Genomic DNA, 127,985 nt, shown 5'->3' on the forward strand with positions numbered 1-127,985 from the left:
CTGCATTGACTGTTACCGCACCAAACATGGGGCTCTGAAAATAATGTACGTTTTACCGGAGGAGTCACCTGGGTGGACACATTCAGACCTCTGAATCAATGGAAAGCCGTCCCCACGTGGCCTGACCCAGACACCCCACTCGGACTGGAGGCTTGGAGCGGGCCACCACAACCTGACCATCCTCGTAGTCCAGCCGTGGTGGGAGGGGCCACCCAACACCACGCCTTAAAGTGCTGTTCTGCACAGCTCTGAATGCAGGAGCATCTCTGAAAGCCTCTGAGAGGCGACATCCCGCATCCACAGACTGCAGGGGGCTCTTACCCGGGTTCTCTCAGACCTCCCTTGGTCTGGCCAATGTTCATTTCTTTATTCTGAGCTGGTTATTTAAGTATCCTGTTTGGTAGACCCCTTTCTGTTTCCAACATATTTAGTTTAAGGCATCAGTTTTGTTTGTTGTTGTTTGTTTTGGTTTTTCGAGACAGGGTTTCTCTATGTAGCCCTGGTTGTCCTAGAACTCACTCTGTAGCCCAGGCTGGCCTCAAACTCAGAGATCTGCCTGCCTCTGCCTCCCTAGAGGCATGCGCCACCGCTGCCTGGCATGCGCCACCGCTGCCTGGCTTGCGCCACCGCTGCCTGGCTTCCCGTGAGTCTCAGCACTGCTCTTGGCAATTCTTACCTGTCTCTGCTCTCTGGAAGGCCAGCAGCACGGGCAGAGAGGAGTCCGCTGGCTTCCTCCCTCACAGTGTTCTGAAGGAGAGGTTGACTTCTCTAACTTTTAAGGTCAAAATATGTACATTTAAGCTCCACATGTTGCCTCTTTATAAGATGTTTGAAAAGGTAGCTAGGGAAATGGCCGTATGGGACAGGTCTGTGTTCCCTAATGCAAGAGAAGACATTGGCCAGCATCACCAGATCTAGGTAAGGGAACCAAAGTCCAGATGGACACCGGGGCAGTAGACGATGCCTGATCCAAAACTTACACTTCTTTCATTTCTTTCTGTCCCTTTTTCTTTCATATACAAATATAATCAGGGGGATTTGGTTTGCCCTCACTGTAAATTTACACACACACACACACACACACACACACACACACACACACACACACACACATATCTTAGGTTTAAATAACATTGAGAAAAACATTTTCATCAGCAAAAGCATCTCCCTCTGGGCTGTTCAGCTCTTAAAAGAGGAAGTGATAGTATCTTAAGTCTGCACGACAAAGGCCATCTTTTGATCTTTTATGCTACTATCTCAGTTTGGGTTTCCATTGCTGACATACAACACAAGGACCAAAGGCAGCTTGGGGAGGAGACGCTTTTTCAGCTCACCCTCGGGTCACACTCCATCACTGGAGGAAGCTGGGCCAGGGACTCTCGAGGCAGGAGCTGTTGTACAAGCCGTGGAGGTACTACTTACCTCATGGTGTGTTCAGCCTGCCTTATTATAGAACCCAGGACCCCTGCTCAGGGATGGAACCATCCACAATGGGCGGGGCCGTCCTGCATCAATCATTTATCAAGAAAATGCTCTGCAGACTTGCCACCAGGCTATCTAATCGAGGTACTTTAGCAATTGATACTACCTTATAAACTTGAGTGCTCTGAACATCTTAAAAATCTATTAAAATGATGTCTTTGAGTCTATTTATAAAACTTTAAATTCTAATTATTTATATAAAACATTCATTAGAGTCATAAGATAAAGATTTTTTTAATCTATAAAATTTAGCTTATATAGGTGTGTATGTATGTTTATATCTATATATTGAGAGATAAAGATTGCATTGCAAAGTCGGTTCTAAGTAACTGCATTAATTTAATTTAAAGCTTCATTTCATTTATATAATAGTCATAGGCTCAGAAAATCATATTAAAATATTATTTTTAAAAGAAATCTGTTTTTATTATTTGTTTTTATTTCATATGCATTGGTGTTTTTGCCTGCATGTATATCCATATGAGAGTTTCAGATCCTCTGAAACTGGAGTCGCAGACAGTTGTGAGCTGCCATGTGGGTGCTGGGAACTGAACCCGGGTCCTCTGGAAGAGCAGCCAGTGCTCTTCACCACAGAGCCATCTGCCCAGCCCCACAAATACTCTTTTTTTTTTTTTTTTTGAAGACAGGGTTTCTCTGTGTAGTCTTGGCTGTCTAGGATCCACTCTGAGGATCAGGCTGGCCTCGAACTCAGAAATCCGCCTGCCTCTGCCTCCAGAGTGCTGGGATTAAAGGCGTGTGCCCAGCCCAAATACTCCTAATATAAACTGTCTCCCATCACAAACAAGACAGCCATAGAGTACACATGACTGCCAATGTGGGGGAGTACCTCCATCTAGTTTTTTTTTAATGTGTAAATTTGTGGAGCTGAAGAGATGGCTTAGCAATTAAAAGTACTGGCTGCTCTTTCAGAGGTCCTGGGTTCAATTCCCAGCAGCCACATGGTGGCTCACAACTGTCTACATCTGTAGTCTCGTGGGGTCTAATGGCCTCCTCTAGTGTGCAAATAAAACACATATACATAAAATAAATAAATAAATAAATCTCTTTTAAAAGATGTAAATTTGGGGGCTGGAGAGATGGCTCAGAGGTTAAGAACACTGACTGCTCTTCCAGAGGACCTGAGTTCAATTCCCAGCACCCACATGGTGGCTCACAACCGTCTATAATAGGACCTGATGCCCTCTTCTGGCAAGCAGATATATATGCAGAACACTCATATATAAAAATAAATAAATAATTTAAAAAAGAAAAAGATGTAAATGTTGGGTGTTAAAATCTGTGTGCCCAGGACTGGGGAGATGACTCAGCAGTTAAGAACACTTACTGGTCTTGCAGAGGACTGGGGTTTGAATCACAGCACGCGCATGTCCTCACAACTGTCTCTAACTTCAGTCCCAAGAGCTCTGACGCCCTCTTCTGGCCTCCACCAGCACTGCACTCATGTGCACAGACTCACAGACAAAAATACAATCTTTAAGGGGGGACGGGGCAGGTGGCCTAGGTCTGTTACCCCCAAGCTGGGGAGGGAGAGGCACACAGCCTAGCAAACAGTGAGCTCCAGGTTCAGTGACAGGGTTCTGTGGCAATTTCCTCAGAACTGAAACCCCTCCAGGAGACAGGAGGCTTAAGAGCCCCAGGAGGTAAACCAAAGGTCCTAGGTCTGGGTGAACAAAACCTTGCAAGAGTCTGGAGGGTCCCTCCCCAGAAAATGAGGCGTACTGCTGGAGAAGGGCACGGGGGTGATAACTTGGAGCGGGGATAGGGATTGCCAACTGACGCCACTCAGAGACTCCGTTGTAGCTGTCGTCTGTGTTGGGTGGGCTTTTGGTCACCCCGCTCCTGTGAGTAACCCTTCACCCACACTCCTGTATGCAACACCAATAAAACTCATTGGCTCACCAGCTTGGACTTGAACTTTAGTCTGTCATGGGCACCCGTTCTGGGAGGAATAGATGTGTGTATGTTGCATCTCCCCAGGAAAAGCCTAACACACACACACACACACACACACACACACACACACACACACACCACTAAGGAAAAGGAGATGCCCCATGTGTGTGACACAGCTGTGGCCATGTGACTTCCCCTTCTGAGTGATTCTCAAACCTCTAACCCATCCCAGAGCACAGACATCTTTGGCCTTGCCATCTAAAGACCTCCCCACAGGCGGGCCCCCAAACCTTCTCCCGTGAGAAAAGACTGACGCCAATTTTAGAAACTCGGCAAGTTTTAAATATGTTAGCAAAATATTAACATTAAATATACATTATAAATAAGCCTTATAAATATAAAACTGATTAAAAACTGATAAAAAAAATCAATAAATTAGTCATGTCCCTCCAAGTAATTGCTCTTCAGCTTCTGAGTCCCCTTCCAGGAGGACCGGTTCAGCGTGTGAAAATTCCACAATACACCACCAGAGGGAGCAACAAGCAGCGAGGACCCAAGATGGGGCTTCCAGGCACTGGGAGATCTCCCATAAACCCACCCCACGACCGTTTGCACCGTATGTTCCCATTTACAGAGACTTTGATGTCCACCCTATGGCACAGAGTCCAGCAGCTGACAGGCGGAGGGGCCTTACATAAGGACGGACACACACACACACACACACACACACACACACACACACACACACACACTCGACACAGCTTTCCACAGAGAACGCTGACGTTCAGATACATAAAGTGTCCTGCCCACAGTCACGCAGAGACTCGGGGAACAAACTAGAGTTCTGAGCTCTCTTCCCTTGAACTCCTAGATCAGTGCTCCTTTTAGGACACCCTGCCCCTGTCGCAACTGTCCAACGTGAGGTCTCCCAGACGTCCAGGTATCTGGTCTGAATGGGATGAGGCACAGGAGAGAGCCCCGGACCTGACCTTGCCTTTGGAACCCAGCCACAGGGAAAGGAGGAAGTCTGGAGGCAACGGCTTCAAGTCATGAGAGGAAAGGACCAACAGCCTCGGGGGTTCAGCCCAGCCGTGAGTCAGCTTGTGTCATCAGACCCCTGAATCAATGGAAAGCCGTCCCCACGTGGCCTGACCCAGACGCCCCACTCGGACTGGAGGCTTGGAGCGGGCCACCACGACCTGACCATCCTCGTCGTCCAGCCGTGGTGGGAGGGGCCTCCCAGCGCCACGCCTTAAAGTGCTGTTCTGCACAGCTCTGAATGCAGGAGCATCTCTGAAAGCCTCTGAGAGGCGACATCCCGCATCCACAGACTATGCCGTGTCCATCCATGTGTCCTCAGGCTACCGGGGCACCTGGACCCTGGACGTGGGGCTCTGGCTGCTCCTGGAGGGTCTGATTCTGCGGGCTCCCTTGCGCCAGGCCCGGAGCGGGCTGTGTCTCGGGCTGTGTCTCGGGCTGTGTCTCCGGCTGCGGCTGGAGCCATCTCCCCACTCCCTGAAGACCCTCCCCACTGAGCTCATGAAGCAGTGGTAGCCCCACAGGAAGCGGCAGCTGTCTAGCTTGGCCTGGAAAACGCTTGGTGTTGTAGAGGTGGACGGTGAGGTCCCAGAACCGGCCTGTGTGGGCTCGGGTTTCTCCAGGGTATGGTGGAGCAGCTGCGCCATGCAGTAGACATTGTTTCTGATGCCTTGGATGTTCTGCCTGGCCCTCTCCAGCTCTGGAAAAGCTTGAATCTTCGGAAATTGCTGTCTTAAAGCACCCAGTTGGCGCCAGACTCTGCCCAGTGTGGCGTGGACAGTGTTCAGGAAGCGAGGCTTGCTCAGGGCCCGTAGGGTGTCCTCACTCGGGAAGGTCACAGGGTACTCTGTGCAGGCAGCTCTCAGGTCCGATGTGTTCAGGCTTTGGAGGAGAATCTGAGGAAGGAAATGAGTGAGGAATGCATGCCAGAAGCCCCCCCCCTCCAAATGCACACAGATGAAGCTGCCTTTGCTGCCTTTGAAACACTAGCTCTTGTGTGTTTCACACTAGATCTTCCCAGCAAAGAGACAACAAAGGCCAAGGAAGAAGAGATAACCCAGAACGGCAGAGATGGGACACAGAAATGGGATGGGAGTGCTTCCAGGGCCCCGGGGGTCACTGTGCATGCAGTGGATGGGGTGAGGGTCTGCAGAAGCACTGGACTAGTTCACTCTCTACCACATCTGGGAATCTAAAACAAAGTGCCAAGCCATCCAGACAGCAGGTGGCCACCAGGGGATGGAGTTGGGATCCAGGCAGCTCCACCTGCCCCTTACTGGTCCTCCCTCCATCCACTTTCTCACTAGTCCCCAAGATTCTCTGAGGCTCACGTGCCCTAAGGGCTGGCCGAGGCTTACATAGGGCTCCATGAGTGATCCAGTGTTCCCCGTGACGTTCGCCTGATTCTGCAGCTGGCTGAGGAGCTGTGGGGAAGAGCTGGAGCAGCCGCGTGTGGCCTGTGCCATGCTCAGGAACAGGAGACTGAGGGCCAGACCTGGGGCGGAGAAGGAAGGGTATGTTTACCTGACTTGTGGCATGTACAGTTCTTACGCCTGGGGGTGCAGCCCAGAGCAAGAGCTGGGCATGCAGCAGGCACTAGGTCTGCACAGGACACCCCCCAGGCTGCCACCTCCCCAGTGAGTCACCACGCAGACCAAACAGGGTGAGGGGGGGTGCAATTACCAAGCACGGAAGCTGGGTGTTTGCACACAACATCCCTGTCCTGACCTTAGGGCACGGGCTGAGGTGATGAGTCCACTATAAGACGTCTGGCCTCACACAAGGGCTGGTCTAGACCTAAGACTGACAGGTCAAGTCCCTGACTCCCATACAATCTTAACATTCCATGTAGACCGAATGGAGTGGACCTGGGTGCAGCCTTGGGCATCAGGTCACCTGAGTTCTGTTCACAGAGCTAGGGAAGGCACTCTCCACCCACAGGGCCTGCCAGTGCTGATACCCCGTCTACTGAAAGGTGAACTATGTGCCAGAGAAAGTCCTGCCCAGGTCACACATGCCCAGAACTCTCCTTGACCTTCCTGCCCCTCAGTCAAGAAACCCCCCCACACACGCACACTCCAGGGATACTGGGACTCCCCAAGAAGGTTGTGGGGGTGAGGGTAGACTAGCATAGTTCCAGCTCGCTGGCCCCCACCCTCAGGCACCGGCAGCCACGTGGTCGGAAGGGGCCTGTGGTGCAATGGCCCGGAAGGCTGTGACACCATCCTTCCCTTCCTACAAACCGACCAGCCCCTTGGGGAGGGCCAGGAGCCCAGGCATGCCAACCACAAGTGCCCTCCCCAACTTCCCCAGGTGTCTGTAGCTACACTACCAGCGAGGGCCCACGGCGAGCACGTAACAGGTGCACGTGGAGCAGCGTCTGTAGGGGTGTGCCCGCCAGCCTGTGTGAAGCCCTGGGGTACCTGCCCCGTTCACTGGGGCTTCTGGTCTGCAGGTAAGCCTTCCTGCATCAGTGTGAGGGAAGACCCTCACCCACGTTGGGGGCTTTGTTTGCTTGTCCCCATGGGGGTGTGGCTGTGTGTGCAGATCTGAGGCCCTGAAGCTCGGCTGAGTTTCCATCCACCCTAGACCCTGGCAATTGAGTCAGGACAAGAAGGAGGCCCCATCCCAGGACCTGCCGCACTTCCTCACAGATCTGCAACTTCCTTTTCTGCTCCTCTCCCACCTGCCTCCGGCTTCTCCACCTTCTTCCCGCTCTATCCCCTTCCCTCATGCCCTGGGCACCAACACAGTCTATCTCACCTCCCTCTGGAAGCCCTCCAGGAATACCACATCTCCATCTGTGGGTATTCTGGGGTCTCAGTGGACCCCTGACCTCCTAGTTCTCCTTCTCATCAGCATCATTCACCTGATGCCAGAGCTCCAGCTCCCAAGGGGCAGAAGGTGCCCACCGCAGCCAGTTGGCACAGCTGTGCCCTGGGATGGCAGAAAGGAAGGAAGTACTTACTGAGCAGTGTTCTCTGTGGGAGCTGTGTCTGCATGCTGGGCGCTGGTGATTCGGCCCGTGCCGCTCTGGGGTGACACAGCTCGGCTGGGCGTCCTGCGGGCTGGCAGCCACTTTATGCCCGACAGGGCGATTGGCCAACACCTCGTGAGGTGGGTGGGGAGGGGGAGGGGGAAGGGCAGGCCTTCTGGGAACATGACCCCAAAAACCAAAGTCTCCACAGGCGGCCAATGGGCGCCAGGCGCCATGACAAGCCCGCTCCTCCTCCCGTTTTCTTCGAATTCGTTCTTCGAGGTCAGCCCCACGCCCAAGGATGATGTAAACCGCAGCCTCAGCCTTTTTGGGGTGAGCGGGCAGCACGGGGGTCCATGCCATCTTCAGTGAGTCAGCCCGGGGGTCAGAGCAGGAGCTGCATGCCAGGCCTCTGGAAGCCCAGGCCACCCTTGGCCCAGGAACCGCCAACCTCACAGGACACTGAGGTTTAGGGCTCAAGGGAGCTAGACATCTTCCTCGTTGGGTGCCCTTCCCACCCTCTCGCTTGGGCTGTCGGGACATCTGTGAGCGGAAACCACCAGGCTCTGGGCACAGAGCCAGACTCGGGCCCCAAGAACCTAATCCTAGGCCAGCATCCTCTAGCCCGGCTCCTCATCCTTGCTCTCCCCATTATCTGGTCCCTACAGCCTTCCCAATCCCAGAGCCCCTCTCTGGAGAGAGGCTCCTCTAGGAGGACCCGGACACTTGGAACGGGAGAGACTAGAGACTAGGTCTCAAACCTTCCGACATGCTGTGTGGCCTGAGGCAGGTCACTTCGCCACTCTGAGCCTCACCTGCGCAGCAAAGAGGAGAAAAGCATTTCTGGGTTTCACCCCACAAGGCCACCGCCAACATGGACATAAAAGGCAAAAAAGCCTTTGAAGGAAAAGAAAAGACAAAACTCGAATTCCAAGTACCGGTTTTCGGGGGATGGGATGCAGGGGGGCGGGGGAGATGGGGAAGCTGTGAGCTCAGAGGGGGAAGCTGGAGTGGGGGGGGGGCTGCGGTGGCAGTTGGAGACCAGGTTTCACTTTCTCTGAAAGATAGTGATCCATCATGGGTGGGTCTTCTGTTTCTTAGCACCCGCAGCGGAACATGACGACATTCGGCCCTGGAGACAGCGTCTCCTGGTCGGCTGGCGGGCGGCTTTGCTGTGGTAAACTGAGCCAGGCTGACCCAGGTCCACGGTCCATGCTTGGAAGCCTCAGCATGCCTACCCAGCTAGGACGAGCATCCTCAGGCTGTAACCTCGGGGACCAGAGGTAGCCTGAGGAGGTTGGGTGTGGGTCCTGGGGCTGTGGGCGACCTGAGCTGCTCCAGGTGCAGGGACCCTGCAGAAGGAGCCCAGCCCCGGCCATACCACCTGCCGCTGGTCCTCATGTGTCCACTGAACAAAGATCTTCACCCCCACTCCCCATCTTGAGGCACCCACCCACTCCCTGTGCCCAGCAGAGTGCTCGCCTTGGCGGCAAACCGCCAGTCTGGCCCGGTCCAGATCCTCTTCTTGAGGTCTTCATTTCCTTCTGCTGAATTTCTCACCTCTGCCCACCCCAGGGTGCTGTTCCCTAGGGCCCTGGACAGGGCTCCTTCTGCATTTCATATCCCTGATGTCATCCTGGGACATCCTATCCCCCTACACCCAAGCCCCGGCAGGGAGCTACCTCATCTCACTGTGGTGAGGAGACAGAGGGCAGCTCTGTGCAGCCCCGGGGTCTGGCAGGAGAGCACCTCTGGACCACTGTGTTGGCAAGAGGCTCTCCATCACCCCAGCTCTTCCTCCTCCCATCATGAATCCTACTCTGTCTCCTCTGTTTAAAGCAAGAAGTGAAGCCCCCCCCTCCCCCCCACTAGGGTCACCCTGCAGAGCTGAGAGGTCATCCAAAGCTGGTCATAGTGGTGGTACACATTTGTAATTCCAGCTTCTGGAGAGGCTGAGGCAGCAGTGTGAGCCAGAAGCCAGCCTGGGAGAGACAGGGAGACCCGACCTCAAAATGGAATCGAACTGGGCATACGGTCCCAGCGCTCGGGAGCCGGTGGCTGACAGGGAGACTCTGTCTCAAAGAAAGAAATAAACTGAATTAAATAAAGGGGGCTGCCAGCGTCTGCCAAGGCGAGGTGCTAGTCTGGACACTTGATGTGTCTACCAAAGAAAAGAAAAGGGAGGGAGGAAGGAAGGAAGGAAGGAAGGAAGGAAGGAAGTACACTTTCCCTGGTGTCTAAAGGCCCATGCTCTTAGCTCTGGGGCCAATCTGAGTGTTGTGTGCACAAACTCCTGGGACCACTGTCACCAAGGGCAAGACCTGTGTGTGCATATTTATTTCCTGGAATTGTCATGATGGTGTACAGCTGACCCTTGGTATACACAAGTGACTGATTTCAGGGCCTCCTTCCCAAAGGTACCAAGATCTACCGAAGTCTCAGAGCCTTTTAAAAATGGTGTGGTGTATTCATGGAACTTCCATCTGGCCTCCTTGGACCGGAACCTCCCTAGATGACATGATCCCCAGCACAAGGCACATGCTATGGCAAACAACCGTGTCGTTGGGGAATCACAAAAAAGAACGTCTGCGCATGTTCCTTGAAGAGGAGCCCGTCTCAGTCCGGCTTCCTTTTCTGCACACACCTCTTTGCGTCCTCTGATGTGGAGCCTATGGATGGACAAGTGGGGGCACTGTCCCACAGGCCATGCAGCCTCAGCTGTGTGCTTCCCACCACTGTAGAGCTGGACGTTTGATTCAAGCTGTCACCGGGGCTGGCTCTTTCTCAGGCACCTCTCCTTAGCTGTTTATTTATTTAGGCCGCTTCTCAACGGTGTAGCCCAGGCTGGCCTCCGACTCTCCCTGGAGTCCAGATTGGCTTCAGGTTCTCAATCCCCTCGCCTTGGCCTCTCTGGTGTTGAGATTATTGGAATATGCCACCCCACACGGCTGCTCCTTGGCTTGTAAGTGGCCACATTTTCACCGGGTCCTTACACAGTCATTTGCTGCTTCTGCAATTCTGTACCCTGATCTTTGTGTGTGGCACATGCATGCCTGTGTACATACGAGGGTGGGTGCACATACAAATCGTGTCTGTGCTTGTGGAGGCCAGAGGTCATAGTTAAAGCGTCGTTAAGTGTCTTCCTGTGTTACTCTCCACATTTGCATACAGGGTGTGTGTGTGTGTGTGTGGTGGTTGTGGAGGTGTGTGGATGTATATGCTGTATATGGTGGTGGTGATGTGTGGATACGTGGGAGTGTGTACGTGCACACAGAAGCCACAGGAGGACACCATGCATCCTGTTCTAGCATTCTGTCTTATTCCCTTGAGATGAGATCTTTCGTCTGAATCTGGAGCTAGGCTAGCAGTTGAAAGCCCCAGGCATTTCCGTTTCTGCTCCTCCACAGTGCTGGGGCTGCAGGCCTGCGTGACCACATCTGGCTTTTCACGTGGATTCTGGGGACTTGAACTCAGATCCTCATGCTTGCAAAGCAAGCCCTTTCCTGATGGAGCCATCTCCCCAGCCCCCGATTTCTTCCCTAATCCAGTCCCACTGAATCAGAGCCCACTCAATGACCCTTTTTGGTTTACCTCTTTAAGGGCCCCATTTCCCAATACAGTCACATCTGAGACGCCGTGAGGTAGGATCGTACATGATGACGCCAGGAACAGGCTCCAGACCCTAACCGAGGAGTCAGGATTGGAGGGTGAGACACCAGTGGAGGTCCTTGGGGCTACGCAGGGGCAGTGGGCGTGGCCCAGAGGCCCAGAGGCGGAGCCTCACCACCACCCAGGCCAAGCGTGAGGGAAGATGCGTCAGCGATTCTGGTGAGGTCAGCTCCTAGTGACGTCGCCGCCGTCGCCAGCAGGAAAGGCTTGCAACAGCCCGTATAAATAGGATCCTCAACCACAGGGCCCGGGCTGTCCCCTCTTCCTGGGCCACGTCAGCCGGGTCCTCGTGATGCGGAGAGGAAGAGAGGGTGGGTTTGCTTCCTCAGAACTGCTATCTCCCAGCCTTTCCGGCCCACCCTCCGGCTGCGAGGGCTCTGCCTCTTTAAATGCATGGACAGGACCTGCCACAGCCTGAGGTGGGGTGCAGGAGGCTGCTCCATTGGACAGAGAGACTGGACCCCCACTTGCTGGTGGACACAGATTCAAGTTCTAGCCTCTACTACCCGTGAGCCTGTTCTCAACTGAGTCACGTCCTCTCTCAGGGCCTCAGTTTCTCTTCCCTGTAAACCTCAGCGGCACAATTCAACAACGAGAAGCAAAAACAATTCGATTAAAAATGGGCAAAAGGTGTGGTGGCACATGCCTGTGATCCTAGCACCGAGAGGTAGAAGCAGGAGGATCAGGAGTTCAAGGTCAGCCTCAACTACACCTTGAGATCAAGGCAGTCTGTGCTTCACGAGATCCTGGGGGATGGGTGAGGTAGTGAAACTGGGAAGAGTGTGCTGGTGATGGAGCAGTCAATGCAGCCTGGATTTCATTCCCAGAACCCACATGGAGATGTCAGGCATGGCGGCCTACGCCTGTGAACCTGGCAGCCGGGCAGAGGAAATGGCATCCAGAGGTTCACTAGCCAGCCTAACTGGTGAGCTCTGGGCTAACAAGAGACCCTGTCTCAAAGGAGGTCACTGGTATTCCTAAGGATGACACCCAAGCTTGTCCCCAGCTTCCAAGTGTGTGTGTGTGCGCACACACACACACACACACACACACACACACACACACACACTTGACAAAGGATTTGATCAGACATTTCCCACTGAAGAAAAAGGTACAGGAATGTCCTAGAAGTGTGTGAAAGGTTGCTCCCCATCAGGAGGTCCTAGGGAGGTACAGAGCCAGCACCGTACCACCCCGTTCTGGGATAAGTCGGAGACAGACGGTAGCAAGTGTTGGTGATGATACAGGGACACTGGAACCCTTGTAGAGTACGGGCAGGAAGGCAAGACAGTGCCTGGAAGCAGACGACAACCACGAGAATAAGCCCAGCAAGTCCACTCCTAACCTCATGCCCCAAAACATGATCCAAAACACCTTTTAGTTGTTTTTCTGAGACAGGGCCTCACTCTGTACCATAGGCTAGCCCCCACTCTGTACCATAGGCTAGTCCTCACTCTGTACCATAGGCTAGTCCTCACTCTGTACCATAGGCTAGTCCCCACTCTGTACCATAGGCTAGTCCCCACTCTGTACCATAGGCTAGTCCCCACTCTGTACCATAGGCTAGTCCCCACTCCTTACCATAGGCTAGTCCCCACTCCTTACCATAGGCTGGTCTGTAATTCACTAATCAAGGTTGGCCTCAAACTCATGGCAATCTTTCTGCCTTAGCCTTCCAGGCACTAGGATTACAGGAGTGCACCACCACATCAGGCCAAAAAACCTTGTCCTAGTAAGAAGCAAAACCAGAAAATACAAGCCTCCGCAGAAACCTTCAGGAATCACAGGAGAGATTATCTGCATTCCCCCAAAGCACAGGCCCAGTGGTCAGAAGAAATGGATAAACAGTACAACACAGTGGACTATTAAGTCCCAAACACGGGGAATGTACTGACAAGTGTCACAACATGGATGAGCCTTGGAAACCTTCCGTCCGTCGAAGGAAGCCAATAGGAAAGGCCATTGACACTGTGTGATGATGCTGATGCTGATGCTGATGCTGATGCTGATGCTGATGCTGATGCGCACGCACCGGGGCGGGGCGGGCAGCCGCAGAATGGCGGCCGGAGTGTGGGAACCCAGGGGTAAGGAGTGTCTGCTAGCAGAATCTGGGGAGGAATGACCGACTAGTCAAGAACTGGATAGTGGTGATGACCACGTAACCCTGAATGAAGGGAAAACACAGATCTGCGTAAGTCTGATAATATCGAGGGCTGTATCTAGATTTTTATAAGTGTAGTGAGTGGTGCAGGGGACCTCTTAAGATACTTAGTGCCACTCAAGGGCTGAGCCTGACCCTCAGGGGGAGTTCCTGGGGCAGACAAAGGCACACATTGGTTTATGTCATTGGGTGGTTTGGGGGGCAGTTGGGAAAGGTGGGGTTACGTAAGACCTAGTGAACAGGGACATGCCGGGTCAGGGAGGTCATGGGCCCCGGGGATCCCTTGTTCTCCAGTTACCAGAGTCTTCCTGGGACCTGGTGAGAGAGACTAGCTCCCTCCCCCCCACCCCCGCAGGGTACTCTTGAGCAGGGAGAAACGAGGAATATGTAGATAGGAATATATATAAGAGACAGGCAGAAAACACAGGCTAGCCTCGGGAGGGTCTGGGTCAAAACCCACCAGCCCTGTCTATCTCTACTAAAGGGCTTTTAAAGGAATGCCAAGGGGTGGAGCAAAAGACCCCGGCCCCCAGCACAGCCAAGTGCAGACTATCTGGTGACCTTGCACGTGATCAAGTCCTCCCCTAATGCACCCTGCTGTGTAAAGCAAGCTTGGACCTCACCAGGAAGCTTTTGTGGGCTCCCAACAGGCGTGCTCTATGCCTCCCAAATCGAGTAACTGACCCCAGGTCTGAAGCCCTATTCAGAGGAGAGCAAGAAAAAGTGAGAGTTCCTTCAGCTCTCTCTCTCTCTCTCTCTCTCTCTCTCTCTCTCTCTCTCTCTCTCTCTGACACACCAGCCATTACCACAGCTTCTGTGACTGACCAGACCGCCTCAGGGAAACCCAGACGGAGGGAAGCCTGGGGACAGTGACGTCAGGCAAACTGACAGGCTGACAACAGAGCAGAGGCTGCCCAGCAGTCCATTGGTATGAGCCCAGGTTATACCTGTGAGATAAGTGAAGGCACAATGACCACAGAAGGTCCGAAGCCCCGGTAGAGCTGTGTCCCTTCAAGGGAAACACCACGTCAAACAGTAAAATGGTAGGACTTCAGCTGTACGCCCACGTTTCTTATGACGACAACGTAGAGCACAGCGCCCACTTTTTGAGACAGGGTCTCGCGTAGCCCAGGCTGGCCTTGAGCTACTGTGTAGCTGACACAGAACTTCTGACCCCGTCACCTCCACTAAGTGCCTGCCATTGCAAAGGCCTATAAGGTGTGGAGACTGAATCCGGGGCTTCGTGTAGGAAGCAAGCACTCTACTGACTGTTCCACCTCTCTGGCCTTTGGGGCACCTATTTTGAAATATCAGATTCTTGCCTAAAATGTTTGGTTTCCCTGCCCCCCCAAAATCAGGTATGTCTCTAGATTTTTCATGTGCCAGACTTGGCATTACACATTCTTGCAGGGCACACCACTGGATTCTCATAACCCCTTTAGGAGCCAGCCCCATTTTGCAGATGGAGAAACTGAGGCATAAAAGGCAGAATCCTGGAAGGGGAGAAAATGCAGGCTGGGGTCCAGGTAGCCTTCCTAGGCCAAGAGACCGGGCAGCATGTTCAATGGCTTGTCCAGAACTGATGCTGCCAAGTGACAAAAATGACAGTCTCTCCACAGGGGCCGTGGTAAGTGGCACAGGACCACGGGTAGGCGGAGGAAGGGAAACAGGGAAGGAAAGTGTGCCCTGTGCTCAGGGCGCAGACAGTGCCCGGGGTACAGTAGCGGTGAAGAAACATCAGGGGACATCTGCGTGGCCGTCCAGATGTGGCCATCTACAGAAGCTGCAACACGGGGGATTCCTGGCTGCCAGCCTGCGGGAGCCAGACGTGCCAGACATGCTCTGCTGGCACGTCTGCACTGACCATCTGCGGCCAGGCTTCTGGGAGGACAGCACCCTGGGGTGCTGCCCAGAGCAGCTGATCTCGGGCAGTCTGGCTGCTTGGGTCCCTTTCCAAAGGAATCACACCGGAGCACGTGATCTTCCTTCTGGGCAGCTCTGAAAACATGCTGACTTTTTCCTGGACTCTTTTGTAGCATGTTCAAAAACTTGCTGTTTTTGACTACTCAAGATTGCAACACTTTCCAGGAAAAGTAACTGAAAAAAAAAAAAAAGTGCCACACGTCCCCTCCTTTGTAAAATTCACTTGGGCACCCATTCCACAAAAGTGGCACCTGCTGGCCTGGCAAAGAAGGGAGCTGCCGGTGGAGGGCTGACTCCAGTGTGTGTGTGTGTGTGTGTGTGTGTGTGTGTGTGTGTGTGTGTGCATGTGCGTGCGTGCGTGTGTGTGTGCGTGTGTGTGTGTGTGTGTGTGTGTGCTGGCCTTACAAAGAAGGGAGCTGCCAGTGCTGGGCTGACTCCACTGTGTATGACAGGGAGGTGGCCGGGGCAGGGGGGGGGAGAGAGAGAGAGAGAGAGAGAGAGAGAGAGAGAGAGAGAGAGAGAGAAAATGTGTGTGTGCCGTGCACAGGTGTGGAGGCTAGAGGTCAATGCCCAGTGTCTTTCTCAGTCACTCTCCACTTTATTATTCATTCATGCATTTATTTATTTATAGGCAGGGTCTCACACTGACACTGGGTCTCACCAGCCTGACTAGAACTGCTATCTAGCAAGCTCTAGGGATCTGCCTATCTCTGCCTCCCAGTGCTGGGGTTACAGACCTGCACCACAGCCCCAGATTTTGCGTGGATATTGGGCATCTGAACTCAGATGCTCACGCACGTAAGGCAGGCACATTGCTGACTCTTTATTCTCAGGAGCTGAGCAGCAGAGACAAACAAACAGGAAAGAGAATTTATGGACGGGTGTGGTGGTGTACACCTTTATTTCCAGCACTCAGGAGGCAGAGGCAGGTGGGTCTCTGAATTTGAGGCCAGTCTGGTTTACAGAACAAGTTCCAGGACACCCAGGGATACACAGAGAAACTCTTTCTCAAATAATAACTAACTAACTAAATAATAATAAAAAAGTAGAAGATGCACACGAGGAAAATGTAGGAAGAAGCACCTGGATGACTTGGGGGGAGGCTGTGAAGTCACCTTCTTCCACGTGTGTTCTTGGGGAGACCCCAGAAAACTCCACAGGGTTACATTGATATAAAAAAGAAGTTTATCCTGCACCCCAGGAGAGAAGCCATCACAGTGTCCAAGTGAGGTGGCCATTCAGTGGAGGGGAGGGAGTTACGGGGCTGCTGGTCCTGTGTTCTAGAATGAACTCAGAATTAGATACCGCCTTCCTCAAACTCTGAGTCTAAAGCCTGAGGTGGACAACCCCCAACGTTTCAAAAGGTAATGGGCAAACAAAATGCAGCACGCTGTACAACCGAGTGTGAGCAGCCATGCAGAGGACACGCTGACACATGCAGAGGACACGCTGACACATGACGAGGACACGCTGACACATGACGAGGACACGCTGACACATGACGAGGACACGCTGACACACTGACACATGACAAGGACACGCTGACACATGCAGAGGACACGCGGACACATGACGAGGACACGCTGACACATGCAGAGGACACGCTGACACATGCAGAGGACACGCTGACACATGTAGAGGACACGCTGACACATGCAGAGGACACGCTGACACATGCAGAGGACACGCTGACACATACAGAGGACACGCTGACACATGACAAGGACACGCTGACACATGCAGAGGACACGCTGACACACGACGAGAACACGCTGACACATGACGAGGACACGCTGACACATGCCACGGTGTGGACGGCACTCAAGGACATTAAGCTCTATGGAAGCTTTGGCACACTGCTCACACACTGTGTGGTTGTGTGGCTCCACGCATATGAACTGAGAGGAAAACGCGGAGAGAATGTGGACTGGGGATGGGCAGGGCAGGGAGCAACGGCCTCCTTTCAGGGTGGTGAAAAGGTTTTGAACTAAATGTGCCAAATACCACGGAATCACTCCATTTGAAATAGCTATCGGGATGCCTGTAATCCCAGCCTGGGATCATGAGGATCATGAGTTCTGGGCCAGCCTGACATAAAAACAAGACCCTGTTCCAAGAGAGGAATAAAAGGAAAATTATGCAAGTTTTATGCCAATTTAAAAATTGGGCGTGGCAGTGGTGGCACATGCCTTTAATCCCAGCACTCGGGAGGCAGAGCTAGGCGGATCTCTGTGAGTTCGAGGCCAGCCTGGGCTACCAAGTGAGTCCCAGGAAAGGCGCAAAGCTACACAGAGAAACCCTGTCTCGAAAAACCAAAAAAAAAAAAAAAAAAAAAAAATTGGGGAAGGAGCTGGAGAGATGCTCAGCAGTTAAGAGCACTTGTTGCTCACTCGAGGACCCGAATTCGGTTCCCAGCACCACGCGTGCACTCACACCGTCTCTAACTCCAGTGCTCGGGGGTCTGACACCCTCTTCCGGCATCTGCAGGCACCGCACACGCGCGGTGCACAGACGCAAACAACTGCTGTGTTAGTTGGGGCACTGGAGACGGCCGTGGGTAAAGCGCTTGCTGCGCTAACACGAAGGCCTGAGTTCGGATCCCCAGCACCATGTAAAGCCGGGCTTGGTGGCGGGCATCTGAAACCCCGGCACTGGGGGTCAGGGACAGCTGTGTCCCACAGGCTCACTGGCCAGCCAGGCTAGCAGGAACATGGAGCCCCAGGTTCCATGAGACTCTACCTCAGAAATGAGGTGGCAGGCCACAGGGGAAGACACGTGACTTTGACCTCTGGCCTCCACAGACATGCACCCCTGCATCCACATACACACATGTACACGCGTGCATACACCATACAAACGCTAAGAAAAAAAATTAAAGAAGGGCTTAAAGACACAGTAAGGGCCTGGGTGTTACTCGGTACGTGAGAAACCCTGGTGATGCCTTCAGTATGGAAAGGAGGGAGGAAAGATGCAGGACAGAGGGAGGGAGACGGACATACAGCCACCTCGGAAAAGCCAAGGGTCTCCAAGGTTACGTGAGTGAGTGGGAGGCCAGGGTCTTCTTTAGAAGGAACAGAGCTGTGGGACTGTTTTCCTCAAGGGACGTGCTGGGGACAACCCACGTGTGCAGCGACAGGAAAGAGAAATAGGCTTCTACAGCCAGCAGAGACCAGGAACAAGAACACCCATGAGGTGCTGTGTGCTGATGGGGGGACCCGGGAGGGGCAGGGGCTGGAGAGCCGGTGCTATCTTGGGGTCTAGGCAGAAAGCCATACCCGCTTGCTTTGGGGGCAGCAGGCCAGGGAACGGAGTGGGGTGAAGTGGAGGCCACTGGAAGAGCTGAAGCCGGGAGGTGAGCAGGGGGCAACCTTGTCCTTGGGGACCCAGGGGCCCTGGAGAGACGCATGGGACAGAGGGCACGTGATCATGTAAACACCAAAGATGTCCCCTATTCAGAGACACATGTGGCCACACATGCAGAGTCAAGCCCACAGGAAACATTCATACAGCACAGACATCCACATGCCCACCAAAGAGGATTGAGTAATGACCACACCAGGACGCTGTCCCTTCTACATACGTATAGGTGGGTATTTACACACACACACACACACACACACACACACACACACACACACACCACACACACACGGGCAGCACCAGCATCCACATGATGCCACAGTCAATCCCCTGGGCACCACTGTGACAGACACTCATGGCTCAGAACCCCAGCACCATGACCCTCTTGGGAAAGTGACACAGACAGGGGCCATTGCTCAATATCTCCACCCTATCCAGCCCAGGGTCAGGGAGGAGCCAGGGCCAGGCCTCGCGTGCCTGCCCACACAACCGCCGTCAGCTGTCACCAGGAGCAGACGGCCGGCCACCAACGCAGACAGCTTGGATTACAAGGGACCTTACAAAACCCTTCCCATCCCTCAGGGCTCAGCTAAAGTCTCTCTCTGTCTCTCTGCCTGTGTGTGTGTGTGTGCGTGTGTGTATGTGTGTGTGTCAGACACGCATGCACACTTTCCAGGCCTGGCGGGCACATGGACCCTTTTAGAACTCTGGTTTTGTTAGCCCTAACTGGGTGGCCTTGAGCAAGTCTCTTCGGCTTCTGCGCTTCATTTCCACCTTATGTAGAGTGAGGAGAAAAAGACCGGATCACGTGTGAATCACCAGGCATATCCCCTTACTAGCCCTGCCCCCGGAGAGGGCACTGAGGTCAGTGAGAGCAGCAGCCTCCTCTGGGCATGTAGGGCCAGCTGCACACACACACACACACACACACACACACACACACACACACACGCACGCGCGCACACACACACACACACACGCACGCACACACGCTCACCTCCTGCTCCTGCTGGGCCTTTCCCGCAGGGCAGGATCTCGCTCCTACAGAGGAGCAGGAATCCACCTGTGAGGGCTGGAGAGATGACTCAATGGGTAAGAGCACTTGTTGCTCTCACAGAGGACCAGGGTTCAGTTTCCAGCGGCCACGTGGTGGCTCACAGCCATCCATAACTCAGTTCCAGGGGTTCCAATGCCCTCTTTTGACCTCTGAGGGCACCAGGCATGCCCGTGCAGGCAAAACACTTACACATAAAATAAATAAATCTTCAAAAGACAAAACAACAAACCCAACTGTGATACAACCTGGAACACACAGGACCAGGCAGCCCTGGGGACAGAGGTCTGGAAACCCTGAATTTCTATTCCTATCTTCAAGGACGGCCTGAGATGGATTCCTGGGTATTGACAAGACCTGAGGGCAGAAATGGGCTGAGGTTTCCTCCTGGTCCATCTCCATGTGTCTGGGCCCACACCTCAGCCAGAGCGGGGCCCTGAGCTGCATGATGGAAGCATGCCTAAGTATACCTTCTCTGGCCTCTCGGGCAGACCTGCCAACGCCAGCCCAGGCTGACACACTGACCTCCATTGTCCCGAGACCACCATGGAGGCCTACACAGAACAAAAGGGTTGGGTCCCAGCCCCACCTCAACCTGGAGACTGCTAGGCCCAACTTAGAACATCAACCTCTAGAAAGGCGCCAGGCTGGGGTGCAAGCCCCTCCCTGGGGTACCTTCTAAGGCCTGTGTCTGTGCCCTCAAATGTCTGAGGCCCCTTGGAACTCAGTGGACCTGCTGGAGGCTGGAACCCCAGCCCTGGGGCCCCAAGGATCCTAATGCCTCGAGAGCCAAGGCCCTCACACTGAGGAAGTCAGGTGTGGACACAGACAGAAGTCGGCACACAGCCACATACTGTACCTGCCACCAAGATCTAGGCTCATTGAATCTGCAGCCCGAGGCCCCAGCCTCGGTGAGCCTGTCCAGCCTGCTGGGCCGAGGTTCGTGGCCCTGGCTGGATCAGACAGTGGGCAGTCCTGAGAGGCAGCTGGGCCGGTGTGGACCTGGTTAAGGCCTGAGGCTTTTGAGAGCCAGGATGACAAAGGTACCCAACAGTGACAGTGACTCACGGGCAGGCCCCCCAGGTGGCACAGGGCCAGCTGGGCACGGGAGAGGCAGGCAGCCCTGAGTGTCCTGACCCCCTCTGGTGCAGGCTGCCCCAGCTCCAGGCTTACACTAGTCTCCCGGAACAGCAGACAGGACTTCTCCATCCCGTTCCCAACCACAGACAGCTCCACGGAAATGCTCCCTCCCAGGTCCTAGAAGGAACTGGTTCCTGGGCGTGGAGAAACTGAGACTGAAGAAGAGGACTGACTGGCCAAGGCCTCTCAGCACTCACTCACCATGCCGGGCTGTGCTCTAGGCTCATCGGATCTGCAGCCTGAGGCCCCAGCCTTCGGGTCCCCAGAGCCAGGTGGCATACTGCCAGCAGCCTAGCCTGTGTGCTGGCTTTTCTAGGGAGTCACTCTGACCTGGGTACACAGAAGTCACACCCTTCTTCCCCTCCTGAGCCTGGGTGGGTCTGAGCTGAAGGCATCTGATAACCTCCCGGGGCATGTGTGGGGCCCTGAGCGCTGCAATGGAGTCCTGGTCCTGCTGAGCGGGAGGCCCCATGACGGGAAAACCGAGGCCCGGATGTGCGCAGACATACAGCACCAGAGGGCAAGGAGGGCTCCAAGTGGCCTCCAGGGTCCGGTCTGTCTGCTTAGCCCTGCACCTCAGCAGGAAAAGGACTGACCACCATCCCAAGTGTCATAGACTGTGTGGTTTCTCCCTAAGAGGGACGTAAGAACTGGGGCCAGGCCCATAGGAATGCAGGCAGTGGTCTGGGAGAAAGGTGCTTTGGAAGCTCCTGAATAGGTTCCCCAGTGTCCAGCCAGGGGACTATTAGATAAGAGGACGGGGGAATTTCAGTGTCCAGAACTCTCTAGGTCATCCTGTAAGTCACTAAGAACGAACAGATTCTAGACCAGAGATGAACAGCTTTGGTCGGGAAGCACGTGACTTATCACGGATGTGCCGGAGGCCTCAGCTACTCATCTGTCACGCATACATACTGCCTGAAAAGCCGCGGAGGTGGGAGGGACCCTGGCTGTCACTCAGAACCAGAGGGCCCAGCTCAGCAAGTCTTTTATTTATTTTAACAGTCATAAAAACAAGTGAGATGTAAAAACCCTTTCCTCGGGAGCCCGGGAAGGGAAGGCACTGTCGGAGCTCACCTGGCCAGGGAGGCAAGCCAAGGTGGAGGCCAGAGCCCAGCCCAGGGCAGCAGGATCCAGCCAGGCGAGAGGGGGATGCCCTCAGGCAGGGACTGTGCAAATACTGAGGTCATGAGGAAACGGCTGGGTTCGGGGTCCGAGCCCCAAGCACCAAGGTGTCGTCTGGGGGGAGATATCTGGAGCCAGCACCTGTCCACCGTGCCTAGGGGTGCACACATGGCCACGAGTGCCAGCTCCATGCACCTTACATATAGACAGCAGAACCAGGTCCCTTGGCAGGATCAGGGGCTCATTCTGCAGCTTCTGGAAAGAGCTCAGAAAAGTCTCTGAGAGCCCAGCTTGATAAGGGAATGCTGGGAGCCTGGTGTTCCCTAGGGACCTTTGGAAGTCAGGCCTTCTTGCCTTCGCTGGAGTACATCAATGACACTGCTGATCTCATCTTCAGGAACCTGGGGTAAGGGCACAGCATGAAATGCCAGGGATGACCAACTCCCTCAATCAGCTGGGATTTCTTCCTGTCCCCAACCTCCAGCCCAGCCCAGCCCAGGCACTCACCAGGGCATGGTCAAAGTTGAAGGTACTGATGTAATAAGCAGAGATGTCAGCCGCCGCCAGGGGACCCGCGATCTGGGCCACAATCCCACATTCATCTGAGGGGTGGAGACACAGCTGGCTCAGCACAGATGCTGTGGATACCCATAGGCTCGCCCTGACCCCCAATACGGGGGATGAGTGGTCCTCACCGAAACCCAGGGGCTGTCCCCCGATGCGTACCATCCTCCACAGCTCTCCAGAGGAACTGGTCAGCAAGAGGTCACTGGGGAACCTGGAGAGGCAGGTGGGTGATGGGAAGGGTACCCATGCATCCCTATCTGCCCTGATCCCCGGGGCATGTCCTCCTGCCCACCACAGAGCCTGGCACCCTACCTCCCCCTTTCCTGAGGCTGGCTGAGGGGCTAGGGCCTTCTTGGGGTCAGGGACGGGGTTACATACTTTTTCTGGGTCTCTGCGTCCATAACAATGGAGATGTAACCCTCAATGAGGGAGAAAGCGAAGAATGGGATGGAGCTTGACTCCGGGCCACCTGAGGCTGCCTCCTTGGGGACACTGGAAAGGGATGACAGGGTCAAGGGCTCTACCAGGCCCATGGCCCTCTCCATTTCCTGACTACCAGAACACAGAGGAGGAGCCAGAATGGATGGTTCTGGAAAGGCCCTTGTAAGAGAATCCTGATTTCCTGAGGGATGAGCCCTAACTGCCAAAGTCCCAGGGCCTTGGGCAGAGTGGTTCTGTCAACACCTCTGGCTGAGGGCTGACGGGCTGTCAGGAACCCTAAGACACTGAGCAGGATACAGAGTGACAGAAGGGATGGATGAGACAAAGGTCAGCGTGCCCAGAGCACTAGAGTGAGGCCAGAGATGGAGAGCATGCATGGCCCACCTGTGTGAGTAGAAGAGGACATCAATGAGGGTGGTGGCAATAGCTGGCAATGTCTCAGGGTCCAGCGTGAGGACACAAAATCGGTTCTGCGGGCTCTGAATGGGATGCACCGTGGGACTGGGCCCTGCTCAGGATACATGGGCCACAAGGTGAAAAAGCAATCCTGGGCTGGGGCGACCCCTGGTGGTTGGGCAGGGAAGGGCCTGGGTGTACCTATCCCACCTCACATTGAGAAAAGGTGTTTGCTGGTCCGAGGGAAATACCCAACCCATGCATCCCATCCCTTTAAGGGACAAGCCCTCCTGTGGGAAAAGGTCCCACCTAAATCTGGGCGTTGGAGGGCAGACCTTACCGTGCTGGGCTCGGGGAAAGCCGTTACTGGAATCGTCCTTGGCAACAGGCACAGGCTCCCCGCCTACTTCACGGTAGATCTGGAACTCCTGGGCCAGCGTGTGGATCACGACAGATAGGTCCTGCTCCCGTACCTGGGTCAAGGCAAACGACACACATTATGCAGCCCCAGGCACCTGTGCTTACGCCTCTGCAGCAGCACCCGCCCAAACCCACCAGGATGAAGTCTGTCTGGTATGTGGACAGCATCAACACAGACACGTGGTGCTCAGCCAGCGGGGCAATGACAGACCGGGCAATCCTGGTAACGCCCGCGGCCTGCATCACCGCGCCACTGTGAGATGATACGTTCATCACCAGCCACGTGGCCTCGGCAACTTGCAGGAACTCGGATGGGGGTAGCTCTGTGGGCAGAGAGGTACGTGCCTGGTTAGTCTGAACCTTAGTGAGTTCGTTCTAGCAAAGCAGGTCAGGAGTTGTCTCCCATTCTGCCTCGAGGCCAGTGGTTTTTCATTGTTTGTGTGCTTTGAGACAGAGTCTTACAATGTAGACTAGGCTGGGCTTGAACTCAAACTGATCCTCTTGCCAAAGCCTCCTAAGTGCTGGGCTTCCAAGCCCTGTTTAGTCTCAGTTTCCTATCTGCAAATGGGATATTCCTCGAGACTTTTCTGAGGCTGAATGGGCTTCATCACACCACCAGAGGGCGCCGAGGGATCTACTGATGGGTAGGCGCTCACTTGTAGACTAGAGATTTTCCCTACAGAATGGGGAAACCAAGTCCTTTGGGAAGGAGGCTAGGCCAAGCTCCAGGTGGCTGGCTTGAGACTCGAGGCCTTAGAGGACAGGACAGGCAGGCAGAAATGGGAGCCAGAAGTCCGCTCCTGGTGCCAGTGCTGAACAGGGACGAGGGCCAGTGTGGCTGCTGTTCGCCCAAGCACAGCCAGGAGGCCCCAGGACCCTGCTCTGGGCTTGCTGCCTGCTCCTGCATTCCTTCCCCAACCCTCAGACTCCTAGCCTTCCCAGGCCAGGAAAGGAGAAGCTGGTTTTCACTGGAGAGATAATTCCAAGAAGAAATAATGACCAGGGGTTAAAACAGCGACAGAAACCCCCTTAATCTGGCCTAAAAACTGTGAGAACCCCCGCCTTTGCTGGCCTGGGACTCATATCCAGCCCTTTGTGGGCTTTAAGTTTAGAAAGCTCTCATTAAATACTGTTAAACTGCCATGACTACATCTTACATAAGAGAAAACAGTACTTAAGCGAAGAGTGGAGGATTCGAACCCAGACCCATGCCTTTGAGATCTAAGCTCTTGGGAAGCTAGATCGATTGCCTGCACCTTGTAAGAATACGGTTTAGAGGCGAGCAAGGGGCCAGTTCCCACCTTTAAAGCCCTCCTCATCCACCATGAGTGTGTAATCTTCCGGGGTCTCCGTCAGGCTGAAGAACTTGCACCTAGTGGGAAGGGAAGGGGTGGGAAGACTTTCAGGCTGGACAGGACAAGTGAACTTTGTTCCAGCAGCGCTACAGGACCCCCCGCGGGGCGCCTTCCCGACCCGCCCTCAGGCTTCAATTTCTTCCCTGGAGAAATGTGCTCTGGGTCCCACCTCTCCGATCTCCCGCTGTTTTCCAACTCCAGATCTCCCCTCCATTCCACACCCTAGAGGTGTCGGGCTTTGGGTTCCCCTAGACAACTCTTAAACTTGACACGAGGCGTTTGGGAAAGGGCTAACGCAGGGCTAGGAAGGCATGCTCCATTACACTGCCGCCTATCCCAGGCAGCTTGCACCTTGACAAGCCCGGGGAGGAGACCTCCCCAGGCCGGATAGGCGGCGTCCCAGCAAGGGTAGGCCCCGGCCGGATGGCAGCCAGAGCGGCCAGCGTCCCCACCCGGTCCCCGCTCCCTCGCGGCGACCCTAATCCTCCGCCCCTGACCTAGAGGGACAGAGGAGCCCCCACCCGTCTGACCTGCGCCCCTGAACCCGGGTGCGCACCGGCTGCGATGGGGCAGGAAGAGCAGCTTGATGAGTGGGTGGGTGTAGAGCCAGAGGCCCGAGCGGGCGAGGCTCAGTACCCGCACCCGGTGCTCTAGGATGTGAAGTTCCATCGCAGTTCGCGTGGCCACGGCCCCGCCGCCAGCTAGACCCAGGCAGGAGGCGGGGCGGCGCCCGGTTTAAAGAAGCGGCGGCGAGGGGCTCCACACCGCCCCGCTACGCCGCGGGCCCGCCCAGCCAGCGACCCACTCTTCGGCGGCCACGCCCCTCAGCCGCTATGAGGTGGCCACGCCTCCTCCCGAGCCCTGCCTTCCCGGCCCTGCGGGCTGCCCTCGGCCTGCGGTCCATTCCTCTAGCCCCTGTCTGGGGATCACAGCCTGCTTCCACCCCTCCGGGGCGTCCAGGTCACGCCCCGGCTACGCCCTTTCCGCTGGCCGCCTGCGGTGTTGGGTTTGGGAACGTGCCGGAAGCTCGGGGTCCTGTCTATCCTCCAGGCCTGCACGTGGGCTTTATGGTTTGAGGCCCTCGAGACTCGGGAGGGCTTCAGGACTTGCCGGAGTTCGGCTAGGGCCGGAATGCTGTCCACAGATCTCTGGAGCGGATGGTGACTCGCGAGCGGTACAGCTGTCCTTCCTTTTATTGCTGGAGGCAGGGATTGCAGAGCTGACCAGGCTGATGGGGACTAAAGATTACTAAGCGAGGGCTGTCCTGGGTTGGTATTGATAATACTTCATCCCCTACCTTGCCATCGTTTTGACCAGCTGAAACCTGGCCTGCATGGCCCAGTTTTTTAATCACTCGACTTCCAGAGTAGAATGCACCCCTCTAAGGAGAGGCACAGAAAAAGCCCTATCACCCATCTGAGGAACATACTGTGGGCACGGAAGCTTGAGGTTATTCCAGGGAAACCACCTGGAAGTACCTGAACTGGGAACGCCCAGAGCTCAGACATTGAGAGGACAGGCCCTTGTATTTGAGGCTCCCTGGGTATTCAGGCCAGAGACTTGAGCCTTGTAAGTCTCCTTAAAGCTTGTCACCATTAGCTGAATTCAACTGGTCTGAGCACATCTAGATTTGCTTCAGATCCAAAAAGGCCCCAAGCACTGGCAGACACCCCAGGTATGATCAAGCATCTGAAGGTTTAAGAAGACCCCAAGGCTTAGCAGGAATGAACAAGCACAGGTTGGTTCCATGGCAGGACACAGCATGCTCCGAGGGGCCCTTATTTGGCCCAGGCACTCAAGCCTCAGCTTGGAGGCTTTGAACAGGGTAGGTTAAAGTTGGCCTCAGGAGTGATCAGGACCTAGCAGGCCCATGCAGGACCTCATGCCCTGGACCCTGTACACAGGCAGACGGAAGCTGGGCTCAGCCCTGTTCCTGGCTTTTCTAACTCCAGATGATTCTCATGGAACACTGTGCAGCCACCACATCCTGGCTTGTCCTCTGGAGAACTGGAGGGAGGCGGGGAGTGCTTCCCAAAGGCTGAGTCCATCTCACCATGGCAGGTGTGGAGAGTGGGAAACCACAGGGGTGAGAGGCAGGAGGCAGAGAGTGAGTGAGCTGTCCAGAGCCTCTGGTGACCATTCACTTTGCTAGGCTCGGTATCCCCCGCTGTGCCAGGACGACATGTTCTAGGCCCAGGCTGTGTCTGAAAGCTCTCAGTGAGCATCTGTTTCTCCCTCCCTGTTCCCTCTTATGGTCTGGCCCAGCTTGGTCTCAGGCCAGGAACAGCCACTATTGTTTGACTAGAAAAGCTGCTTCCTCAGCAGAAGGGGGGCCCTCTCTCAGGGACACCCTGTTCTTGCTATTACCAGTTATCAGGTGGTCACTGAGCAGCACCTGCCTGCCCCTCCATGGCAGTCTGCTCACTTGGGTGAGGGGCCTGGGGTGCAAATGTGGCTCTTGGAGGGAGAGGGCATAGAACTCCTTTTCTGTCAGGCACAGCCCAGCCTAACAAGCAGACCGTGTCAGCAAATGGAAAGAAAGTAGCATTGTATCGAGGAGACCAACTTCTCCCCTTACCTGTCTGCCTCTGGTGGAAGCCTGTGCCAGACATCTACAGTGCCCACCCTGGTGGCAGCCCGATACAGAGGGAAGTGCTTAGAAATTAACTGGGATCTGAAGTGGCATGGAGGCCTGGCCCTGGAGGAGGAAGAGCTCTAAGCTACCTGTTCAGGGATTCACTCCCAACCCCCCAATAAAAAGTCAGGTACCAGGCCAGGCACACCTCTTTAATCCCAGCACTCAGGCGGATCTCTGTTGAATTCAAGGTCCTCCTGGTCTACAGAGTGAGTTCCAAGACAGGGCTACACAGAGAGACCCTATCTCGAAAAGGCAAAAAAGGGAAGCAGGGACTTGGGGGATTATTTCCTGCTCTGCGCAGTGGTGGGCTTCAGCTCTGGAGCAACTCATCTAAGTCAGAAGATAGACATGGCATCAGAGGTGGGTTCAGAGAGAATAGAGCCTAGAACAGCAGCTGGCTCTGGATTGGTGCCTCCTGTATCGAAGGTATGTTTCAGGGGGTTCCTGCTGGGTTAGGGGCCCAGGATGAGGGTGATACCCTTCTGGATCCCTAGCTGCACACCAGCTCTCTATACAAGCCTGTTTATTTCCGTACAAAACCATGTTTCTATTTTACACAAAGAGTACCCCACCGCTTCCCCGCATGTCAGCACCCTAGCCCTGGGAAACACCCCAGAAGGATGGGCTGAGTGAGACCCAACTCCTTCGGCCATAGCTTCTGCCTGTGCTGGCTGGGCCAGCTTGACTCAAGAGAAAATAAATAGGAGGCTCAGGCAGAATCTGTACTGGGCCAGCCAGATTCTACCCCAGCCCAGTGGCCAAGCAGATGAGCCTTCAGGTACACAGGACCTGGAGTGTTGTCAGTCTTTGAACCGTGTAAGATGTGTGGAGACCCCACCTGGAGGCCTGAACTCCCGGGGTTACAAGTAGGTGTCCTCACTCTCCTGGGAGGTCAGGCTCTCCTGCGAACGGTGGTAGACTAAGTCCTGGGGAGCAGAGTCCTGCGGGACTGGGTCCTGGGAGACTGAGTTCTTTGGGGGCACATCCTGAGGAGGACAGGCATCTCCTGAAGCAGTCACCACTGTGCCTGGAGTGGGGCCTGGGGACTTTTCCATCTGCCCACTGGCCTTTGTCCTCCTCTGCTCCTTCTGAACCTGCTTGGATGGCTTAGCTTTGGAGCTGAGGAGGGTTGTATCTGGGGGTAGGCGGATGGACGGTGAAGGTTGCAGGGCAGGTCGGGGACCAGGCTCTGCATCCAGGATGGCCTTGGCACCATGCATCCTAGGCGGAGAGCGACACTCCAGCTCACCACGGGTCTCTTGCCAGCGCCGCAGCTGGATGAGGTGCTCCCGCTCAATCTGGCGCTCTGTCACAGGCAACTCTATCACCTTTGGACAATGAGGGGTATGTGAGCACAGTAAGAATGCCCTTTCCCTTCTGCCTCCAATCCTAGGCTCTCCTGCCCACCAGCAACCCCTAACTGTGTCTGCTAAAAGCTGAACCCAGGAAGGATATGGTTGTGGTTTGAGTGTCAAACATGAGTGAGACCCACTGTCTCAGAAGAAAAGGCTACCTACAGTTCACAGGCCCACTCACCTTCCTTCTTGGACAGAAGGGGCCAGACTGAAATGAGGAACCCCACTCTCAGCCAGTATTGCCCCCTACTGACCAGGGCAACCTGGCTGTCCAGGCTTCAATTCCAGTTCCACTGATTTTCAGCTGGTTACTAAGGGGAGTCACTGAAATTTTGCCTGTATGAGGCTCTGTTTCCTCAAACGTACAATGGGGACAATGCTGGAAGTGGGATACAAAATGGCCTTGTATGTCTGCCCCTGCAACATGCACTAGCATCAGCCTGGCCCTGCCCCCCCCCCAAGCTGGTCATGCCTGTGTCTCTTAATTTGTAGCCCCCGAAAAACAAATGTACAAAAGGAAAATGAGAGGGCTGTAGATCACAGCTCTTCTCTACTCCCAAAGTGGATTAGCTAAGGAAAGTACTGCAAAGCTAGGCCTCAGTGCTCCACTCGCCTAGCAAGAGGATGAGGTCCATCCACCCTGACCCGGGCTGACCAACCCTGGGAGCAGGGGCATATAAGGTCTCCTCCAAAGCCATTGCCAGCTCCCCTTCCCTCCGATAGCAAGTGGGAGGTGTGGGCCGCACCTCTTGGACCAAGAAGGCTTCCTGCATGATCTTGGGGCTGAGGCTCCGCAGCTGCTCGATGGTTTCATACTGGCCCTGGCAGGCTTTGAGCTTCTCAGGGGAGCCTAGTGCGTGCTTCAGCAGTACCAGCCCCACACGGAAGATGATCTTGACTCCTGTATGGGGCAGGTGGTGAGACCAAGGGAGGCTTGTGGGCTTCTTTTGCACCCCCCACAATCCAGCATAGCCTGGTACCTTCACAAAAGAACATGTCCCAGACTCGCAGCACGGAGCTCCAAGGCAGGGTACGTGCAAAGGCACACATGAACCACTCTGTCATGTACAGCAGGGGGTCGATCTTCTGCCGGCTAAGGTGCTTGTGAGCCACAGGAGACACCTTCTGTAGTAGTGAGAAGAGGATCTCGCCATCCAGCTGGATTGCCTCCTGAAGAAACATCGGGGCCACAGAGCCATGAGTACAGCCCAGAGGGGCTCCTAAGGCTGGGTCAACATTAATTCATCAGTTGTAGAGCTCATAGCACTGGCAGACAGGTGAACAAACCTACAGAATGGGGGAGGGAACAATGGGGCTGAGTATCCCAAACAAGGAAGGAACAGGAACTCCAGCCTGTCAAGGCCAGGAAAGGGCCATGCATGGGTTGAAGGCTGAGGGAAAAGCATTCTGGAAGAACAGAATGGAGCTTCAAGCAGAAGCTCCTCCCACCCCCACCTTCAAGAAGGGTTCTCTGTAACCATGGCTATCCTGGAACTCACTATACAGGCTAGGCTGGCCTTGAACTCAAAGAGATTTGCCTGTCTCTGCCTTCCAAGCACTGGGATTAAAGGCACCACCATTGCCTGGCTCAAGCATGAGCTCTTAAGCCTATGTCAAGGTCAAGGAGGGAGGGACCAGGAGCCCTGAGGAATTTTGATACTGCCAAGTGAGACCCACTGCCTCAGAGAACATCAGATGGTCAGAGGCACAGATGGAAATATTGTAACTGATGAATCTGGTGCGTGAGTGGCCTCTATCAGGTCTTGGGACTTTAGCCTAGAGTGGCTCTGAGAGAAGTGAGAAGACCTTGGAGTGGCCACAGAAGACATCCAGCCTAGAGTGTCCCAGGCCAGCGGGTACTCACCAATTTCTCACTATAGTAGCCAGGCAGGTACTTCTCGCAGACTTGTACCAGACACCAGAAGGCTTGCTGTGGGTGAGAGAGGTGTGAGCCCTTGTGGCTGGGGTCAGGTCCCCTGGCCGCCCACCCCAGTCCTGGGTACCTCAGCGGGCATGTGCATGAGCAGCACAGCAGCAATGGGAGCCTGGGCCTGGCAGTAGCCCTCCTCGGGGCGGTACAGCGTGTAGGCCTTCAGCACACGGAACAGGTCCTGCTGGCTATGGAGAGGACAAGCAGGAGAGGATGGCAGGTATGACTGCTGCCTACCACTTCACCTGGACCTCACTGGACCAGACCTGCCTTGGAACCTGCCCTTCCCTGGAAAGGATGGTGCTTGTGGTCACCAGTGGGCCAGTCTCCCCCTGTGAGACCCATGGACAGGGCCCAAAGAGAAAGCAGGGATTGGGCCAGGGCTGGAGAGCAGATAGATACAGACTGATGGGGGCTAGAGAGGGACCCCTTGCTAGGCAGCTCTGTCCCCTTGCCCAGTACATCTCCTCCTGCTTACTACTGTTTTGGTCCTCCAACCTCTCTCCCTACATCAAAAAGGCCTAACCAGGAAAGTCTAACAGTCTAGAGAGAAATGATGCAAGCAGCCCAAAGAGTCCCAAGTGGGTCAAGCACACCACAGAAAGTAAAGGCTAACAGCAGGGTTTGGGGCACATGCCCCCAAGGGCACTGTACCTTCCCTGACAGCCTAAGAGACAGCCTAGAGCCACCTCCCAGCCCACATGCTTAGCCTGCTTACCCATGGCCTCCTCGGGACACAAACATCTCATGGAAAGGGAACTGCCGGTGCAGGTCACGTTCAATCACATCTAGCCATTTGGGGTCCCCAGGAGACGTGTCCAGCTCCTGGAAGCAAGGACATAATGTCAAGAAGCAGTGGGGGACACTCCTGGTAGGAGATAATTGTTTGGGGTATCAGATGAGGCACCAGAGGACCCAATCTCTGAACCAGGCCTTCCTGAAGACAGATAAGAAAACCCAGAGGCAAGAATGGCAGAACCCTGGGAAGCCTGAGAGGGATCCTAGCTCTCAGAAGACTTGTTTGTTTTGTTTCGTTTTTGTTTTTTGAGACAGGGTTTCTCTGTGTAGCCCTGGGTGTCCTAGAACCCGCTCTATAGGCCAAGCTGGTATTGAACTCAGAGATCCACCTGTCTCTGCCTCCCGAGTGCTGGGATCAAAGGCATGCGCCACCACCGCCGGGCTCTTAGAAGATTTTTTTTTTTTTTTTTTTTTTGGTTTTTTCGAGACAGGGTTTCTCTGTGTAGCTTTGCGCCTTTCCTGGGACTCACTTGGTAGTCCAGGCTGGCCTTGAACTCACAGAGATCCGCCTGGCTCTGCCTCCCGAGTGCTGGGATTAAAGGTGTGTGCCACCACCGGCACTTAGAAGATTCTTATGAGCAAGTATCTATCCTGGCTGTGGCTGGAATCAGAGTCAGGACTCTGTTTATCTCTGTTTATCTAGGGATAATGTCGTGTCCTTCAGATAGAAGGCTTCTTCTTGACAATGGCTACAGGTGTTACGACTGCTCAGAGCCAAATGCAGAGCTGAGTGGGAAACACACATAGGACTCATTGGCCCCTTCCCTACCCCAAAACAGAATCTTGTCATAACACCCTGTTCACAGATGAGAGAACTGAAGGGTCAAAAGAAAGTTGCACAAGGCCTAGAGTATGAAAATGATAGAGCTGGGGCAGGAAAGCAGGTGTGAGTCAGAGCCACCAAACCCAGATTCTCTGCTGCCTGCATCCCATGTTACAAGTATCACCTGTTCAGGACTTCATTACAGGTCTACCACCCTATCCATTAGGCTAAAAGTGCTTGTTTGGTACTGAGGTTTCAACAGTTTTACTTCTTCTTCTTTTTTTTTTTTTTTTTTTTTTTTTTTTTTGGTTTTTCGAGACAGGGTTTCTCTGTGTAGCTTTGCGCCTTTCCTGGAACTCACTTGGTAGCCCAGGCTGGCCTCGAACTCATAGAGATCCACCTGCCTCTGCCTCCCGAGTGCTGGGATTAAAGGTGTGTGCCACCACCGTCCAGCAACAGTTTTACTTCTTCTTCAAACCCTGAGTGTGTTTACTTTTGAAAAGTCACCAAGCTCTAACAATAAAAAAGTTGCACCGTCATTTGATCTGATTGTTGACATCATGCACATGTTTTCTCAGGCTCACTGAGCTCTATGCTCAAGTCTGTCCATCTTATTCTATGTAAACCCATATATCAATTTTCAGAAGAGAAAGAATAAATACAAAGGAACTCCAGAAGGCTGGGCAGGGAGACCAAACAAGCACTACACCTGGGAAAGTCCTATGAAGCGAGGCCTTGGCAAACATACCAGATGAGTGCAGGCTGGGCTTTGGCCCTGGCTCACAGTGACTTCACACAGGCCCCTTTTCTCTCCTAGCCTGAGGTAGTGGTGTTTAGAATACTAAAGAACTAGTGTGTTCTCTGACACACTTCTCTCTGGCCAGACCTGTTCTCTGTGAAGAGTGGTCAGGGACAGAGCAGGGCAGCCTGGAGTCTTCACTGTTGGCCTGGAGAAGACTCGAGCTGTTTGTTGGCAGCACTTGGCCCCGAGAGACAGAGAGCCTGGAGGGGTGGCCCAGTCAGTGAAGCACATCTCCTGGAGGCTGGTGTTCATCTCAGGCTCTACCCTTAGCAGGCCTCAGTGGAATGGGCTTCTTTACAGTTCTGCCACCCTATTCCAGCCTTTCTGTCAGCAGTTACTCAGGTTTGCTTTGATGGTTGATTCAGTGCATTCCTTCACAGCCCTTGGCCATCAGGAAGTGACCCTCAGACCACATCCCCTCCTGATACCTTTAACATGTGCCGTAGTCTTGAGGGGCTTGCATGGTAGGACCACACGAGCCTTCACATTTCTTGACCCCATCCTCTACTCTGTTTCCTGTCTCTAGTGTGTCAGAAACTGGACTAGAAACCAGTGAGGAGAGACTCATGGAGTGTTAAAGGTTGCAGGGCAGAGGAAGGGGCTGGGATTTTTCAGTGGAAGGAGTGGGTGTCACCCCCTGGAGTCCCAAGTTCACTCAATTCTTCTGGTGGTTCCTGAGAACCCCAAAAGTCAGCTTCTCAGATGTAGGATCTGGTACCTCAGCAGCCCAAGGTACATAATCCCATGTGGACTGCTAAGGAAGGAAAAGGGTAGCTGCAGGGTCTTCAGGGAGAAAGGATGCTAAATACCACAGGCCAGTGCAGCTGCCAGCAGACAGATGTGCTGTAATCATTGGGCCTGCAGCCTCTGTGAACCTAAGTGGGGCTGGAGGTGCTTCAGGAAATGAAGTCAGAGAACAAAACAACAACAAAAAAGCAGGAAGATTCTGCCAAGGAAGAGGCAAGAAAGAGCAAGTGCTGGAGAAATGGAGCCATCAGATCCTGTACTGTGGGCAAAAGGCCCCCAAGCACAGGAATAGATAAGAGCACTGACACCACAGGTCAGGCCTGTGCTTCCCTGGGGCTCAGGCACTCAGAGCAGAAAGAACACCCCACCCTTGTCTACTTCCTCAAGGTCATCCATAGGTAAGTCCTTCCAGGTGTGCTTGAAAACACTGGGGCCCCCGGGACTGCTGTGATGACCCACCACCCATCTTTAGGGTTCCAAGAAGTCCTTTCTTGGCAAATCTGCCTCCTTATATAAGTAACCTACCAGCCATCTCAGACGTGGCCAGTTCCTCTCTGGACACTATTCTAGACACACAAATACAAAGTTCTGTGCTTCTGCTAGACAGTGGTGCATGCCTTTAATCCCAGCACTTAGAAGGCAAAGGCAAACAGATCTCTTGAGTTCACGGCCAGCCTGGTCTACAGAGTGAGGACAGTCAGGACTACACAGAGAAACCTTGTCCTGAAAAACAAACAAACAAAAAACAACTAAAACAAAACAAAACCCAAAGATCTGTGTTTCGCTGCACTGTGGACACGCTCCTTCTGGACAATGCACCCAGGAGGCTAGCTACTCACAGCCTTCGCTCTCATGTCTGGGCCCTATGGATTCTGGGTGGAGCACCTGTCCCAGAACCGCCAACTCTGACCAGAATGGAGCCCACTGGAATATAGGAGACAGAGCTACTAGAAGGAAGAATTAAGTTGCTCTTGTGGGACCTGGTCTGGGTGCTGTGTGGGAATATACATCCAATCACCCTGATTCACAGCTGCCTCTAGCCAAGTGCTGCCACCCCACCAGGCTCTCTGTCTCTCAGGGCCAAGTGCTGCCAACAAACAGCTCGAGTCTTCTCCAGGCCAACAGTGAAGACTCCAGGCTGTCCTGCTCTGTCCCTGACCACTCTTCACAGAGAACAGGTTTGGCTAGAGAGAAGTTATTTACTGAAGTATGAAGGATATCAACAAAGAGTTGGTGGCTGACAGCTCTGTCTCACTGCCTATCATAGTTCCAATGGCCTGGGGAAAGCCCTGATGCCTCGGCAAAGTCTGGAGGTAAGCTGGGTCGACCCCAGGGTAGCCAACTTCTACCATGGTATTCTCTGGGGGAACAGGCTTTGTAGTTCAGTTCAACGAATAGAAGAGTATTATGCCATGTCAGCCCTGGGGAGGTAGGTGGGAGCAGGACAGTCCGGCATGACTACAGAGGCACCATCTCTGACTACCAATTGACTGGCTTCTGACCCCCAAGTAGCCCTGAAGACTACCTAGTGGACCATGTCTAGTGAGGCTCAGAGACAGGAAACAGAGTAGAGGATGGGGTCAAGAAATGTGAAGGCTCTTGTGGTCCTACCATGCAAGCCCCTCAAGACTACGGCACATGTTAAAGGTATCAGGAGGGGATGTGGTCTGAGGGTCACTTCCTGATGGCCAAGGGCTGTGAAGGAATGCACTGAGCTCAACCGTCAAAGCAAACCTGAGTAACTGCTGACAGAAAGGCTGGAATAGGGTGGCAGAACTGTAATGAAGCCCATTCCACTGAGGCCTGCTAAGAGTAGAGCCTTAGATGAACACCAGCCTCCAGGAGATGTGGTTCACTGACTGGGCCAATCTGGGTCTTGAACAGTGAGGCTTGTGAGTCGAGGTCCTGCCAATTGTCATTTACTCAAGTCTAGGACAGCACATGGGGGATTCACAGCCAGGGGACATACCCAATCCAGAGACATAACAGGGAGGTGAAGGAAAGAAAACTCACATCGAATTTTCCAGGGTTCTGCTGAAGTTTCACCTTGCCTCCTGACAGGTACTGCCAAGCTCGTCCCCGAAGAGAAGGTGGGATGCCCTTCTGGCACCGAAGACGAATCTGAAAGTCAAAAGGACAGCTATGCCCCTGCATCCACCCTGGCAGCTCCTCCGCCAAGGATTGGTGGGCCTTCTGTGAGCATACACACACGAGCAGAAAGGGAAGAACTGAGGGCTTTCCCACCTGCAATGGAGAGCCCATAGTGGGGGTGGGGACTGCAATCAGACATGCTGCTCCCAGGTAATGGCAAAGTGTACATTCTCTAATGACAACACAGGCACTCCTGAGGTTAGCCACAGAATTCTGGACCCCAGGACTATAGCCAACTATTAGGAACCATGGGAGATTGGTTCTGGGATCCCCTGTAGACACCAAACTCACTTAAATCCCTCTTACAAAGAAGTCAGGCATGATGGGACATGCTGTCAGATCTTAAAGAAATCTGGACAAATGGCTAACTGTGGTGCCTATTAGCCTATCAAAGCAAATGCAAGGCTCCAGGTTCACTCAGAACCTGTGGCTCCTCTCCGCTCTTCACACCACGCCCCCACCTTAAACTTCTCCAGTCCAAGGACTTCTCTTCCCTTCCCACAGCTTCTCTTTCCTGTATAACCCTGCCATTTCTGTCCTCTGCTCTTGGTTCCTGGTCTTCTCTCTTGTCCCCATCTCCCCCGACCCCCCCCACACACCCCCATATTGTCTGGTTCAGTCTGCTGGCCAAGCTCAGTCCACCACTTTCTCGCCCTGCTCTGGACTCTTCCAGATGCCTCTGGCTGTTCTCTCCCGTGTCTACAGTAACTACTTCCTTAACCACACCTTGGAGCAGCATCATGTCCTCATTGTCATTCACACACCTTGAGTCTCAGAGGGAGGCTCAGGGAGGCTAGCCAGGAACTTGCTGTGTAGACCAGGCTGGCCTTGAACTCACAGATATCCACAGAGTAATGGCATGTGCTACCATGGCCAGCGAACTATAATGTCTTTTAAGAAGACACAAAACTGTTTAGGGGAACAAAGGATATTAAAGGGAAGGAGAGAGGAAAGGGACACAGGTAGGAATATGCTCTGTGTACAATATATACTTTTATGAAAATTTGAAAACAAATAAAGAACAGAACATTTTTCCTCAGAATAGGGAAAACTCTTATTATCACAGAATCAGAAACCCTACCGCCTCTACACTGTGCCACACAGGCTAGAGAGACCCAGCCCTGAGTACTTCCCACCCCACTAGTCCCTCAGAAACCGAGGGGTGAAAGGAAGTAGGTTCCTCCAGGGCATGATCCCCAAAAGAAGTTGTCAGGGCAGTTGCCTGACCTGTCAGGTGGGTGAGTGCAAAGGCAGAGGGCCTGAGTTTGTGGGGTGGTGGCAGAGAGGATGCGGCTGGGAGACAGTGACCCTCCTTCACCCCTGCACTAAGCAGCCTGGCCTGAGATCAAGGGGGCAAGTAGTTGTGGCATGAGAACAACTGCTGTGGGTTTGAATCCCACCCTGACCTTGGCTGTGCCACTTCTCACCTGCTTTAAGAGCTGAATGACGGGACACCTCGTGCAGGCTTGAGGCAGGGGAAGGGCTTGGCCTTTCCTCTACTGGATGTGCCTCCCCATGGGAGGCCTTGCCTTCTTGTGGGTTGGGTTGGGGGGAGGCTGGGGGCGGGAAGAGGGGGATCTTTGATTGGTGTGTAAAATGAATGAAAAAATTTTCTTAAGAAAAAAAAAAGATCTGAAGATGTTACATATGACTGTGTAAGGTTGAAGAACTTACATTAGAGGGGGAAACGTGCTTAGTGCGGGGCTTTCTCTCCACCATCATCCCAGAAAGACACTTGGCACAGAAAGTATCAGCTTTCAGCTGCCGCCTAACTTCTCCTCACCTGGAAAGCCCCTCAGATAGTCTCATTTGAAGCCTCAGAAGAGGAGCACAAAGGACCTGGCCTTCCTGATGACCAGCATAAGCAAGAGGAAGTTTCCAGAGTTCAGAGCAAGTTAAGGACCAGGAAGGAGACAGACACCAGGCTGTAGAATGCAGTCGGTAAGGAAGAGTAGCTTCTGACAGCTTGAAAACTGGGAGAGAAGGGAGCGGAAGAGAACTGCACCAGACACTGGGGACAATTTCCTGTTGCTGTGGGACAGGGGTCACCGTAAGGAAGCCACTTTAGGCAGGCTTTGGCAGTGGGACATAGGACAGTGCAGAGCCACAGGACCTTCAAGCTCCCACACTTGGGCAAGGTCAGCATGAGATAACCTTCTCTTAGCCCATCACACATGCCTGCTGCAGGACACCATGGCCAGGGCAGGGAATGGAGAGTCAGGAGCATCCTGACATCCAACCTTTCCCAGATCCCTACTCTTTAGCACAAAGGTGTTGGAGATGGTCATCACCCTGTCTTAGGGAGGACGGACAGAATGAGTTAGGATAACACATGAGGAAGCGCAGGCAGAATACTCAAAAGATTACCAGTTGCTATGGCAAACTTGAAGGGGGGTCACTGATGACAGCTAAGTGAAGCCACACCCTTGCCTGCTAAACTCTGGGAGGGCAGAGCCCTGACTCCCTGCAGACCCTCATTTCTGTCCCAAGCACAACTGGGAGGTGAAGGAAGGCATCCTCCTAGCAGGACTAAGGATGAGTCCAGGAGAAATGTTGGGTCTGAGCTCACTTCCCAAAACGGTTATTATATTTCCTGTGTCATGACTTCCTAAATGGAAGAATCCATGCTTCCAGAACCAGGCAGGGGTTACCTGGGCAGAACCCAGTGTGGCCACAGCTGAGGCCACAGTCTTGGTTTGGGCTTCTGTACAGTGGGATAAAGCATGTCTCTGAAGGTCTCTACTGGACAAAGGCAGCCCTTAGCCTCTACCCACAGTACGAGGGAAGCCAAAGGGAAAAGGAAGGGCTATGGAGTGCTCTAAAAAAGAGGTAGAGAGCTAGCTACAGTTCAGGTTTATACCTGCAGGAAAGAAAGGGAGGACCCCAAAGTTAGTCGGGGAACAAGCGAAGAGTAAGTGTCCTAAAAATACAGTTTGTCAGGTATGGTGTCCCATGCCTATATCCCAGCACTTAGGAGGCAGAAGAACTACAGTAAGTTAGAGACCAGCTGATTTACAGAGTAAAACACACACGGGCAGATACACACACACACACACATACACACAGGCACACACGTATGCACGCACACACATGCAAGCAGGTACTCACTCCGTTGGGGGAAAGAAAGGAAGGGTGAGAGAGGGAGAGAAGGAAGCGGGAGATTCTTTCCTTGTACATGCTAAGCACATATTCTATCACTGAATTCTACTCCCAACCCTACACAGCAAGAAAGAGTCCCAGGCTGGGTGAGCCCCCCACCCCCAGTGTGTAAAGCACTTCCTGTTACCACCTTATAAGGATCCTTGTAAAAGGCTGATCACTCCCACTAGACTCTGAGTCTGAAAAGAGGAAGACGACTTCTCCTAAATGACATAGCTCACGCATGAAGACAGGGTGTGAGACTGAGCCCACACTCACTCCAGACTTTCAGTCCTAGGCCAGCAGACCAGTGTGTCAGCTGATGACAGGGGCAGTGGGCTAACTCTGTAGAGTGGAAATTTGTGCATAGACTGTGGCCATGAGAGGCCAGGCAGTGATTCAACTCTGCAAAGGGCTGCCAAGGACATTCTCTCTCTCTCTCTCTCTCTCTCTCTCTCTCTCTCTCTCTCTCTCTCTCACACACACACACACACACACACACACACACACACACACACACACGCACACACGCACACACACACACACGCACACACGCACACTTCAGAAAGGTAGGTGAGTATGGTATTCCTATAGGTTGAGCAAGCCTCTACCTAAGGACAGTCTAACTAGACAGGGAATGGGTGTTCTCATTTTTATAAAACTACTTGTAAATTGTAGGGCTGCTTTTCTTTCTTTTCACCCTGGCCAGGAGACAAGAGGAAAATCATCAACTTGTCTAGGCAGTGAAGAAGGCCCTTACTATGGTGGTCAATAGGGCAGATGCTAAAGTTTGCTGCCTGGCTTCAAATCTTGACTTTTAGGTCACTGATAAAAGCAAGAGCGCCACTACTACTAACTCCATCGGGGTGTTAGTAGATTATTGCAGTCAAGACATGAACCCTAAAAATGCTCCCACAAGTTAGCTGCACTAATATTAGGAAGCTTTTCAAGAAGCCCTTCTTTGGGCAGGGCTAACGCAAAACTACCCATGAGGGCTGTTGGCTACAGAGTGGCTTTGAGGTTTAACTCCAGGACAAAGTTCTATGCATCTCTTCTCTGAAGTCATATGCTAAGTCCTTTGTCCCTGTCCCAAAGCTAGCTTCTGCTCCCCACCTGACCAATGGAGGACACCTAAGACAGCCTGGCAGTTGGAGAGGCCCCTATTTTGCTGCAGTGATGAAGTTCACCCCGCTTCCTCCTCCTCCTCCTTGGACTGCTAACTCCCAGCCCTAGGCCCAAGGGCAGGCCTCTTACCTTTTTGTGCTTCTTGGCCATCCATTTGTCCCAGTTGTTGAGCATGTCCAGCCACTTGGACTCCCTCTGCCTCAGCACCTCCAGGGGAACTTCCTCCAGCCTGTGGATCAGAGGGCAGGGTATCAGATGTGTCAAGACAAACAGAAACCCTGGCTTTGGCCAGCCCTGTAGCCCACCTCTACACTTCCTTCAGGTCTGCAGACTTATGATGCCCTACTGTAGATGAGCAGAACGCTGCCCCTGCCACAAAAGCCACAGGCCAGATACAACAGGTGCAAGTGCCTACTCTCCCAATGTGTCAAGGGGCCAGGGACACCTTGCCTCTCTGGGGCAAAGGCTGATTGTGTGCCTCTGTGCACTGAAGTCAAGCATTCCTGTCTAGGGCCTGCCTTGTAAATAAGCCTCTTCAGGGGCCAGCATGCTAGGAGTAAAGTTGGATGCAAAAACTAGTCAAGCAAGTACAGAAATAACATGCTCACCTCTTCATCACCTGAGCCAAATTAGTTACTCAGACTTTTCCCAATTACATCCTCGCTCTTTCCCACCTCTCAACCTCTACTCACGCCAATCCCTTGGCTGGAATGCTCCCCAAGTGGTCTCCACCTATAAAATCATACAGACACTTCAGAGTCCCTTCAAATGCCACCTTCTATATTTGCACACCTACTGACTGAGCAGTTGTGTCAGTCCTGGGCAGGCTGAGCAGATTCTTGTACCCAGACCCCTGTGGGGTTGACATTTGATAGGTGCCGAGGCTCAGCCCAGGCAGATCAGCACCAATGCAGGCAGAGGTGGGCTGGGGGAGGAATCCTTGTGTTAAGCAGAGAGCACAGCCATTGAGTACGCATCCTCAGGGAGCCAGCCCTGAAGATCCAGTTCACAGAACTATCAAAGGCAGAGAGAAGGAAACTACATTTTTAGTGCAGGCATTCTACATACTACTTCTGACCTACAGAATCATGGCAAAGCAGACAAACATATAACACAAATGAACATGTACAACTCTCTCTCACATACAATTTCCTTAAGTGCATTTTCAAGTATTGGGTTATTGAAATCTTACATTTCTTTGTTGTGTTTTTGTGAAGCTCCTCCCCGACTCCCCAAGTAAGAAAGCACTTGGTCTGGTAATATGTAGCTCGGTGATAGAGTAGATGTCTAGCATGTGCCAGGTACTATGTTCAATTCTCAGTACCACCAGAAAAAAAGTAAAAAAAGAAAAGTAGTATTTTATAAACTGGGCATAATCCCAGCCCTCTGGAAGTAGAGGCAGGAGTTTAAGGTCAGCCTGGGAAACATGACATCCTGCCCCAAACAAACAAACAAACAAACAAACAAAACCTTGGGGGCTGGAGAGATGGTTCAGCCGGCGGTTAAGAGCACTGGCTGCTTTTCCAGAGGACCCCAGTTCAATTCCCAGCAACCACAAGGCAGTTCACAACTGTCTGTAGTTCCAACACCCTCACACAGACATGTAGGCAGACAATACACCAATGCACATAAAATAAAAATAAATAAATCATTTTAAAAAATGAAGTACTTTACAGTATTAAGAAGGACTGATTACAGACGAGGAAACAGGCTCGAGAGGTTACCATACCCAGGGAGGGTATCCCACTCAGAGTCAGATAAAAAATCAGGAAGGAACCTGGGGCTCAATTCTGAGCCAGACCCTATACAGCCCAAAGCTGGCATTCAGTCCCATTTGACTTCCCTGAAAGGGGCACAGGGCAGGAGGCACTTGAGGCAGCTCTGGGTAGCTCTCCGGAACAGGACATGGTGGAGCTGGGCCTAGCCCAGTTTTGGAGTTTCTGATTCTCTCTGCCGGAAGGAAACATGTTGATGTGACTTTAACTGGTTGCAACAGCAGAGGGGAGGGGCCATGGCAGAGCTGAGGCTTCCAGGACACCAAAAGGCAAGTCCTCTTGGTTCAGTGCACTTTATCTGGGTAACTGAGCCTGAGCTCAGCCTTGGAATAGAACTTGCCTAGATAATAAACTGGGCCCCTCAACACACTGAGCCTTAAACTGCTCTCTCTCTCAATCTAGAGGCAGAACCAAGGCACAAAGATACTTTCTTTCTCTCTTGGATAAGAACAAAGCAGTGCTCAAGCCTTTGGGTCAAGTAATTAACAAGAGTATATACATGTTCAGGCAACCCCCAAATACCAAGAAGCAGAAACCAAAGGTCTCTACACCCCACGCCACAATGACGTGTATACCAATAACAGTATTCACTTATGCAACAAGTCGGGGATGAGCCTTCTAGTTAACTAAACAGAGGGTAGAGTGCCCACGAGTCAACAGGAAGTTCTAGCAGTTATGGATGTGATAACATCTGATTCAGCCCTCCGTACAGATAGGAAACTAAGGTTCAAAGAAGATGAGACTTACAACTGAAACTGCTAGTTGCCAAAGAATCCCCATGTGATTAAATCCCTGCCTATATGACATCTCAACCCTGGGGTCTGGTTTTGTTGGTAAAATATGGCTATAGGGCCTCAGAAATACCTATTCTCCCAATTGCAAACAGAAGAACATGCTGAAAGTTCTTTCAACTGATGCCAGATGATAGCTTTGGCAGTTTCAAAGCCCCAATGTCAAACATCAAGCCAGAATTCAAAGAGGGTACAAAACAATAGGTCATATTTCCTGGGTTCTAAGACCCCACTGATTCTAGTCTGTACCAATGATGAGGCAAGCTCTCAAAGACAAACAGCTGCTATTTCTCTCAATGTGTATATCAACCAGAAGATCTGTTTGAAATTTAAAACCTTAAACTGAGGAAGTTTTGAGGAAATACACTCCTTTAAATGACTTGTCTTCCAGTAAAAGAATTTAATCTGGATGTTGGGAGGGTTGACACTAAGGCCTGGCTGTCCCTACCTAGCACTCATAATATTCTCTAACTACAGGTGGGAATGTCTTCCCACACAGGATGTCCATTTTTAAAAAAATCAGTTTTAGCCGGGCGGTGGTGGCGCACGCCTTTAATCCCAGCACTCGGGAGGCAGAGCCAGGCGGATCTCTGTGAGTTCGAGGCCAGCCTGGGCTACCAAGTGAGTCCCAGGAAAGGCGCAAAGCTACACAGAGAAACCCTGTCTCGAAAAACCAAAAAAAAAAAAAAAAAAAAAAAAAAAAAATCAGTTTTAAAAGATCCTTCAATAAAGTCCATCAGGATCCTAGAAAACATCTGTCTGGATGAAGGAATTCTTTCTACAACAACCAAGTCCCACCGGGGCTGGAGAGATGGCTCAGCAGTTAAGAGTACTGGCTGCTCTTCCAGAGTACCTGGGTTTGGTTCTCAGCACTCACATGACAGCTACCAGCTATCTATACTCCAGTTCTAGAGGATCAGATGCCCTCTTCTTCCACAAGCACTGGTACAAAGGCATACATGCAGGCAAAACACTCATACACAGTAAATAAAAATAAAATCTAAACACAAAACAACAACCAAACAACCACCAAAGCCAACAAGCTAAGCCCTTCCTTTCCTGTGCTTGTTTTCTTCTGTACGTGGACAGGTTATGTGAATTGACTTGGAAAGGATGCCAAGAAGAGAGCTGTGGGATGAAGCTGAGAGGATGGGAACACTTCAAACAGCATGGGGGCATAAAGGCCTTAAGGTGGCTTCCTCCTAATAGTGTAGAGTGTGAGAGCCAATTGCTAGTAGTGAGAGAGAAACTGACCGGATGTTCTGTGTGGGGTGTCTCAGATCAGCAGCACACTTAGTTTCCAGAAAACCCTCTTCTGAGGTGGTTCCTGAGGGTGGTCTGAGGGGATTTCTACATCCAAAGAGCCTACTAAGAACAATCTCTGGAACAGCCCTTCCTGGAACTGCACAGGCTAGTCCAGGGCAGCCATCCTATTGCTGAACAGGTTCTACTGCTCAATGTTCTTTCCCAAGCTAGGACAAAAGTTTCCTGGTATCTTCTCCCTATAATTTCAGCACCGCCTTCTGGTGCTACACAGTGCTCATGCCCTCTTATACCAGACACACACACACACACACACACACACACACACACACACACACACACACACACACACACACACACGCTTATTCCTTGTCACCCACCCACCCCTCTTGTCTCTCGGTCAGCACCCTTTCAGGGCCTCATATACCATCAAAACCCCCAACAACAATAGCAACATCAACAACAGTAGTTAGCATTTATACATCACTTACTACTTAACTAATTTATCACTTGTACATTTCCTTACTAACCTCAGGACAACGTCACTCTCCCCGTTAACAATAGAATGCCAGACCTACAAGCATAGCTGTACGAAGCAAGTTGAGATGAAACCCAGGGCTGTGTGACGCCTGTCCATGTCCTTGACCCTTACACTACAGTCCTACACACCCAGAAGCCAAGCCTTTAGTATCCTGACAGCCTGCCCATCTGTGTGCCATAACTATCCCCCAACTTGCAGAACTTCACCCTGGCCTAGAACACTGTTTCTCATACTTTAAATTGAGACCCACAGTAAAACCTACATTCTATACTAAGTATACATACACATAACTGAAATGTTTTATGAAATAAGTAGCCCTTACATGTATAAATATGCACTCTGGCCAGGTGGCGGCGGCGGCCCTTAATCCCAGCACTCAGGAGGCAGGGGCAGGCGGATCTCTGTGAGTTTGAGGCCAGCCTGGGCTACCCAGCGAGTTCCAGGACAGGCTCCAAAGCTATACAGAGAAACCCTGTCTCAAAAAACCAATAAATAAATAAATAAATATGCACTCTGATTTTCAAGTCAATGTCATACAATTTTTTAAAGTTAGGCAAGCTGGGCCTAGTACCTGCATAAATCCCAGTACCTGGAAGAGTGCCATGAGTTTGAGGCTATCCTGGACTACAGACTGAAACCCAAACAACCAGAAAGCTACTTACAGGACAGTGAGATGATTCAGTGGGTGAAGGTACTTGCCTCCAAGCTTGACACCAGAATTCGGATCCCTGAGACTCATGTTTTCCCTACACACACACACACACACACACACACACACACACACACACACACACACACTTAACAAAATAATCTTATTTATTTGGGGGGGGGGGTTGAGATAGGGTTTCTCTATGTAATCCTGGTTGTCCTAGAATTTACTCTGTAGACCAGGCTGGCCTTGAGCTCAGAGACCCACCTGCCTCTGCCTCCTGTGTGCAGAAAAAGAATTTTTAAAGTTACATATACTCCTCTGGAACTGACTCCAGTAACTGCATGAATGGATGGAGACATTATGTCTAAAATGAATGTTCATTACAGTGTGGGTTTGCTCATACTCTTAGTACTATCCCACCCTTACCCCCCAGTTGAATCAGGTCTCACACTTTTGCAGTAACTCCTATTCCTGATTTTCTCTATGATGTAGCAGGAATCTTAACAGTTCTTATTAATAAAATCAAACCTGTGAGCCAGGTATTGGGGTGAAGCTGGAAGATCAGAGATACAGAACAGGCCACAGCTAACCTCACCTGGCCAACTTCTCAGCTGGTCTTGTTTCCTCAGACTGGAAGCTTCTGTTTCCTCATCCCAATGGCTCTCAGCTGAACTGTGCTGCTAGAAAGCCTGAAAGCTTAACCAGCCAAATGCTTAACCAGCCAAATGCTTCTAGTTTCTGGTCCTCACGCCTTATATACCTTTCTGCTTTCTACCACCACTCCCTAGGGTTAAAGGCTGGCTTTCTGGGATTAAAGGTGTGAGTGCCACCATTTTCTAGCCTTTGTATCTAGTGGCTGTTCTGTCTCTGACCCCAGATAAGTTTATTAGGGTGCACAATATTTTGGGGAACACAATACCACATTCTATGACATCATTACTTCCATGTATATTATATTCAGACATACAAGGCACTTCTACCTATAGTAATTGTCTTCGTCTCTCTAATGTCCATGAAAGGAGCCCTAATTGGTTAACTATCATTTCCACTTGGGCAATAAAGAGAGCTGGCCAGAGAAGTTTAGGCAGTCACAAGGCTAGAAAGTAAGTGGCTGAATCAGAGCTTCTCCTCTGCCACAGTAACTCCTGCATTGCCTCTGACTCCCTACAGGAGTCTGCAGAAACTGGACCCTTATCTGGCCTGTAGGCCCTTGGAGACAGTTCATCTCCCACTCCGTGTTCTTGCAGCTATAGTGAGTAGTCAGCCTATGTGTAACATGGCTCAGCAAGGCCAATAGGATGGACAGGCATTGCTGGCAAGCACAACCTCAGTTGTAGATGGTATGCCTAGGCTGTTTGCCAATAGCCCTGCCTCCTGAGAAGGAAGCTCAGAGAAGAGGAAGGTGGTAACTGGCTACAGATCCTTCCAGGCTTCCAGGCTCCCAGACCTAGCTGTGTTGTGCCATGCTATGGCCCAAGGTGGCAGTGACATTTCATATACCCCACTCTCTGCAAGCTCTCCCAAAATTCAGAAGCTAGAGGCTTCCAAAAGCTCAGAGGGACAAGCCCAGTTCCTAAGGTTCCTGGAAGTTTCTCTCTCTAGTCCTTTTAGACTTCTGCTCTCAACTCCCTAGCTTGGCAAACTCAGTAAGGGTACTGCACATGGCCAGAACCTCTATATCCTTTGTGGAAGATATACCTTGGTTCCCCTCCTACAAGCTCACTCCATGAACCCTAAGCAGACATTCTTTCTAAAGTCACAGACCACAGGACTGGTGCTTTTCATCTCACTTATCAGGGATACTAAATAGGACATGGAAGAAAATCAAGAGTGGGGACACTCCTGAAGCCAACCCACCTACGACTGCATTACAGTTCTTCCATCTACCAGCTGGAAACCATGAGCTGGTGCATTCTTCCCGCTGCTGATTTCTGGTTTAAGCCTTGGGCCTTGGGTATGATGTAAAAAGGCAGTCATCACCGAGCTGCGTCCCCAGTACTACTTCATCTTTATTGGGACCACAATACACTCCTTGTATTACACAGGACTGCAATGAGGAATAAACATATACTGTGGATAGATAGCCAGAAAATGGCACCTAGTTCACAACTTGTATTTACAGACAGAACTTTCACACTCATTTTTTTCTTCTAACTAGTTCCCAAATGCAGTTCCTGGAGGTAGGGAGGACAAGATCATCCTCATTTTACCTAGAAGTCATAGAGGCCCACAAGATGATGCTATTTACTCTATGACACATAAACTATAATTCCTGGCGTCTATCACAGCTATGTGAAACATAGAAGGGCTCTGTTTCTCCATCCTCTAAGCTTCTAGTTTCTCATCTCTAATAAGGCGGCTATATAACCTGCCCAGGGAGCAACAGTAAAGATGACATGTCTCAAGAACTGGCTATGAGCCGGGCGGTGGCGGCGGCGGCGGCGGCGGCGGCGGCGGCGGCGGCGGCGGCGGCGGCGCACGCCTTTGATCCCAGCACTCGGGAGGCAGAGCCAGGTGGATCTCTGTGAGTTCGAGGCCAGCCTGGGCTACCAAGTGAGTTCCAGGAAAGGCGCAAAGCTACACAGAGAAACCCTGTCTCAGGGAAAAAAAAAAAAAAAAGAACTGGCTATGTACTAACTCTACCAAGCCACCACAGGGCATACATTTCCCTCTGGAAGTAGTTCTTACTTATTACCTCCATTCAGCATGGTTAAGCAATCTGCCCACATTAGTTAGCCTATAAGTGGAGACTACCACTTAGACACTAACCTGTCTAATAGATATAAAGTGCCCGACACATAACAGACTCTGTTTTTGTAATACTCCCTTTCTCTCCTCTTCCCTACCTTTTAAGTTGAGAAAGACAGAAGATATGAAACAGTCTTTCACAGCTGGGCCTCTAGGATAGAGACAGGGTCACTGGAGGAAGTCTCAATCAAAGTGTGGAAAATTAGGAATATGCAGAGAAAGTATGGTTAACTATGAGTCCAGAGACAGTGAGGGAAGGAGAGCTGGGAAGAGAAATAAAGATAAAGAAGGTAGCCCTCTCTACACACTGGGTGATAACTTCTAGAGTTCATTACTCTATCTACAAGGCAGTAATGCCTGAAAGTGCACATAGCTTTACAGCCAGTTTCATAGAAAGGGAGAGGAAAACTAGAGTATGGGAGAAGGTAGTTAGGGTGTGCAAATGGCTGACAGCCAGGCCCATCAGATCACACAGTTAAGATACCCTTTCCAGGTGGTATCTTTAATCCCAGCAGTGGGAGGCAGAGGCAGCTGGATGCATCTCTGAGTTCCAGGACAGTCAGGACTGTTACACAGAAAAACCCTGTCTCAAAAAAACAAAACAAACAAACAAACAAAAACAACAACAAACAAAAAACAAAAAGAATACCCCCACTTTCCTGCCCCCCCCCAAGATAGTGTTTCTCTGTGTAGTTTTGGTGCCTGTTCTGGATCTCGCTCTGTAGACCAGGCTGGCCTTGAACTCACAGAGATCCACCTGGCTCTGCCTCCCGAGTGCTGGAACTAAAGGCGTGTGCCACCACCGCCCAGCAAGAATACCCTTTCTAGACAACTGGGGAGGTCTGGTGTCCAGAGGGTAAGTGACTTGCCCAAGGACATGTGTGAGTGGTAGGGGAAAGGGTGATGTCTGTAGTAGTCTAGTGTTCCCTCCTGTGGCCTGGCCACTCTGCTTTGGAGCTGGCTGGCAGTGGCTCCTGTCTGGGTGAGAGAGTCTGGCTTACTAGCTTCACTCTCCCTCACTCCCAGCAGTAGTTCTGGGCCAGCCTCTCTATCCCATGAGGCATTTACTGGCTCTGCTCCTTCCGGCTCTGGGTCAGTGCACAATGGTAAACAGGTTCTCTCCACCCTTCACTGGCCTCGGCATCCTGGGCCTCTGCCCAGCTCTCCACTCTACTCAGCTCCACCCTGTTCTGTTTTGCAGACTCCAAAATCAAGGAATCCTCTTCTAGTCCACTGAGCTGGGAAAGGGCATAGATAGCACAATCCCCAAGGCAGCTCTCCCTGACAACTATAGGAACTTGGGGAGCCTTTTCTTAACAGAAGACATCACTTCCCCAAAACCTAACTGTGGTCAGGCAGAGAGGTGCTTGAAATTTTCTGCCTGTTGACTGAGTACTTGGATCACAATCTCCCTTACAGATGCCCAGAGTCCAGCCTGATCTATGTGTGACTCCCAAGCCATCCTCACAGTTTTGTTAGTTCTTACCGAACTGTCCTGGCTCCTTGTGTTCACAAGGTCTCTCCGTGTGAAACTTCTTCACGGTTCCCTACTGTCCCCATCTACAACAGAAATTGTAGGCTCTGGCTCTCCAATCCTCCTGTCCCCTCGCACATTACTCTTTTCACTCCTGGTTTTAACTCTAGGTGTCCCTTCCCTGAGCCACTTCTAACTGGCTCCTACTGACCACTGCAGAATGACCACCTCATTCAAACTGCCTCTCATCTTTCCATCACCTCTAACTGCTCCAGGCACAGCACAATCAGCACAATTCATTCCATACACATCTCTCCAGAGCCTTGCTGTAAAGATGAATAAAATACAGCCCCTGCCCTTGAGAAAGCCAATGTTGCAGAGAGGCAGCTGGGAGGATAACTAACTTACACACATTGAAATGCAGGCACAGAGCTTGTGAAAGGTGCTAGGAATCTACAAGAAGCCCCCCAGGGTGAGGGTGGAGAAGTTTGGGGAGCTGACTTTTAAATTGGGGTTTGAAGGCTGACAGGAAGTGGCTAGGCTGAGAAAGGGGGAAAGAACATACCAGGCAGAAGGCCCAGTATGTGTAAGTGCGAGCTAATAGGAAGGGCACAGCTCGTGTGGGGAATGTGAGCAGTCCAGCAGAGCAGGTCCAGCTTCCCCACCTGACCTCTGCTCTGCTGAGGCAGCATTCCTTGAGGAGGTATGCTCCTAGAGAGCTCCATTGGGCCATTCTCTGCAGTGTGTCTCAGGCTAAGAACATTACCTAGTACCTGCTTGGCTGGCACTTGATCAACACATACATGGTGGGAATACTGAGGAGGGAAACCTCAGGCCTGAGTTCTCAGCAACAAGCTGGGAATACTGACTCTGCCTTGAGACCAGGCAGGTGCGCAGTAGGAATACACCCTCTCCAGCCTAACACAGCTCTGGATCTTGAAGGCCAGCACAAGGCTGAGCTCAGATTTGCTTGAATGGCCTTTTACAACATTACAGTTCTCCTATTCAATTAACTTAACTGAATGTCTGTGATAACACTTACCAGGCGCTCGCTAAAGCACCAGACACTGCTCAGCATCCAATTGACATCATTTCATTTAACCCTGGTAACAAAGCCCATGAGATGCATTCTCCAATTACCAACCCCACTTGGCAGATGAGAAAACTCAGATTTTCAGCAAGCTAATCATCACTGCTTAGGGTTTATGGCAAGCAAGCCCTGGCAGGTGAAAGTAGCCCCTCTGCTCTTCTCTGACTGTGCCACCCAACTTCAGCACTTAGTGGGATGCACAGAAGCTTTCACCGACCCTGGGAGCTTAGAGCTCAATGAACTCCAACTCACAAGCAGCATAGCACTTTGCAAGTCACTTTAGCTCTCTGGGATTTGGCTCCTGCCGATGTAAAATGGGGTTTATAATGATAATCACATCTCACAGAGTTAAGTGAGAAGAGGCAGATGACAGCCCGGGCTCTTTTGTGAAATGGCATTATGATAATGGTGGTGAGAGAATGGAGGGGTCACCTAGGCATGCCAGGAAGCCAGGACAAAGACCCACAAGGCATAGAGAGGGAGAGTGGTGGTGATAATTATGAGGCAAACTTGGACTCTTTCTCAGGTGACTACTAGGTGGCCCTAGGAGGGTACAGGACCCAGGCAGCCCTCTGGCCACACACTGGCCCTGAAGTTCTCTACTCTCACTTCTGTTTATTCTTCATAGGGCACAGAGAAGGAAGAGCCGTTCTAGAGTCAGGGCGGTCAGAGGACCTTGCTGCAAATGACTCAATAAGGAACTAATAGGGGAATTCCCAACCTGCCCTGGTAGGTCAGGGAGCTCCTGACCTCAAGCTGAGTGCAACTGGCTCCTGCCTTACCCCCAAGACCATGGGTGAGTGAGCCGAGCACATGAGGGAAGCTCAATCTTCATGCCTACACTGCCTTACTTCCTTACAATTGTACTAAAAGCCCATGAGAGAGGGACAGAGGAAGAGAGAGCTGAGTCTGTTGTTTATATGTATGTATGTATGTATGTATGTATGTATGTATGTATTATGTATGTATGCATGTATGTATGTATCTCAAGATGGCCTCACTATGCAAACCAGGCTGGCTTCAAACTCACAGAGATCCACTTAGCTCTTAAATCTCACACTTGATGTGTGAAAGCTGGCAGGGCGGTGGTGGGGCATGTCTTTAATCCCAGCACTTGGGAGGTAGAGGCAGACAGATCTCTGAGTTCAAGGCCAGCCTGGTCTACAGAGTGACGGCCAGGGCTACAAAGAAAAACCCTGTCTTAAAGAACCAAAAATAGATAAATAAATATAAAGTGTGAAAGCCATCATGCATCGAGGACACAGAGCCCTTACTCTGTGGCAGATGTGCTGGGTCATTTTTAAACATCATCCTAACTTCTCCCTCTTCTAATGACACCAATGTCCTATTTAGGGGTTCAGAGAAGTCACACGGCTGGAAAGTGTCAGAAGGAGGACTGAGAGCCAAGTCTGCTGATGTCTTGAACTTGGGCTCTCCCAGACCCAAGTCTAGGTTGTCCTTCCCTTTAAGTCAAGACAGGGAAGAAAAAGAAAACAAAAACAAAAACCAGCATCTTCCAGAAGATAGACTAGAAAGACTGTTCTGTACATGCAGTGTCCAGGGCCCAGATGCACTAAGAAGGAGCAAGAGCTCCTGGAACTTACGCACTCTCCTGGATCCCTCACACCCAGCTGTTCCTGTCTCATCTCAGGGTACATGTGAGGGGACAGGAGTTGCACTATCTGCATAACAACACAGAAGACCTGCTAGGAAAAGTAAACATTTGGGGCTAGGCTGAAGTCCTAAGACTGTGGCAGGAAGAGTACACAAGGTGATCACCAGCTTTAGTAGGGTGTAAAATTGGGACCCCAGATAGCAGGCCCAGTTCCATCCCTTGCTCAGTCACTTTCCCTGCCTGTAAACAAACAAAATAACCCTTACTCCATCCATTTCCCATTGCTCCCGTAATGATTACCAGAGACTAAAAAGATAAAGCTTGGCATAGTTACACCAGTTCTTAATCCCAGCACTCAGGAGGCAGAATCAGGCAGATCTCCCTGAGCTCAGGGAGATCTATAGGGGTTCCAGGCCAGCCAGGGCTCCATAATGAGACACTGACTCAAACTAAATAAAGACACCCAGAAAGTCTCATCAACACGATGCTTGCCATGACCTAAACAAGGCTGGCACGGACACCAATAGACACGCTAATGTGGAAGAAGGAAAGCACACAGGGATCAACACTAAATAAAGAACCACAGACAATTGAGGAATGAGAGCTGAAGACTGGGAGAAACAGTCTTCACAGAGCTCACCTATAGGTTAACCAATACCAAATGATCAGCCCTGAACACATATGCATACAAGTAACATTACACTGACTGTGCAGGTTGTATTTATATGTTTAGAAATACATACACACACACACACACAATGCACATGAGTGACAACTAAAGACAAGGCCATAAATTTCAGCAGAGTGGGGTATGTGTGAGGATTTGGAGGAAGGGAAGGGAAAGAGAAAATAATGTAATTATATTATAATCCAAAAACTAAAAGCTTTTTTAAAAATTAAAAAAAGAAATAAATTGCTGGGTGGTGGTACAAACCTTTAGTCCCAGCACTCGGGAGGCAGAGCCAGGCAGATTTCTGTGGGTTCAAGGCCAGCCTGGTCTACAGAGAGAGTTCCAGGACAGACAAGGCTGTTACACAGAAAAACCCTGTCTCAAAAAACAAAACAAAACAAAACAAAACAAAACAAAACAAAAAAAAGAAGAAGAGATAAAGCATCCTTCAGTCTGAATACATCTCCACACACATGAGGACCACTGGTTCTGTGCACAAAGCTCACGTAAGAACAAAGTATGGGGAGGCAGAGCCAGGTGGATCTCTGTGAGTTCGAGGCCAGCCTGGGCTACCAAGTGAGTTCCAGGAAAGGCGCAAAGCTACACAGAGAAACCCAGTCTCGAAAAACCAAAAGAAAAAAAAAAAAAAGAAAAAAAAAAAAGAACAAAGTATGCTGAAGTGCTGGCTTCTGTGGAATGTGCCACAATGACCCCTTGGGTTGGGACTACCTAACAAAGCATTTTTCCAAGGTCATTTCTCAGAATGTTTGAGATAGATGAACTCTATTTTCTATGCAGGGAAACTGAGGTTTAGAAAGCAGCCTTCTTGGGGTTGGGGATTCAGCTCAGTGGTAGGGGTTCGGTCCTCAGCTCCAAAAAAGAAAAAAGCAAACAGCCTTCTCAAGGTCACACAGCTACTTAGTAGCTCAGGGAGACCCAGGACTAGGGTCTTTTGATCCCTGCTCAGAAGCCTTTGTTTGCACTGTGTTCCTAATCCAGTTATCTTATTTGAGCCTCACAATCCTTTGTACATAGCTGTACCCGTAACTACTTGTCTAATGTATAACTTCCTGTTAGACTATAAGTCACTTGAAAGCAAGACCGGTTTCTATCTGGAAGCTGACACAGGGCTACCCATATAGTAAATGCTGGATAAAAAGCAGGGAACTAGCTCTGTGATTGAATGAGGAGACACACTTAAGTCATGAAACACAGGAGTCCATTGGAAAGCTGGCACCAGCACCCTCATACCCCTGTGCTTAGTAGTAGTACTTTCCCCATCCCATAGCCTAAAGCCATGTTTCCAGCTAGACTCTATAGGACTTGCTAGAAGCTTGCCTCTCATAGATACTGGACTCATCTGTCCCAGCTAAGGCACCAGCTGGAAGAAGAAAATAGACACTCCATGAAGCCGGGTGGTGGTGGCGCACATCTTTAATCCTAGCACTTGGGAGGCAGAGGCAGGAGGATCTCTGTGAGTTCGAGGCCAGCCTAGTCTACAAAGCGAGTTCCAAGACAGCCAGGGCTACCCAGAAAAACCCTGTCTCAAAAAACAAAATCAAAACAACAACAAAAAAAGATTCTCCATGAACTCAGACTGCCCCTTGGTTGTCATCTGTCCTAGCTGCCATGCTACCCTAAGGAAGGATTTCTCTGTCCTCAGTCTCACTCCTAGCTCCTTGGAGAGAAGCCTGGCTCTCCTTGTAGCTTTTCTTCCCATCCAATTTGTTTACCAGGCAGCAACTACAAAGCTCAGTGTTACTCACCCTCCTGCCTCCCCCAGCCAGGTCAGCCAACTCTCTCCTGCTAGAGACAAAGAGCCCCTTGATGTGCCCTGGGCCTTCCGGCCAAGTATACACCTTGGGGACATGACAAAGGCCAATCAACAGCAGCCCACTGCAAAGGCTCCAGGATAGGCTGTGTAAAGGCCTTTCCACCTCTGTCACTCTCGGGCTAGCCACTGTCCGAGCTCTAATGACTTGCCAGTCTCTTCCTCCCCTGGTTATAGACTTCCTAGTCCCACCATAGATCCTCTGGCCTATCTTGGATTCTCATGACAATCTCATCGCCTGTGATCTAGCTCCTCTTTCTGCCATCTTCAACACCTAACCCCTCTGAACACGGGGACTCAGGCTGGCATTCAGGGCTGTCTGCCTAATCTCTTTTCCCAACCTACCCTTGCTTTCATCCTGCCTGCCACCTCTGCTCTTAGCACATTAAACTTCTCAAAGAGCTGGCTTTTGGGTGGGATGTTGCACGAAGTCCTTCCTAGCCAATGAAAAAGACCTTGTTGTCCCTTCTGAATGCTGGGATCAAATGGTACTTCTTCATAGGCTCCTGTAGGCAAAGTTGCTGCTTCCTCTTATAGACTCTAAGAGCAGCTGCACACCTCAATTACAGCCTTTATCACTCAACATTGCAAAGATTTGTTTGTGGTTCTGTCTTTCAACCAGTCTGAATTCCTTGAGGGTAACAAGACAGAGATGTCTTGTTCAGTTCTTGTGCCAATCATAGCATCTGGCAGAGCAGGTATTCAAGAGTATCTGGGAAATAAGCTCACTGCTAAAGTGGCTAAGCTAGCAAAATGAAGCCTTTAGCTGGCTCCCCAGGCTGCTGCATGGGCTGACTACCTCACTACCTAAGCAGAAGTAAAGAGCTAATCTGTGCTGGCTTCTGAAGAGCTAGAGAAGCAGCAGAGTAGTGTCGGGTAGGAGAGGTGGAGAAAGGGAAGATGAAACAAAGAAATCCAAGGTGGCAGCTGCCCTAAACTCCTGGCTAAGGGAGCTCATAAGCAGGACTGCTGGCTTGACAGTGGGGCAGCCAGGCCAGTTTTCTCCCTTCTAGGATTCTCCCCACAGAACCCACCTGGGAGGAAGAAAATTGGCCTGGCTGCTTCAGGATTTATCAGGTGATAAATTTGGGGCACTCTTTTCTGAAGTCTTCAGGTGCTTATGTTCAGAATTGAGACTGCCACCCCTTCAAGGGAAGTGAGGTTCACCTGGATTAGGATTTTCTCTTCTCACTATGGCCTGAGGTGGAGGGTAGATCACTAACTACTCATCTTTAAAAGGGGAGTTAATAGTCACTGAGCACCTACTCTGTCCCAGGCTCTTTTCACACATCAGTTCATTTAAACCTCACAGCAACCCCAAAAAGTCAGCACTAGCATAGTCTTTCATGGGTAAGACACTGAAGTTCAGAAATGAGGCAACATGTTCTAAGTCACACAGACAGCCAGGCTCCAGAGGTTGTATTAGGAGAGGGCCCAGCACTACCTTCTTCCCCCACCCTGATGCAAACAGATTGGGTGACTGAGCCTCAGTCAGATTTTTTTTTTCTTTTGGTTTTTGGAGACAGGGTTTCTCTGTGTAGCTTTGTGCCTGTCCTGGAACTCACTCTGTAGCTCAGGCTGGCCTTGAACTCCCAGAGAGATCCATCTGCCTCTGCCTCCCGAGTACTGGGATTAAAGGTGTGCGCCACCACGGCCCGGCTCAGTCAGGTATTGTTATCCCCTACCCCCAGGTCCTATTTCAGGCCAGATGCTGGGAAGACAAAACATCAAGCAGGCTCCACCGCTTATCTCTTTCCCACAGCTTAGGGTTTCTAGAAACTGGACACACAGGCACCTTCCCAGGACAGCAGCTGTCGAGCTGCCTCCTCCTTTACCAAGTCAGATCTTGAACAGGGCCATCAAACTGGACTTTCCTTAGAGGCCGAGAGAAGGAATGAGGGAAACAAATGGGAAGGCTCACGGTCTAGAGTCAAGGACCTGGGCCACACGTGTACAGCTATATTCTTCCCAATGAACTACCCAGGGACCACTCACTGCCAGCTCCATGCTCTCCTGGGACCTGGAATACCTCAAGAGAAGTGCATAGTCTGAGCTTACAAACTAAAAAAGGCAGTGGAGGCAGCACAGCAAAGAGGCAGGCTCTGGCTTGCCAGGAGAGCCCTGGCCCCACCTCAACAAAAACTGGCACAGAACAATCTGTAAGGATGCCAATTAAGCCAGTTCTATGACTTCCAAAGTCATTGGACTGATATAATTGGTTAGAAGAGAGGGAACCAGGGGATTAAAGAAGACAATACTACGGTTCCATATGTTTCTCCCTGAGCTCAGCTCAACTCACTTGCTTCCCGAACAGGAAGTCAATGCCCACAGGATCCCAAAGAGTGTAACTCCTGACTCATCTGGCCTACATATTGAGCTGATAGAGAGGCAGGGTGGGAAGCTCCAGCCTCAGGCTAGTGCTGATAATCACTTGAGAAAAGGAGAGGAAGGTTAGGGATTTACCTCTCCAGCTACCAGGGCTTTAACTTACGTCCTTTCCCCCTCCTGACCAACTTTCAGCTGCAGAAGGACCATCAGATAGGTCACTCTTCTCCCTCAAGAGATGGAAGGGTGACATCACTCATCCTCTCCCGCCCTTCCCTGCTCACAACACCTGGTCTTCTTGGAATTTCACTGTCCAGCTAAGTCTTGGACTAACCCAGAACTAATGTTGCCAGGGCCTCTGTCTGTGGCTGTGCCACCCACATGGTCATTCATGGGCTAGTTGCTTTCTTGCCTTTGGCTACTGCTCAAGAGAAGACAGGAAACAGTTCAGTCCCACAAAAGGTTCCCTACAGAGCAGGCTGAATGACAAGATGGGAAAAGTGGAACAGCATAGTAACTTGGGGGTCAACCCCCAGCTTTTCTCCTAACAGACTGAAAAAGCAAGGCTAATACTTGTTTCCCACCTATCTGTATGACAGTGGTCACCTCCAAGTTCACTTCACTTTTAGTTTTCTAACTTGGAATATCTAGCAGTAAATCATTCAATTAATAAATATTGAGCATTTACTCCACTGCAGATCTGAGGAGAAAAAGGTGAATAACCCTGGTTGGTCCAGCCCTACCTAAGCTAATCAGACCAATGACAAACATGCTCCTACCCTTCCTGGCCATTCCTGTTAGCCCCTACACGGTCAAGGGTGTAAGAAGTGTGGAGGAAGCAAGGGATTGTAATGGCAGGTAGATTCCCATTAGTTATCTTCAGTTTTACCTGCCTGCCAACCGATTTCATGATGGGGGTGAAGGGCCACAATTATGGATGGTGAAGCTGGTCCTCATGGGATTCTCACATCCTGGATCCCAATTCTAGTTCTGCTGTAATAGGCTAAGTGAACTTAAGCAAGTTTTTGCTTCTCTGGTCTATTTTATCTTCTAGACACAGGCTATATTGGTCAATCTCTTAAGATCCATTCCAGCTTAGCCTATAATTTTATGATATACTTTAGGCCAGAATGCAACAGACACTAGAATGAGGAAACCTCTGGTTTCTTTCCCATGCCCACAGCCCCTGGCAACTACCAAAACTGACCTGTATTGAGGCAACCTTCGGCCCAGGGTGTCTGAAATGGACCTTAAACTGGAGACAGAGTCCCCATCGTCTCCACTGCAGGCCTTTGTGCTAATGTTTCACTTCTCTGGGATAGCACATGGACTCCTAGCCATCAACCACGAGACTAGGTTCAGGGCGGTCACCCTGAAACTTCCCACAACTTCCCCTCTTATGGCCTTGGGCAGGGACTTACTTTTGGCTTTTTTAGAACCACAGTATAAACTAAACAAGGAAGAGCCAAGCTTTCTGATACCAGAGATTTTGCTAACAGACAAGCTGAAGAAAATGAGGCAGGGAGACAGAAGTAGATGGGGATCTCCTTCGGCCTTGGCCTCACAGACACCGGAGATGGAGAGGGCATCTTGCAGAGCCACAACCCAGGTTTGCAGTTGGAGGGTGGAGAAGATAGATATCTGGCTGCCTGATTGGGGACGAGAGCCAAAGGGAGGTGCTCCCATTGGGTGACTCTTCCCACAAATACCAGAGGTACGCCCTCATTTTTCTCTTCATTTCTCAGACCCTTAGAAGGAGAAAGAAAACTATTTCTTGGGCTATTACTTGTGCTAGGCATGGTGCTGGGTGACCCCATGTATCATTTTCACTTTTCTCAGTAGCATTGGATATAGGCATTAATTTTGCCCTTGAATAAACAGGATAGGGATTCATGATCTGCCCAAGGTCACACAGCCAACAAGTATGAGCCCTAAGTCTGGCCCTTCCTCACTTTCTCACATCGCCCTGCACCCTGAAATCTGGTTAAATGCCTAATATGCATGGAAGAAGAATTTTCATGCTTTAGAATTTACCAGCAAATCTGAGCTATTACTCCCAAGACCCCACAAATAAAACTGACAGTCCCTTCGCACCGCTCAAGACCTCACCCCTCCCTGGCCCCAGTTGAAACACACCCTAAATCCTCTCTACATGAAGCTCAGACCAAGGAAACAGGACAAAGTCAGGATGGCGGGTGAGATCGAGGAGTTCTCCTGGTTTGGGACTGGACTAGGCTTAGCCTAATGTGAGCAAGTCTAGATGGGGGGCGGGGGGGGGGTAGAAACAGATCCAGTGGGTGGGAGGAAACTCCATTTGGGTCAGGAGCCTGGATTTGTAAAATTTTCCTCCTAAGGAGTAGGAGGCCTGGTGAATAAGAGACTCTTGGCGGGGGGAGTTATGAGATTAGGGAAGTGACATTTATATGGGACTTTATGGAGTAGGTTTCTTAAGATAGTCAAGCACTTCTGTAAGTCCTGAGAATAGCTGGGGACACCTTGGGCAGTCACAACTAGTCAGAGGAAAGGGAGGGATATATTGTGGAGTAAGGCTCTCCTGGTGACTATGAGGTTCTTTCTGTCTCTATAAAGTGGGAGGCATGCTATGGGAGGGAGGCTTATCAGTTCTCTGTGTGGCACTAGTCTCATACCACAGGACAGCTGGAATGAAGTGGGATCTAGAGGCCATCTTCCTGAGGGGACCACCAGATGAACTCACAAGTCTCTGGGAGGACTGACTTCCAGGGCTTCTGTGGGATAGAAGGCTGTAGCCCAGCATGCTCATCTTGGAAGGAAGGTGCTACTCCACTGCTTCATCTTTTTCTAATGGCCAGTGGGGTGCCTGGGTGCTCAAGGGTGGGGTGCTACTTAAGTGGGGCTCCTGCTGCCTCCCTCCTCCTCCTGCCCTACATCTGGATTTGGGAAGGAAGTATACATACACAGCAGCCTGGGAGTCTGCTGGCTGGCTCCTGTGGTGATGAAGCTGGCAGTGAATCCTAGAGGTGAGGCACTGTCACCCTATAACTACTAGGAAGGGGGAGTGTCTGCCCACCTGTTGCCTGTGACAATGGACAAAGCTGCCTTTTGGCAGAAGGTGTGTGTGTGTGAGAGAAAAAGACACTCTCTGACTTTCCCATGATGGAAAGAAACTGTCGGTGACAAGATGGGAGTGTCTGGGAGGGAGGTGGCCAGTGTCAATGTGTCTATGTGTCTAGATGTAAGGATTCGTGTGACCTGGAGTGGGGTGGAGCCGGCCGGGAGTCCTGAAGTCGATCTAAGATTTCCTGGGGTGGGGGTCCTGAGGTGGTGAAGACAAGGATTCTGTAGGGGAGGGGAGGGATGGAGAACAGCTATGGGGAAAGTATGGGGCAGCTATCTGTGCGCATGTCACGGGGTGGCAAAGTCAATCAGCCTTAAGGCCAGGGCGACCTGGTGAGTCTAGGGGCTGGTGTTGGTGGCTATCCCCCAGTCGGGAGGCCAATGTGAGTCCCTCGGAGGGAGCGGATCAATCGGTCGGGGGGAAGGGGGGGTACCGGCGTGGGGACCGGGAGGAAGGGGGTGGCCTGTCTGTCCGACGTAGGTAGGAAGTAGACAGCCGCTCGGGGCGGGTCCGTGGGGATGGGGCAGTGGAGACACGTTGGTGGGTCAGGCCCACGCCCGCGCTGGTCCCGCGCCCGGCCCAGACCCCAGCGCTACTCACGCGCCCTCGGCGCCCTGCGAACCCACGATGAAGCCGAACTTGTCGATGCGGCGCTCGGCGAAGCCGTTGGCCTCCGAGTCGGAACCGAGCGAGCTGAGCTCGTCGGCAGTGGCGGCGTCGGGGACCTGGGCCAGGCTCTCCCGGGTCCCCGACAGGCTCCCGCCCGCTGCGGGCGCGCGCGGCCCATTCTCTCTGCTGCTCTTCGCCATCCTAGCCGCGCCCGCCACCAGAGCGCCAGCGGCCACCTCAGCCGCCTCAGCCGCTCGGCCTCCGCCGACGCTGCCGACGCCCCGCCCACGCGCCGCGCCCATTGGCTGCCGCAGAGCTGGGGGCGGCTCCCCAGGGAGCTCCCACCACGCGCCCAATGGGTGCCGAGGGCCCCGGGCCCAGCCCCTCCTCCAGGCTGGCGCCAACTGGACGGACGTGAGGGGGCGGGACAACCGTCACCAGGGTCCCTCCCTCCCTGGCTGCCAATCACGAGAACTCACCTGGACTAGCTCTTCTGGCTTTTCCGGGTTGGCCCTGGGCTGGCGTGTCACCTGCTGCGGCTCTCGGGGAAGAAGGCCCAGGGCTTCCCCGGAGGTCCTGCCCGCCTCCGCTTCCCTTGGCCGGCTCCTTGCGAAACAAGGTCATGGGTGGGGCTGCTTCGCCCGTTCATTTTGAAGAATAGTGACGAGACGCAAGTGGGTTTAGGGATCTGAATCACCTTGCTGCTCTGCTTAGGGGCGTTTAAATTAGCTCGTGGGAGACCCTGTAAGAATAGTACTGAGCCAGGCGGTGGTGGCGCACGCCTTTAATCCCAGCAGCCGGGAGGCAGAGGCAGGCGGATCTCTGTGAGTTCGAGCCAGCCTGTTACACAGAGAAAGCCTATCTCGAAAAACTAAATCAAAATAACAGCAAAAACAAAAAAAATTGACCTAAGCATTACTTTCCTTTGTAATGTTTTTCCTTCCCAACACTTTTTTTTTAATTAATTAATTTATTTTTTTTAGTGAGGGTTGATTTGTACTGTTTTGTTTTGAGATAGGGTCTCCAAAGCGCTTTGAGCTTACTATGTAGCCGAAGGTACTCCCGTCTTCCAAATGCTGAGTTTACAGTTGTGGGTCACCATGCCTGGCTCCCCATTGGTTTTATTGTTATGAGTAACATACCACAAATTCATGTTTAAAGTGTATACTTCCTAGGTATGAATTCCATCACCCCACCCACACATGCACAAATGAATAAAAATTAATGCATGCCTGCAATCTCCTTAGTAGACTAAGACAGATTTTGAGTTTCTGGGCCAACTGGGCTACAATGTCCCTATCTCAAATAAGTTGTATAATACTATGGCTCTTTAGCATCCTTAAGAGTTGTGCAATCATTGCAATCAAATTTTCCAACATTTTTATTGCCCACAGAAACTCCTATTCAGTAACCTGTTACTTCCAAGTCTGTCTCTGGCAACCACTATTCTACTTCGTGCCTACAGATTTGCTTTTCTAGACATTTCAATTACCTGTGGCTACCAACCATTTTGTGTAACCAGTTCTGTTTAAGAGAGGATCTTGTCTTGCTATGTGACACAGGCTGGCCTTAAGCTTTCTTTTATTGCTTCTAAGATAAATCTATATTTGAGCACTTATTAGTGTGTGTTGACATACCACATTTATACGCTATTCATCAGTGAATGCCACTTGGATGCTTTTTTCTTTTTCTATTAGGAATAATGTTTGACCAGGTAACGTAGCATTTCATTTTTCTTAGAATTTCTTAAGAGTAGAATTTCTGGATTTTAGTGGTAACTCTGGTTAATCTTTTTTGTTGTTTTTTGTTTTGTTTTGAAGACAGGGTTTCTCTGTGTAGTTTTGGTGCCTGTCCCAGATCTCATTCTGTAGACCAGGCTGGCCTCAAACTCAAGAGATCAGTCTGGCTCTGCCTCCCAAGTGCTGGGATTAAAGGCATGTGCCACCACCGCCCAGCAACTCCAGCTAATCTTAAAAAAAAGAAAAAAAAAATTAACCCCAGCACTCAGTCTACAGAGTGGGTTCCAGGACAGTCAGGGCTACACAGGGAAACCCTGCCTTGAAAAATCAAAAACAATAAATAAGTAGTGTGTATGTGTGTGTACATACATGGCATGTATGCAGAAGTCAGTCAGAGACGATCTTTAGGAGTCATTTTTCTTCTTCCACCTTATGGATCCTGGGTATCAAACTGAGGTCATCAGGTTTGGCAGCACGGGCCTTTATCTACTCAACCATCATGATGGCCTATTTAATCTTTTTTTTTTTTTCTTCAGAGCTGAGGACCGAACCCAGGGCCTTGTGCTTGCTAGGCAAGCGCTCTACCACTGAGCTAAATCCCCAACCCCCTATTTAACCTTTTGAGTAATTGGCGAATTGCTTTCGAAACTGGCTGGTTATGCCACGTCTTATAATCTTTTAGTAATTTTATTATATATGTCCTATTTTACAGGTAGATGAATTGAGGTTCTATGAAGTAGTCAGTTGCCTAAGGTCCCAGACTAGTTTGACAGTCCCAGGACTTACAATGTTTGTATTTGAAGAATTGGTCCAATTATACTTCTATGCACTCAACCCCAACATCCAACTTCCGGCCCTCGATTGTCAACTCTTAGCACGGTTCCTCATTCATCTAGTATTCTATGGTTTACCACAGTGTCATCTGACACTCCCTAAAGAACTAAGGGGGGAACCAGGCTCAGAAAGGAAGCAGAGAGACAGTCTGAGCTGCCGGATCAAGACAGGCTGCAAACTGTCTGGAACAAGCTCCAAGAAAGGGATTCAGCCTAGAGTGACTCACCAGCCATTTCCTTGATGCCACATGGCCTGACATTCTTGAAGACCTGCAGTCTACATTCCATTTGCTTTCGGTTTTCCACAAAAAGAGAGCAACAGCAGACATGGGAGCAGGCACAGGCCATTTTGCTCATAAACCCTGTCTAGGAGGACATTCCTCCTCCTTTCCAATGGCTGAACACAGCTCCAAGGAGGCAGTGAGTCTCTCCCAGGGAAGGAGAGAGGAACCAGATATAACTGGAGTGGATAGGTGCAGTATCCACTTTGACCTCACAATCCTCGTCCTAAGGCTCAATCCAAAACGCGCTACCATCCAGTCCCACAGCAGATGCACTTGGTCACTGAGGCAAAACACCCAACAAAAGCACCAGGGAAGGCGGGTGGTCCATGTATCTGGGACTTACTTTGAGGATGCAGTCCGTCACCACAGTGGGTGGCTCTACTTGGTTTTTTTTTTAGACATCTCGCTCTGTAACCCCTGGGATACAAGGCATGTGCCACCAGTTCCGTTTTCTGTTTTATTTAGTCCTGAACCTCAGCCCCCCATATTCACAGTGGCTCTTCCTCCCTCTTCAGTTCAACCTTCCTGGAAACCTCAAGGATATGCCTGGAGGTGTCTCCTAAGTAACTCCAAAACAGTCAAGCTGACGATGCAAAGTAGCCATCTCCCAGATATCCAGAGATCTCAGAGAAAGGGGACCTGCCTTTCAGGATCAGGACAAAGTTGATAACTCAATTCTGAGGCTTTTCTTCTTTTGATCCAGGGTCTATGTTACCTAGGCTGGCCTCCAACTCCTGGCTCAAGCAATTGTCCTAACTAATCAAGGAGCTAGAACCAGGTAGGCACTACCATGCCTGGCTTCTTTTAGACTATTTCCTCATCAGTAAAATGAAATACTGGGGGAAAAAACAAAAAACAAACAAAAAACAAAAACAACACCCTTAATTATTGAGATTTTAGTATGACAAGTCCTTAAAGTATTTGGTACATGGAAATTCCCAGTAACAGTGGGAAGAGGTGACAAAATTCATAAATTGCAAGTTCATGAATGTCTTGTTTTCCACCGTAGCCTACAGCTGTGGCAGTGGAGTTAACAGCTTAATCCAAGCCATGTGGGTTGCTTCATGGCTGTCCTAAATTACTGGTGCAAAATCATTTGAGAACACCATTTTCCTCTTCTGAAAAAAATTGGAATGTCAGCAATTACTTGGTGAGCCAGTGTGCTTTGATTCTGAAGCCTTCAGAACAAAGCAGGCACATTGTTAGTTTATATGTGTCAGGGTATAAGCATTCACAAATGATTGTGGGTGCATGAGAAAAGCCAGATGTCCATGTCAAGTGTCGTCCTCAATTATACTCCACCTTATTTTCTGAAAACAGTCTCTCAATGAACTCACCAATTCGGCCAGAATGGCTGGCCAGCCAGCTCCAGGGATCCTCCTGTTTCTGCCTTCCCATGTGGTGAGATCCCCAGTTTTATATGGTATAGGGACCTAACTCAGGTTTTCAAGTTTATTTGGTAAGCATTCTCCTAACTGAACCATCTCTCCACCTCCCAATGTTAATTTCTTTAATGCCAGAGCACTTTCAAAGTTTTTGTTGTTGTTTGGTTTTTGGAGATAAGGTTTCTCCGGGTAGCCCTGGCTGTCCTGGAACTCACTCTGTAGACCAGGCTGGCCTCAACTCACAGAGATCCACCTGCCTCTGCCTCCCAAGTGCTGAGAGATCAAAGGCATGCACCATCACCACCTGGCTAAGGTTTTTTTTTTTTTTTTAAATGTTTTTAAAATTTGTATGTCTGTGTATGTTATATGTGTATAGGTGTCCTCAGGCCAGCTAAAGTTATAGGCAGTTGTGACCAATCTGATTTGGATGCTGGGAACCGATCTAGGGTCCTCTGGAAAGGGCAGCAATCTATGAGCACTGTATGATTGTAGTGAAATGGGGCTGTTACATGGCTTTTGTACCCATGAACTCACAGCACAGGCCTGCTGGAACCTGGGCCTACTAACATTCTATCATGGATGGCGGTGGGATTGTAAGGTCTCACCTTCCCTGAGCATCTACAGCAGTTTTAACAGTTGCTTGAGTAGAGAGGCATATACTTTAGTAGTATATCCACTGGTAAGTTGTCCTTGATCAAATACACAACCCTAATTAAATGCAGTCTCTCTCTCTCTCTCTCTCTCTCTCTCTCTCTCTCTCTCTCTCTCTCTCTCTCTCTCACACACACACACACACACACACACACACACACACACACACACACACACACCCATGAAAGGAGGAAACTTGCTACCAAAAAAAAATGGTTGCAGAAAGGAAGAGATGATGATAATGGAGGGCATATGACCAAAGTGCCTTTTATATATAATATAATATGTATTATATATAAATAATACTTTTTTTGTTTTTTTGAGATAATTTCTCTGTGTAACAGTGCTGACTGTCCTGGAACTCACTTTGTAGACCAGGCTGGTTGGCCTCAATCTCAGCTATCCCCCTGCCTCTGCCTCCCAAGTGCTGAGATTAAAGGAGTGTGCCACCATGCCTGACTATTTTACATTTAATGAAATAAAAAAACAAACAAAAACCTTTTAAAACTTAAAAAAAAAAAAAAAAGGATTAGTAAGCACTTTTTAAACTTGCAATGTTGTAGGATGTGCAGTGCCAGGAAACAACGTTCATCTATGGCCACCAAAGGTCACAAGGCTCTGTGGTCAATGAGCCTCCAGTGAATGTGAGCCAGGACAGGCATTCATTCAGGAATTCTGGGAACTGTTAACTCCACCGCGTGTGAATCAAAGGATCAATTCACTTGCATTCTGCCCAGCCCCATTCCTGGACTCTTGTCACAGCCTCAGCTACAGAGGCACTATGGGGTCTGCCAGTCTGTAGAGGCATATGCCCTGACACCATGCCTTGTCCCTAATACCAAAAGGGAGCTCTTGGGCATGGGATTCTCCAAGGCTTTCTGATGCCCTTCCCTCCTGGAAATCCCTCCAGAGGATTTCTAGTACTGCCCAGTTAGTGTCTAGCAGTGAGCTTTGCTTTCAGGTCCCTAAAATCAGAAAAGCCCACCAGCAAGTCAAATTTTGCACTAGTCCCTAGGCAACCTTTGGTGAAAGGCAATGTCACACAGGGTACAGAATGGCATGACATCAGCAAGGTTAAATGTGAGGAGTTTGTAATGCAGCCAAGTTTCTGGCCCTGCCGAGGATCTGCTTAAGCTTAGGCAGGGAAAGGAAAGGTGAAGGGAGGGTGAGGACTAGAGTACTGCTCCCATGATCCTGAAAATGGTTTCCTCTCTCACACCTGAATCACATCAGGGGACCACAAATGAAAAGGCAATGGGAACTCTTAGGGTCTTTGAGCATGCATAACCCTCAAAATGAAATCAGCTTTGTTTACATCATCCATCAACAGGCTCTCACCTCCTTTCCTCTGAATACTTACACCAGCACCTACGACTCTGTAATAGCACAATTCCAAAAATAATAACCTACATCAGGACCTCACTCAGTGACCAAGACTGATATATTGCACATACTCTTCATCTATGAACCATGTGATTGTGGGCATGTGACTTGCCTTTGGTACCTCAAACAGGAAAATCACAGAAGTACTACCTACCACACAAGTGCCTGCACAGGAAGCAGTGTCAGGTCTGACAGTTCATGCTTTTGATCCCAGCAGTGGAGAGGCAGGGGCAGACTGATTTTTGTATGTTCAAAGCCAAGCTAGTCTATATAGCAAGTTCCAGGACAGCTGTCTCACAACAACCACCACCACCACAAAAACAAAAACCACGCAATGACAACAAAACCATGAAATAGTAAACTAAACATGAGGCCCTTAGATAAGCACATGGACATGGCATAATTAACAACAATCATAAAGAACACCCTGTGCTCACACTGGATGAAGCACCTACCTAAAACCACTATGTCAATCAGTTGATGGGTGATTGATTCCCCGTTTGATGGAAACTACTACACCATATATTGTGGCCCTTGTTCTGTGGGATACTGCATGCTGGAGGGTCCCAATGCTTTACACACATGAAATGTACGTGTCTATGTAAAGATGTGCCATGGCACACACGGGGAAACCAGAAGATAGCCATGGGTGTCAGGCCTTGCCTTCCACCTGGCTTCACAGTTCTCTCTTGATCACTGGCCTGCTTTGGATGATTCTGGCTCAGTCTTCCATCTCCCAGGGCACAGGGGTTAGAGTGGCTTGTGCTAGGTAGGAGCTTCTACATGGATTCTTGCACCATAAGCACTTTACTCACCAAGCCATTTTCCCAGTTTTTTTTTTAGAAGAAAGACTAATGATGGCAGCAATGATTTATATACAAACACCACAACTGCTGAGACCCCCAGGAGCGCCACAGCACGAAGCAGTGGACACAGTTGGTCAAGAGACAGATCTTATTAAACTGCTTCCACGAGGGTCCAAGAGGTGTTTTGTTTTTAATTTTAAAAATACTTGTTTAACACAGTATCTCACACAGCCCAGGCTGGCCTCAAGCTTTATAGCTGAGGCTAACTCTGAACATCTAATTCTCCTGCCTGCACCTCCCAAGTCCCAAGATTACAGGCATGCATGTATTATGCCTGGTTTCATTAGAGAGGTTTATTAGAGAGACCAAGCATGATACAAAATGATGAATGACAGTAACCATATTCTATCAACTAAGCGGTCACTTGGAGCTATGAAACTACCTTGTAGGAAAGCCCTGGGTTTTCAATTCCTAATGGACTTCCTGAAGGACCTCCAATCCAGAACCTAACAAGAAATCATTCCACAGCCTGGCTTAGAAAGCTCTGCTATTCTTACCCATGTCAGGTTAGATAGTGGGCAACAACTCTCCTAAGGACAAGGTGAATCTCAAACTGATTAAGAAGGAAACAAATGCACAGGTTGTGCCCGAGGTCCCAGAGAAGCTCCTGGAAGTGGCGGTGAAAGAAGAGGTCCAAGGCAGGAGCCCAACTGTAGATATGTCTCACTACTTCTTCCTGCCGCCTCTCTCCTTGAGAGCCAAGTGGATGACAGCACCACTGGCCATGTTGTAGTAAGCCAGGGAGTTGGAATCCTTGATGAAAATGCCCTAGAAGACAGACAAATGTCTTAGGTATGGCACCTGTCTTTGACCACATCAATGCAGCCTCACACAACTGAGCTCAGCTGTTAATATTCTAGACTGCACCAATATGGATGCTTAAAGGAAGGCCAGGAGGTCAGTGGATTACGAACTTCAGTTTCTTCTAGAACACTTTTTCTTTCCTTGTTTCCAACTGATACTGACAAACCTTTATCAACATCTTGTTCAATTTTCAACTCCCCAACATGCTAGACATGACCAACTCCAATTAACAGCCTACTTCTTAGGTCATAAGACCCTTGGTGATTACCTAATTCAACATCCTGTTTTTACAGAAGAGAAGAGGCCCCAGAAGACCTGAAAGATCCCCTTTGCAGAGAGAGGCAGGCTAAGATCACATCACTGGGCTGGTCCCCATCCAGTTCTAAACATTTTTAGACCCTGCATTAGACTGTGCTGTCAGATCCAGCACTGTCAGGTTCACCTGCCCCAGCATTCCAGCTATATCATTTCTAGGATGGACTCAGACTGCCACATCCAGGTCTCTCTCCATCATACTTTGTAACAAGAGATTGTTTCTGGGATGACAGAAGAGTTGGAACCTAAGGGGCAGGACCAGGGTTACCCTGACTTACTTCATACTGTAGTTTCTGTTTCCCTGCAGGCATGCCTGTAGCCTCATGAATCTTCACTTTGATGACAGAGACCTGTGGGACCAAAAAAGGTCATTTATTCCCTTGCTAAGATCAGCTGGAAAAAGCTGACCTAACCCACTGGCTCCCAAGCACTTGTACCAATGGAGGGTGGTAACACATACCTGGTCTGTGAGTGGGAGAGTGAAGACCAGCCCCTGCCCATTCAGCTTCCATTCCGTCTTATCCTGCATGTTGGGTACCTGCACTTTGATAGACACTGGACCCTGCAAAACAGAGTGCTCATTACGCCTGGAGAGCTCCAAGTCAACCAGGAACTATGTTCTGCTAACAGTGGGCTCATCCACACAATGACTCTTGTCCCTCTGGCCTCATTTACTACTGATGCTACTTGTGACTACAAAAGGCTTCATTTCTTTTTAGTTTTTAGACAGGGTTTCATATATAGCCTAGGCTGGCCTCAATCTTTCTGCCTCTAGAGTGCTGAGATTTTAAGAGTATATTACCATACTCAGTTTTCTGAGCTTGCTTTCCAGTTAATTTGGAACTAAGGTGAAAATATTCTGCAACCTCAAGGACCAGTAGGGTAAAAAATGTGGTTCACAACTCAGCTCCAGAGCAGACAAGACACCTGAGCTAATGCTACTTGCCTGTGAAATAGGCTGCTGGGAACACTAAACAGAATAGTCTGAATCTTTGGTAGGTGCTCAAGAAATAGACCCTAGTCTTGGAAAAATAATTTTGTCAAATTTACAGGGCAAATCTAGTGGGAGCTTCAGACTCACTGAAGCCTAACAGCTTTCCTAGGGACCAGCAATGCCAAGGTAGGATCCTTGTTCCAGAATACCAGCAGAATCCTACCCTAAAAGGCAGCCTCCCCAAGGCTGAGGGTAGAACTGAATTGAAGAACCATGCCTAGGACCTTCCTCTAGCTAGTTTAGTGCTCCTGGAACTTCACTCAGGTGATACTATCTCAGCAGCTGCATCTCCACATTGACCTCTACAAAAGTCCATACTACCAGAACCACCACCACTAGAGAGCTTTCTGCTCCCCCAGCTGTTGACCTCACATTAAACAAATATCCAGAGCCAGGCAGTGGTGGCGCACACCTTTAATCCCAGCACTCGGGAGGCAGAGGCAGGCAGATCTCTGTGAGTTCGAGGCCAGCCTGGTCTACAGAGAGATCCAGGACAGGCACCAAAACTACACAGAGAAACCCTGTCTTGAAAAACCAAAACCCAAAACAAAACAAAAAGATGCAAAACCCCACGGACCCAGAAACTTCTGGCTGACCTACACCCCAGAAGCTAACAGCAAGGGAACGGAACATAGCTGAGGCTTGGGCAACCATGACGCTGCCAGATACTCTGGGGAACATTCTAAATCACAGACCTTGTTCCTGCGCAGGAACTCTTCCTCAGGCATGAGGCTGTCCTCGGTCTTGAGTTTCTTGGATGGAGGCTCATCTTCCATAGGAGGTGGGGGGTGTACAGGAGGCATTGGGGCTGGGGCTGGGACCGGAGCCACAGGTGGGGCAGGCACAAAGGCTGCAAAGACATGGTACAGCCACCCAATGAGTACACAGGGGGGCAGAGGCCCAGGAGGCAGGACCGGGGACATTTTGAAGGCTTTGCTCCTTAGAGGTGTGACGTGCCCTGCCTTGATAAGTCTGGCACTCAGCAGGTTCCCTGGCAGGGAGCCTTGGAAGGATGCCTAGACTAGGCAGCAGAGGACTAGAGGCAGGGCTGGACTAGATCAGCCAGACAACAGTCAACTTCTGAGCCTGTCAAGGACCTGACCACCAAATGCAGACACACTAGCTATGCCATCTCAGTCTCATCTTCCTCAAGAACTATGGCCTCCCAGTTCCCAGTCTGGATTTCCTCTGGGTGGAGACCCAGTGGGAATATTTGCCATTAACACCAGCCATGGCTCTGTGGACTGACCCAACAGATGGGAAAGCAACACTCAGACTGACCTGTTGGCACAATCATGGGAGGTGGGCGGGGTGCCATGATGGGAGGTGCAGCAGGAGGCATGGGTACCACATTGATCCTGGGTGCATGGATGATAGGTGGCATGGGAGCGATCACGGAGCCTGGAGGCAGCCGGACCACAGACGCCATAGGTGGCCGAGGCATGACAGGTACAGCAGATACAACAGTGGTACGAACTGGAGGCGGCATCTGAGGGTGAGAGGAGACCCATGCGTCATAGAAAACGAAGGCTCAGGTTCAAGGGCACAATAACTGGCCACTCAAGATGGGGGTTGGACAACTTGGATTCTGCTTATCACTGAGAGTCAAGTCTCACATCAGACCCAGGATAGCAACTTGCTTCTGAGAATTCCAGGATAATACTCTGCCCACTTGGGGCTTGGTGGTTCAGATTCAACCAGCTCATGGCAGACAGTACCTCGAAAGAGGCTGACCTTGACTTGATCTCCTGGCTACAGGCCATCAGTTCTCAAAGACATATTAAGGCCACAGCCCCTTTCTTAGCCTCAAATCTGCTTTGCCACCCAGTTCCAATTCCCCTCTGCAGTGGAAGACAAAGCTACAAGTTTCCACTTTCCACGTGACAAACTAGCAGCCAGGCCCTACTCTGACAGTTACCCTTCCCAGACAAGAGCATCCTCCCACCCTAAGGACCGACGTTTAAAACACTTGGTCACAGGGTGGCTTCTGACTCACCGCAGGTGGCCGGGGCACTGATGTGATGGGGGGTGCTGAGCTGGGGATGTTGGTGGCTGAAGATGGAGGTGGGGGCTGCTGGGGAATTTCATTGGGCTTGCTAGGGCCAATTTTCTCCTTAGTATCATCTTCTGGCACCAGGCCCTTGGCCTTATGGATGGCCTCAATCTGCTCCTGGAGGGTGATGTTGGCCTGAGCAGCCTGCTGGGTCCGGGCCATGCTACCTGAATGGCCATCCCAAGTCACCTGCATGGAAGAGCAAAAACAGCTTGTCATGACTCCTGGAAAGGAGCCCACATGTGGGAGACAGAGGGCAGGGAAGGCACTAGGACTCAATGGAATTGTACCTTTTCTTCTGGCTTCTGGATCTCCTCTTCCCCAATCTTCTTACCAATGGCTGTTTCTTCTACCCCAAAGATATCAGTACGGCGTTCAGCCAACTGCTTTAAGCTGCTCTCAATGTCCAGACCTGTCCGCAACAACAGAAAGGAGACAAAGGGAAGCTAAACCTAGTGCCCTTCTGCCAAGTCAGCAGCTATCTAGGAACGCAGAGTGGAGGCTGGATCCACAGCACATGCTGGCAGTCAGATCCAACACGTCACTCTTGTCCCGTCTGGGGAGGGTTATCAGAGAAGCAGTAAGCCGAAAGACCTGGTACTTGTCCAACCCCTACTAACAGGACTAAAGACCCATCCCTCCCCCTTCCTATCCTGATGCCTTTTTTTTTTAAAGGCAGGGTCTCTCTATGTAGTGCTGGTTGTCCTAGAATTCTCCATGTAGACCAGGCTGACCTCAAACTCAGAGATCCACCCGCTTCTGCCTCCCGAGTGCTGGGTTAAAGGTGTGCACTAGCACGGGAAGCCCTATCCTGCCCTTTTGTCAGGATTAGTAAGAATAGAAAATTTCAATCACAAGTCCATCCAAGAGAGCCAAAGATTAAATACCCCTCCCAGCTATTGCCAGTGTCTTGTTATGGGATAGCAATGGGCACGTGACATCCTGTCAGTACCAGCCCTTGGAGGATTCCTCTACAGCGTTCTGGAAAATACAGATTTCTTTCATAGGCTGCACCTATCTCCTAAACTCTCTGACCACAACCATTCTGTGTCTGCATACAGCAAGCTATGGGCTGAGAAGCTCCACCTTACCCGGTGCATAAACCTCGTCATCACTCTGTTTCTCTCGGATAGAGCGATCCCGCTGCTCCAGCCAGCGGGGGTCAAGAAGCCCAATACGCATGTGTTCTTGCATCTTGCTGGCAGGAATCTTCTCCCCAGTGATGGGGGATACAAGATACTCATCAGGAGCAGGAGCTGGAGGAAGGGGCTTGGAAGCTAGGAGGAAACAGAGATGTCTAAGTGAGAATTCTGGATAGTAGTTGAGGCTAAGAAAGTGGTGTATTCAAACATCATTCACTGGAAACATCCATTCAGTGCCACCGTCACACCAGAAACTCGAAAATGGAGATGACTACACTGTTTCCCACCATGAGGCTTGCAACACAGGGGTCACCTCAAGCCCTCCTAGAAACAGCCCATCTGAAGAACACACAAGACCATGCAGGACTTTCTTTAGCAGTACAAGGACTGGGAGGCAGGCCCTACCTTTGGGGTCATAGTCCTTTCGCACAATGACTTGGTCTGGAGTTGGGGGCAAAGGCGGAGGCATGGGTGTCTCTGGGGGTGGAGGCACTTTCTGTCCTTCTTCCTCATCGTCTGAACCCTGAAAAGCAAGGCAGAGGCACAACTCAGGAGATGAAAGGCCGCTTCCACAAAGCTCAAGACTGTGGCACCTCTCAGGGTGGCAAGGAGCCTTGGCCCCTGCCAACCAGCATCCATGTGCTAAGCCTTCTGGAGCAGCTGAGGTCAGCTGGCAGCCAGCCAAGCTGTTTCCTCACTACATGAATGGGAGGGAGCATCAGGGACCATGGTGCTAACACTCCTCCCAGGCATTTTCAGCGGCTGGCACCAGGCAATCCCAAGAGGCCAAAGGCACTTAACACACAGAAGAGGAATACAGGGGCCAAGTCAGCGCTCAATGGGAGCTGCTCCCAGAGCAATGCTGGGAGGGAGAGAAAAAGTCAATTCCCACAGACACTGGGGCCCTTTCTTCTCAAGCTGTACACAGATTCTTTCAGAGTGGGGAAAGCAGCTTGGCTCAGGATTCTGTGCCTACTTGGAGGGTCATGCTGGAAGAGGGTAGAAATGCCTGAAAGGATGTGTAGGCTACATTTAGACAAGCTTGGGAACTAGTGATCCTTTAGGCCTAAGTGCTAGGAAGGCATCAAAGCACAGGGTGATATGGCTCCCTAACAGGGCTGGCGGAGGGTGGGTTGGGAGCAGGGCTGCCAAGCCACAGGGAAATCAACAGACTATACAAGGCTGGCACAGCTTTCAGATCTTTCCTATGAATTGATCTTTGTTGCTGGAGCTGGAAAGACGTGTTAGGCTGCCTGGGCTTAAACAGCAGCAGTCAGTCTGGCCTTCTCCAGGGCTCACAATCTTTTAAGCCTCAAGGAGTGGAAGCTTGGACTAGAAGAACATCATCCAACCTCCTGGGCTCTAGGAGAAAGGTCAGGCTAAAACACCTGGGAATTTACCTCATCCATGTCCTGTACTTGAGTATCCTGGTCCAGCTGGGAAGGAGGTTCCTCAGCCTTTTCCTGCTTCTCATCTTCCTCATCGGACTCAACCTCCATCTCCACCTCCTCGCTTTCCCCAAACTTCTCATAGCGCTCTTGAATGAGGATTCGGGCTCCCAGTTCCTCTGGTGTTGTTGGGGGTGGGAAGTTCCCTAAAAGGGGTAAAACCAGGGTCAAAAGCATTCTGAGTTGGGCATGGTAGCAAACACCATGGTAGCAAAAAAAAAAAGAAAAAAGAAAAGAAAAGTGTTGATCCTAACACTTGGAAGGAAGGCTGAGGCAAGTGGATTTTTCTATGAGTTTGTAGCCAGTCTGTTTACACAGTGAGTTCTAGGACAGCCAGGACTACATTGAGAACCTGTGTGATGGCTATTCTTGGTTGGCAACTTGACTACATTTGTAATTAACTAAAACCCAAGTAGCTGGACCTGTGAAGGATTCTTTTGGTTGATCATTTTAGGTGGGAAGACCCAACCTAAATCTGGGCCACACCTTCTGCTGGCAGCCTACATAAAAGGACATGAAAGGAGGAAGTTTGGCTCTTTGCCTGCTTGCCCTCACTCCTGATGGAAAGTTTGTCTATCCTGCTGCTGAGGCATTTTTTCCCTGGTCGGGATTCCAATGAGACTGACGACCAGCTGAGACATCCAGCCTCCTGGACTTTCTGTTAGGAGACAGCCATTGTTGGACTAGCTAGACCACAGCCTGTAAGTCACTCTAATAAATTCCCCTTTTATATACACAGATTGACTCTATCAGTTCTGTTCCTCTAGAAACTATGATTAATATGCCCTGTCTCCAAAAATAAAAGAGAGGGAAAGAGAGAGAGAGAGGGAGACAGAGAGAGAGAGAGAAGGCATTCCTTGTCCTATCTGTGAGCTCCCCAAAGGCTAGGGAATTGTCTGATATCCTTATCTGCAGAGGACATCAGAGTCTAGCATAATAACCAGCTGTTGAACTGAATTTAACTTGGGCAAATGAACAATGTTTCCCCTTCTGGAACAGAGGGACAAACACTAACAAAGTACTGTGCCTGGTTCTGCTGCTCCCTGGGAGCACCAGAGTTCCTGGCTCCCACATGGAGGCACTCTCCTCCCAGGCCTACCTTGCTCATTGGGTTGGAAATCCACGGTCTCCACCACCACAAAATCATGCCAGTCGATCTGAGCATAGGCCACCCGTTCCTTCTCTTTCTCTTCTTCTTCCTTCTTTCTCTCACGTTCCTGGAATTTGGCCCATTCTACTCGGTAACACACCTATGGGGATAGGAAACAGCAAAGTGCCTCCAATGAGGCTTCAGACCAAGAGGCAACTATGTCTGTGAGGGGAAACTTCCAGTGTTCCACCCGAGTTGGCAAAGGGCTCTATGCTTACAGCAGCCAACTCTTGTGCAGTGAATGTGCAAGAAAACCTAGTAAGTGGTACTGTTAACCTTGCCAAGAGCTGGAAGTGTCACAGGCCTAGGGGGACCCTATTACCTTTTTTCCCCTTTTGTTAGATGGTCATATGTTGTTAAAAGTGCTCACAGTTTACATCAGGATTAGTTCTCAGCAGAGAAACTTCTTATTAAACTTTGTGGAAGTTAATGCAGGGACTCTGGTCAAATGCCAAGGATAACTGACAGTGGTATACAGTCCTAAAGAGGACATTAATATTCCCCCTTCCAAGGCTCAGTGAACATTTGTAGAAGAGAGAGTAGAAAGAATGTAAGAACCAGAAGATGGAGAAATGTACAGCAAAAAGACATCTTCTGGCCATAACAAAGCCACTGTACTCATGAACTCACTGCAGCTGTGGTTACCTACACCATACTGAACGCATCAGCGGTTCATTGCAAATGGAGGAGGGGCATTCCTCCTTGAGGGCCTACTGGCAATAAAGCGTGGCTTAGCTGAGGGTGTCATTTTCTTCAGTGATGTAGTCACGACAAGTTGGCCACACTCCAGTAAATAATCTCTCACCCATGTTCATGTAAGCAACTCCAATAAACACAGTGGGTCACAGAAAAAGGATGACAAGAAAGGAGGCGGACCTTACTGAGGGTTTCAGTGGAAGAGGCAGGGGAAATGAAAGAATAAGGGGGGGACAAAGACATCTAAAAATTAGTATATACAGTACACGTGTATGGAACTTAACAAAAAAAAAATTTTTTTGGGGGGGAGCGCTTTGTTTTTTGAGATAGAGTCTCACTCTGTAACCCAGAGTGGTCTTGTTCTGGGATCAGAAATGAGATACTACATCTGGCAAACATTTTTAAAAATTAAGAAAAGAAAATCTGGTATCTTCAAAAGCAGCCACAATCTAAGAGTCTGAGAAACAGTCATCTCACAGTTAAAACCAACCAGCACCAACTGTGAGAAGCGAGTGACTTCCAAAGGCTTCTACCACCTCTCTACCCAGGGATCTGCTACACTTCTGGCTGGCCTTTGTAGTCTTCACAAGGCTTTCTTTCTCAGCACCCTACAACTAGGTTCAGGCTGACTACCCCTTCCTTGAGATGCTTGGGACCAGAAGTGTGTCTAATTTTAGAATATTTGCATATATACGATGAATGAGATGCACCAGGGATAGAACCCATGTCTAAACCTGAAGGTCATTACATTCCATACACACCTCATACACATGGCCTGAAGGTTAATTTTATATGACGTTAGCGAACCTGCATTTTGAAAGTGACCCATCACATGAGGTCAAATGTGGAATTTTGAATTCCTAGTGTTATGTGGGCTCAAAAAGTTTCAGGTTCCAGAGTGTTTTAAATTTCAGATTAGGGAAGGTCAACCTGCACTGCCTCAAAGATGGTTTCTAAACAAAAACAAAACCCACACAAAGAACCTGCTGCATTGGTACCTGGTAGCAGGAAATCCTGTGTTTACCTGGTCCAATACTTCTCGAGGATTTTCAGCTTCTTTTTTGAGCTTTGCAAATAAGCCTTTGGGTGGAATCAAGATCTGAAAGAGAATTAGATCGCAGTATAAAACAAAGAGGCAGACTTGCTGGGCCCATCACAGGACATAAGAGATGGATACTCAGCCTCAATCCCAGCTCTACATGTCAGACTTTGTGCAAGTTATTCAACAACTAGAACTTTAGAGAAGGCCATTTCCAGAATTCCCAGTAAAGTATGCAAACTACTGGCAGGTGACCCAGAACATGCTATATTACACCTGCTTACATAACACTGATGTGCTCCTATCATTTTGAAAATGGTATTCAGTCCTCTCTGCTGTTCTGTTCAAGACCATAGCCACCTCCTCCCTACTTCCCAGTATTTCCATCCCCCACCTTTTGATCTAGAGTCTCTATCACCATTTGAAACACACAAGACACTTCACCTGTAGTCTCCTCCCCACTACAAAACTCCACAAAGACAGATTTCTTTCATCTCACTACTAGAACCCCTTGTCTAATGTGCAGTTACCAAGAACACTGACTGCCTTGATTCTAGCAACCATTCCAACTGTCCAACAGTATCCACTTCCACTACAAAGCAGCACAACTGAACCTTGCTCCCCTCTTGCACCTTTATCCCTAGAATCTACCTACTAGTACAGCTTTCAATGGGTAGACACCAGTGCCTTCAAGTTATGAGTCAATGCCAATATCCAAATTTAGAGGAAACAAAAAAGTGACAAAATAGAGACTAAGGATTTCTAACTATGGAAGCAGATCAAATTGAACCCAGGCCTTACTTAGAACTGATACTACAGGGATAGAGATGGCATGTAGGCAAGAGAAGTGATTGTTCTTCAGAGACCTGGGTTCAATTCCCAGTACCCATATGGCAGCTTACAACCATCTGTAACTCTAGTTCCAGGGGATCTAATGGCCTCTTCTCACCTCCATGGCACCAGGCACATGAGTGGTACAGAGATATACATGTAGGCAAAATACTCATACATGCATAATAAAAATAAATAAAACAGATATAAAAATCCACAAAAACCTGATACTGTGTACTTATAGAAACCCTTTGGCTTTTGGATTTCAGCCGTTGTTCTCCTAGCTTCTAGATTCTTAAGACATATTTTTATATTTTTAATTTTATACTTAGAGCTGTTCCTTACGAGTCCTTTCAACTTAAATCTTTAACATTATTTTTAAATGTTAAGAACAGATGTGTAGAGCATCCCACTAAAAAGGAAAATAAGAAAAATGTACCACTGGTACACATATACCAGTGAGTGGTTTGTTTTGTTTTGTTTTGTTTTTTTGTAACCCATTAAAAAATTAATTTTTAAAGCAAAGACTCTCAAAGAGCTCAGACTAACCTGGAACTTCTGGTGTTGCTCATGCCTCAATCTTCCTAGAGCTGGGATTTGAAGTGTTAGCTACTACACCCAGCCAACTTATTAATTTTAAATTCCAGATTGCCATGTCAGATTTTTTTTACAGTAATAGTGAATGCCTTTAATCCCAGTACTTGGGAGGTACAGGCAGGCAGATCTCTGTGAGTTTGAGGCCAGCCTGGTCTACGGAGCAAGATCCAGGACAGGCAGGCTACACAGAGAAACCCTGTCTTGAAACAAACAAACAAACAAACAAACAAACAAACAAACAAACAAACCAGTTTCAGTCTATAGCCCAGGCTACACATCACCAGGGCCAAATGGGAAGATGCTGCGCGTGTTTTCAATGTTAGTAAACTCACACTGAACTTTTCCTAGTGTAAGTTACTCCATAGGGTAAAAATAACAAAGATTTGAATCTCAGCAACACTGCTTGCTTACTAGCTTGAAATTGTAGAGATTATGACTTCACGTTTCATTCCTTTTTTGGTCTTTTTTTCCCCAGGGCCTTATACATGCTAGAAAAGTACTCTACCACTGAGGTATAACTGTAGCCCATAAAATCATCTTCCTTAGCCTGTTTCTGCTTGTGAAAGTTGGGGAAATACCACTAAAGTTCTGCGAGGATTAAATTAAGTAATAGGAAGCAACTGTTAAGAGCTTGCTTCTCAGACCAAATAGTAGACAACTAAAAATGTACATACACCTAAAATTAGCCAGTGCTACCTAGTCTTGTCACACAGCAGATGGCCACCTAATAACATTGTAAACATGTCTCTTTAATAACAAGATTTAAAGAGATAACAACTGAAGCTGGGTGTGGGGGCCCATGCCTTTAATCCCAGAGACAAGAGGATCTCTGAGGCCAGACTGGTCTACATAGTGAGCTCAAGGTCAGCCAGGGTTAGGGTTACACAGCAAGACCCTATCTCTGAAAAAACAAAATAACAGGAATCAAGATTTAGAGCCACTGAGATGGTTCAGCAGGTAAAAGCACATGCTATGCAATCCTGATGTACTGAGTTTGATCCTCAGTGAAAGGAGAGATGCATCTGAATGCTGTTCTCTGACTCCAAGTGTGCTCCATGGCAAGGCACAAAAGCACCTACAGTCTTACACATACACATGAGTCAAGATTTTACATTAAGTTGAGATTCACAGTTCCTCAGATACCCCACAAAGCAAGTGTCCTTGCGGACAGAAAGGGAATACTGTACTCCCAGCATTGAGACATCACCCTCGCCCTGACCCAGCACCTTGGTATACTGCTCCACCAGCTTTGTGAAGTAGTTGAAGAGGCTGTGCTGTGGGCGGAGAAAGTCAAACTGGTAGTTGCGCTGCTCCTTCTGCATCAGCTGGGTCAGAAACTGGCGCCCATTCCTGGCCACAAACTGAGCTGTGAGCTTCACTACATCCAGGTCAAAGGCTGAGATAGAGGGGGGATCAGCGATGAACTCAAACTCAGGAGGGGGCTCCTTCGGTACTATGGTCTCTTGGATCACCTGGGCTTGGACCTGAGACAGAGAGTGTGAACAAGAACAGACAGATGCTTTATTACTTGTTAGCATCACTGGGACTTGCTAGAAGACGGGCACCCAAGAGCAATGGTGTCTCACGCAACTGAGCCTCAACTCCCTAATCTGCTTCAAAGATCTACATCTCTGCTCCCATCCTGAAATCAAAGACCTAGAGAGGTTGCCAAAATATACAGGAAATAGGCTATAAAATCTAACTTAAGAGGCTGTACAATAAGGCCCATGTGTTTGTGTAGTGAATGCCATTGCATAAGATACATCAATGACCTCCAAGAGAACCATGACGCAGAACAGATATTGTGAATGGTTTTTTTTTTTAATGAGAAATTTAGGCCTTACAAGCAGCAATAGAAATCCAAGGTCTTCAAACATGACTTCAACTTTTATTTCTCATGGCCAACAAAAGGTTGTTTTTCCCACTAGTCTGGGAATGGCACTTTCTGTCCCACTGACATTCCTGATTGTCACTAGTGCTGCTGGCTTCAACACTCTTGGGCCCTAGAACAAACTGGGTATTAGAGCAGCCCAAACAAAAGGGAGGGGATGGCACAAGGCTACATCACCTCCTTTGGCTCATCCAGGCCAAAAGGGTCTCACACTACAACTACCTCTCACACCTTGGAGTAATAAATCATATTTAGACAAGCCTCAGCTTCGTTATCAGTTAAACAGTTGCTCTGTTAAGCTCTTCATGACCCGAGCCCAGAGCACAGAGCTTGACCAACCAGTGCTCTGCAAGTGCTATGTACCATCAGGAAGACGAAGGTAACTTAATTCCGTCCCTGGAGGCTGTGACTGTGGACAGCAGAGCTAATTATGCCCACCCGCCTTGCTTCCTCCCTCACCCACAAAGAGGGGCTGGGCTCCAAACCTTCTGGGGCAGCTGTTGTTGGGTGGCTTGCTGCTGCTGCTGCATAACCTTGGGGATGGCAGCTGAGGGTTCCTGAGCCTTCCCCTCCTTAAACTCGCTGACCTTGTGGCGGTAGTAAGCATGGTAAGGGTCATTGGGATTTAAGAAGTTGAACTTGGGGTTGTTGATCTCATTCTGTCGGATCCTGGCTTCAAATTCAGGCCCATTTCTGGGGAAAAAAAAATAGTAACACATCAAATAATGAATACCACGACCTTTGTGACTACTCAGATCCAAATTTCTCTCCATTTCAACATCTGTGCCACCACCCACTCACCAAACCAGTCCATCCCTCAGGATATCAGAGCTCCTCCTCGAGTATCCAGGAATCAGCAGTCAGTGCCATTTGCAAAAGTGGCCTGGCTACTCCCACCAGTCACCCCTTAGCCCCTCTGCCACTCCTGTAACATCTACAACCAGCTGAGCAATCGCTTTGTTCTTGGCTGAGGACATAGCACAATTGCAGAGTGCTTATCTAATGTGCACAAGGACCTGGATTCGGCTCCCAGCTCCACAAAAACAAAGAACAAAAAACCCAAACAGCTAATAAATGTTAATGTCTTGTCCAAATACTGCCTAAAGTAACTTCATTTATTGTTGAGAGGCCCACAAAGAAAAAATTGCTCTGTAAGGTTACAAGGCTCTGCAAGATTTATATATTCTGTGTATATGTATATATGTGTGTGTTATATCTCACACACACACACACACACACACACACACACACACACACACACACACACACACACACAGGGTAAGGCCATGATACAATGGCTGCATAGGTAAAGGTGCTTGCTGACAACAACCTAAGTTTGATCTCCTGGTTCCACATGGTAAAGGGAAAGAACTGACTTTCACAAGTTGTACTCTGATCCATGTGTAAGTGCATATGCACATGCATACATACAGATATGTATCTACACTAAAGAAATGCAATCCTCTAGGACAATGACAAAATGGGGAATGCTGATTTTAGAGTTCCAGTAGGAATAACTCAAGAGGCCATAACTTTTTGGTTTTAGTTTTTTGAGATAGGATCTCATAAAGTCCAGACTAAAGACTGGACTTGAACTCCTGATTTGACTGCCTTTACCTTCCAGGTGCAGTTAACTGTGCCACCAAACCTAGCTCCAAGTGTCATACTTACATATGACATCTGTGTCAGCTTAAAGGCACACAGCCTTAGAAAGACACAAGACATGGACACCTTCAAATTTCTGCTTCACTACTTAGTCTCACACAGAACAAGGTTCCAAAGTATTCCTTGCTCTGATTTTCCCTCACATAAAATGTGGCTAACATCACTTTCCCTCTGTACCTTCAAGTATTATTGATATTTAAGTAGTATTTAAAGAGATGCTCAAGGCTTTTTGAATACAGTGGCTCGTAAACAAAGGGGACAGTTATTGCTATGTAGCCTAGAAGGGGCAGTTCCACCAACACTGGACATGACTGGTCTCTCAGGAGAGGCCCATGGGGCTTCCACTGATTCTCTGGCTCCCAAGTCCCATTGCTCCAGGGACTAGTGCCAGACAGGTCACTCCTTCTTCAGACTTGCACACCGCTGGCCCTCCCTGTCAGTTAAACTGAGCAGAAGACAACATATAGGTGACTTTATGATTAAGCTTAGCCACTAAGTTGGGCAGCGTTAGTGCACACCTTTAATCCCAGCGCTCAGAAGGCAGAGCTCTGAGTTTGAGGCCAGCCTGGTCTACACAGCAAGATCCAGTACAGGCTCCAAAGCTATACAGAGAAACCCTGTCGTGGGGGGTGGGGTGGGGGTGGGGGAATCACCCACCACAGGGGCTGGAGAGATGGCTCAGAGGTTAAGAGAACTGGCTGTTCTTCCAGAGGTCCCAAGTTCAATTCCCAGCAACCACATAGTGGCTCACAACCATCTGTAATGAGATCTGGTGCCCTCTTCTGGCCTGCAGGAATACATGCAGGCAGAACACTGTATACATGAAGATTAGCCACAACAATCTGAGACACCCATGGCACAGACTATGGAGGGCCTGTCCTCTAGCAAGTTCTGGTCACACCCTGTAGCTTGAGGTCTCAATTGACTGTGCATTAGTTCAGCTAGAACCTCACGCTTTGGAAAGGAGCATTTTCCTCCCTATGTAATGTAAACCACACACAGCAGGATGGATCTAGATTTGGGTCCTCTCAATCCGGTCCCCATGCCTGGGAACCACCCAGGGAGAGTAATGGCGTCTAGAAATGGAGTCTGGGTTGTCTCCTGCCGTGCTGCCTAAGCCATAGCTTCTACACATCAGGGAACAGTTACAAAGATATAATGGGAAGGCAGATGTACTTATTCCCAGAAATTCCAGTGCTCTAAGTTGGCTTACTGCTAATTTTAGAATTAGATCCTCCAACACAAGGAATGGATTTCAGCAGAAAAGCCTGACTCTGACTCAGCCCAGCTGGCGGGGCTTTTTAAAGGTAATTTCCAATTTAGCTTTTTGATAGGAAAATGCAGGACTGGGAAGACCTACCTACAGAGAAAAAGTTCCTTTTAGTCAGATTTGGTTTCAGATACCCACTGCCTGCTCCTGAGTACCTGGCTTAACAGAGCAGACCTGAATACCAGCTCTCTCCCAGAGCAAGATCTTGACCTGTCCCTTCATTTTGAAGTATGGAAAATCAAGTTCAGATTTTACTTACAATTTCTGAGAGAGAGAGAGAGACAGAGACAGAGAGAAAATGCATATGTACATGGGTATGCTCACATGGAGACCAGAGGTTGACATCGGATAGCCTCCTCTATCATTTTCAGCTATTTTTTTTTTTTTTTGAGACAGGGTCTTGCACTGAGCCTAGGGCTCATCATTATGGTCAGGTAGGCTGGCCAGTCAGGGGAATCAAAAATTTGCCTATCTTTATCCACCAAGGCTAGGGTTACAATCACCCCCGATACACACACACATATACATACATACACACACTCACACACCATATTTTTATGTGGCACTAAAGATCCAAGCTCAAGTCCTAATGCTGTGCAGCAAGCATTCTGCCCACTGAGCCACCCCAAGTTCAGATTTTAGAATGCTTACAAAGTGATTGCCATGGTTAAAACTCATCTGGAAACACGGTGGTTTTTACACTCCTAGAGATAGAACTCCTCTCCTTGTACATAAAGATATACACTCACTCCATCACTGAGCTACACACTCAACCCTTTTGTTTTATATATATATATATATATATATATATATATATATATATATATATATATTTTTTTTTTTTTTTTTTTTCCAGATAAGGTCCTGGCCTTGACTGATCTGAAACTCACATTGTAAACCAGGTTGGCCTTAAACTCACAGAGATTCACCTGCCTCTGCCTCACACATTATGGGACTTCAAAGTATGTCCAATCCATTTTGTTTTCCTTTTCTTTAAAGATTTATTTATTATGTATACAGTGTTCTGTTTGCATGTATCCTGCTGGCCAGAAGAGGGCGCCAGATCTCATTACAGATGGTTGGGAGCCACCATGTGGTTGCTGGGAATTGAACTCAGGATCTCTGGAAGAGCAGTCAGTGCTCTTAACCTCTGAGCCATCTCTCCAGCTCCTTTATTTTCCTTTTCAAAACAAACAAACAAACCAACAAACCCAAAACTAAAACTTTGTGTGTGTGTGTGTTTGTGAGAGGGGGAGGGGGGGGAGGGGGAGGGGAGGGGGAGGGGGAGAGCGCCAGCCAAAGTCAGGTCCTCTGAAGGAGCAGAAGTGGCCCCAACTTCTGAGCCACTTCTCCAGCTCCTATTCCCTTTTTTAAAATAGAGCTCACCATTTAGCCAGGCTGGTCTCCAACTTTCAACATTCACATTCCTCTCTAACACAGGATTACAGGTGTGCATCACTACACCAATGATGGGCTTTTCTATTTAAGAGAACGTGGATAGTCGTGCTTTTTTGTCTAAGGCAGCAGAGGATGACAAAATTATTGGAAAGCTACTTGGGAAACTGAGATGTTTCTAAGTGCATACATGTGTACACACATGTCTGTGGAGGCCAGAGGCTGATGTCAAGTGTCTATCATTTCCTACCTTATTTAAATTGATCTACTATCTATTTTAGATAGTATCTGGCTAGCTTGAAATGCTACCAGGGTGGCCTGAAACTCACACTGATTGACCTGCCTCTCCCTTCAGAGTGTATCAACACACTGGCCCACCTTTGTTTTTGAGGCAAGGGACAAGGTCTCTCACTGAATCTGAAGCACACCAATGTGCTAGACTACCTGTCCAACGAGCTTCGGAAATCTGCCAGTCCCCATTCCCCATTTCTAAGGTTACCAGATGGAGGCACCACTAAATCTTGCTTTTACATGAGTGCAGGGAACCCAAACTCAAGTTCTCGTACTTTCGTGACAGGCACTTTACTGAACTGAGCCATCTCTCCAGCCCCCAGCATCTTTTCTTTTGATGCTTTCTTAGCCACTAATATTTCACGTAGAATTTTCTTCTAAAGAAATCACCTGGGCTGGAGAGATGGCTCAGTGGTTAAGAGCACTGGCTGTTCTTCCAAAGGTCCTGAGTTCAATTCCCAGCAACCACATGGTGGCTCTCAACCACCTATAAAGAGATCTGATGCCCTCTTCTAGCCTTCAGGTAAAATATGCAGGCAGGATACTGTATACATAATAAATAAATAAATCTTAAAAAAAAAAAAGAAACCACCTAAATGGGAAAGACCATGTTCAAACTCCTCTTACAGCTTCACTGACCAATCAGAAACACTGGAAACATCTCAAGAAAACACCTGCATCCTCTCCTCAGAAAGCATGCATGAGGGAAATCATCCAGTAATGCAGGAGATGTTTACAATTTAGCATGCAAGAAAAATCAAGACATGATGGCACTTGCGCCAGTACTGCCGTATCTAAAAAAGGATGCCAAGGGCTGAAGGAAACAGGAAAAAGTGACAACAGCTGGCAGGAATTGTCTGGACAGTAAGATTGCACTTATTCCTTATGCAACATCCTTTTCCCAATTATTTACATCTCAGGAGAAAGGGGGAAGGATTAAGGTTGCTATGAAACATTAGTCAACTAAACATAACACTCAATGCCCTAATCTTAGGGCAGCTTTTAAGTGAAAATCCAAGTTAATTAAAGCCCTTAAAGTGACATGAACTCTCGTGGAGTGGACACTGTGAAAGATGTCAACCGAATCTCTTTTGATGTTATTAGAAAGTTGGGAAAGAAACATCTATTAAATGATACAAGGCGGTTGAGGTGTTGCTTCAGGGGAGTGACTCTAAGTGTGGGCCTTGTACGGCACATACCCTGGACACTGTTCTGGCCAAGTAGGACTGCCATGTAAGAAGCAGTCTAGTTCAAGAAAACCAGAAATCCAGACAGATTGTGAAATCACCTCATTTTTAAGTGTGGCAATAAGAATTTTTTTTTAAAAGATCTTAAGGACAAACTAAATATCTGTGGACTGGATATATCTGTGGGTTGGCAAAAGAATACTCTATAAATGCTCCAGTCCAGGGGTATGTTGACCTTTGGAGTCAAATGGCCCTAAAGAAGATTACATCTAAGGATGCAGGATGAGGAGGCTGAGAGAAATCCTGACCAATTTTAGCACTGCCTGGGAAGATAACTAAATGTTTATAACATAACTGAGCTTCCCTCAGTCCCATCAGCTTGCTTTTGACTCATCTGTACATGGTCAGTGAGGCTCTGTGGAAAAGTAGTCCTTACACAGGAGAATGATCAACCCTGCTTTCTCTTTCCTCCAGCTAGCAGCTCAAACACAGCATACACATCACCAGTTAAAGGAAGCTACCAGGAACTGCCTCCGGCTTGTTTTAGAAGTAGAAACTCCTGGTGACTACACAGCTGGGTATGGCTCTCACCGTGGTCACTGGTGTGGAAAGTCAAAGACACCAGTCCTGTCTACTGCCTACCTCACTGCCCTACTGTGGTTTTGGAAGAACTAACAAGTCTAAGTCAGAGCCTCTAAAAAACCCCATGTTGCCCATGTTGCCCTTGCGCCGATTCAAAAGCCCTTTCTACTACAATTTTCCCCAACCCACTGTGCAGAAACAGCTGTTACCTGGCCACAAAACTGGCAGTCTTGTCAACGATATTCCTGACCTCCGGAGGAGGGTAAATAATCCCTACCACTGGCTTGGAAGGTGTGGATTCCTCCTTTGACGATGCTTCTTCTTCAACTGGCTGTGAAAACAGAAAAAGGAAGTAAGATCTTCAAGCTCTGGGTTTGGGTTAGGCTATCATAAACCAGCTCCCAGCATTTCTCCATGATACAGGTGACAACAATCTTTGTCCTGCAGGCTCCTTATGTGTACTTATGCGGCCATTCCTAAGAACTAGGGAAAAGAATGGCTTCCTTGGCTCTCCTTTAGACAGACAGACTGGTGTGATCAGATACACTTTTTTGTTTGTTTGTTTATTTGCTGAAGAGTTAGGGTTCAAACTCATCCTTACACACGCAAAACAAGGCACTAAACTATATCCCTAGCCTCCAAATCTGCACTTTTTACCCAATGTCCATGTGATTCAGACTCAGGGATGTTGACCACAATCTAAGAAACCAAATTTCAGAATCCAAAAAGCCATATCTTTAGCCTTAAACCTAGTATTGTGTCTTGTATAGGATACTTAGTGGCTGCCTGCCAGAAAGTAGCTCAGTGGTTTAATGTGTTTACCCTGCATGAAGTCTTAGGTTCTATACTCAACACAAATAGAAATAAAGGCAGAGGAAAGAAAAGAAGAAAAAAGGCTGGCTGAGAGTTCATTCTGTCTTGACTGTCCATTTTTCCATACATCCATTCCATCAACCTAGCCACTGTTAAAGGCATAAATGTTTGGGGAGCTTCAGTGGAATTTGACCCCAATGGTTCTTTAATGCTTTATCCAGCAGCTTCTTCCTCTCAGTTAAGGACTGGGCTCTCATCTTAGAAAAATAACTTCTCTCCGCCTTCAGTTCCTTTGGGCTGCTGCCTTCCCTTATTCTCCCTCTGGCAGGTGAACATCCATCTCATCTCCTATTTGGTTCTCATTTACTTCAACTTTTGTTTTGTTTTGAGACAGGGTTTCTCTGGAAACCCGACTATCTTGGAACTCACTTTGTAGACCAGGCTGGCCTCAAACTCAGAGATCCTCCTGCCTCTGCTTCCGGAGTGCTCATTTAAAATATTCTTGGCTAAGTAAAAAATAAAAATAACTGCCTAAAGTCAACTACAGCTACAGGCGCCTCTGTGTCTTCTCCCACCTGTATTTTACCTCCTACTCTACCACTGGAAACCTCTGAACCGGCAGTTCTCAATCTGTGGGATTTGACTCCTTCGGGGTCCAACGACCCGTTCTTTCACAGGGGCCGCCTAAAACCATCACATCAGATGTTTATGATTAATAACAGCAGCAAAATTACAGTTATGAAGTAGCAATGAAAATGACTTTATGGTTTGGGGTCACAACGTGAAGACCTGTATTAAAGGTCACAGCATTAGGAAGGTCAGGAATCACTGCTCTAAACATGGTTTATAATTTCTTCTCAGTATTCAAACTGTCTTCAGCCAGACATTCTTGAAAACTATGTTCTACACTTCCTTTCCCTACTTTAGGCTGAAAAATCCTGCCTAAATCAATCTCCCAGGTAACTCTTGAATGGCACCAAGCTTTGGACCCAACAGACTCCAGGACACTTTCATCTCTAACCTATGATGGTTTTCCAGTCACATAAGCCAGAAATCCAGGCCTCCTCAGTCTCTAATAACGTTCATCAAACATAAAGTACATCCCGGGCACTTGAACTGTATTAACTCTTAGGATCCTGATGACAGTCTTGAGGAAGTGTTCTTATTCTCATATTACAGACAACAGGGGATAACAAATGTGTACCTGCCCCACAGACAGAACCAGGATTCCAGCACATCACTTAGGCTGGAGTGCCTGTGCCAAGAGTCAACTGTGACAAACACTTGCCCATCCCTCTTGTCCTAATCTAGACAGACACCCTCGGTGTCTTTTGAATACCTTAACTGTTTCTCTTCCCCCTCTTTACATCACTGTAATCCTAAATTTTTGAAACACAAACGTCACTATCCAGCTTAAATATGTCTTCAAGGACATATTCAAATCCTAACTGCACCTCCTAACACCGTTATCCCAAATGTGCATTTGGGCCACACTTGCTCACGTACCTTTAACAAAAGAGGAACCATGTGACTCCTACCTTGGTGGTTTTGTGACCATTATTTGGTATCATCTTGTCTGTTTTCCCCCAGTGTCAAGGAAAATACACAGGCACACAAACACATAAATGTCGGGAGAAGGGACATGGGCCTCATCTGTCATGTTTGGGATTGTATTCTGAACCGAAAACAACAATAAGCATATATAGTATGTGCCTGACAAATGCATGCTGAATAATTTCCTTTCCCCCATCACGCTTCATGGCTATCCATTCTTAAAACAGCCACTCACCTCTTACTCCCGCGGACTTCTCCCACATTTATTTCCCCTCTACTCCTGCAAGCAATGCTGACTAAATTCATGGTTTGTTTGTATTCAACGTAACTGCAATTATTTTCCTGCATGCTTCCTCCTCAGCTGTTTGTGAGCTTTTGGGTCTCACCCTGTAGCCCAAGCTAACCTTCAATTCATGATCCTCCTGCCTCAAACTTACAAATGCTGGGATCACTGATGTTCGCCTTGTGCCCAGCCTTGAAAGCTTTTAAAGGTTGCCTGACACTTCATCATCTACACCGACACGGACAATACACATTGAGCATTTGTGCATGTCTATATTTTCACTAGTCTGTGCTCTCTCTTAAGGCAGGGACTACACCTCACCCATTCTGTAATAATGAAGACTGGCACCTTTTCTGGTTTCGGGAAAGCACCTCGTAGGTGTTTAAAAAAAAAAACCAAAGACATGGGGCAGGCTAGGAAATTAGAGATTACTGGACAAAGGCTGAGCGACTGGGAGGCCCAACGGCGACGGTGAACAGGCTGGCCGAATGCTTCTCACACTTGAACGAAACAAGAAGGTTTAGAGTGGAGGTTTCGGGATTCTAAAAAGACCCCGGGTGCGGCCGAGGCTACTAGTGCACGGGCCACTTTGAGAATCCCGGTTCTAGGGAGGGCGCTTTGGGGACCAGAAGGCAACGCAGCGCGCTGACTCCTGGGATTTGCAGTCCCTCCAAGCCCTGCCGGGCAGCCTGAGCTTCCAGCAGGAGTGCCGTAGCGCCCGCGCGGGAGGGGAGGGACGAGGCCTTCCCCAGAACTGCAGGCTGGGGAGCACGGGGCGCGGTACCTGTTTGGGCTCAGTGGCTACTGGCGGCGGCGGAGGCACCGCCTGCACGGGTCCGGCCGGCATGACTGCGACGCTCAGGGCTGCCAGTCCGCCTCAGGGCGACAACCGGTACGGCGGCAAGGTTAAGCTCCGCACACGAAGGCTACAACGCAATGGCAAGATGGCGGCGACCGAGAGAAAAGCCGCGGAAGACAGTGAACACACTTCCGGCCCCGCCCCCTGGCCACGGCGCACTTCCCACCCCGCCCCGAGGGCAGGGCGGCGCGCTGTGCCGTTGCCATGGCAGCGGCCTGGGCGCGCAGCTAAGGGTTTCAAGGGATCCTAGGAGCCGCAGGCGCTCTGGGCGAAGTTTTGTGAGCCGGCCAGACACAGAGCTGAGGCTGCGACGCCGGAGACAGGTGAGCCATTCTACATCATCCGCTGAACTCCCCTCGCGGCCCTGGCCGGTTTCCCTCTCCCTGCGACTGCACCTTCCAGGCCCCCCATTCCGGTCTTCCTTCCTGCTTGGCCTGTCATTTTGAAGAATTTTCCTCCCATTAGACCTGTTGCGGTAGAGTTCCACCTAACTACGCCTTTAGCCCCTTTTTTTCTGTTCAGCACCACCTCTTCCGGACCCTGTCTTACAGAGCCCAAGCCCGCAATTCCCTAGGGTCTCTTCCCGCTGGCCTCTTCTGTAAGTTGCACCTTTAACTTCCGTAGCCCCGCCCTCAAGCCCGACCTCCTCCAATCGTAGCTGTTCTCCAAACTCCCACCTGTGCGGCCCTGCAGACCACGCCTCTCCCGGAGACACGCCTCCAATCACCGGCCTTTCTCTCTTGAGATCCTTTAGGTCCCCGTTCCCTCTCCTCTCTCAACTCCGGAATGTCGAAAGAGGGTTCTGAGCTCATCTTGACTCGCTTCACCTGTAAAATGGGGCAGCAACAAGGTCCCTTTCCATCCACACTGTAGCTGGTTATTTCATTGTTATTAATGTAGAATAGGGACAGTTAGGATCAGTTGGACATTTATTTACTGCAAGCTAGATCCTGTGTCAAACACTACAGGTATTGCATCATTTGCTCCTTATAGCAAGCTATTTGCTGGTGAAGACCATGAAATAAGAATTCATACTCACGGCGGCGGGGGCGGGGGGGGGGAGTTCCGTATGTGAGGGGGGAAAAAGAATCCATAGTCTTTTTCCTCTACTAATCTGATGTTTATTACTGTGTCTTCACTGTGTCACTTTCACGTCCCAAGGGGTCCAGGCAATAGCTCACTCAGGTCAGAGATTGGCAATTGCCATTGTAGGTGCTTTTAGAGTTTCAAAAATACTTTCTCAGTGGTGACCGAACCTCAGTGGGCATACTGGCTGCTGGGAAATAAGCATGTCTTAAACCATGGTGTTAGTTGTTTGAGAGAAGGAGGATTGAGTGTTGAAATGGAGAGGAAGGCTCCTGCCCTTCCTAATGACAATGTTGTTTCCCTTAGAGCCATCACCTGTGTGGTCTGCTTCAGGTTCACTCAAGACCTAGGAATTACAGAGACACTCTATATTGTGTGCTTGTCCACTCCAAACACCACACTATGAATCTGCATGAGCTCCCTTAAAAAAAAAAAAAAAGATTTATTATGTATACAGTATTCTGCATACATAATATGCAGAATATGGCCAGAAGAGGGCACCAGATCTCATTACAGATGTTTGTGAGCCACCTTGTGGTTGCTGGGAATTGAACTCTGGAAGACCAGCCAGTGTTTTAGTTATTTATTTAGGACCTCTGGAAGAACAGCCAGTGTTCTTAACCTCTGAGCCATCTCTCTGTCCTCCCATGAGCTCTATTTTTAAAAGAATCAGTAGAAGTAACTTTGGATATCCTGTGTGCATACATGTTTGTGGTACTGATGATTGACCCATGTTAAGCAAGTGCCATACTACCAAGCTACAGTGTCTGCTTAACTTAGAGTATTCTTGGTGTTTTGACCCAGAATCTCATGGGAATTGGTATCCAAGATGGCCCCACTAACAGATCCTTTTTTTTTTTTTTTTTTTTTTTAAGCTCAGGTGCTTTGCCTTCTGACCATGCTTCTCCCCAGATTGGGACTTCTTGCTTGCTTTATTTCCTTCAGGTCCTTTCCAGGAAAGAAAGCCAGGATGCTTCATGTTGTTGTTTTCCTTCCTGTCTGCACTTCACTCCTTAGGGACATAAAATCTCTTGGGCTGCACTATCTCACCAGAGGCAGTTGCCAAGTCAACACATAGGAGACAGGAGTCAAATGTATCTGTTTGTATGTGAGTATTATGGGCAGCACTCCTTGCAGGAAAACTCAGATATGGTTAGTGGTTCCTGAAGGATCTCTCCCCTTCCTCCCAAGTTTCACTTCATAGCCCAGGCTGGCCTTGAACTTGCATTCCTCCTGTCTTAGCCTCCTAAGTGCTAGGGTTACAGGCCTGTGTCACCATGCCCTGCCTCACTCTAGCAGGTAGTAGATGTTCAATCCCATTGTTGAACACATAGCATTCGATCCTCTACGCCTATACTGCACTGCACAGTAACCACTAGCCCTATGTGGCTTTCAAGTACTTGAATAGGGCCAAGTGTGGTGGGGCCACCTTTGATCCCAGCACTTGAGAGGCAGAGGCAGTGGATCTCTGTGAGTTTGAGGCCAGCCTGGTCTACATAGTGAGTTCCAGGACAGCTAGGGCTATGTAGAGAGACACTGTCTCAAAAAACAAACAAAAAAAATTAATGTTTTTGAAATATTCTCTGGTACAAATTGAGGGTGTACCATAAGGATCAAATAAGCACTGGACTTTGTGACTAAATAAGTTTTAAAAAAAAAGTTGAAGGGCTTGGGGGTATATAGCTGAATCGGTAGAGTGTTTACCTAGCGTGTACAAAACCCTGAGTTCAGTCTCCACCACCACTTGTAGGGTATAGTGGTGAACACCTGTAATTACAGCATGTAGGAAGTAAAGGCATGGGGATCAGAGTCTGAAGGTCAGCCTCCTCAAAGTCAAGGCCAGCAGGGATATACAGACTGTCTTTTTTCTTTCCTTCTTCTCTTCTTTTTTCTGTTTTTGTTTTTGTTTTTCAAGACAGAGTTTTTCTAGCCCTGGCTGTCCTGCAACTCACTTTGTAGACCAGGCTGACCTTGAAGTCACAGAGATCTATCTGTCTTTGCCTCCCCAGTGCTGGGATTAAAGGTGTGGGCCACAAGACAACATAAGCATGTCTTTTAAAAAATGTAATAGCCAGGCTGTAGAGATGACTCCGAGATTAAGACCATGTATTGCTCTTCCAGGAGTCCCAGTTGGATTCCAGCACTCATGTCAGGTGGCTGAGTTCCTGTACTGTCAGCTCTATGGGACCCAACACCACTAGACTCCATAGGCACCCACAAACATCACACAGACACACTTACACTTAAAAAATGAACAAATTACAAATAAGTAAATAGTCAAATATGAATACACACACCTTTAGTCCCAGCACTCGGGGGAAGGCGGGTGTGGGGGGTGAGAAACAGGCAGATCTCTGTGAGTTGGAGATCAGCTCGGTCTGTGTAATGAGCTTCAGGACAACCAGGGCTACATAGTGAGATCCTGCCTCAAAAAATTAAAAAATAAACAAAAATCTCAATTTCATATTGAGTTTTTGTTGAAATAATGCCTTGAGTATATTAGGCTAAATAAATTTTCTTTCTACACTCTTTTTTAAAAAGATTTATTTATATTTTATGTATAAGGGTGTTTTGCCTGCAGGCATGTCCCAGTACTACAAGTGTTCAGTGCCTGCAAAGACAAAAGAGGGCATCACCTCCTCTGGAACTGGAGTTACAGATTGACATCTGTGGGTGCTGAGAACCGAACCTGAGTATTCTGCAAGAGGGCCATCTCTCCAGCTTTCTTTTACTCCTTTTGAGTGGTTTAAGAGAGGGAAAGTAGCAGTGGCGCACGCCTTTAATCCCAGCACTCGGGAGGCAGAGCCAGGCGGATCTCTATGAGTTCGAGGCCAACCTGGTCTACAGAGCAAGATCCAGAACAGGCACCAAAACTACGAGGAGAAACGCTGTCTTGAAAAACAAAAAAACAAACAGGCCGGGCGGTGGTGGCGCATGCCTTTAATCCCAGCACTCGGGAGGCAGAGCCAGGCGGATCTCTGTGAGTTCGAGGCCGGCCTGGGCTACCAAGTGAGTCCCAGGAAAGGCGCAAAGCTACACAAAGAAACCCTGTCTCGAAAAACCAAAAAAAAAAAAAACAAACAAACAAACAAAAAAAAAAACAGAGAAAGTAATGTTTTAACTTACTCATCACAAGGTTCATAACTGAGATCCCTAAAACTAGAAAGACAGATGTTTAAAAAAGGAAGGAAAGGAAGTGTAGATGGAAGTTTCTTGTCCCTACCACCTATTCCCAAATAACCACTCTGAGGAGTATATTAATTGTAAATGCTTGGCCAATAGCTCAGGCTTGTTATTAGCTAACTCATACATTTAAATTAACTCATATTGCTATTGATGCTTTACCACATGGCTATACCTTTATTCGCATGGCACATTCATCTCCTGCCCCTCTGCATCTGGCTGGTGACTCCTCACTCTGCCCTTCTCTTTCCTATCATCCTCAGTTTGGTCACCCACCTATACTTCCTGCCTGGCTACTGGCCAATTAGCATTTTATTAAAGCAATTTGAGTGGCAAATCTTTACAGTGTACAAGAGGATTATTGCACAGCAAAAAAGAAAGAAACAAAGAGAGAGAGAAAGAAAGAAGGAAGGAAGGAAGGAAGGAAAGAAGGAAAGAAGGAAAGAAGAGAAAAGCAGAGCTACATATACACACCTTTAATCCTAGCACTTGGGAGGCAGAGGCAGGTGGATTTCTGAGTTGGAGGCCAGTCTAGTCTATATGGCAAGCTCCAAACCAGCTAAGGCTACATAGTGAAACCCTATTTAAAAAAAAAAAAAAGACAGAAAGGCATAAAAATGTATTTAATAGAAGTTTTTCTATGAGAGCTGAAAGATGACTCAAAGGTTAAGAGTACTGGCTACTCTTGCAAAGGACCCAGGTTTAGTTTCCGGCACCCTCATATGGCTTACAACTACTGATAACTCCAGTTCTAGAGTATCTGATGTCCTTTTCTAACCCAGAAGATACCACGCAGGTAAATGTTGCACTTGTATACCTGCAGGCAAAGCATTCATAAATATAAAATACGATAAATAACTAAAATTTTAAATGCTTTGTCTTAGTTACTGTTTTATTGGTGGGAAGAAACACCATGACCAAGGCAGCTTATAGAAAGATGCATTTAGCCAGGCGGTGGTGGCTCACGCCTTTAATCCCAGCACTCGGGAGGCAGAGGCAGAGGGATCTCTGTGAGTTTGAGGCCAGCCTCATCTACAGAGTGAGATCCAGGACAAGCACCAAAACTACATGGAGAAATCCTATCTCTAAAAACAAAAAAAAAAAATTAAAGAAAGATGCCTTTAGTTGAAGGCTTGCTTACAGCTTCAGAGGTTGAATCCATGATCATTCGGATGGGAATCATGGTGGAGGCAGGCAGCATGATGCTGGAGCAGTAGCTGAGAATCCATATCTGATCCGAAAGATGCAGGCAGAGGGAGATCCAGGCTGGGCCTTTTGAAACCTAAAAGCTCATCCCCAGTGACACACCTCCTTCAACAAGGCCACACTTCCTTAATCATTCCCAAACAGTAACATTAAATGGGACCCAAACATGTGAGCCTGTGGGGACCATTCTCATTTAAACCACCACATTCTTTAAAATAAACAAACAATAAATAATTTTCCATGTTTTGGAACTTTCAGAAACAAAGACCCAAAGACACCAGGACATCTTTGTATTTTTATGGACAGTCATGCAATATATATATATATAATTGGAGGATAAAAGTCTATGCTCTAACACTAATAAAGAGGGGACACATAGGACATCTTTTCTTGGTGCTTAAAGGGGTAGTCATTTTGGCTCTCTGGTTCTGAGACCAGGAGCATGTGGAGGAGGAGGCTCTTCACCCCTTGACAGACAGGAAGCAAAGAGGGAAAACAGGAAGGGCCAGGGCAAGGCATGGCCCCCAGGGACACACTTGCAATGGCCTTCTTCTTCCAACCAGGCCCCACCTTCAACTTTCTACTACCTCTCAGTAATGCCATTGTACTATATATCTAGGAGAGGATGAACCCATTGACTACATCAAAACCTTCCAGGTCCAGTCACCTCTCCGAAGCTCACCAGTGGGCAACCAAGCAACCAATACACACGCCCGTGGGAGACAATTCACATTCAAACCAAAAGAGACTGTTAAATTTTTTTTTTCTTTTTAAAAAATTTTACTTGTAGCTTGCAGTGGTGGCACATGCGGTGGTGCACACCTTTAATCCCAGCACTCAGGAGGAAGAGACAAGTGGATCTCTGTGAGTTCAAGGCCAGCCTGGTCTACAGAGTGAGTTCCAGGACAGCCAGGACTGCTTCACAGAGAAATCCTGTCTCAGAAAACAAACAAACAAACAAACAAACAAACAAGTACTTGTTTGCTATTATAATATGTGCTGATGTGCGCAAACACACATGCATGTGTCACAGTGCATGTGTGGAGGTCAGAGGACAGCTTTTGTGAACTGATGTTCTCCTTGTACCATCTGAGTTCTAAGAATCGAACTCAGATTGTCATCCTTGGGTGGCAAATGTTTTACCTGCTGAGCCATCTCACTGACTCCAGATCTTTCTTTTCATTCTCCTGTGATATCCTTACCAACGAGATTTTCTACAGGATGCCTATCATGTGAGGTCTTCAGTGAAGAAGGGAGGGGAGTCAGTGTCCCTGAGTTTTGCAACCTTTCCAGGGAAGAGCGAGGGGAAAGGAAAGCGAGCTCTGTGCTTCTGCTGTTCTCTCCGTTTCCAAGCCCCCATTCCTTGCATTATACTTCTTTTGGACATGGCTGTTCTAGAAACAGCATGGCCTAAGGATGGAAGGAAGAGAGGAGACTAAGAACTCCCGCTACCTGAGTGATTTCTCTGGGTTCTGGTTATATATAAAGGGGGACAGATTTGGGGGGAGTAGCACTCCTGTGGTTAGGCTGAAGGCATGTATACTCCCCATGTACACTTTTTCCTCATCCCCTTCCTCCAGCCTGGGACATGTCTTCTTGTAGGCAGGCAGCTCCCACTCAGTCTCCTAGGAAGCCGTCCTGTGTGCTCACTCACTCTGTGGTGTATCCATTCCTAGGGATGGGAGGGCCGCTTGCGGCCAGCCCTACACCTGAACCAGGAAGCCCAGAGCCAGAAAGCCAGGCAGCGGCACGAGCCCCAGACCTCAGAGCCGAGTCCAAGAGGTGGACATAGTCGGTCACTCCAGCTTCATGGGCAGACATCTGTGAGAGGTAAGGGCAGAACTAGTCCTCTGGGAAACCCAGAATCCACTCCAGACCCCAGCACCCCTCTGAGTTTCCCTGCACTTTTAGCCCCAGGTCTCAGACTTGGTGACCAGGTCATACAGTAATGAGCTCAGAGGGCACAGTCCACGTGTTTACAGGGGTGCGGTGATGGTAGGGGTGGGGTGGAGCCTAGCATTCCCTGTCATGCTGAAGCTATGATGTGTTTTGGCTGTGTCAGAGGGAAAGGTAGATAGCGTATCTAGCATGACTCCAGACTTGGCCCTGCTTGGGAGCAGAGACAGCATGTGATGAAAAGACAGGCGTAAAGAAAAGCTGGGCTTAGGATGGGGAAACGGCAGTGTCCCAGGAGCTCAGCGTGTTCATAGAGTTGGACAGGGAGGCAAGGTTATTGCATACAGCTGAACAAGGAGGCAGGGTTCTTAAGACACACAAGGAGGCAGGGCTTATGGTATATAGGTGGATCAAGGAGACAGGTTTAGTGCTATGGGATGTTCTGTATGCTGTGAATGTGTTGCTCTGATTGGTGGATAAATAAAAAGTTGATTGGCCAGTAGCCAGGCAGGAAGTATAGGCTGGCTAAACAGACAAGGAGAATTCTGGGAAGTGGAAGGCTGAGTCAGGAGATGCCAGGACACCATCCAGGGAGCAGCATGTAATGACACACAGGTAAAGCCATGGAGAATGTGGCAACACATAGATGAACAGAGATGGGCTGAGTTTAAGTGTAAGAGCTAGTCAGTAGTTAGCCTGAGCTAATGGTCAAGCAGATATATATATATATAGATATATATATAGATATAGATATATAGATATAGATATAGATATATATAAAATTTTATTTTATTTTACAATACCATTCAGTTCTACATATTAGCCATGGGTTCCCCTATTCTCCCCCTCCCACCCCCTCCCCTTCCCCCCAGCCTACCCCCCATTCCCACCTCCTCCAGGACAAGTCCTCCCCGAGGACTGCGATCAACCTGGTAGACTCAGTCCAGGCAGGTCCAGTCCCTTCCTCCCAGACTGAGCCAAGTGTCCCTGCATAAGCTCCAGTTTTCAAACAGCCAACTCATGCAATGAGCACAGGACTCGGTCCCACTGCCTAGTTGCCTCCCAAACTGATCAAGCCAATCAACTGTCTCACCTATTCAGAGGGCCTGATCCAGCTGGGGGCCCCTCAACCTTTGGTTCATAGTTCATGTGTTTCCATTCATTTGGCTATTTTTTTTCAATAATTGAGTAAAACTGAAATTTATTATAAACCACAGTCGTCCTAGGGACCTCCATGCTATATATATAGCCTCTATGGTTCTATGGGTTGTGGTCTGATTGTTCTTTATTTTATATCTAGAATCCACTTATGAGTGAGTACATACCATGACTGTCTTTCTGGGTTTGGGTTACCTCACTCAGAATGATTTTTTCTAGTTCCATCCATTTGCCGAGCAGTTTTAATTAATATTAAGCCTCTGTGTGTTCATTTGGGTCTGAGTGGCAGTGGGACTGTGGGACCGCGGGACCTGGCAAGACACAGGAGAAAAACTTCAACTACAGTTTAGCTAATCTTGGTAGGCACAGTTTCATTAGGGAGGCAATACTCAGTCTGTAAACATCCAAGAGGAAAAGCTATGGTGGGTATATTCTGAATATACTGTCAACACTGGCACTCAGTACCCCAAGGAAGGCTTTGCCATTTCCCTCTGGGCTGAGGCTCTGGAGTCCTTGATGTTACTGTGCCCATATCAATAGCATCCATTCATTTAGGACTTCACTTATTCATGGCTTCCTCAGTTCCCTACAGGTAGAAGACTTCCTGTCTCCATATAGCAAGGGGGCCTGGGGCACACAGGTTCTCTGGAGGGAGGGTGGCCCCCAGGGCTGGGTAGGTGAAAGGGAGGCTGGCCGAGACATCCAGAACCAGGTTCTAAAAGGCCTGTCACTCAGGATTTCTCCCTAAAATCAGAGGTGGATTTGGGATCTGGAATCCCGAGACAGGTCAGGGGGTTTATAAGGTTCTCCGGGCAATAGCCACATCACTTTGGCTGACCGTGGTTCCTCACTCAGCCCCAGGAGCCGTGGGGATGGCACACCTGCTAGGCAGCCAGGCCTGCATGGACAGCCTGCGCAAGGACCTCACCGACCTGCAGGGCACCATTGTGGAAGTGTTCTCCCGGGCTGGGCCTGTGCGTTTCCCATCCTGGAAGTTCCCTGACCGTTTGGCCTGTGATCTTGATATGGTGGCCCTCCTGGAGCACTACGACCATGTGCCAGGTGACCCTGAGTTCACACAGTTGTCCCACGCTGTGCTGCTGGAGCTGGTCATTGACAGGTAAGGCCTGGGCCAAACCCGCCCCTTGCACCAGTAGGAGCCGTTTCTAGACCCGCTGACAACATGGGTAACAATGGTCAACCCTGGACTGACTACACAGGTCAGGGGCCACAACTCAGGACCCTCAGAGTAACCCCACTTTCTATTGTGTGCTGTACTATGCTGCCCTAGCCCATCTACCTCAGGGAGTTCTTGTCCTTACCCCCGCTCTGTCCTGTGCTGTTGGTCCCCACAATACCACAGCTCTGCCTGCTGTCACCTCAGGTTTCTGTGTGTCAGGAACACTACAGCTGCTGCCTAGCATTCTCATCCCAGGCTCTGGCATTTTGTGGGCTACGCTCCCTCTGTGCCTCACAAGGCAGGAAATAGGGCGGAGGATGTTTTTCCCACCCCTGGCCCTGCTAGGAAGAGCCCAGTTGCTCCCCTGTCGCCCCACCATCTCTACACCCTCATTAAAGTTTCCTCCTGGGAACACAACCCAGGTTTCTGGCACTCAAAGACCGTCCATGCCAGCAAAGCTGTCAGCGACCAATGGGCATCAGAAACGTTGAGGACTGACCTGCCTGGAGATAGAAAAGGCAGAGTACTCCTGTAAGGCTTGGAGGAGTCTTGAGTATGAAAGCAGTGTTTGCATCCTCCGAAGGGCTGGATGGGTGTGAGTACAGAACACTTCCTCTCCCAGAGCAGGTGTCTAGGCCTGCCCTGCTAAGCCCTTCCGGCTCAAGCAGAGCACCCCTTCACCCACCAAGGCCCCAGTCACTCACCTCCTTCCTGTAAAGCTGTTGCTGACACACCTCCCCCACCCTCCCTGGCTGAGGATGGTCTACTTCCGAGTTAGTACTAGCCTCCTTTGTATAGAGCTGACTCCTGTGTATAAAAGTAACTCCTGCGAGAGACCACTGAATCTAAGCTTAGCCTGGGAACCCTAGCGGGAAGGCCATGGCCTCTAGCCCACAGTGTGACATTTTGGAGGCTCAGGACATGTCAATGGTAGGACCATGACTAAGGCCACATGTATCACAGCCTCCCCCACCACAGGTGGCTGTCTGAGAACCTAGACTGCTCTGCTGAATTCCCTGCTGTGTCCTGATTCCCCAGTGTTATTGTTTGCCTGGCCCAGAGGGTCATGCAGTGGGTACCTCCTCCTCCAGGCCTCAGGCCTCCTGCCACCCCCTACCTCCTTCCATGTATGTGTTGCAAACGTACAGTTCTGCCTGTAAGGTAAGTCTTGGCCATGCCAAGGCACACTTTCCAGCATCCCCTTTCCCTAGCATTCGTTTGACTCTAAACTTGAACTTGGAGGTTGGCATAAAGAGACCTAGCTGTCTGTACCCCAAGTCCCAATTGTCACAGAGGCTGCTCAGCCTGAAGGACCCACACACACACACACACAGGAACCAGGAAAACGTGCACATGCCCTTGTCCTGCCCTACTTACCCTGTGACTTTGGGTCCTCTTATTAAAGTAAGGTGCTACTCCCCCAGAACTTTCTGAGCCAAGCCGCCTTCCCTCAGCTTCTTGGTCAAGTGGGGAACCACGAAGCAGAAAGTACTTCCAACTAGGATGGGGGCACCGGATAGGAGGTGGCCCCCGGTTTGAGCATGAAGCTGACACGGACTCTCTCTAGGCCCTTGGTGTCCAGGTCAGTCCCCCGGAGCTCAAAGCCTCCAGTTGTATGAAGACTGTATTAGCACCAGCGTTGGCCCCAGCCCACCTAGTAACTCTGCCCACAGGCTCCTGCTGCTGCTTCAGAGCTGTGCCAGCTACCTGGAAAACCTCAGTTTGGAGCAGATGATGCCTCCTACCCGAGCAGCAGGGCCATGCATGTCTGTGGGGCTCACAGTACGCCGCTTCTGGAGCAACCTGCTGAGGCTGGGCATGCTCTACCAGCAGGCAGTCCCCCAGGTGGGTCATCTTGGCTCCTAACTATGGTCACCCTCACATACTATTACAATTCTGGCTGCTTACTGCCACTGCATGCACTGTGTCCTTCGCTGGCTCTCCACTGCCCAGCTGGAGCATTCAAATTCTAGAACCTCCCCTTCAAGTCCCATGGGCTTAGCAGTTAAGAAAGCAGGCCTTGGGGGTCAAGTCTGGCTCCCTGGCTTTGCTATTTACACAGTGGGACTTTGGGGAATGCCTTCCCACTCTGAATGTTTGTTTATCTATACAACGGGTTTTATATGAGCCCCATTTGATAACAGATTATCCCATAATCCTCACAGTCACCCAGTTAGGAAGGTCACCATCACTGTGAGGGAGAGGAGTCTAAAACAGAGTGGTTATAGTGGCCTGAGCGCAATCAAGAATTAGCTGTAACTGCCACCATTACCCTCCCAGTACCATGCACATTTAACCATGTAAAGCCTGGGGTCGGAGCAGGAGAGCAGAAAGGAGGCCAGGGCTGGGTTGAGTCACAGAGAAAGGGAGAAGGTTCTCTGTGATTTGTGTGGGTGCCACACAACACCTGAAGGTCTGAGCACTGGGCAAGGCTGTCACAACATCTCCGGGGGACTGCTTACCTCCCACGCCCCTCTCTCTCACCTGCCTTCCCTTTCTTTTCCTGACCCCAGAAAAGAGCAAACCAAGGGGAGATTCCTATCGCCAAGCCCACGGCCAAGGGTGAACCAGCCAGGAGCCCCGAAGGCATGACTGCCAAGTTCATCAAGCCTCCTTCCCCAGTGGCAGGCTTGCCCATGATCTGCCAAGGGCTACAGAGCATCCCTGTCAGAGTCTCCCTGCGGGGCCCGGCGGGGACCTCGGAGAAAACCAAGAGCGTCCACTCTCAGACCATCGAGACAGCCTTGGTGCCCTGTGATGCTTGCACCAGTGTCCAGGGCAGCTTGTGGGAGGTGGGCAAGGTGGTCATCAGCCTGTGTCAGAGCCAAAACTTGCCTTCGTCCTTGGGCCAGTTCCAGAAGCTGGTGCAGGACAGCATGGGGCTGAAACCACTGCCGGCCGCCACCGTGGGCCACTGGGCAGCAGAGCAGAGCAAAGATCTGACTCGGCTCAGTAAGCACGTGGGGGCCCTCACCCAGCTTGTCGGGCCCCTCAGGACCCAGCTGGAAGAGGCTGAGGGGCAGAAGGATGGACTACGGAAGCAGGTGGGCAGGCTGGAGCAGGCCCTGCAGCAGGAGAAAGGAGAGCGGCAGCGGCAGACAGAGGAGGCCGAGTGGAGCCTGGCCAAGTGCGAGCAGGACAGGCGCCAGCTGCTCACAGGTCTACCCCCCAGAGGCCAGACCCTGCCATACCCTCAGGACGGTCATCCCTCCTCCCCCGCCCAGAGACCAGGCTTCGAGTCTTGATAGTCTGCATGGAAGAAACCCCGGTTGGGGAGCGGGCAAGAGTTCCAGGGAAGGAAGGCAGCAAGAAGGGTGTAGGCATCCAGCTGGCAACCCTGTGAGCGGCTGGCGCTGTCTCCTTAGGGAGTACTGGAGGTCTGGGTAGCACCTGAGCCTCAGAAGGGGAGAGGGCTGGGGTGTTAATCCAACATTCTCTCCTGGTGGTCACTAAAGGTACCTGCAGGGAGACCCCTTAGCCCCAGCCCCTCTTGGCTTTAGCAGAAGCTCTTGGGCAAAAGGAAGGTACCGTTGCCCACTGTTACCAGCCGAGGGCTTAGGGCAAGTAGTCAGTGTCCTTTCTGAGCCTCTCCATTGCCTCCATGTAGATCACTGGGTCCAGAGAGGCCTAGGTAATCCAGCAGCCAGTGGAGCACGCCAGGGCCCCAGGGAGACTCTGACGATTACCCCAGGCCTCTCTCAAGCAGCCCCTGCACACTGGATGGTTGCCTCCACTCTACAGGGTGCACTGGCCTTACAGGCCATAGGCCCAGGTGATCCTCTGAAAGGCCTCTCTCTTGGCTGCCGTAGAAACGTGTGACCTAAAGACAAAGGTGGCCATTCTGGAGGGAGACCTGAAGCAGCAGCAGAAGTCCATGCAGGCCATGGGTAAGACGCCCCTTTGTGTGACCCCACCCACATCGCCAACTCACTCTATAGCTGGACATGTACCTCCGCTTCCATTCCAAGCTTCTAGGGCAGACAGTGGGAACCATAGGAGAAAAATGTTCTGACTCTGTACTGTTGGTGATGGTCCAAGCTGGAGTCTCAACTTCAGTGGGCAGAAAGTGCCGTCTGTGGTCCAGACCCACCTCAGGGGGTCCAGGGCCCCATGCTGTGGTCTGGGCTTCAGATCTGTGATGTGATCTCCCCTTAGTCCAGTCAGAGATTTTCACTCAGAGCTCCTTTACCCAGTCCCTTTTCTATCTGCTCACCCAACCCTGCAGCGGCAAAGGCCCAGCGGCTGGAGGAGGAAGGTGAGCGCAGGGCGGCCGCTGAGAAGCAAGTGCAGCAGCTGGAGGAGCAAGTGCAGCTGCTGGCAGGGCGGCTGGATGGAGCTGGCAAGCAGATCCGCTGGGCCAGCACAGAGCTGGACAAGGAGAAGGCCCGAGTCGACAGCATGGTCCGTCATCAGGAGGTGAGGCCTACAATCCAGGCACTGGGCTTCAGCCTCTGCAGCCCTCTTACCCCTGTTCCCTCTCACGATAGGAGAAGGTAGATACTCCCGATGTGCTCCATTTTATGAATGGAGAAACTGAGGCGTGGTGAGGCTAAAGAAGTTGCCCCCAGGCCACACAGCTACCGAGAGGCAGAGCCAGTGGGAGGATATTTGGGTTTCAATGATAGAGGCAAATGTGACACCAGAGACTTGATGAAAAGAAATAAAGCCTGTTTCCCAGAATCCTTTGGGTGGGAGTTGGATGAGTGGGTCATCCAATTGCTTTCAGAATAGTGGGTCCTGGCGGTGTCCTGACTGAATGACTGTCTGCCTGCTGCCTGACTTCTGCAGTGAAACATCTGTGTGCACCCAAACAGAGCAGAGGGTCCTAGCCACCACCCCGCAGCCTCCTTAGTCCCAGATGGCTAGTTTGGCTCCAGCATCCTTTCATCGGCCCTGCCTATCCATTCCCATTTAGTCCCTGCAGGCCAAGCAGAGGACCCTGCTCCAGCAGCTGGACAGTCTGGACCAGGAGCGGGAAGAGCTGCGGGGAAGTCTGGATGAGGCCGAGGTCCAGCGGGCGGAGTTGGAGGAGCAGCTGAAGAACCTCCAGAGCAACCGGGAACAGGGACAGTGCCAGCTGCAGGCCCAGCAGGTGTGGTGGGCTGGGGGGGGGTCAGCCCTCTTCACTGAGGAGCCTCTAACCTGCCGTCAGAGTGTCCCTGGGCCTGTGGGTCCCCAAGGGAGCTCAGAGCCAGGACTAAGCTCGCCTTTGCCCCAGGAGCTGCTGCGGAGCCTGCAGCAGGAGAAGCAGGACCTGGAGCAGGAAACTACAGACCTGAGGCTGACCATCTCCGAGCTGCGACGGGAGCTAGAGGAGCTAAAGGAGCGGGAACGACTGCTGGTGGCCTTCCCAGACCTGCACCAGCCCACGGAGGCCCAGACCCACAGTAGGGGCCTGGGGTACTGCTGAGGGCGGGGCGGGGCCTGGATGGGACCTGTTCTCACCCTCAGCAAGAGGAGATCGGGGGCAGGAGGGTGGGCTGTGTTCTAGAGCCGCCATGACCCACAGGGTTCCCTATGTTGTTCTCCTCTCTGTGGAGACAGCACACAAAAACCCAAAGGCAAAGTGACTGCACCTTTCACCCTAGTACAGCGGTTCTTATCCTTCCTAATGCTGGGACCCTTTAATACAGTTCCCCATGTTGTGGTGACCCCCAACCATACAGTTATTTTCACTGCTACTTCATAACTAGAATTCAGCTACTGTTATGAAGCATAAGGTGACTATGTGATATGTGGCACCTGTGAAAGAGTCACTTGACCTCCAAAGGGGTCACAACCCATAGATTGAGAACAACTGCCCTAGTTATCTGTCACATCACATGTCAGTCCTTGTTCAACTTCCCCAGGTTTCCTTTCCTGGTGTCGTACCGTGGGACCATTTTCTAGGCCATTTCTCCTGGCTGTTCAGTGTCTTGGACCCCATGGGTAGGAGCACAGGGCGCCTCCACTGGCACAGGATCCTGTCAGGCAGTCTCTGAGGCCCTGGGGTGGATGGTGCCCTCCCCAGAGCTATCCGAGATCCACTGTAGCTCAGCTGCTCACAGTGTGGTCGGTCACTCCTGAGCACTGAGTGCCAGGCCTCCTCTGCCCACGGCTGCCTCAGGAGGCTAACCTGGACTCCTGTTAACAACCGGTTTTGGACATTGTGTGTGTGTGTGTGTGCACCTGCCACGGCACAAGTGTGGTCAGAAGACAGCTGTGGAAGTTGGTTCTCTCCTTTTGCCATATGGGTCCAAGGACCAAACTCACGTGGTCAGGCTGGGTTTCAGCATCTTTCCTTCCCTGCTGAGCCATCTCACCAGCCCTACAAACATTTTGTGTGTGTGTGTGTGTGTGTGTGTGTGTGTGTGTGTGTGTGTGTGTGTATGGATGTTTTGGCTACATATATGTCTATGTACTATGTTGGTACCTGGTGCCTGAAGGCCAGAAGACAGAGTAGATCCTCTGGAACCAGAGTTAGATGGATGTAAGCTGCTATGTGGGTGCTGGGAGTTGAACCCCGGTCCTCTTATTCACTGCACCTTCTCTCCAGCCCAACAACCTTCTTATGAAGCCGGAAACTGAGATCTAGCATGGGCGGGCGACTTGCTCAGGTGTGTAGGGCTGGGAGCTGGCATCTATCAACCCCACACCATGAAAGGAAGAACATACATGATGACTTCCTGTGACGTGAACCCCAGTGTACCTTTGCACAACCTAGAGTACCCCTCTGACAGGCCAAAGACAGGTGACCTTCAATAAGATCCATTCTTTTACTCACTATCCAAACCTGCAGTTGTAGGGCTCACCAATTCTAAAATGTACTGTCACCTTCACAGTAGGTGGCTACAGGAAGGGACAAGAGACTCCAGAGGAAGCTGTGATGGGATGCCTGGGTGCTACCCCTCCCCAGCCTCTGTCCTGTCCCACTGGACACAAGAGGCAGGCCCAGTGATGTCGCGCCCCAAATGTCTTTGCAGGTTCTAGCAATGTCACCCATGACATGGAGAGGCAGATGCAAGCCAATGATATCCGCATCCAGGTCCTACAGGAAGAGAACAGGCGGTTCCAGTCCATGCTGACCAAAATCCAAGAGGTGGCCCAACAGGGAGGCCTCAAAGTGAGCCTTTGAGGGGCTTGGGTATATGAAGGGGTCCTTACCAGGCAGGATTTGAGACTGTGCCATGAGAACCTGCCTCATGGCATGTGGCTTTAGGCCACACTTGAAAAACCTCTTCCATATGTCAAAAGGTATGAGACTATGAAAGACAGAGCCTTCCAGCTCACAATCCCACTACAGCCCCTCATTCTTTTCCTTCCGGAGTCAATATGTATCACCTGTCCAAGGCTTTGCAGCTAGGATGGCCCTTGGATGGCTTCGCAAGCCCTGCCTCTTAGTGAAGAGAACCTGAGGGCTTGCCTGGGGATTCTGCCTCCCCCTCCATCTTGACACTCTCTGCAGTTCAAGGAGGGGCTCCTGGGCCCTGATGAGCTTGACCTTCTTTGCAGATGATCCCGCAGGGCCAGCTCTGGCCCCCTCCCTACAAGGACACCCAGGGAGAGATAACCTCAGCCCAGGCACAGAGTACATCCCCAGGGTGAGTAAGGCTTTTCTTGAGGTCGGTCAGATAAGTGCTAGGGTCCCCTTGATCACAGGGAATTTTGGTGTCCCTGTCTTCCCTCAGGCCCATGGGCAGACGGCAGTTTTCTGGAAGCCGGACAAGCAGTACAGGCAGAACCCATCCAGGCGGGCCCCGAGCATCCCCCTCTCGGCAGCCCAGCAGCTGGCCCAGCAAAGCCTCTTTGGAAGACAGAACCTATTCAGCCAACTGCACCCAGAACCCCATCCGGGCCTTGGCCAGGCTCAGGAGGAAACTCTCACCGAACCGAGTTCAGGCTGGCTCTACATATCAGCCCCAGGAGCGGCCCACATAACCAGGGGTAGGGCTGGAGGGCAGGTGGCTAGCAATCTCCCATGGAATAAAAGCCCCAGCCATCTGCCCACAGCGATCTTGGCCTCAGCGTGGCTGAGCTGGGGGAACAGACCTTCCCTCTTCGTTGGACAAAGGCTTCTATGATCCCACCAGGCAGGTCACTGGCCAATAGAGGCCTGCCATTGAGTGGGAGCTTCCTGTCTCCATCCTAACAGGCACTATGGGAGAGCACACAGAGAGCACCATAGAAAGGGCTTGAGGGGTAACCCTGGGTTTTCTGACCAGCACTTAGGGTAGGGCTCAGGGTGTGAGGATGCATCTGAAACAAGGACCCAGAGGCCATGACCTTGTCTCTGGTCCAGCAAGGCAGGCAGGGAACAGCAGTACTTTGCCTTCCACCTTGGTTCTGCATCTGGTGCAGGCCCCAAGGGCACCAGGTGGCTCACCAAGGAGCTCGCTGCCATTAGGGACACCAGAGAGGTCCCTCTTCGGTCCTAGAGGTCAGAGGCTCACAAAGCCACCGAAGGAAAGCCCAGGCCTTTGGACACCTTAGCCAGCCACCCAGTTCAGGGTGACATGGCACTAAGCAAGGATGTACCAGCCACACCATGCACACAGTGGTCATTTTTCTAAAGCAAGCCATTAGCCTGCCTGGAGTCCCCTTGTTTGTGAAGGACAGGCTCTAAATTCTTACTGAGGATTTCTCAGGTCACACTCTGCTGGCCTTCTAGGTGGCATTATTTATTATGTGATGAGGAGGCCATCAGGTTGAGTGCCTCAGTTTACAGTGAAGAGTCAAAGGAAGCCGCATGTGCAGTGAGCTGGCGTTGGCAGGTTTCCCAACTCCGTCTCTTGACAGCCCAGGGTTTCTGGAGGAAACCGGATGCTCTGAGTCACTCAGCCAGGGAGAGCCAGCTTTGGACACAGCTCCCTGAGAGAGGCCCTGTTCCCGCTGAGCATCCCAGGCCTCCACTGACTCCTTCCCAAACAGGAGGATTGAGAGTTCAAGGCTAGCCTTTTCTGTATAGGGAGGACCTGACTCAGACAGACAGATAGACAGACAGACAGAGAACAATAGGAAACAAGCAAAAAGTTCAGAAGTCCAGTTTGTTTGGCCAGGCCCTCTGCTCAGAGGTCAAAAATCAAGGTATCATTCAGAATGTCTCCTTTAGATGACTTTGGGGAAGAGTGCTCTGACAAACTCCTGGCTGTGGCAGAGCTTGATCCTTAGGCTCAGGCTTTGGGGGTGAGGTCCCCATTGCCACGCTGCTCTAGCCTGGTTTCTGATTCGTACCGCCCATCTTCAAGAAGGCAGCAGAGACAGGTGGTGGTGGCGCACACCTTTAATCCCAGCACTCAGGAGGCAGAGGCAGGAAGATCTCTGTGAGTTTGAGGCCAGCCTGGGCTACAGAGCAAGCAAGCTTCAGGACAGCAAGAGCTACATACAGACCCTGGAGAGAGACAGAGACAGAGACAGAGAGACAGAGAGAGAGGAGAAACAGAGACAGGGAGAGAGAGAGAAAGGAGAGACAGAGAAAGGGGGGAGGCAGAGAATGTATGTCTCCCACACGGATCCCCCTCCAGTCTCTGACTTGCCTCTGCTTCCCATGGGCTCCTGTGCTGACCTGATGCTTTTCATTGTCTTGTCACCATTTAGTGCTGGGAACTGAACAGGACTTTGTGCATGTTAGACAAGTGCTCTACCAGTGAGCCATGCCCCAGCCTTTGCCTTTCTCATCTGCAGGCTGTTTAATATAACTTACTCACAGGGGTTAAGCTTCTCAGAGTCAATGTTGTAAAGATTACACAAGGTATGCTCATGCAGCAGTGGAATGCGAGGTTTTGAGGACTGTAAGAATTCTCCCTGCTCCAAGCAGGAGAAGCCAAGGGGACTGCTATTTTGTTTGATTGTTTTGGGGAGGAGCCAAGGCTGACCTCAAACCCACTATGCAGCCGAGGATGATTTTGAACTCCTGATCCTCTGGTTTCCCTTCTACAAAGAGATTGCATGGACTGCCCAGTAGCCCAGTTTGGCCTTGAACTTTTTTGTTTAATTTTTAATTAATTAACTTTTGGTTTTTGGAGACAGGGTTTCTCTGTGTAGCCCTGGCTGTCCTGGAACTTGCTTTGTAGAGCAGGCTGGCCGCGAACTCAGAGATCCACCTGCCTCTGCCTTCCCAGTCCTGGGATGAAAGGGGTATGCCATTAGGCCCAGCTGGTCTTGAACTCTTAATCCTCCTGCCTCTGCCTCCAGGTTTCTGGGACTATCGGCATATACCACCACATACCCATCTCTTGCTTAACATCTTAAAACATCTGCACAGATTTCATGTCTTATGTTAAAATATATTCCATGTTTATTTTACTATTAAAACTTCCCTACCCAAATGTTTTTTGAAACGATGCCCTTGGCAGATGCACCACATATATTCTGTGGCTTCAAGTATCCTGGTCAGTAACATTTAGCCCAACCAAGAAATACAGCACTAGATGGTTTCTAAGGCCTCTGGTCCCAGGCAGACTGGAGTCGTCCGGCTGGACAGGCAGCAGGTAGTGGAGGAGGCTCATTTGAACATTATACCTTTGATTTGACCAAGCTATAGCCTGGGGTCATGCCAGTGGGTCCCATAGCCACACATCTTTCCCTCCATCTATCCCCCAATAAATAGCATAAAATTCAATCACAGAAGCCCCAGAATGCTGGAGACAGATGTAGTGGCCATGTTTTCTTTCCCTCCGGGTTCTGGGAGCTGCCTATAAGAGCAGACAGATATCCCAAGGTTGCAGAGAAGGGCTCTAATGATTTCTCCTTGCCTGATGGGTCCTGGCTCTGTGGCTTCAGCCTGGGGCTGTGAGTCCCTCCTATCCACCATGGGTATGGCGGGGTCTTGACCTTTGCCCATAGGGCTAGTTGATCTGTCCAACCTACTATCCTGTAGTGTAGGCTGGGAAGGGTCCATCCCAAAGTGTAGAAACTCCACTTGGGCAGTTAGTCATCTGAGTAATGGTTCCCTGTAGGGAAGAAAGAAGAACAGGGAGAGGGATCAGGTGGGGCTGGCAGCTAGCCCAGGACTCCCCTGCCCCTGATGCTCACCCAGGACATTGAACTTGCATAGTGGGCAGGTCTGCTGTAGCATCAGCCAGGGGTCCACGCAGTCTCGGTGGAACTCATGCTTACAGGGCAGTACCCGGAGCCACTACAGGGTGGGGGAGGGGCACAGGCTCTAGATCAGATCTAGACCCGTGCCCTTGGCCTGGGCTAAGCGCCTTCCCCATTATGTTAGCCATAATGAGGACTGGAAGAAGGTCCTGGTTGGAGTATTGAGGGTCTCAGGAGCAGGATCTGGGATGCCACAGGTCAGCTGGTGGCTGACCTTGCCCAGGCACTAACCTGCTTGTTACAGAAGTTATCTAGACAAACAGCACAAGTCTCAGTGCCGGGCTCTGGAAGGCTGTGGGCTGTCCTGCTCAGCCGGCAGCGCCGGGTCTTGAGGGATGCTAGTCTCCGAACCACGCGGCGCTTAAACAAATCCCCCTGTGGGAAAAGGATGGCCACAGTCTTGCAGGTCCAAGGGCTGTGGGCACCAGGGCCTCCACAATCCGGCTCCCACCTGGCCTCCAGGCTCCTGCTGGTTCTGTCTTGATGCCTGCCGCTGGGCCTGAACCACAAGGCCTGTGCACAAGAGCATGGCCACAAGCAAGATGGCGTTCCAGAGCTGCTGCAGGGGCTTCTGGGGAGGGAAGAGGATGTCGGGGGCTCTGGGGCTGCTCCACATGCTTCCCCCAGGAGTCGCCACCCCCCAGGAACACTGGTAACAACGCAGGTGACAGGCACTGAGGGCCGCTGTCTCTGCAGGCTCCGCCCCACCTACCCACATGCTTCTCAGGGTCTGCCCCAGCTGCATGGAGAGCCACATCTGTCCTTAGTCCTTTGCTACTCTGTTCCCAGAAAGCGTAGATTTCCTCCTGGTATGTTCTCAGTCTCTACCACCCCCCCCCCCCCATCTAAGCTGATGTTCACCCCTGAAGCTGCAGACGCTGGTCCGCCTCTATCCTGCGATCATTTCTCTCTCCAACCACCAGCACACAGGCCCCAGCCCCATCCAGGGACTCGTGCGGCAATCTGACAACACCATGCCCTCCTTCACTGTCTTCTCCCTCGTCATGTCCACGCCCTGCCTCATCCCCCCTCTTGAAAACTGTTTGCCCTTGCCCTTGGCCTTTCAACACCTTTGGCCTACTGTTCCAGGAGCACGCCCCGCCCCACCCCGCAGGGTGAGTATGCCCCCTGCCCAGCCCTCCTAATGCCCACTGACCATGGGCTGCCTTGCTGCTGCCCTGGGTAGTCGTCAAGGCCTTTTCAGTGCTTGAGAACTAAGTCTGACATGGCCACATTGTAGCCTCCGTCTTTGTGGGATGAAACTGAGGAGGCAGAGTAAGCAAGCCGCATGGGCTCTCCCACACAGGTGCGCTGTTTCCCACAGAACTTAGCTGTGCTGTAACTAATAAACACCATCACTTAAAAACTCAGCTTCTCAGTAGCTCTCTGTCTTTGTCACAGCATACAGGGTGGGACATCCTAACAGTCTTATGAAAGTCTGGTACTTCCCTGGGACTGCTCTTTCTAACACGGGTTCAACTCCCATCCCAGCAGGGGAGGGGTACTAAAGCAAGCAGACAGAAAGCCACCATCCTAGACCAGGTTGGGGTTGTGAAAGGAGCCCTTGCTTGGGGTCAAAGCACTGGAGTCATCCTTTAGTGGCGTCTATAATCCTCTCCCTCTCCCCTCTAATCACAGCGGGGTGGTGGCACCTGTTCCAGGAAACTCTGGAGCACTAGGTTGGCCTCAGGTGCTTTTGCTATGACCTGGAAGGGTTTGTGGTTCACCCCTACAGAAGGACGGTATCTATCTGCTCCCCAGCCAGAGCCCAGGCTGGGGCAACTGGGCTGTATCCTGTGCTACACTGGGGCAGGCCGATCAGCAGGGCATGCTGAATGGCCACCAAGGCAGAGTCACGATGAAGCTGGGCTATGAAGCACCCGGCTGGAAGCCCAAGGCAGGAAGAGGACAGGCAGGGCCCCTCCAATAAGTCAGTCAAGGTGCTGCTCGGCACAGCTTCCTGATTCCCAGCTCAGGGTGGGAGCTGGACCTGGGGCAGCGCTTGGCGTCCACTGTTCATCAGGGCAGCTATCATTTGGACGCCTCATCTGCCATGGCCACCCCCAACCTGGCTGGCAGTACTTTCGCAGCTGTTCCCTGCCAGCCTGTCCTAAACACTGTACAGTCTCACCTCCAGGCCATCAGGCCCTTTCCCAGCCTGCTCCTCTCCCAGATGTTGCCTTTCCCCATGCCCCTCACCAGATGCCTCCTTCACCCAGAGGTCTGTGCGGTCCACCCCAGCGTCAGAGAGTGTGCATGTGAGGGCAATAAAAACACTTGGCCTCGGGTTGTTCAGCTACGGTTTAGGAGCCAGGGTTTAACTTGTCTGACTTCAAATCGTTCAGTGCGGTCCTTGTCATGAACTACTGGAGGCTGCACACTAGGAGACAGGGTATGTCCTCCTCCCCCCAACTTATACAGCCCAGGGTTCAAGAAATGCTGTGGATTGAACTCTTGGAAGCTAAACACTAGGATATGTGGACACAAAGTCACTCTCTCCAACATACCAGGTTGGATCTCCTAAGAATGCCGAGACAGGGGTTGGGGATTTAGCTCAGTGATAGAGCACTTGCCTAGCAAGCACAAGGCCCTGGGTTCGATCCTCAGCTCAAAGAAAAAAAAAAAAAAGAATGCCGAGACAGTCTGGCAAAGCGCAGCTCTGACTGAGCAGATGGAGTAAGGCTGTGAGCAGAGGACTAGAGGGAGACGGTCCAAAGCACGAAGGTGGGGTGAGCTGAGAAAGTTCCACCATCCAAGGACTCGTGTAGTCGGAGAAAAGGGGAGTGAACACCAGGGGCCGACAGGGCAAGGCCCAGAGGCAGGAGGTCAGGGGCGTACAGAGCCGGTGAGTAAGGCAAGGGAGCCGGGACTTGGAAATAAGACTAGAAATAAAGGAGCAGTCGGGGTAAAGCTCTGCAGTAGAACACTTCTCAGCATGTACATGCCCTGGGTTCTTCCCCAATGGAAAATAAACGGAACACATACAGAGCTGTGAAGACTCCCGTGCAGAGGGGAACAAGACATCAGCAGCTACCACTGTCCACGACCCTAGGCCAAGTGTCCCCTCAGCGTCCACTGTACCATGTCACTAAGTAGTCAGCTCTAAGATATGCAGGGTTGTCCTTTTAAGGCATACGTTTGGCCCCACCCGAGCCTCCAGCCCTAGGATCCACTGGCACCTACCTGCTCCTGGGCCTGACCACCTCCCAGGCACACCAAATCCTGCCAGCCTCCGTAGCTGTCCTTGGAGAGGCCACAGGTGGTCCACAATGTCAATTTCCACTCGATGTTGGCTGACAGGGACTCTCTACTGGTGATCTCAGCAGTAGCCTGGGTCCTCCTGAGAGGAGGAATCACGGGATGAGGGGGTGAGAGGACAGAGAGAAGGACCCTTGGGAAGGAAGGCCCAGATTCATCTACCTGGTTCTGCGGTGGATACCCCCAGGATATTGTCATCGCAGGCCTTCTGATTCGGCTCCCAGGCCTTTCCTGGCTCTCACCCAGCCAGACCAAGGAACAGCCTATCAACCAGGCATCCAGCTTCCTCATGCTGGGCTGGTCCCTCTGTGCATAAGGCAACTCTTTTCCCAGGTCCTGCCTCTTCCTTCCCACCTCCTCCCCCGTTTTCAACCGTGGACAGTAGTTTTAGGGCTAACAGGTCAGGTAAAGGCCTTCTCCAGAGATACCCTCTTCCCTTAGTGCCCACTGGACTCAGAGACCCACAGCGCCAGGCAGCAGACCACCCAAAGCAAACCCAACTCACTGCAGAAGTGCCTCCAACAGCTTGGTGACATTGGAAGAATAATGGAGGACAATCACTGGCCTGAGCAGAAGCTGAGATATGTCCAGCTGCGGGAGACAGGGAGGTCAGCAGGCTTTGGTCCCCTGTCCCCTTACCTGCTCACCCTCACAGCCCATTCCAGTTTACCTCTCGGACCACACTATGGTTTAGGATGAGGAGAAGCAGGGCAGAGGCCCCCAGGAAGAGGGCACGGCGCATCTGCAAGAGAAAACGGAAGGGGAGAAGCTGCCACACCTGCCTTCCCTGTGGCCCCCCCACGCTCAGGAGCCTGACTGCTGGATAGACTAGCTCTAAGCTCCCTCAAGCCAAGCCAAAGCTAAAGCTGAAGAGATTTGACAGCCAAAGGTAACACACGATGGTTGTGGACTGAGGCAATTTGAATTATGAGACGCAGATTACAGTATTTTAGAGATGTTAACTTTCCTAATTTCGGATACCATAGTTACATAAGGAACATCCGTGGTTTTAAGAAATTTGCACATTATCATGTATGTGTGAAACGTCCATTCCTCCCGTTCTGTAGGATCCAAAAAACCTTGTCATTTGCCCTAGTCCTGGCAAAGCATTCTCCCCACCCTTGCTGACTCCAATCATGTATTCTGAGAACAGGTCCTCTTTCCCCAGCACATCTTCCACCTCCCCATCACACACTGCTTTGACGCTCCATATGGGGGTCTCCTGACTCAAGCCAGGCCTTCTCTGGAAGGCTCCTCATAGGCCACCTGGTAGCCTGGCTCCAGTAGATGTTATGAAAGCATTTCCTTTTTCCCCTTCCCTCCAAAAACCCTTTGCACCTGCTGGACCAGGGCCTTGGGACATGCCTTCCGGCCACTGCCTTGATTCTCCTGGTGGAACTGGGCGGCTTGCTCTTTGCCCACATATGCCACTGCAATCCAGCCGTCTACAGGTATCTCTTGCTCAGCATCCACGACGTCCATCTGTGTGAGGAGCCACGAGAAGAGGGAGGCAAGGGGAGTGGAAGAGGCAGCCAGGGTCTGACAGGGGTTGCAAGGTCAGGGTGTGGGAATGAGTTTGGAAGGGGCATGTGGATCTCAGGTCTGTGAAATCCTGAATGCCAGGAAGAGCGGCTCTGGGCTGTCAAGGATGAAGACGGATTCTGGGGAGCCCTGTCTATGCGTGGATGGGCATGGGCATGTTTTGGCAGGGTTGAGCTCACCAGCAGCAGGCGGCCGCCCAGCAGCGGCTCGGGGTCCGCTTCAGGGCCGATCCTGACGCCCTCCAAAACCAGGGCGTCCTGCCGCGGCAACTTCACGTCCACTCGCACCGTGCGGGCTCCGCCCCGCCCCGCCCGGGCCGCCGGCTCGCTGCCATCCGCCGCGGCCCCGGGCCCCGCCAGGCCCAACCACAGAGGCAACAGGGGGAGCAGCAGCAGCAGCGGTGACGGCGGCGATGGAGGAGGTGGCGGCGACGGTGGCGACCTCAGCGCGGGGCGATCGGCAGGGCCCATCGTCGGACCGAAGAGCTGGCGAGGCCGTGGGGTGGGGGGGTCCCAGGCGCCCGCAGAACCGAGAGCGAGGCCGCGCCGGACGGGGCGGGGCGCCGGTAGGGGCGGAGCCGCGGCCGGCGGGGGCGGGGCGCCGGGAGAGGGAGCTGCGTGCTTGGCAGCTCCGCGCGCCCCCTAGTGGTCCATGCGAACCCTAGGGCAGGCGGCGGAGGATGCTGAGATGCAGCCGGATCTCTGACAGCAGAAGGCTCCGGGGAGCTTGCCAGGTTGTCAGTGGAGACAGGTGCTGGGTAGTCGCAGGACCTGAGAAAGGCAGGAACGAGGGAGGTGTAGGGCCTGAGCTGATGGACCCACGGTATAGCCAAGACTATGTCATATCCTCCTCCCAGTCTGCGTTTCTTAATAGAATCAAATAGCAGGCGGCAGAGAATCAGCGACGGAGAGCAAGATCGAGGCCATGGTCTTAAAGGAGCAGGGAGAAGGGCTGGCGCGTGAGGCTGGACAAACCACACAGAGCCATAGTGGCACTGAGAACTGGACAGCTCTCGTCCGTAAAATGAGCTTGATCTAAACCTGCACTACTACTCCACGTCTAACATAATCCCCAATGCTTGCTGGATTGTGAAGGTTCCATTTTTGTACTAAAATTTGTCCTTTACCCTGAGGGCTGTGGTTGCTGGGAGCTGACTCAATCTGAAACTTGAGCCTTTTACAAATTGTACCCTGATAAGAGGGCAAAGAGCAGATGAGCTGCAACACATCTCCTATTTTCTAATAAAATATTCAAACCTATGTAAAATAGAAACCTGCTGAGCTACCAGTATGTGATGACCAAAATATTTCTAAAGAAATAGAGATGTATAGAAAAAGTCTGCAAACAGGGAATTGACACAAAACCGACCAGCACACACATTAACCTGGTCTGTCAAGGACGTGTTGCTTTTGGGGAGATGGGAGGAGATGGTATGGCTTGCTCTTTGACAAACTGCTACAAAGTCAGATAACCACTGGGGAAAGAAGTGGTATTGGCCAGTTGGTGATGGCACATGCCTTTAATCCCAGCACGGAAGGAAGAGGCAGGTGGATCTCAGTGAGTTCGAGGCCAGCCTGTTCTACAGAGAGAGTTCCAGGACAGCCAGGGCTGTTACACAGAGAAACCCTGTCTCAGATAAATAAATAAATAAATAAATAAATAAATAAATAAATAAATAAATAATAAAAATAAAGACAAAAGTGAAATTAGACCCCTACTGCACAGAAAACAAATTCATGTGAATTAAAGACTGAAATGTGAAAAGTAAAATGTTAACATTTTAAATAAACAAGATTTGGATTATTTCAAGGTCATGAGAGTATTCTGGTTTGATCTTGTTTTTTCAATAACAGAAAAACTATATTATCATGGGCATGGCTGTAATCTCAGCTCTTGGGAGAGTGAGGCAGGAAGATCATGAGTTTGAGGTCAACACCGGTTACACAGTGAGACCCTGTTTCCAAAACTGTAAAATGGTGGGGCAGCCACTGGAGAGATGGCTCAGCAGGTAAGAGCACTGGCTGCTCTTCCAGAGGTCCTGGGTTTGGTTCTCAGCACCTCCAGCACCCACATGAACTGCCAGTTCACAAACCCCTGTAGTTCCAGTCCCAGGAGACCTGCTGCCCTTTGTAGGCACTGCGTGAACACGGTACACAGCTGTGCGTGCAAACAATCATAGGCATAAAATAAAAATGAAAAAAGTTACTTTCTCCTTTTGGTTTTGATGTTTCAAAACAAGGTCTCTCTGTGTAGCCCTGGCTGTCCTGGAACTCACTCTGTAGATCAGGCTGGCCTCAAACTCAGAGATTCGCCTGCCTCTTCATCCAGAGTGTTGGAGTTAAAGGCATGTGCCACCACTGCCCTGCTGGAAAAAAAAGTTCTTAAATATAAAACCATGTTGATTAGATTGTAACATGAATTTCGAAAGGTCTTTTAATTAAAAAAAAAAAAAGCGGGAACCAGATATTGGGGTGACAGCTGAAAGACCTAAGAAGCAGAGTGAGCCCCAGCCACCACCTCTCACCTCACCAACTCCTCAGCCTGAAAGAGCTCCAGCTGAAAGGGCTTCTAGCCGAAAGGGAGGCTTCTGCCGAAAAGCCTGTAGCTCCTGTCTCCTCACGCCTTATATACCTTTCTCCGCCCAGTCATGTCATTTCCTGTCTCAGCTTTCCTAGTGCTGGGATTAAAGCCGTGGGACTCCCAAGTATTGGGATTAAAAGTGTGTGCCACCACTGCCTGGCTCTGTTTCTCTCCTGAGCTAATCTCATGTAGTCCAGGGTGTCTTTGAACTCACAGAGATCCAGACAGATCTCTGCCTCTGCCTCTGCTAGGATTAAAAGTGTGTGCCACCACTGCCTGGCCTCTATGTTTAATCTAGTGGCTTGTTCTGTCCTCTGATCTTCAGGCAAAGTTTATTAGGGTGCACCATATATCACCACATTAGATGGCTCAGCCGGTGAAGCCTGATGACCTGGTGGCCTGAGTCTGATCCCTGGGACTCACATCATAGATGGAGAGAACCAACCCCTGCAATGTCCTTTGACCTCCATATGTCTCGTCATTCCCACACCCACAACCACATTTTCACACCTGTGCCATGACACAGTGCTCCCCTTACACACAAAACAAATGTCAAAGTGTGCTGGATAGTTTTATGTCAACTTGACACAAGCTGGAGTCATCTAAGAGGAGGGGACCTCAATTAAGAAAATGCCTCCATGAGATCAGGCTGTAAGCAAGCCTATAGGACATTTTCTATTTCTTAATTAGTGATTTATGAGGGAGGACCCAGTCTGTTGAGCAGTGCTATCCCAGGGGTGCTGGTCCTGGGTTCTATAAGAAAGCAGGCTGAGCAAGCCACAGGGAATAAGCCAGTAAGCGGAACTTCTCCATAGCCTCTGCATCAGCTCCTGCCCTGACTTCCTTCAGTGATGGACTGTGATGTGGATGGAAGTGTAAGCCAAATAAACACTTTCCTCCTCAAGTTGCTTTTGGTCATAGTGGGGTTTGTTTTTGTTTTGTTTGTTTGTTTTGGTTTTTCGAGACAGGGTTTCTCAGTATAGTTTTGGTGCCTGTCCTGGCTTGCTTTGTAGACCAGGCTGGCCTCAACTCACAGAGATCCACCTGACTCTGCCTCCCGAGTGCTGGGATTAAGGTCGTGCACCATCACTGCCCAGCTTGGTCATGGTGTTTATCACAGCAGCAGTAAACCTAACTAGGCAAAAAGTATTAATAAAATAAGTTATATTTTATTTAAGTTTATATGTCTATATAAATAGACAATGTATCCATGAAAAAATGAAAATACCAAACTAAAGTGAGAAAAGGGCTGAGGAGATACAGTGCAGGCATAAGGACTCATGCAAATGTCAGGTGGCCAACTAGAACTTGCCTACAATCCCAGCCCCTGGGAGGCAAAGTCAGAGAACCCCTTGAGCTAGCTAGCTATGATTCAGGTGAAAGACCTACCTCAATATAGAAGTAGAGATCCAGCTAGGAAGATATCAACTTCAACCTATGGCCTCTCCACATGCATGCAAATATGTTCCCCCAACACTCTCATGTACCTACATACATGAACAAGAAAACCCCTCCATGAGTATGCATGTAAATAAAGTGATAGAAACATGAGCTCCAAACTGGAAGAAGATATTTGTAACTAAATGACTCATCCTAGAATATGTAATGCACACAGAAGAGAACAAGATACCAGTAAGGACTGGACAGCCGAGGAAACAAGAATGGTCAATGTGGAAGAGTGTGTGTTTGGGAGAGTGTGTGTTTAACATGCACGAGGCCCTGCATTCAGTTCTCAGCTCTGGGAGGGATGTTAAACATTAAAATGAATTATTTGGAGGCGGATTCAAGACAGGGTTTCTCTGTGTCACCCTGGCTGTCCTCGAACTCTGTAGACCAGGCTGGCCTCAAACTCAGAGATCCCCTGCCTCTGCCTCTGGAGCGCTGGGATTAAAGATGTGTGCCACAACCACCCAGCAAAATTAATTATTGAGCAGGAAAATACAAATTTAAAATCCTGTGAAAGATTAACTGGAGTCTGATCATGTCAGGTGCTGCTAGGGATGTGGCATCTCCACACAGCTGGGGGGCAGTGTGTGTGTGTGTGTGTGTGTGTGTGTGTGTGTGTGTGTGTGTGTGTGCAGTTTTGCTGTACTAGCAAGGTGCAGTCACACTGGAAAACTATCAAAGAAAACTGGAAGTAAACATTTTTAGGTATTCTAGTACTAAATATATAGTCTAGAATAATGATTCTCCACACAGACAGAATATTAGTGGGTTTTTTTTTTTGTTTTTGTTTTTGTCTTAAAAATAAGTCTAACAAAGCCCAAGATAGATGGGGGCTGGAGAGATGGCTCAGCAGTTAGGAGCACAGTTTGCTTTTCCAGAGGACCCAGGTTCAATTCCCAGCACCCACATGGCAGCTCACAGCTGTCTAGAGCTCCAGCTCCAGGGGATCTGACACTCTCACACAGACATACATGCAGGCAAAATACAATGCACAGGAAAAAAAAAAAAAAAAGCTCTCGATGGTGGCACACACCTGTACACTCAACATTTGGGAGGTGGAAGCAAGCAGACAGTGGGTTCAAGGCCAGCCTGAGCCACAAAGTGAGACCCCTATTGGCAAACAAACAAATAAAACAGGATGCTGTGGCAAGTAATCCAGATACTTACTTAGACTGTGGCAGAGGGATCAGTTGAGCCAGGAGTTGAAGCCAGCCTTGAGAACACAGTGAGACCTGTCTCCAATAAATAACCCACTCCCCCAAACCCCTGACCTCAGACTTTAAATCAGTACCAGCACCTCTGGAGGTAGGTTTGTTTTTGTTAGTTGAAAAGGTTTCACAGAGAGATAATTCCTATGTACAGTCTCAGCAGAGAACCAGCCCACTGTGATATACAAAACGACAAGGTTGCATTGGGAAAGACTAAAAATAGCTCAGCTCTCCATCACTAGGACAAGAGAAATAATGGATTCTTCATATGTAGACAATCATACAACAGAAATAAATGTTTTTGCAGCATGAATGATTCTTACAGGATGCTGAATGCAAAAAGCAACTTCGCGCCTTTAATTCCAGCATGGGGTGGGGGAAGGTGGGGGAAAGGCAGGTAGATCTCTGAGTTTGAGGCCAGCCTGGTCTACAGAGTGAGTTCCAGGACAGCCAGGGCTACATAGAGAAACCCTGTCTTGGAAAACCGGGGAAAAAAAAAAAAAAACCCAACAACAACAATAAGCTCATTGGGCTATCTAAGATCAACTCACATAGGTCAATCTGCAATGTCTTTTCATATACCAGCAAGGAACAATTTAAAAAATAAATTAAAGCAATAATCTAACTTATAATAATAGTGGCATACAAAATAATGAAATACTTTTGGATAAATACAAACAAGGAAGTAAAAGACACATGCATGAAACTACAGAAATGCACAAGAAGACCTTAACAAACAAAACCAGAAAGGCACCAGTGGTTAGCGGAATTAATCTTGTTAAGGTACCAGTGCTGCCCAGAGCACCTGAAAGACCCAGTGCAATCCCAGCACAACAGTGGTGGTCTTCAGTGAAGGAAGAACCCAGCCCCTAACAGCCAGAACATATTGAAACAGAAGGATCAAGTCAGAAGATCCATGCTCACTTAAAAGTCCAGGGCTACACAGAGGTGGGGGTGGGGGGTGGGAAGGATGAACCTTGAAAACATGATGCTAAGAAGACTTAAATTTCACACTTATGCCGGGCGGTGGTGGCGCACGCCTTTAATCCCAGCACTTGGGAGGCAGAAGCAGGCGGATCTTTGTGAGTTCGAGGCCAGCCTGGGCTACCAAGTGAGTTCCAGGAAAGGCGCAAAGCTACACAGAGAAACCCTGTCTCGAAAAAACCAAAAAAAAAAAAAAAAAAAAAAAAAAAAAAAAAAAAAAATTTCACACTTATATGAAATATCCAGAAAAATGAACCCCATAGATACAGAAAGTTTACTGGTGGCTGGAGGATGAAAAATGACTGCTAAATGGATAGCGAACGTTTCAGAACTAGAAACAGGTGATGATTGGACAACACTATGAATTACTAAATGTCACTGAATTTCCCATTTTAAATAGGTTAGTCTTATGTTCTGTGAATTTAATTTCTCAATTAAAAAGAAAACAATCCACCACACCAGCTGAACTATACTTTATAGGGATGTGATCATTTATAGTAAAGCTATGAAGAAAATCAGGGAGACGAGACATTCGATCATCAGAATGGGGTACAGTGGTGCTGGGATCCAGCCGACGGCCTAATGCATGCCAAGTAAGCACTTTGCCCCTAACCACACTCTACTTTTAAATCATATGAGTACTCTTATGTCATTTATTATTATTATTATTACTACTACTACTACTGCTACTTTTAAAACAGGGTGTTGCTGTGTGGGCCAGGTTAGACTTGAACCTGTGATCCTCTTGCCTTAGGCTCACTAGTGCCCAGCTAGTCTATTCTTTGTATATGTCATTAACATACGCATATGTGAAATAACGCATCATAAGTTGTAAGATATACTCTAAAGGATCTCCGTGCTCTTTGAGACAGGCTCTCACTCTAGTACAGGCTGCAGCCCCCTAAGAGCTCCCTGCTGATCGTTCACTTTACTGTGTTCCTCCACCGGCTCTTAGGCTGTGTAAAAGTCACTCGGGTGGGTGAGGCCTGCAACTGTGTGGCCCAGGGTGGCTTTGAACTCTTGATAATCCTTCTGCCTCTGCCTCCAAGTGCTGGGTTACACGCATGAGCCACCACACCCCGCTTCCACTAAGAGTCTTTCTTCTTTCGTTTTGTGACTATTTCAGCCCATTTGTATGCCCCAGAGACAGGGCTGCAGAGATCCACTCTGCCATCAACAGAGCTGCTGGCTCTGCCTGTTTCTGTTTCTGTTTCTTGCTCTCTGCCCGACCCTGAGGCCTGAGCAGAGCATCCTCATTGGCTTACCCCTCTCCCCAAACAAACGACCCAGAAAGACATAGAGCCTTGCTCATCCTTGACCCCTGGGACACATTTTGCGTCCCAGTAAATATCCACATCCCAGCCTTCCATCAGTGGCAGCCAGAGCTCCCTGAGAAAGCACAGTGGGTGATTAAAGGTACCCTGCGCTCTGTCTTCCCCTGGAGTGGCCTCTCTTATCGTGGAGGCAAAGATTAAGAGCATCATTGTAATGTGGGTCAGACCCCCTGCTGCTGTGGGTGTGGTGTGGTGTGGGTGTATAAAAGAGCAGTGTTTCGGAGGACAGCGAGCCCAGGGAATGGGCAGCTAAGTCTAGGACACTGGCTGCAAAGAGCCTAGGACATTGGCCCAACCTGGAGTGGACTGGAGTGAGGCAGACCACCTGGCCCCAGGAATGGATAGACAGGATGCTCAACTCTTTCAACCTCTTTGAAGAAGTCAGGCCTGCAGCCCCCAGCTTGCTTACTTCTAGGACAGAATGGGGAGCAAGTGGGGACAGGACAGCCTTGCTCTTAGCATGTGCCTCCAAGCAGGCCATCCCCCCTTTGCCAGCTCTTATGGATCTTCGATGAAAAGATTTGGGCCTTTTTACCACACATGCTCCAATTCCAACTACCTTGTTTCCGGTCATACCAGGTTTCCTAGCCCTGGCCTGAGCTGACTTGCACAGAGAGGCCCCCAGCTCCTGTCTTATCTTAAGCCCTAAAGCTGTAGGAAGATCCAGGGTGAGGCGAGAGATGCCCCCAATGGCAGATGGAAGGATGGGTACCAGTAATGGGGAGCACAGTGAGGCCGGGGAGGTCCCTAAGAGCTCCCTTCTGATCGCTCACTTTACTGTGAAGTGAATTCCTCCACTGGCTGTTAGGCTGTGTAAATGCCACTGGGGTGGGTGAGGCCGGCCATGGACCATGGTGTTGGCCAGGGAGGAAGGGTAAGGAGTGCAAATCCACTTGGAGGTTATACACTCTTATGATCAAGAAGGGCCACTGCCAGCACACTGCCACCAGGTGGCATCCCGGTCCCAGGGGAAAGCTTACCACCTCGGAATGCATGGTTTGGTGTGCTGTTTAACACAGAAAGGGTCTGGAGGGAAGAAATGCCCAGCTCACAGGATCAAATGCCCGGCCAGGGGGCCTGAGATTCAGTGCCAGCAAGAGACAGCTGGGTTGGGGTGGAGGATGGGGAGGTAATTTTAGAATTCAGAAGTCTCTTCACCTTGCAGACATGAGACCCAAAACAATACAGGTGTCATCACACAGCTCCCTCGACTCACCTGGATGCCCAGAGAGGATCACAGAGGTCAGGTGGAGGGTAGCAGCAGCCACTTGTCACACGGTGGGAGAAGAGACCCCCTCCTCCCTTTGTCAGTGAGGTCCAGACACTGGGCACACAGTGGTGGCCCTGCCCCACAGCGGCTCCTGCCCTTGCGAGCAGAGAGCAAGCCAGCCACATACCCTGTAACATCATTTCAGACCACAGTTAAGTGCCACGAGGAGGAGAATAAACAGAATGAGACAGGCGTGAGGATCAGGGGTCACTTCAGTCTCAAGACAGGGGCAGGAAAGTCACTCCAGGAGTGTGGGTGGACGCCTACAGAGTGTCTGGGGTAGGAAACAGGAAGTGCGAGCAGACAGAAACTGCTCCAGGTTCTAGGCACATTTCAGAAACTGGTTCACTTTACTTCATCCCAGCCGACGAGGTAGTAAGATTGTCAGGCCGTTTTCTCAATAGGACACCGGGGATGGGGACAGCTAACTTTGTTCTTTATTAGATGACACAACCAGGGGGTCTGGTTCCAGAGCTGACAGGCCACCATTCTGTTTCCGAAGTCCCTGGTGTAGAGTGAACAGGCCTGGGGGTGTGGGGTGATCTGGCCTCCATCTTGGATGCAGGGTAGGGGCAGAAGGGGTGGCCCACCTCCCCTCAGGGAAGTCTCTGGTCTTGTGCCAGCTAGTGCCAGAACTGAAGTCAGGCCCTTGAGACCCTTCCTATCCTCCAGTCTCCTCTGAGGTAGTACAGAGGTCCCAGCTCCCTGCCCCCAGCCTCTCCCTTGGCAGCTAACTGGGCCACCTCATTCTAAAGGGATTTGACTCTCCCCGAGACTACTGGAGACTGGTGAGAAAGGACTTAGGGATTAAACAGTGATACCCCGGGGAAGGTGAAGGACTTAATCAGGGGAGTTCAGGTGCAGGAAGTGAGGCTGGGAGAGGATTTGTACCTCTCGACAAAGCCAGGGTGGACTGCGGAAGCAAGGAGGAAGTGGGGCCCAGGGGAGGCGAGGGATGGACCCGGGTTCTCATTTTCTCTTGTGACTTCACAAATAACCCAGGGAGGCACTAATAACAACAAGCCTGCACCCTGTGCACCCACAGGGTTCCCAGCAGGCACTTGGAATCATCGCGGTGCCCCCTGGGAGAAAGGCAAGGGATTAGATTTCACTCCAGGCTACTGGCATTCAGAGAGCAGAGGTAGCCAGCCTGAGGCAGCTGCAGCCCCATAAGGCAGGATGAAGAGGAGGGAACCTTCCTAGGGGGCTGCCCTCTGGGTTCAAGGGCTTTTAGAACGGTAGAGTGTTCCACAAATATTTGTCCCAAGTCACTGTGCCAATCTTAGTGGCACCTTATCTGTCATGGGCATCAGGAGACCTGAGGTCAGGGCACCAGGGGAGGGACTCTGATTCTGAGGTCAATGTTCTCCGTTTGACGAGGAAGCCACGGAGGCCCTGGAGGTCCGAGCCAGCAGCCATGAAGGGAACACGGTGCCTCCGCTCTCACTCCCACCCCTGTGCGTGCTGGTGTGGACAGTCCCTGCAGCACATTAGTTCTGGGACACAGAGCAAGCCTGCCGCTCAGGACTCCCAGTCCAGAGCTCTCCCTGTGCCAGCGTTGCCCCCTGGAAGAGTCTAAACTCCAGGGCCCTGACTTCCAAAACTAAGACTCCCAAGTTCCTCTTTTGCTAGCCCCCACTTCCTCCGTTCCCAGCATGGTGCCCTCGGAGCCATGCACACTCATGTTCCCAAAGCTTACCTCCTGGCTGTCTGACCCTGGAGGCCAGGTCCTTCCTGACAGTCCAGGTGACAGTCACAATGCAGAAGAGTCCTTATTAAGGTCAGAGGAAAAGGGCTTCTGGTTGGCAGAGGTCCCATTTCAGTGGCAGATAAGAGAGAAGTTTCTGGAAACAGCTTTGGGTCAGGGCTTTGAGGGCCAAGGAGGCATTGGCTGGAAGAAATAAGAGAGGATAACTCTGACAGAGGCAGGAGGTGGAAGTGTGTTTAGGGAACAGCAGGGACATCTCTGACCGATAAGAAAGTATATGGAAAGGGGGACTCTGGCAGTTGAAGCCACAAGGGATGCTGGGACGAGCTGGAGTAGGCCTTGAAGCCAGTCAATGGCACTGGGGTGACTTCTGAAGGAACTAGTGATGGTTCTTGAGCAGAGGGAAGCAATATACCTCGCAGGGAGGGAGAAGTGTGGGGCAGGGGGTGGGAAGTAGAGGAAAGGTAAGCGTAGGAAGGAGCATCGCAGGAACCAGGTCGGAGGAGTTTACCGGACTATGTAGCCAGGATTATATTATCAGATTAACCAGTGGCTTCCCGGTGGACGGGACACAGTAAATCTCAGTGGAAGCAGTGAGTAGCCAGGGAACTGGAAAAGGACAGACAAGAGGGAGAATTCTTTGCGTAGACAGCTACAGACTCGGGCTTGGGGAGCAGCAACTCCAGGAACTTCATCCTTTGGGATGAACATGTCCCTTGCGGTTTTCTGAGTGGGCCCTGCAGCAGAGGGTACAGCCAGGTTTGTCCTGACTGAAAGCGCTCTTCTGTAACCTCCCCCTCCTCAGGTGCCTCCATACAGCAAGTGACTTGCCACTTTGGAGGACTGGCCAGCCCTTCTAAGAGAAGCCATCTTGAAGGGCGTTATAAACTGTGAGGGGCTCCATAAGCTCTGTCCTGGGC

General features: G+C 50.2%; 6 protein-coding genes across 12 annotated transcripts; 1 reads left to right on the forward strand and 5 right to left on the reverse strand.

Annotated features, from left to right (window-relative positions):
* Window positions 1–3,644: 3,644 nt before the first annotated feature.
* On the reverse strand, window positions 3,645–7,618 carry Osm (oncostatin M). Its single transcript, XM_037208124.1, has 3 exons — window positions 7,403–7,618; window positions 5,793–5,929; window positions 3,645–5,330 (listed from the first exon to the last, which is right to left on the reverse strand). Exons 1-3 carry the CDS (start codon window positions 7,434–7,436, stop codon window positions 4,758–4,760), a joined length of 744 nt encoding a protein of 247 aa, XP_037064019.1. The 5' UTR covers window positions 7,437–7,618; the 3' UTR covers window positions 3,645–4,757.
* Window positions 7,619–21,690: 14,072 nt separating this feature from the next.
* Castor1 (cytosolic arginine sensor for mTORC1 subunit 1) lies at window positions 21,691–26,148 on the reverse strand. Of its 2 annotated transcripts, none has more exons than XM_028870661.2 (9): window positions 25,579–26,148; window positions 24,969–25,039; window positions 23,803–23,990; window positions 23,588–23,720; window positions 23,236–23,359; window positions 22,789–22,902; window positions 22,570–22,621; window positions 22,351–22,445; window positions 21,691–22,244 (listed from the first exon to the last, which is right to left on the reverse strand). In XM_028870661.2, the coding sequence occupies exons 1-9, from the start codon at window positions 25,689–25,691 to the stop codon at window positions 22,184–22,186; spliced, it is 951 nt and encodes a 316-aa protein (XP_028726494.1). In that variant the 5' UTR covers window positions 25,692–26,148; the 3' UTR covers window positions 21,691–22,183. The 2 variants fall into 2 exon arrangements, with proteins under 2 accessions (XP_028726494.1, XP_028726493.1); XM_028870660.2 differs by having other exon boundaries at window positions 22,539–22,621; window positions 25,579–25,843.
* Window positions 26,149–28,166: 2,018 nt separating this feature from the next.
* Tbc1d10a (TBC1 domain family member 10A) lies at window positions 28,167–61,227 on the reverse strand. Of its 3 annotated transcripts, none has more exons than XM_028870658.2 (9): window positions 60,942–61,227; window positions 40,599–40,698; window positions 36,069–36,176; window positions 31,664–31,770; window positions 31,019–31,133; window positions 30,880–30,945; window positions 29,996–30,185; window positions 29,762–29,916; window positions 28,167–28,988 (listed from the first exon to the last, which is right to left on the reverse strand). In XM_028870658.2, the coding sequence occupies exons 1-9, from the start codon at window positions 61,148–61,150 to the stop codon at window positions 28,521–28,523; spliced, it is 1,518 nt and encodes a 505-aa protein (XP_028726491.1). In that variant the 5' UTR covers window positions 61,151–61,227; the 3' UTR covers window positions 28,167–28,520. The 3 variants fall into 3 exon arrangements, with proteins under 3 accessions (XP_028726491.1, XP_037064020.1, XP_037064021.1); XM_037208125.1 differs by lacking the exon at window positions 60,942–61,227 and adding an exon at window positions 41,662–41,842; XM_037208126.1 differs by lacking the exon at window positions 60,942–61,227 and adding an exon at window positions 41,162–41,642.
* Window positions 61,228–68,095: 6,868 nt separating this feature from the next.
* Sf3a1 (splicing factor 3a subunit 1) lies at window positions 68,096–91,037 on the reverse strand. Its single transcript, XM_028870662.2, has 16 exons — window positions 90,876–91,037; window positions 87,651–87,772; window positions 81,537–81,744; window positions 80,387–80,644; window positions 77,718–77,792; window positions 75,947–76,097; window positions 74,800–74,993; window positions 73,805–73,922; window positions 73,349–73,534; window positions 72,548–72,669; window positions 72,201–72,446; window positions 71,486–71,693; window positions 70,900–71,054; window positions 69,671–69,772; window positions 69,489–69,560; window positions 68,096–68,859 (listed from the first exon to the last, which is right to left on the reverse strand). Exons 1-16 carry the CDS (start codon window positions 90,936–90,938, stop codon window positions 68,758–68,760), a joined length of 2,382 nt encoding a protein of 793 aa, XP_028726495.1. The 5' UTR covers window positions 90,939–91,037; the 3' UTR covers window positions 68,096–68,757.
* Ccdc157 (coiled-coil domain containing 157) lies at window positions 91,006–108,687 on the forward strand. The gene is made up of 12 exons (XM_028870663.2): window positions 91,006–91,273; window positions 98,102–98,255; window positions 100,335–100,599; window positions 102,333–102,504; window positions 103,173–103,818; window positions 104,469–104,546; window positions 104,885–105,075; window positions 105,575–105,751; window positions 105,878–106,046; window positions 107,622–107,761; window positions 108,151–108,239; window positions 108,327–108,687. Exons 1-12 carry the CDS (start codon window positions 91,028–91,030, stop codon window positions 108,574–108,576), a joined length of 2,577 nt encoding a protein of 858 aa, XP_028726496.2. The 5' UTR covers window positions 91,006–91,027; the 3' UTR covers window positions 108,577–108,687.
* A 2,220-nt stretch (window positions 108,688–110,907) lies between these two features.
* Rnf215 (ring finger protein 215) lies at window positions 110,908–117,108 on the reverse strand. Of its 4 annotated transcripts, none has more exons than XM_028870665.2 (9): window positions 116,715–117,108; window positions 116,332–116,475; window positions 115,664–115,735; window positions 115,499–115,584; window positions 114,919–115,075; window positions 112,187–112,306; window positions 111,967–112,110; window positions 111,670–111,772; window positions 110,908–111,587 (listed from the first exon to the last, which is right to left on the reverse strand). In XM_028870665.2, exons 1-9 carry the CDS (start codon window positions 117,003–117,005, stop codon window positions 111,565–111,567), a joined length of 1,140 nt encoding a protein of 379 aa, XP_028726498.1. In that variant the 5' UTR covers window positions 117,006–117,108; the 3' UTR covers window positions 110,908–111,564. The 4 variants fall into 4 exon arrangements, with proteins under 4 accessions (XP_028726498.1, XP_028726499.1, XP_028726497.1 ...); XM_028870666.2 differs by having other exon boundaries at window positions 111,688–111,772; window positions 116,715–117,101; XM_028870664.2 differs by having other exon boundaries at window positions 110,908–111,772; window positions 116,715–117,101.
* Between the last annotated feature and the right edge of the window lie 10,877 nt (window positions 117,109–127,985).

This window comes from Peromyscus leucopus, chromosome 7 (genome assembly GCF_004664715.2).
Source record: "Peromyscus leucopus breed LL Stock chromosome 7, UCI_PerLeu_2.1, whole genome shotgun sequence".
Taxonomy (NCBI): Eukaryota; Metazoa; Chordata; class Mammalia; order Rodentia; family Cricetidae; genus Peromyscus; species Peromyscus leucopus.

Coding starts and splice junctions, on each gene's coding strand:
- Osm (XM_037208124.1), bottom strand. CDS start 7,436: ATGCAGACACAGCTCCCACAGAGAACACTGCTCA. Junction 5,930..7,402: donor CCCACAGAGAACACTGCTCA/GTAAGTACTTCC, acceptor TCTCCGCCCCAG/GTCTGGCCCTCAGTCTCCTG. Junction 5,331..5,792: donor GATCACTCATGGAGCCCTAT/GTAAGCCTCGGC, acceptor TTCCTTCCTCAG/ATTCTCCTCCAAAGCCTGAA.
- Castor1 (XM_028870660.2), bottom strand. CDS start 25,691: ATGGAACTTCACATCCTAGAGCACCGGGTGCGGGTACTGAGCCTCGCC. Junction 22,446..22,538: donor GGGACAGCCCCTGGGTTTCG/GTGAGGACCACT, acceptor TCCACCCCTCAG/ATGAATGTGGGATTGTGGCC. Junction 22,245..22,350: donor TCAACTTTGACCATGCCCTG/GTGAGTGCCTGG, acceptor CCCTTACCCCAG/GTTCCTGAAGATGAGATCAG.
- Tbc1d10a (XM_028870658.2), bottom strand. CDS start 61,150: ATGGCGAAGAGCAGCAGAGAGAATGGGCCGCGCGCGCCCGCAGCGGGC. Junction 36,177..40,598: donor TGGCCAAGAAGCACAAAAAG/GTAAGAGGCCTG, acceptor TTTGACTTTCAG/ATTCGTCTTCGGTGCCAGAA. Junction 31,771..36,068: donor AGAACCCTGGAAAATTCGAT/GTGAGTTTTCTT, acceptor CCTTGCTTCCAG/GAGCTGGACACGTCTCCTGG.
- Sf3a1 (XM_028870662.2), bottom strand. CDS start 90,938: ATGCCGGCCGGACCCGTGCAGGCGGTGCCTCCGCCGCCGCCAGTAGCC. Junction 72,447..72,547: donor TCCAGAAGCCAGAAGAAAAG/GTACAATTCCAT, acceptor TCTTCCATGCAG/GTGACTTGGGATGGCCATTC. Junction 68,860..69,488: donor AACAGAAACTACAGTATGAA/GTAAGTCAGGGT, acceptor TCTGTCTTCTAG/GGCATTTTCATCAAGGATTC.
- Ccdc157 (XM_028870663.2), top strand. CDS start 91,028: ATGGCAAGATGGCGGCGACCGAGAGAAAAGCCGCGGAAGACAGTGAAC. Junction 104,547..104,884: donor GAAGTCCATGCAGGCCATGG/GTAAGACGCCCC, acceptor CCAACCCTGCAG/CGGCAAAGGCCCAGCGGCTG. Junction 105,076..105,574: donor GCATGGTCCGTCATCAGGAG/GTGAGGCCTACA, acceptor ATTCCCATTTAG/TCCCTGCAGGCCAAGCAGAG.
- Rnf215 (XM_028870664.2), bottom strand. CDS start 117,005: ATGGGCCCTGCCGATCGCCCCGCGCTGAGGTCGCCACCGTCGCCGCCA. Junction 115,736..116,331: donor CCAAGGCCCTGGTCCAGCAG/GTGCAAAGGGTT, acceptor TTTCTCTTGCAG/ATGCGCCGTGCCCTCTTCCT. Junction 112,111..112,186: donor AGCAGGAGCCTGGAGGCCAG/GTGGGAGCCGGA, acceptor CTTTTCCCACAG/GGGGATTTGTTTAAGCGCCG.